The sequence below is a fragment of the Panthera uncia genome, chromosome B4 (genome assembly GCF_023721935.1).
Source record: "Panthera uncia isolate 11264 chromosome B4, Puncia_PCG_1.0, whole genome shotgun sequence".
Classification (NCBI taxonomy): domain Eukaryota; kingdom Metazoa; phylum Chordata; class Mammalia; order Carnivora; family Felidae; genus Panthera; species Panthera uncia.
In genome coordinates this window covers 116,717,071-116,861,249 of record NC_064809.1, presented here as the reverse complement: position 1 = coordinate 116,861,249, position 144,179 = coordinate 116,717,071, and the positions used below count along the sequence as shown (strand labels likewise).

The window sequence follows — 144,179 nt, the reverse complement described above, 5'->3', positions numbered from 1 at the left end:
ACCAACACACTTTGTTCCTCACTTGGCTCATATTCTGAGCCATTTGGGTTTTACAGCCAATAAGGAACATCGGCACTCTAATTTTCATGGCTTGTGTCTCCTATTCATCACGCCTGTGGAGAGCCCATTAGCAGCAGAGGTCACAGAGGCTGGGGTCCCGCAGAGCTGCAGGAAAACCCAGCTGTTATGTTCTTCTCAGGTGAGAGAGGACAGAACCTCTTTGTTATGGTTATTATGGTTAATAAATATTTTCTAATAGGATGAGGGGGGTGAACTACACTCTCCCGAGCATAAAAACTATTACACAGGGCGAGATTGGAGTTGCTTGTATCCTTGAAGGTCTTTGAAAAAGCATATCTTTATGACGACACAGATAAGTCAAGGACCTAAGAGTTTGGTGAAAACCCGCAATGTCGTGAATGGCTTTCAGACTGCATTGGAGGTCATGTTGAATGATCTGTTGGTTTTCATGTAGGAACTATGTTGGGTCATTAAATGCAACTGTCTGTGGTCAAGGTTATTATTTTGTACTGTGGCCAAAGAAAGGTCTCTGGGAACATATTCCTATCAAAAATCTCAGTTTGCACGTCACATTTCAGAACTCTAAATGAGTCTTGAATGTGTATCACTGTATATAAATAAGATGTAAAGCAAGATTCTTCTGAACAGTTTTTTGGTGGGGAGCGGGAGAGAAGGGGATGTACCTTATTGATTCATGCTTGAGACTGAGAGCCTATACTCTTTGGTTATATATTTTCTTCAATAAACAGGTTTTTTCAGACTGCCAAATTTGTTCCTATTAATCCATTTCCCCCAATATCAAAAAGTCACTCATTGCTAAATGGCATTATTTGAGCAAAGGATTTTGTGTAAAAATGTCTGCTCAGTTTTGATGATGAAATTTCATTGTCTTGTGGTTGTAAAGCTGAGTTCCTCCTACTAAAATAAACAACAATTACATAAAATGATCTCTCAGTTTTTCTTTTTGAATAAGGATCATAAGGATAGCTGCTAGCTGTCTTGAGCACTTACTCTGTGCTGCTCACTGTTGAGATGCTTTGCCTGTATCAGCACATTTGATTCTCATCCAAACAGTCCTTTGAGCTAGGACTTCTGAGTATTCCCACTTCACAGATGAGAAAACCATAATACAGAGGGTTCCAGTAACCCTCCCACACTGCTGAGAAGCGGTGGGACAGAGTCTGAACTCGGTCCGACTGACCCCACGGTCTGTGCTCTTGCACCATGCCGAGACCAAGTCATCAGTCTTACATTAAGAAAAGGAAACTTCGATATCAGCATAACCACCCCAAAATCTTATTACACCAAGGGATGATTCAAGCAATTTAGAATAAAAGAGAACTGACACACATTCTTAACCTTTAGAAATTGATACAGCAAATTTGTCTCTCAAAAATCATTACTGTATTTTTAAAAGAAAATTAAATTTAAAATATTGATAGCATTTTAAACGTGGAAACAGGAAAGTCAGGATTTTTTTTTAATCATCTGTCACAGTAGAAAGCTAACCTCAAAATGACATGTTATCTTATGTCACTCTTTTTCAAAGTGTGAATCTCAGATGCTGTGATTTGCAGAAAAAAAAAAAAGTGGCATATCAGAACTCAGAAAACCCAAGATTCACTACTGGCTTTTCTGTTAACTCTGGGTGACCTTGAACACATCACCCTCCGAGTCTCCGTTTCCACAAACTTAAAACCTTTTTCTTCCAGTAATCAACAGAGTTTGTGCCAGCTCTAATATTTTATGAATATCTTCAGACTAGAAATTAGTGCAGAACTTTTACATGCTGTCTTAGAATCAAAACTAATTATGTTCTTTTTTAAGATGATTCTTGTGGGTTTTATTTTTTCTCTTGATGAGATCAACAGCTGGGCAGACATTTTTTTTCAAACATTGTTAATTGGTCACATTAACTCTACCATCACAGTAGATTTTTGGTCATTTGCTGGAGATGGTAAGGTCTTCTCTTCCTCCTCCAGAAGACACTGTCAGATCCCGCACATAGTACAGAGCCATATGGGAACCATTAGAACCACAAGCAACAAGGATGTTCCAAGAAGGTCCTCCCAGAAAATTGATAAGAGAAATGCCAAAATCAGGATATGAAGCCTGATACAACTATATTAACAACATCTCCACTGAGAGCTGGAAATTATGAAATAGCATAACTCCAAAAGAGAAGCTGTGTCAACTTTACTGAGAATTTTACCATAGCTATAGAAATGTAATGAGACTCTAATGTGAAGATATGGGATCCTTCCCACCTAACCTAACCCTGGAAATGAGAGGGGTTGGGAATGGGAGAAACGGTGAAGTGAGTCAGATCTGTCAGTGATCCTTTTTTTCTAATATTTATTTATTTGTGTGAGACAGAGATTTAGAGTGCCAGCAGGGTAGGGGCAGAGAAGGATGGAGAGAGAATCCCAAGAAGACTCTGCACCATCAGTGTGGAGTCCAACACAGGGCTCAAACCCATGAACCATGAGATTGTAACTTGAGCTGAAGTCAAGAGTCAGATGTTCAACCAACTGAGCCACCCAGGTGCCCCTGTCAGTAATCCTTTTATGGACTTAAAACCACTCTGTTCCATTGCCCCTTCACCTCTGGAAAAAAATAAAAATAAAAATAAATAAACAAATAAGTAAACTCATGTCAATGAAAGGGAAATGAAAGCAATTTTCATTGTTAGGCCCTTTAGTGGATAACCAGTTTGAGGAAGTCTTTGCCAATGCACCATTGACATTGTGGTTTTCTTCTTCCTTTGATAGGCCTACAGCATCCTGCTCTTTTTTTCCCCTTCTAATTCTGTGCACATTTTAAGTGCAGGCTGTAGCATGCTTCTTTATCAAGGTGTAATTAAGACATTAGTATTCATTCAGTTAGCTCAAGGTGTGCCTGTATCTCCAAGGAGCAGAGATAGACAACAAAGGGTCAAACTTACTGAAATAAAAGTATGGCATCTTTTCTTAAATTTCAAAGGCCCTGAGTTTGGCATTTATGTGAAGAGCGGACATAGGACAGTATCAGCATACAATGAGAAATCCATGGTCCCTTTCAACTTCCTTTGTTCATAGAATATATTTCAGTGTGTGTGTTCAGCATCCAGGTGTATTAGGACACTCAAGACTGTAAAAACTCATAGGTTTTTAAATCTTCAAGATTGCAGAAATTGCATGCATACATTAACAGAACAGGTTTTCAAAATCATCTTGGAATGAAGGAAAACGTGAGTAGCCTACAAGAAACATATGGTTCGAGCTGTTCATTCCATTTGCATTTGTTTCTGAGAGCTGTGCTTATTGCAGCTTATAAAATCAATTCAATTTAGCTTTTGCTTCTCTGTGCAATCAATTATTTTCTGTGTAATAAAGAAAATACAAGCCAAAAATATGGATCTGAAAATGTTTTTATCACAAGTCAAGATGTCAGTATATTGACCTAAATATAAGCAAGACTGAAAAGTCTCCTTACAGAAAATCCAAGATATTAGGGTGCTTTTTCCATTTTGCTTGTGCGGATCTTAAGAAAAATGGAATATGTAAATGTCAATTGTTTAGAAGACTACACAGCCTATACTTTTACATTTCCTGGGCTGTATTGATCTAAATGTTGTCTCATACATTATCAATTTGAATTTGGTCAACTACAGTGCATTGCATAAAAGATTTATTTTCCCTATTGTTGCCACTGGAAACATTGAATCAACATCCAAATTATACTTTTCTGATAAAATTCTTAATCTAACAAGTCTTTTCTGTTTGTTGTCATTCATAGCTTTACTTTTGATTCATGATTAATCACAGCTCATGTGTTCAATCGCTATAAACTGTTTGTAATGGCCTCTTTGTAGCTCTTAGGTTTCTCTAATCTCCCCACAGTGAATTACAGTAGAACTCAATTCATTTGTTGGCATTATTAAATAGTTGATTAATGCCAGGTTTTAAATTGTTAGTCTTTTCTCATTTTTATAAAGAACTAAAATCAGGATTTGCTGTTCTTGCCAGGAATCAGTGAAAATTTTCAAAATATTTCTCTTTGAAGCCTTGGGCTCTGATACCCTCACATATGTGAATGTTTTATTGAAGTCATTTTTGGTGGCTTGAGCTCCATTCTTACTTGTCAGGTTAGAAGTTCTGGCATTAGACCCAAAAGCTCTTCCAGAACCCAGCCCTTCTTTTCTTCAGGAACCAAATTAGTTCACAGGAATGAGAATGTCTTCAGCAAAATGTATCACAACAAACTAGACCCAACATTTTTTAGTAAACAGAAAGTCCATGGAAATATGCATTTACTCACTTGCTGGAGATCCCAGAAAGAGATGATAATCCTACAAGAAGCCAGAATCTTTTTAATATAATTGGGTAATATATGTTCCCCTCTTATTCCATGGGAAACAGATGCCGTGCAAGACTCACTTCCTGCAGGAAAACTAGCAGAAATGCTAACGCTGCGTTTAGTTTGATCTGCCAGAGAGCCCAGATAGGACATCGCAGTTTTCAGTGTGAAAAATCCCATCCCTGTTTCGAGGCCGTTTACTGCCGCGGTAGAGGGAAGGTCGGATTCCCTAGCAAGGATTAAGACAGAGTCCAACCCCAAACTGTTCTAGCCTCACTTCTCAAAGCACTGCTAAAAGAACCCTCTCTTCCATTCAACTGGCCAACTTTTCCTCTAAACATGCCATGTACAATCCAGCCACTCTCTTTTACTCTGAACTATGCCTTTTTGTTGATCCTGGAGCTTTCTTTCTCAGGCCCTGGGGATGGGGGGAGGAGTGCAGGGAGAAGGTAGGGGAGTGCCTTGAATTACTAACACTGCCCAAAACTGTCTATGCACCAAACACTGTCAGGAATCTGAATACAACTTAAAGTGTAACTATTGTCAGGTAGGTGGGCTATGATATTTTTTAACATTAAGAGGGGAAAAGACCATAGTGTTACATTACAAAATGTAGCTATAAACTTGTTTACCTACGTTTCCGTTTGAACACTCTCATTTCATGAACCATTCATTTAACTTTCTGTTTTTAAAATTTGTATGATATTCTCACATATGATGTCCTTATACGTGTCCTCAACTGACTTGCAAAACCTTGAGATCAGAAGCCACACCTTCATTCATTTCCTGTGTACTGATCCCCATAAATAGCTCTTCAGCTTTTATTTTAGGCTTACTAACCCTCTACCCTAGTCAGCTTCATTCATCCAATCAATCAGTGGCACTGACTTTCACCACACCAAGACCATGAAGGTAACTAGGCATTTTCTCTTAGAACGTACTGCCAGAGGGTAGGAGGAAACTTTTGGAGGTGATGGATAGGTTTATGGCATAGTTGTGGTGATGATTTCACAAGTGTGTACTTATTTCCAAAGTCATTAAGTTATGTACATTAAATAAGCACAGCTTTTTGTGTGTCAATCATGCTTCGATAACGTAGCTTAAAAAGAAAGAACTTACAGTTTCTCTATCTCTAGACATAACCAAGTAGCACCTAGACTTACCTGTGCAGAGAAACATGTGTCTCTCCTTCACTCCAAAGCTAACCATTCTGTCTGTGCCCCAGGCCCATCCCCATTCTCCCTCTCCAAAACCAATCTATTCTTCTCTCCTTGTAGCCTCATGGCTTCCTGCAGTGTCACCCCATCTCCCCACGGTTGATATCACTGTGCTTCTGCAGTATCACAATAATGGCAATTGTCTAGGCTTGGCTCACAGTATATCCCATTTCTGACTCATGCAGGTGTGTCAGTACTTAACATGCATCCCTTTTCCCTGTGGACATCCTATTTCACCTCCAAAACCTAGCTTAACATATCCTTGCCTCCAAATGTCCTTGGTCCTCTCAGAAAACTACTTTCCATTCTGTGCTCCCAAGACCTGTTGTCTTTGAATATAGTACCAATCACAGCCTGACAGGGTGGTGTGTTAGGTACACACATGCTTCCCCATTAGATTGAGAACTCATTGCATGCAAGGGTTATGTCTCCATGACTCATTCTATCTCCATTGCATGGCTTTCTCATATAATTGACATTTAACAAATGTTTGTGGAATAATTATGCTTTCTTTCCTCTCACCAGGTAGGACTTGATAAAAGTAAATACTCATGTCATATCATGTCATTTGTGTTCTCAGACAGACTTTTTCTCTTGATAATGTGCCTTCCCAATGGTTCTTCTAGACATAGAAGAAAATATGCTTTAATGAGTCTTTTGAATTTTCTTCTTTGTCCCTAGCTAGTTGCAATCATCTGTCCTCCTAGGCTCACAGAGATTATTCAGTATCTGCCTGTGGCTACCCTTCCCCTTATCCTCATCTTACACCACCCGACCCCATGTAACCTCTAGAAGAAAGAAGCAAATAATTGCACTGGCCACTGACCTCACAGTCATATTCAGTAGTAAAGCATAAGGAAAGGACAATATTTATTAATCCTGCACCAAACACATGCACGCATGTGCATGTTACACACACACACATAAATCATCTCGTTTTGTTAACATCAGTTTATATACATATAGTCAATACACTATGTGCTTTCAGTAGATCTATGAAGGAGGTATTACTATCATGTCCATTTCACAGATGCAGAAATGGAAGCTGGGAAAGGTGAATATCTTCCCCAGATCCAGCTCTGAATATTGGAGCTAGGAATTAAACTCAGGTCTGCCTTGCATCAAAGCCAATTCATTCTGTTATGCAAACTGCTTCAAAAATAGGGGAAATCGATTAATATTAATGATTGTATGGCTTGTATGTGTGACTGTGTAGATTATTCATAGCTACGCTGTATATACATCATAAAAATATAAATTATTTATTAAGCCATGATGTATAAGGCCTCACATATGTTCCTAACTGCTGATATATGCACCTCACAGAAGAACATTATTCACTGGGGAGTTATTTATGTTTGTAACCTTCCTCTTAGAGGACACTCCATGATTCAGATAAGAAAATCAAGGCCCAGAGAAGAGCAGACCCTTCCCAAAGGACAGAATTCTAGAGTTCCAGAGCATCACCCCATCCTGGACTTCAAAGTATAGGTCTGACTAACTGCGCTTTTTGAAGAAACACAATACATCAACCAGTTTGTCTTTCAGGAACAAAGTCAACACTCCCCATAAGGATCCCAAACAACAGAGTAATTTGGAAGGGACACCACGCTCATACAACAATGCCAGTTGTAAAGAGAAGACGGGAAAGACAGCAAAGGCATTTTGCAGATCAAAAATATTTGAAGACCTTGTCTCTGAAAAACTCACAGGCTGAGAGCCAGTTTTGAATTCCATATTCCCCCCTTCCCAAACTTTTCATACTGATTATATATTTATATAAGCAGTCCAAGATTTTAAGCCACTAGAATCCTAGAAATTATATACGGGTAGAATTATGGAGGAAAAAAAAACTGATTATTTTAGCTTTCCTTAATTTTCTTCATCTAGCAATACTCTACTTACTGAGCGCCAGCTATGTGCTAGGTATTTCATATAGTTTGGGTGAAGAACCAGAAGCAATCATTTTCAACATCAAAAAATTAAATATGTTCCAAAATATGCTTCTACTTTCAAAAATTGATGAATAAGCACATTAAGCAGCAATAAATGACGTGTGGGGATATTTAAGGCACTGAAGCCCTTCGGAATGAGCAGATCAGCAAAATGCAACACCAGAAGAACAGGTTTGGGTACTATAAATATGGCTACTGCATATTTCACCTCTCTTGACAACCATAGCAAGGATGTAGAATTCATGTACCTATCTTTAGAATTGTCAGAGAAGGTATTTACTGAAAAATAAGTAATTTGCAAGGAGGGAGTCTGTAAAGAGATTGTTTCTAAAGGGTAAGAACTGTTTAGTAGGATTGAAATAACTCAGTGGGAAATGGGTGAAATCCTCAATGACTATCACTTTAGTTAACACTGAGGAAGTAAAACAATTGTTCCCCTCATTCTGTTTCCAAATGGAAAATGCACCCCATCACTTTTAAGCCACCATTTTTACAATGCTCTTGTGCCATCAGAAGTGTATTCCTGATTTCTAAAAGGCATGTCAGAAATACGTAAGAAAAGCCACTGCAGTATGGAACTTAGAATTCTATTCTAAACAGTCACCTGGCTTTGGCTCCATGGTAAAGAATGTGCAAGTGTTGAAATCTAACAGACCTTGTTGCTTGCATAACCTCCCCGAACCTGTTTCCTCATTTGTGAAATAGGGGATAATATCACTTTCCATACAGGTTGTAAGGATCTGATGTGATAAATTATGCATGAAGCCTGGCCTGTAAACTAGTTTTATATGGCTTTCCAGCCCTATCACTACATATCATCTACTCATTTTAAGTCTTAACAATTTATTTCGGTGGTAGAACTACAGGGAACAAATGCAGTTAAAGCACCTCTCCTGCCCTAAAATATGTAAATTGTTTCCTACAGTACCGTTTCCTGGAGTAGTTTCTCTTCCCACCCCCTGACACATTCCTGATTCCCCTGGCAGTCACACCACCCACTGAATGGTTCAAACACTTTCCTGGTCTACTTTGAGCAACTGTGAGTCCTTCTGTCTGCACAATTATTTTTACATGCCATACATATTTAATTAGGAGAGCACGGAAACTACTCCAGGGCTGAGGAATAGTGATGTTTGTGTGCTTCTCCTGTGGGGCTTGCGTGTGGACCAGTTTGGTTGACATGTCTTGCTGACGAGACCAAAGAGGTGGCCTCCGTCCACATATGAGCAAACCCGTCGCTTCATTCCTGGACCCGGATCGTAACTCAGCCTGCGCGTGGAATGAGATCCGCCAGGTGTTGGGTCTTCTGTCTTCCCGTCACTTGTCTTCACCATCCCCAGGTTGGCATTATCTGTTCGTTAGAACAACAAATAGGTTCTACCAGCCTGCAACATGCCAAGCCAACATGCTAGCATGCCAACATGCTAGGTGCTGGGCTGAATCAAGTCGACATGTACCCCTGCCCTCGTGGGGCCTGCAATCTAGTTTGAGAGGGAGACAACAGATAAGTGGACAAGCAAATATAAATTCTAAAAAGAACCATGTGAGAAATGAACAGAGTATGGTAAGGGGAGTGGAGGAAGGACCTACTTAAAGAGGGTGGCCATGAAAGGCCCCTCTGATGAGGCATATCTGGCTGAGTCCTGAGTGTATAGAAGGACCCAGCACTGGGAAGTGTGTAAACAGTGTAAGTTTCAGTGACACACAGGGAGCCCTCCATGCTGGGTGCTGTGGCTACTGCGAGACGTGAGAACGCAGCCTCTGCTCAACGGTAGGACCAAGACACATTACCATACTCTCCCTGGGTCCTTGGTGGTATTGAAAAGCTTCACCCAGCACAAGGAGAAAACACATCCCACCCAGTGACCACTGGTGGGGTCACTCTCCATCCAGTGACCACCCCACCCAGTCCCCAAGGGAATTTTGTAGACACAAGTGGTATGAATGTAGGCTTATTCAAGAACCACACCTCTCTGAAAAAGGATCGGAAGCAGTAAAGTTGTAAACTGTGACTTTGGAAGGCAAAATTCATTCTTTCCCATACTTCACATCCAGATCTTCATGTTTTAGGTAAATTGACCCAGAAAGACAGAAAAACAACTCAATAAGCTCTCTCAACCATGGTTGAAAAGATGCCTTTGCTGGTCAAATGGTCCTAATACAGTATCCAGCTCCTATCACCTTTTGCACTTTTCTAGAATTCCTTAACGAGAATCTGACATATTTTCCTCTTCTTTTCTTTTCTTTTTTTTTTCAATATATGAAATTTATTGCCAAATTGGTTTCCATACAACACCCAGTGCTCATCCCAAAAGGTGCCCTCCTCAATACCCATCACCCACCCTCCCCTCCCTTCCACCCCCCATCAACCCTCAGTTTGTTCTCAGTTTTTAAGAGTCTCTTATGCTTTGGCTCTCTCCCACTCTAACCTCTTTTCCTCTTGTTTTTTTTTTTTTTCTATCACTTTGTTTTTATAGAATGGTTTATATTTTTCAAAAGACTTTCACATCTCTTTTGGTTCCTCATAAAAACTCTGTGAATGAAGAATACAGGTTTGAAGCATTAATGAAGCAGAAAGTTAACAGAACTTCTGCTTTGGTTTCTTTGCAAAGTATCCCCCCTCCCCAGCCATGAGTTTTCTGTGGAATACAGAATATACCTTTTTTGTTTTTTAATATGGAATATGTCTTACTCCAAATGTTCATTTTAACAGGGGAGGCAATATGATGGAGTGATGAAAGATACAGGCTTTGTGACGAAAAGGGATGGGTGGGTGTGTGCATGCGTGTGCATGTTTAATCAGGGCGCTGCCCCCCAATTAATATGCCATCTTAAGCCTCAGCTGCTGCCACTCACACCCTGCCCCCCTACCCCTGTAAACAGTGATAACAACACCAAACTTGAAAAGGGTTTTTGGGCAGTAAATGAGGTTACAAGGAAAGCACCCAGCTCAGTGCCTGTGTGAAGGTGCTTTGCCCTCCCTTGGCCACTTTCTTTTTCCTCAACACTCAGGAGAGGCTGAGCCCAGCAGCTGCGTAAAGAGTAGTACTCACAGAGGCTTGCCTTCCCCGCCAAACCCGTTCCTCCGCCTTTCTGCAACACCATTCTCCCAAGCCCAGTTTTCTGGAGTCATCCTTAAAAAACCTCCCTCTCCTTTACCACCTACAAATGATACTCATCATCCCTGCCCTTTCTGCTGCCTAGACAATTCTCAGATCCACTCCTTCCTCTCATTGCCATTCATTTACTCATTCAATGACTGTTGAGTACCTACTACCTGCAGCCACTACACTGGACTCTGGGAAAACAGGAGTGAACAAGCCTGAATTCCTGGCACTCATCCTCACTCAAATTATTTCAGTTTACTCGCCTACAGACAGTGTCTCCTTACTCCAGTCCATTCTCAGTATTGACATCAAAATTATTGTCCTAAGCAATACTGATCTCTGATCTCCTCAATTCTGATATCATCCTTTGCCTTCTTTACAACTGTGACTGGTTTGCCAAAGATTTCAACGTGGTAAAAACGGCCCGTATTTACTGAGCCTGTACTATGGGCCAGGCATTGTTTTAAGCACTTTACATGTATTGTCTAATTCAGTTGGAAGACCAAATGCCTTTAGAATACCCTTAAATCTGGCCACAGCCCACCCCTACCACTTCCTCCCCTGCCACTCACACATCCAGTTCTTCTTGCCAAAATCAATCAGATGTTAAAACCATACACAGACATGTCATATTCTTATGTTCTTGCACGCCTCTGAGCTTTTGCATGGTATTTCCTCTGCCTGGAATTCCCTTCCCTTAGTTTTCTACCTGGAAATCCAACTCATCCCTGAAAGTCTTCCTCCGACACCATGAAACCATCTGCAGCTCCCCCTGGATCAGGTCACTTCTGACCCTCTGCTTTCATAACACTGTGTGTGCCCTACACAACCTTGCATCACTGACACAGTCAACCCTGGATGTGGATTTCTGATGAATACCTGAACACTACAGGCTGCATTGTTGGGGTCTCACACCACAACGTGGCTCTCAGAACAGAACTGCCAGTACAGACCTGGAAGTGCAGGAGTGTAACAATTCTATCAAGGGCACAGGCACCAACTTTTATAAAACGTGCCATGACTCCTTCATAAGCTTTCTTTCTTTCGTGTTTTGCACTTTAAGTAGCAAAAGTAGTAGAACTCCATGCTTGGTTAACATTGTTCCCTTATTCCATGGAAGGTTAGGTCTTGGCTAGCCTAGGTGCTATGAAAATGGGAGCATCGGCAAGCCAGGCAGAGAGAGCTGGAGAGAAGCTTTGTTTTTCCCCTAAAATGTTGCCTCTCTGGTGTCCATCACTGCCGTTATGTGGAAGATAACTTACAAGCCTCCAAAGGAAGCCTCCTGCCTAAATTTAATCAAAGATCAAACTGACCTCTTGGAAAAGGAGTATTTGCTAAAGGAAGACCAGGCACTTATAATATTTGATGTTTAATGCCCAATTATCCATCTCCCCAAAAGTCACCAGTTCTGGGAAATATGACAGTCATCAGGAAGTATGGCAATGAGAAGCTCTTCTATTTCCTGAGATGAAATTCAGCAAAGACATAAGCAACCAAAGATGTTTAATGCTGACCTTTTGGAAATTGATTTTTTTTTTCATTTAATTATGATAGGGTTCTAAATAGTAAGTATGTCATGGAGTGTCTGTCTGTCTCATTTGGAAGTCCAGTAAATTTTCTGAAGGCATGAAGATTTAATCATCAAGTAAACTGAACTAATCAGACAAAGCTCATTTGTTCTGTTGTCTTCGTGATGCGTTCAGATTCCCTGGCTTCCTAATAAATTGCTTGGCGGTCAATCCAAATTAACCAGAGACATACATCTGTTTGACCTTGCATATAGACAAGATATTAGCCATGAAGCCATTACAAGTAATATATTCAACTTCTAACTTTAAACATTCTTGAATTTAAGCCCTTTTATATTGAGATGAATAGTTTATAGAACCTTTTCTCCCTGCAAAAATCCTCATAAATGAGGGCATTGTTACTATTTTAAAATTAAACCCGTCTTCTTCAGTTTCTACATGACTAGAGCTTTTGCAAATAGCCATGTAAATGATTACAAAATAGAAAAAAAAATGTTTGAAAAGTTGCATTTTATTAAATTTCTAGCTAGATGTGATTTTCTTTTCTCTCAAATTCACAATTTAAATTATTCAGTTTTTGGTTTGCCCAAATGCAGTCTTTTTTTAGGAAACAAAAAATAAGCTACACTTATGTAAGATTCAAGTGCTTCATAAACCACTATGTTAATAATACTTGTTTTTTAAATGTTGTGTGTGGAAAGGTAGCGTCTCTTTTCTCGCAGCCTCCTCAATTAGCATTTCTCATACGTGACATTTTCCTAAGAGACACTGCAGTTAAGGAGCAAAGAATCCTGCAATGATTTTTACGTCTGCTCATCGTTTTCCCTCAGGGAGACTTCAACATGTTCTGTCCATGTTCATGAGATATAAATCTCATTTTTTTATGAATCTTGGTAAGAGAAGAGATTAAACCTAAATAAAAACAAATACTGGGGCAAGGAAGCCCCTTTCATCTCAAAGAATTAAAACATGAGGGGCTCCTGGGTGGCTCAGTCGGTTAAGCATCCAACTTCAGTTCAGGTTATGATCTTGTGGTTTGTGAGTTTGAGCCCCGCATCAGGCTCTGTGCTGACAGTTCAGAGCCTGGAGCCTGCTTCAGAGTCTGTGTCTCCCTCTCTCTCTCCCCCTCCCCTGCTCGCTCTCTCTCTCACTCTGTCTCCCTCAAAAGTAAACATTAAAAATTTTTTAAAAAGAAAAAGAATTAAAATACGAGGTTTTAATAGTTGAAGCATCTTGCCTGAAATAAAGTTGGGAAATTCCTGTAAAAGTTGAGATTAGAATATTCTGTGGCAAACAATCATTTTTTATAGACTGGAAGTGAACTTTGGCATTTAAGGTCTTCACCAAAAATCCCAAATTACTTGAATCCTCTAAAGATTGAACCAGGGATTTCAGGAAGATTTAATTTAAGCATGGTCGGAAAAAAAAGGTGACATCAATACATATGATAATAACATTGAGGCATTTTCATTATTAATTATGCATTTCATGGATTTCAAGTGTCCACTGTGTGAATAACATATTAATTAATTAATGATACACCCATACTCTCATCATTCTAGGGCAGCATAAGAATAAATTACCAATTTTTCATCATATATAGTTTTTGTGTCCAGCTTAATGTTGTAATTATGTTGAAGTAAAAAATGAGTAATTCCTCACTGTGTGAAGGACATTATATGTAGGTAATGAGTTCAGTGACAGTTGTACATTAAACTATTTTATACCAAATACTAAATCACTGTTTATTGCTTGATTTTCATTGGAGGCTTATAAATTATAATGAATTATATTGGCAAGTGGGGATATTACTTTTGCATTTGATAGTTCATCATCTAGTTTTTAGAAAGCATTGTTCTTCTTTTTTGCTTTTTTGTCTTGAGCTCATAAAATTGATCAACAAGCTTACAAACCTTATACAAAATAAATATACTGTAGTTCATTTTTTATACAGTATACCAAGTAGATTTTTTTTTCTTGGTGCATCACTAATTTGATGCTATCATTTAAAGGTCTGTTGCTGTTATTCGTTTTGAGATGTCTTTGTTTTAGTCTGGTCTGGTTTAGTTTTGAACCACCTTCTAATATACTACCTGCTAGGAATACAAAGAGAATAAGGCTTATTGCTGCCTTCAAGGAGATTTTTGCCTAAAGGAAACACATAAACACCTAGCTGTAGCTCAATAAGATAGGTGACAGGGAATAGATGATAAGGGTATTGGTAGAAGTTTCATCTTTCACAAAAGTAGTATTTGACTTGATCTTGAAATATTGAAAGATGTGTAGGGGTTCACCAGATAAAGAAGAGGTGACAGGCATTCAAAAAGAAGGTGTAGCTCATACGCCTTAAAAACCTGAAGGTAGTGTCCCACTTTATCACAGATTAAATGCTCTAATCCCCAAAGAATCCTCCATCCCCAGAAACATCACTTCTTTACATATCTTTACAGACAGCATACAGCAAAGGTTCTCAGCTTATCCACGGCGTGGTCAGCCTGGGCACTCACCATGACCATTCCTCTTTGTGCCGTATGGGAGGACAGGACCAGCACCATCAGCAGCTAATGATTCCGTCTTTTTAATGACTCTCTGTTCTCCAGCCTTGCTGATCATGGCTGGCCTAGGCAGGGAGAAAATTAAAAGGAGTTTGCCACCCCCCAAAGGGTGATTTTTTTACAGTAAACACTCCATTAACTGGAACTTTTAGATAGCTGATATTGTCAGCCCTTGCTTTCAGTGTGAGAGTGACAAACAATGACTCCTAGGCATGTATTAAAAAGAGCAAAACCTTCTGGGATGTTGCTGGGGCCAGTGTGCATTCCTCAGCCACCTTCTGTGGCAGCACTGTGGCCCAGTGACAAATTGTCTTCACAGAGCCTAACTCAGACACCATGCAATATTCCAAATATCCAGAAAAAAATTAAGGACAATCAATAAACTGCACTTAGGCAAGGGAGGAAAAGACTGTGTTTATATATATGTATTAGACATATATAGATTATATATATATATATATATTACATATAATATATATTTATGTAATATTTAGAATTCTTCCTAAATATTTTATATACTATATATATTGGATATATATATATATATATATATACACACACACACATATGTATTTAGGAAGAATATATGTTATATATTATGTAATATTTGGAATTACAAATATTATATAATGTATATAAAACATTGTGTGTGTGTATGTGTGTATATAGATAGATAGATGAATTCCAATAGGGATTCCAACAACGGTGAGGAAAAAAGTATCATTTGACAATAAGGTACACTAATTTAAAAAATTGAATTAAGTGAAAATTTTGTATATTCTATATGCATATCATTTTACCAAGGTTACTTAACACACCACCTCATTATCTAAAGGTAATTGCGGCTTTATCTTGTAAATATTGCAGTATTGAACCACTAATGCAGCCCTTGAAAATTACCTTAATTAAAAAAAAAATGTTTTCATTATGTGGGAATCATTACTGGCTGACACAGGTTTCCAACTGCCCTCAAATTTCCCACTACCTTTTACTGGCCAGAGCTTCTGCTTCTGGCATTAAGGATTTTGGAACAAGAGTGAGAGAGTGAAAGGAATAGAAGAAAAATAGAATTGTTCCTGTGGTGGGTATATTAATGGATAGACTTGAAAAGACTAAGACAAACCATAGGGCCCATACTGTAATAAATAAAATACCAGTCACTTAGAGAAGCTCACAACCTTATGGCTAAATGAGTCTCTGAGAAAAGATCAACAACTTTTGAGCAGATGTGGGACAAGCACCATGCTAGGCACTTCTATTAAAATTATCTCACTTGGGCCTCATGACAATTCTGGGGGAGAAATGGCAGCCCGATAGAGTGAATATAAGGAGCATGAATTTTGGAAGTTAGAACTGGATTCAGATCCTGGCTTTGTCACCTACTTTGGCAAGTTCTTAAAATTCCTCAGCCTCAGTTTATTCATTTCTAAAATGAAGATAGTTACCAACCTTGTAAGACTGAAATGGCAAGGTAAATGGGCTGGTCTGTATTATATGTGTGTTCTCTGACCCTCAGTCTTGTGTTTTCTACCAAACCTCCTCTTGTGTTCAGCTGAAAACTCAGATATTTCTTTGAACTGTGAAAAAGTGTTATCTTCCCCCATCTTGAACTTGCACAGTTGATTTCTTTTGGAACCTTAATTACATTTGTCCCTGTTAAGTTGCACCTTTTTTATGTCAGCATGGCCTTTGAGCCTGTTGAGGGAATTTTGAATTTTGCATCAGTCTATTACCGTATTAAATATCCTTCATGGCTTTATGGCATTGAGAAATCTGATAAACGTTCCTCGTACGTCTACATTGATGCCATTAATAAAAATATTGAATAGAGCAGAATCCAGGGGCAGAGCCCTGTGGCATTCAATCAGAGGTCCCCCTACAGACTGTGACAGAGTCATTCATCATGTCTCTTGGGTGTATATGTACAACCAGCTGTGAATCCACTTAATTTTTCTCTCATAGAGCCCACCATCTTATAGATAATGAAAGACTTCATCAAGTGCTTTATTGAAATCAAAGACACTGTCCGTGGCATTCTTCTGGTCTGTCAACCTCATACTAATAACCCTGTCAAAAGGGGGAAATTAAAATAGTGCAGCAAAAACTTATTTTCAGTGAAACCAATGAGGTTTGGAAAGAAGAGTGGCTGATGGCTCAGGGGTGGGTCCCAGAGGAAGGGCACCTGGCCAGCTGCTGCATGCTTCTAGCTGTGGCATTGCACTGAGGAACTGACCACATGCCAGGAGCCGGCTCAGAAACTGGATTTAATCAAACGCTAAACAAAGTTAGTATTTATTGAGATGCTTTTTTTTTTTTTAATGTTTTTTTATTTTTGAGACAGAGAGAGACAGAGCATGAGCAGGGGAGGGGCAGAGAGAGGGGGAGACACAGAATCTGAAGCAGGCTCCAGGCTCTGAGCTGTCAGCCCAGAGCCCGATGTGGGGCTCAAACTCACAGAGTGTGAGATCATGACCTGAGCTGAAGTCAGATGCTCAACTGACTGAGCCACCCAGGCACCCCTATTGAGATGCTTTTTATGCCAGACACTGCACTACATGCTTTTCATATATCTCGTTTAATTCCTATATTAAGAGGTAAATACTATTTTTAACCGTATTATTTTGACAAGTTAGTTAAAGCTGAAGGGGTTGAATAGTTGGCCCAAAGTCATAGATAGAAAGTGCCAGAATCAAGGCTCACACCCACATCACCCTGACATCCAATCTCGGCTCTTAATCACTATGCCCTCTTGAGCAGATTCTTGTGCCTCAGTGGTGGCGACAATTGACGAGAGAACAAAATTTCCAATCTGTTAACCGATGGTGGGAATAATTCTCTAACTATGATCAAAGTCTCCCCACCACCTATCTTCAGCCCTTCCTTTCCTGGTATCTGGGCATCAAGAAAATGAATTCTGTATATAATTAATTACTTATTTATTTATTTTGAGAGAGAGCCAGCACAGGATGGGGTAGGAGCAGAAAGAAGAAGAGACAGAGACCCAAGCAGGCTCTGCACCATCAGTGCAGAGCCCGATGTGGGGCTTGAACTCACAAACTGTGAGATCATGACCTGAGCTGAGACCAAGAGTCAGACGCTTAACCAGGTGCCCGAGAAAACGGATTCTGATTGTGCTACCTGGTGCATGTGGAGTTGGAGGAAAGGGAGTTTTGAAGGATAGCTCAAGTGATCAAACACGAGGTCTGATGAAATAGCCTCCATCCAGTGGCAGAGAATACCTCTTAGGTAATCAAGGAGCCTGCCTTCTCTGGAGTCAAGCCCTCTTTCCCAACAGTGCTGTCAAGGCTGGGCTTTCTAGTTGTCTTTTGTCCATTGTTTCACTGTTTGAATCTGCCGTCTATGCTTGTTTCCATGCCCGCCCTAATCTGGCACACACCTTCTTTGTTTAGCTGGGTTTCAGTACCAATGATTAAATGATAGTCCAGTTGCCAGTCTATTTCATTGGCTCTTTCTGGGCCAGAAAGCCATTCTGTCTCCATTCACATTGTTGGTGTGATTAATTGAGTGCTTAGAATGCAAGCCTGGTCCCAAGTGCTTGAGGGAATCTCATTATCACCACCTGTTACCCCTACAGAATCTATTTGGGTTCCTAGTGATCACTGCCTTCTTTTCATACCTGCACAAACTCTTGTGGTAACCATTTAGAAAGCATGAGCACTTTTACCAAACTGTCATGACTAGGAGAATTAAGACTCTTAAAATATATGTATGGTAAGTCATAAGTACTAGTGTACTAAACACATATAACAAAGAATATCCTACTCACCAAGCAGCCTATAGGACCAGCCTTGTGGTCACATTTCCTTTGAAATATACTGGACAGCATGCAGTTTCTGTGTTGCCTACCCTTTAGTCTAACTGGTAACTAGTCTGTTCCAGAAGAACAGTGGTTTCTGTCTGGTGCATTCTGAATTACAGCCTTCAGGAATGGCTTTATTTATATTACACTTATTGAATACTGAATACTGAGTGCTTTCTCCCAGTGTTTTTCTTTTTTTTAACAGCTTTATTGAAATATAATTACAGATCATAAAAGTCACCCATTGGAAGTATACCTTGCAATGAGTTTTAGTAAATTTATACAATTGTCCACCAATGCAATCCAGTTTTATTTATTTATTTATTTTTTTAATTTTTTAACGTTTATTTATTTTTGAGACAGAGAGAGACAGAGCATGAACAGGGGAGGGGCAGAGAGAGAGGGAGACACAGAATCTGAAACAGGCTCCAGGCTCTGAGCGGTCAGCACAGAGCCCGACGCGGGGCTCGAACTCACAGACCGTGAGATCATGACCTGAGCCGAAGTTGGACGCCCAACCAACCGAGCCACCCAGGCGCCCCTGCAATCCAGTTTTAGAATATTTTCATCACTCTAGAAGGTTCTTTCATGGCCATTGCTGTCATCTTCGCTCCTGTTCCTATCATAGGCAACCACCGATCTGCTTTCTTTAGAAACATTATATAAGTGGAGTCATACAACATGTATGCCTTCTTTCACTTAGCATAATGTTTTTTGAGGTTCATCCATACTGTAGCATTATCTGTAGTCTTTTCCTTTTTATTATTGAGTAGTTTTCCATTGCATGAATATCCTAAATATTACTTACCTGTTGGCTAGTTGATGGAATATTTGGATTGCTGGGTTTAGCTATTATGAATAATGCTGGTCAAATTTTCATTTACAAATCTTTGTGTGTACATGTAATTTTCTTTCTCTTGGACTGCTACCTAGGAGTGGACTTGCTGGGTCATATGGTAAGAAACTGGGTCATAATGTGAGATATTGGCAGTTCTCCAAAAAGTAGATGTGTCCCCTTGATATCTCTGCTAGCAATATGAGATTTCTCGTTTATCCACATCCTTACCATCACTTGGTATTGTCAGTCTTTTTTACTTCAGCCATTCTTGTGGGTATATAGTAATTCTGAGTTGTATTCTGTTATGTGATTCTCTAGGAGATAAGGAAGCAGATGGGGTAACAAAGGAAGTAAGTGGATTATTAAAAATCTGTCCCTCACTGTCATCCTGCTTTCTTATCCTGAGCCTGTCTTTAGGACTAACAACATCTGCTTTCCTTAGAAATACTTTTTTAAGCCCCTGACATTCTTTTTCCCTCCACACATGGGCTGAAATATGGCGAACACCTGACTCTAAAGTGCAGTAGTAGCTAGCTGGGCTAAGTAAAATCCATGGATGCACTTTTTAAACCTTAATTTTAGCTAGTTTTCAGTAGATTTTTACCTCCTCCCACACCAAATTCTTTTATCAGAGCTGCTGACAAGAAACAGAATTGATTGCCTTGAATTCATTGCATCTTTCACTATTCTACCTACCCACTGATGTAGGGTGTTATGTCATTAAAGTAGCAAACAGCACAAAGGAGGTAGCAAAAGAGCAGAAAAGAAGACCATTTATAACCCAAAAATTGAATAACCAGGCCCTTACTTACCTAAGATCGTCTCTTGGAATGCAATTTGTCTTAAAGCTTCTGTTTACAAATATGTGTTTAGTCAAGTACTTTGCATATTCCGTTTAATTTACAATATGTGGACATGTTAATAATGAACTTTCTTAAACATAGTATCATTTATAATACTGAGACCATGGGTCATACAATATAATAGATCATAAGTTTTATGATCTCAAAAACTGAATGAGTAAGGTAAGTTGAAAAATACCCTCAGTAGCCATAAATATCCCCCATGGTTAGCAAAAGATAAGCCTAACTGTGGCCTCTCTACTTCTTAAGATGTAGAGTATTTTTATGTATTAATAATACTGCAAAGAGATTTGCGGTTTTCAAATGCTTTTAGCTCATCATCACATCTCCAAGAATAACTTCAGATGTGGGATATAGCGCATATTTCCCATATTCTTCTGCAACAAATTTTTTCTTCAGTAATCCCAACGATTGGGTTATTGAGCAATGCAAACCAAATTTCTCCTATGAAAACCTAATTTGCAGCAAGCTGTACTTTAAAAGTAACTTACAGGGAAATTAGTTAGGAACTGATTGGTTGGTTGGTTGGTTGGTTGCTTGCTTGCTTGCTTGGTTTTAATCTTCTGGAGCAATGTTTATGTGAAAATATAATCAGAAAATTAGTACCTTCATCAAGAGGTAATTCAGAGAGCTTTACAAATAAACCTAAGATTCTCATTGATTACAAAAGAAGGCTTTCTACTTCCAGAACCCTTAAATGCTCAAAAGCAATTATACCATTAAAATCTCTCTTTCCATGCAAAGATTATCTCATTTCCTCCTAATTAGTGTTTCCTGTTTTTTGAGACAGACTGTATTGAGAAAACCTACATTCCCTGGGACCCCCCTCACTCTCGCACTGTCCTTTGCTCTCTCTGGGGCCATAGAACTTGGAACCTCTTTTCCACCCCATAGGTTAGCACAGTTGTATTTTGGTCACATGTATTATACAAACTGGTGTTTGCTGATTATTTGGTAGTAGTTGCTCTGAAAAGTAATAGCAGAAGGAAAAGAAAATGTGTCAAATCTTGTCAGAGGGATTTTTTAAAGTGTTAGAGGTAAAGGGAAAGAGTTACAGATGGTAGGAGGTAAGCCAGTTTTCCATCACTCATGGCAAGACTGTGTAAAGGAATCAGGGGCTAAGACTCAGAAAGAACAGAAAACTAGAGAGCAGAAAGGAAAAAGCAATAGGACATGAGTGTTCTCTTTGCTTTCAGAGATAGTTCTCCTATGTCATTTGTTGCCCACAGCAGAAATGATCAGATCTGAGATTTTAGGGATATCCCTCTAAAATGTCCTTGTGAGGTAGATGCTCTGAGGAACTCTAGGACTCAGTAACACTGTACCTACCTGACTTCCAAAGCCTGCAGTCAGGTGGAACAGGTAAGACACAGACATGTACAAAGAGAGCTAGCAGTACAAGCCAAGATACATCCAGTGTTACCAGCCCAGGGCAGCCTACAGATAATACAGATATTCAGAGAGAGAGGTTGCAGTAATCCAAGGTGAGCAAGGAAAACTTTAGGTGGATCTTGACTTCATCCTTCCAAGATTCTAATGAAAAGGAGAGCGTGATATTTATATCTATATTTATAGAATATGCAGAAGTGTTGTATATTTAAGTCAAAGAAATGTCCATGGCACAGTTGGAGACCTGGAGGAGATTTGGCTGGAGTTAAAGAAATTTTAGATTAATAGGAGAGAAGGCTGGAAAAGTGAAAGGCAGGGTTCTTGATCTAGAATCTACCCAGAGTGGGGCACCTGGGTGGCTCAGTTGGTTAAGCGTCCGACTTCAGCTCAGGTAATGATCTTGTGGTCCGTGAGCTCGAGCCCCTCATTGGGCTCTGTGCTGACAGCTCAGAGCCTGGAGCCTGTTTCAGATTCTGTGTCTCCCTCTCTCTCTGACCCCTCCCCTGTTCATGCTCTGTCTCAAAAATAAATAAACGTTAAAAAAAATATTTAGAATCTACCCAGAGATATCTATAGTAACACATTTAAATAACAAAGATAATAGTAAAAATTTTGCTGGTAGGTTTATTCAAGGATAGGATAAAACAAGTTTAAAGTTTCTGTTATACTTAAAAGAGAAATTATGCCTTAGTTCAATGCTTCATGGTTCCCAGAGCAGCTTCCCAGTCATTCTCATTCAATCCACAGAAACCCTTTTTAGTCTTGGCAGGCTGTGTAGACACATATATTTAGATAGATGGATGGATGATAGATATATAGGTAGATGGATGGATGGATACATGGATACATACATACATACATACATACATAATAGACAAGAAGATATACACACCTGTTTTTTAAATGTTTTTTTTCCAACTACTATATTGAGAACCCTAGAGGACTGAATATTTTTTCTTCTTTATGGCTCACAAATTGCATAACATGGGGGTTACATGTGAAAGACATCCAGTAGTTTGTTGTGTAAGATTATTATTATCCCTTTAATATCACTGCTTAAAGATATTAAAGATCACCTAGCTGGGTCATCAGTGTGGATCAGTCGGTTGAGTGTCCAACTCTTGATTTCAGCTCAAGTCATGATCTCACGGTCATGAGATCGAGCCCTGCGTCAGGCTCTGCACTGGGCATGGAGTCTGCTTGGGATTCTCTCTCTCCCTCTCTCTCTGCCCCTCCCATGCTTGTGCACACATGTACACATGCTCTCTCCCTCTCCCCCTCTCTCTCAATAATAATAATAATAATAATATTTAAAAAGATCAGCTAGCTGGAAGAAGAATCAGAGGAAGAACAAAATGTCATGATATTCTGCTTCAGAGGTCCTTCTATCCACCATATTATGCCAGACATGGATTATTACAGCCCAAAAAATCAGAGAGAACATGTCACAGTCAAAAATCAAATACAAGTTCAAACGAGGACTTCTGGCATTGTGGGAGTTGAAATTGGATGACACACAGGCACTTTTGCCTTGATGCTTCCAGGTGGAAAGTGTTTAGAAATTACCAGAGAGGGGGGAAAACCTTTCGCATTTAATCGCAGAATTTAGTTCTGCAGATGAGAACAAAGCAGATAAATTTTTAGCTCAACTTCCATTCTGGGTCTTTAAGAACACCAGAACTCCTCAGAACGCTTGCAGTTTTGTTAGAAGAGGCCACTGTGAAGCCAGATGCATGCTCTAGAGTTGCATAAAAGCTGCTCTCCGTAGTTAGCAAACATCTAGAAAAGGGAAAGGGGAATTATCTACCTTGTTAAAATGGAAGGAGGGTTCCAAATGCAGGATAAAGCTGTTTCATTTAAGTACCATTTAAATAAAAATCCCCCTCTAAATAAAAAAACTGGAAATAAAAAGGATGCAGTCCCATGGTGGTGATAACTGGAATCGCTCGTGTGCTCAGTGTTGCTGCATGTGTAGTCTCTGGAGTATTCAGCTACATGTGTTATTTCACGTCTGTCAGCTAAATCTGAACTCCAAAATATAACAAATGCAAAATGTGACACTGAGGAACATTATGTGGATTTGTGATTTTCCCTGGAGGACTTGGTCCAGCCAGCAATAAATGGATTGAGATTTCATGCGGAACATGGAGACAGACTGTTGCTACATGACTTTTCTTTGTGACTCATGCACATTGTCGCAGCTTTTTCCAGTGTTTTTTTTCTATGGTGTCTATGCAAACATGGCAATGAAAATGGAAATTGTAGGATGATAGGATTTTTTTTTTTAGTCCATGGAATATTTGATATCCAGAAAAGAAGCACAATCTAAATTTCCAACAATAAGGGGAATGGTTAGTAAATTATGCCATGCTTCTCTAAAGCAATAATATGGTAATATGGAGTTACTTAAAATGTCTACTGAGAGTTGGATATGTTAGGGAAGTATTTTAGCTTTAATATTGAGTGAAAAAAATTAAGGTGAAAATTGAACTTATGTTACAGCTTCTATAAAATATAATCATGGGGACAAAATGAAAGGAAGCATATCTATATGTTAATAGCCTACAGAGAACTTGTCCCCTTACTCGTTTTTCTGTATTTTCTGTCTCTACAGTGGGAGAGCAGTATTGTTACTACAATCCAAACATTGTTTAATTTTAAAAGCAGATGAAGAAAAAACATGTTTAATTTAAATCATGTTAAATTTAACGTTTAACATATATCACGTTAAATTTTAAAAGAAAAAAAAAAGAAGCCTAAGTATGCTGACTTTACCTGGTGCTGTGACATATATTCTGATGCGAGCTTATTCAGTGTGAGGGTAATGGCATGACATTGTCTAGCAGAATTCCCACAGCCAGACCCAGAAGCATAAAAGACAGTGACATAACATTGCAGCATTGTCACTCCACAGTTATTCTCCTCTTGCTGGGATCTGTGACAGGATTTCTGAAGATGTCCTGTTCAATTGATGATACTAGAGAAAATTCCTAGAGGCAGCTACTGGTCTGATGAATGGGTCCCAATATGAGGAAAGCTCATGTCGGTTCAACACCACTCCTTGCCTTTGGCTCACATTTCTCATAGTAGTTGTAATAAAAACCGTTAAGAAAATATGCAGTAACTTTTATTTCATATCTGTTAGAATTCAGCAGCTGGAACCACATTCTTAGGCTCATATGTATAATAATTTTTTTCTTAGTTAATGGTTTGACTGTGTAGTTATTCATGTCCCGTTTCTCTAAGTTCCCTCTTTGTACTGCCAAATAATCTGTGGCAGAAACTCAATATCAGTGTTTGAATTGAGCAGAATTGGCTCAATATCTTAGAATAACTAAATCCCCAATATATTACCATTACTTTACTTTTTATACCCATGGGGTTTCTTTTATATGCAGTTCACTTCCACCCACACAGGAATGAAACCCGTACAGAGTTTTTCTCTACTACGGTAATCATTGCTCTGGCTTTTTGAAAACCAAAGGTTTGCAGACTGACTGGTCATCAGTTACGGTGCCTAAAGTGATAGGATTCCACTACTTCCCTGTCTGCTTCCAATGATGACCATATGTTAGTTAAGTTGTTCTCATCCAAGGCAAACCCACTTGCCTTTGGACTTGACTTTTTCATAGTGACTATCTTTCTTTGGAATATTCTGTTACTGTCTGGCCAATTTGATTTCTTATTGTTGACTTGGGAGTTTTGAAGCTAAACGTCACCCCCCACCACCACCACCACTCTAATATTAGCCAACTTGGATTGAATCTTGGATTGATGAGGACTTCCTATCCTTTGTCTATATATGCATTTCACAAGGAATTCTGTAAGGTACCCACCTGAGCTCTTTTGACCTGAAGCTTTAACACTGCTTTAGCCTTGTCCAGAATTGAAGCTATAGTATTTTAATGTTTTCAGATGATCAAAACCCATTATAAATGTTTTGAACACAATAACTCAAAATTTACAAAGCACCATTTTAAGAAGCCTCATGACATGTTATTTATAGTGTAGCTGAAGCCAGACGGTATAGAGATTGACAGCAAGAAGAAGAGCCTGGTAAGTGGTAAAAAGCAGGTTAAGAATCAGGTGCACATCCCCGCCATGATGCCATTAGCACTGTGACCTTAAACAAGTTACTCAGTATTTGTGTCTCAGGTTGCACCTCTAAAATGAGAATGAGAATGTTATTATAAGGATTAAATGAGATATTTACACATATATAATGTACTTGGCACAGTTTCTAGCACAACTAGACCATAGTAAATGTTAAGTAAATGGTAATCATCAGTATCTTCTGTAATGTGGGATCATTTCTAATAAATGAGAGTTACCCACATGTTTTTGACATGACTCATCACTCTGTGTTAATTTGTTCCATCTATCTATCTATCTGTCTGGACTCTTCCGGAAGGTTCTGTAGAGGAGGCAGCAGTAGAGCTCCAGTGTAGAGTGCCTCAGTTTACCTCCTTTGGGGATTAAATAATGTGCATGGGAGAATAGCATGCATTCTTTTAGATTAGGTCTAGGAATAAATTTAACAGCTAGAAACCAGACCCCTTCCTACCAGTACATGTCACTTCAGTGGGCACTTTTTCCAAGGTTAGCCAAATCTCTGCATGCAAAGCACCAGCAGACTTGTTTGATGTGATTAACTTTCTGAATATCGCATAGTCCCTGTCTTTCGGGGTCAGGATTTGCATGCATCCTTAGAGCCCACTAACTGGAAGAAGCACAGTGTGAAGGTTGTATCTTCTCTACACCAGGCCCTGTGCTGGTTATTCTCATAATCTCGCTCTTCATCTTCCCAACATTAGGATTGGCATTAACTTCCTCACTTTATAGGTGAGAAAATGGAGATCAGAGACTCAGGTATCTCGCCCCAAATTGAGTTGTTGGAGAGTAAACCAAAAGCAGCAGTGGAGGGGACACCAGCTCAGTTTTACCACAGTTATTTGTTGTTTAGTGTCAGTTATTTGTCAAAGTAATTCTGAATTCATTTATTATGATAAAAACATTACTTAGCAGGACCCAGGGGCCCAAGGCAGCAGCAGCAGCAGCAGCAGCAGCAGGTCCAATTAGCTATTGGGAGGAAGGCAGTGGAGATTTTATGGGAGGAATTTATATTCAATAGAAGCATTTGGCAAAGTAATTGAGAATAAGAATAAAAGAGAATGAGAAGAATGTAGTGTTTTTTAGACTTGCAAATACATTTGAAAAGGTTAATGTTATATTTCCCTGAAATGGAGGAATTCTTTGATCTTGGTACTCTTTAAAAAAAAGAAAGAAAAAAAGAAAAGAAACAACGCAAAAATATAAGGGCATTTCTCTGGATCGTGTAAACAATATTGCCTGCAAGTCATGGACATTGGGACCATCCTTATTAAGCATACTTCTAAATCATCTGAGGAGTGTATGGTGAAATTCTAGATTTGCAAAACTTGCTAAACTCCTCCAGGTAGTGAAATGCCATACCGGCTAATATACATGCAGGAAGATAATACAGGGTTATGTGAGTATGGAGAAGGACGGCAGATGGGTTTCTGCATGGACGACTGTAGGATAAGGAATTTAGGGAGAAGTAATACAAGCCCTCCTTCCAAGATTAAAAGGCTTTGAACTATCAGCTGTAACAAAGTTAAGAGGTTTTACAGCCAGTGTGTATTTTTGCCCCTGGTCTTTCCTCCCATGGCTGAAAGGCCAGCCAGAATCAGGAGTACTTAGAAAGGGACATTTAAAAGGGTACATTCAAAGCAGAAAATAGTACTGCTCAGATGTAAAGCCATGGTTCACTTACACCTGGAATGTTGTAATTTGCTGGACAAACCTTAAGCAGCTGTAAAGGGGTAGGAGAAGGTACAGAAATTGACTAGAATGATCTGTGGGGAAGAGGAGCTGCTTTATGGGGGTGACTGCAAAGATCAGGATGCATCAGCCAGGCAAAATAAAGGTTTACAAAATCATAGGGAGGTGGTGCATGTGATCACTCACCTTGATGAACATTTGCTATCCCTGTCATCAACAGACATGGATCAGAGAGTAGATGTGAAAGGAATAGAGCATACTGCTGGTTTAAAATCTGAATCAGTGTAGGCAGAAAGTCCAATAAGCTAACTGACAAATAGGCAAATAAAAATTCAAGATAGTGCAGGAGGAATGCCAGAGAATGCCCACCTCTCCTCTTTAAAACTTGAAAAGAGAGATTTTGTTTAGATCACTTACACTATGGGTATTGTACTTGAGGAACTAGTGACCCAAACAGTTCCAGTTCTGTCCTGGAACTACACGTGGGCAGAGAAGAGGTAAATGCATTTCTTATGAATGGATTTATAATATGTTCTTTTAAAACATCAGTAATATTTGGAGATGTGCCCAAACTTTGCAGTTTACCTTCAGGTAAAACAAATTTTGGAGTCAGGCAAACCTCATTCAAATCCCAGAGCCACCACGTACTGGCCCTTAGATAGACTACTTAACCACTCTGAACTTCAGGCTCCTCTTCTGTAAAGCAAGAAGAACCCCTTCCAGAGAGGGATGTTGGGATGGTTGAAAAAGAGTAGCATTTGCAAAGCTCCAGGAAGAGGTGGGAACTGAGACTGTCTGCAACTCTTGGTTTCCTTTGTCACCTCTTCCACAGTGTGCCTTGTAGGGCCCTCAGACTCAAAATCCCATCATGGGGAGACTTTGAGTCTTCCCCCAGGTAGGTAGTGCTTGACTCCAACCCTCCTCTGCTACCTTCATCTACATTAAAATTCATTCTTTCATATTCATTGAACCCCTGTTATTTCAAGCATTGCTTTAGGCATTTGGGAAATCATAATGATAAAGATACACCAAAGCCTTGCCTGCAGGAAGTTTACCTAGGGGAGATGGGTACACACACACACACACACACACACACACACACTGAACCTATAAATAAAGTTATTTCAAAGAATGATAAAAAGAGGATCATGAAAAAAGAGTGTGATGGGGGTTGAGGGCATGGTTCTTTTAGTGAGAGGAGGGAGAAGGCTTTTGTGAGGAGATAACACTTGAGCCCCAGAGGGATGAGAAGGCATCATTTGAAAATCTTGAGGGGACCATTCCAGGCAGATGGACAAAAGGGATAGAGGCCCTAAGGCAAGAATGAGTATGGAACGTTCAAGGAACAGAGAAGGCTAGTGTGGACATCCTGAATGGAGGGACACAGAGGGAGGCAGAGGGCAACCAGCCCTGTTGGACCTTGGGGCCAGGTCAGGACTCCGATTTTATTCTAAGAGCAATAGGATTCTGTGTATGGGAGAGTTTTCTGCTGGTGCGGGTTAAAGTGACTTATCCTATGGAAAGGGTGGTGGTTGATGAGAGGAGATCTAGACTCCAGGGCAGCACCAGCAGGAGGAGCCGTGTCTCTGCTCTTTTTTCCAACCCCCACTCCACAGCCACATTGGACTCTGCCCCTGCCATTCCCATCTTTCTGGACTTGAGGGCCCACCCTGATTTCACACATCTCTCATGGTACAGAGGTAACTGCACAGATCCCTTCATTTTTCATCTTTTAGGACATCTTTTTCTCAGATGAAATATTTAACCCAAATATATGTCGTTTCAGGTTTTAAAAATCAATTTGATTGGCCACAGGAAACGTATTTTGGCATCTCTGGGAGACAGGCTGCACGACGATCCACCACAGAAGCCCCCTCGGTCCATCACCCTCAGGGTAAGTGCCCAGCTTGTTCGTTTCCGCCTCCACTCTTATCCTCAGAAGTTATTGTGTGCAATAAAATGACATGATCGAAGCAATGGATCGAGAAGTACAGGCTGTTTTCCATGTGGTTTACCTTATTTATATAAAAACAATCTCGGTTTTGATTGTGTTTTGTAAGATGAGATTTGTTTCTCTCAATTGGTTAAATGTATACTTTTGAGATTGAGATGTACACATTACAAACCAGCACTTTTAAAGAACCACTCCCTCTGCCCCCTTCCCACATTCCCATCTGCACCAAGTGAGAGGAGATGAGTTTTAGGTCAAACTCCTCAAACCCACAGAACGAGAATCATTCAAGGACCACAGTTAAGGAAAGATAAATTGAAAGTTAACCTTAGGGTCTCCTGTTTTTTTAGGAAGTAAAAATTTGTCAGCTTTACTTCCTTCAAAAATTATGAATAGAGAATCCAGAACATTAATAAATGATTGCAGCTATATTTTAGAATTCTGGGGCCGAAAAACTAGAGAGAAAAGTATAGAATGGAGACAAAGATAACGTGGAAGGAGAAGGAAGGCAAGAAGGGCAAAGCAGAGAGAACAAGAAAATGAGAGTTGATTGCTGGCAAAATGGCAGTGGGAAGGAGCAGCCAACAGTCACTGGTTTCCATGAGACCCTGTTGGAACTTCTCAAAAACTCATCGAAAAGCCTGGATCTCCATGACTGGTTGGAGAGTTCCAACTCTGTTCTCCTTATTTCATCCTGCACTGGCTTCTGATCCATTTTCTGCACGTGTCAGCAAAGGCAGCAATAGCAAACAGTACACACAAGCATGGCACTTAGATGTACCTGCCAACAATGAAATGCAGTAGAAAGCCTCTTATCAGTGAACTTCAGAAAACAGCAAAACTACTGCCAGGACAGCAGAGGGTCAGGTGGGAGAGAAGCTGGTAAGACTGTGAGTGTGATTCCATTTTAAAGAAGATACACAACGATTTCAGGGAATACAAGAGATGTGGCTGGAGGAGGGAACCAGCAGGAAAATTGAGCACTGGGGAAATTGGGATACACTGGGACATTTGGAGACCAACCAGTTGGGGGCTTTGGGAGCAGTGAAAGTAAAAACAGGACGTGTTTTTCTTCCCAGTAAGGGAAGCCTCAAATAAATTAGGGGGAAAATAAGACTAGAAAGTGATTATTGTCTTACCTTCATTTCGCTACACAAAAGGAGGTAAAGATGTAGGTGCCTTCAGTGTAAACATCCTAAAATGCCTCTTTAGACAAGTAACTTCCTCCTACTTACTCTGCTCTCTTTCCTTCCCCTCCTGAACCTCTCCCTCCGGCTCCCTGGAAGAGATTTAGGAGAACAACAAACAGATCAAAGACAGAGATTCCCAAGAAAAAGTGCAGGATCTTAATCTGTCACAGGAGGCCCAGAACATCTGGGGGAGAAGTGGCCTGGAGATTCAGCACAATCCAACCCTCCTCTGACTCGCAAACCCTAGAGCCCAGCCGTCTGCCACCCCTTATCTGACTTCTGACCAGTTTCCCTCAGCTTGAGTCATCTTTGACGTTGAAACACGTCCCCTGTCATTATATGCATTGCTCTGCAGTCTGCGTGTGACATGCTGTGTTTCCATACTGTGTCCTCTTCCCTGCCTGATTGCCAGACCACCCTTTGATGGAGAATCAAGACCCGTTAGGTCCTACTGGGGCCTTCTTGTCATGTGTCACTACAGTGAGGACACTCTGTCCACAGGGAGATGCATCTCTTCCCTTGTAAACACACACAATCGCATCAGGGGTGCCCAGCATACGGGTGCCTCTCTCCTGAGCTCCTCCGTAGCACTGGTGTAGGAAAACCGGGCCTGACTCATTATCCTTGAAAACTTTGACCTGAAATACTTAGGGGGGAAAGTATTGCCTAGATCACGCCATCAATAAAATGGTAGAATGTCACCCATTCCTTAGCAGGTGATTCAGAAATGACTCCCCACCCCTGCAGTGTGTCTTGTCAGTATTTCACAATTGTGAAACCAAAGGTTAGCCACAAGAACATGGTATTTATTTCATGATGTATTTCCATTCAGGATCCCAGTGGTAATCACACTCCTCCTCAGTTGTCTCCATCACTTAGCCAAAGCACTTACACCACTGGTGGCTCCCTAGACGTTCCTCACATTATCATGCAGGGCGATGCAAGGAGGAGAAGAAATGAAAACTACTTTGATGATATTCCCCGATCAAAACTGGAGAGGCAGATGGCCCAGGTAAGGTGTTAAAAGCCTCTGTGATATTTTTGCCTTTCACCCATATCGAGTAATGCATTCTGATATTGAACACTAGCTTGCAGTGAGCCGATGGATGCCTGTTGTCCACCCAGCTGGAATTTTACCATCTTATGCTATGGCCTTCATTCCCTACTCGCTCAAACCAGACTGAAAACACACCTTCTGGGAATGGCTTGTATACCCAGGTCCTTGTTATCCATTCTTATGGGAGAAGTTGTCTGATCCCATTGCACCCAGAAAGTCTTTGTGCCAAAGGGAATCATCCCGCGTGAGAATGAAATCATAATGAAAATGAATAACAAAAGTCTGGGTTATAAAATGTAAATTGGTTAGATGACAGAGCAGAAGTTGGGGGGAAGTAGTAACTCCTCGTGATGTTGTTAATTTCCTTCCGGGTTAACATATTTGAATAGTATCACACTGTTGGGACTGGTTGCATCGTCTCACAATGTCACCTTGAGTAGTTGAAGGTGATGATGCTGCTTGACACAAAGAACTGAAAAGAGAGATCTTTCATGCTTAGCCCTCTCTGTGGTTTTGGTAGAGGTGTCCATGCCTCACCTGCCCTCAGACTGCCGCTCAGAAACATGAGTCAGCCATACCCAACAGTGGAACTGTTCTTAACACACATCCAGGGGGGCAGCTACGGCTCTAGCGTTTGTCCTCAAGATTCAAAGATTTGGATTTGTTGACAACAACTGGCAGAATCAACTGTTTTCATCCTCCTTCCAGGTTCAGACTGGTGTGTTAAGAGTTTTCTCTCTGCCTCCCACACCTAAGATGAGAATCTTGAGGTGAAAATTCGACTGTAATTGCTTTGCTTTGCTTGTTAAATATTTTTCTCAACTGTTTGGTGAGATTCTGTTTTGAAAAGCCTTTGGTAAACATTCTGTGCTGCCGCTCATGAAAGAAAAATGTGAAGAGAATGTTCTGGAAACCATGACTTTTCTGCTTGCAGATACCCTGGAGAGAGAGAGAGTCTGGTATATTGCAACTCCTTTTAGCTCTCTCAATATTGAATTGTTCTCTGGGATCTTTGTGCAGGGAATGGCAATGTTAGGATTACGGAGAATCTTTTCTTGAAGGGAGATGAAAATGTACAAGTTACAAGAAATGAATAATTTTCCTTTTCTCTCTTGTTAAGTATTATCTTTTAATCCTTATTCTTGTTTTCACTGATGTTCTTTTAGAGTCTGAAAGCTTTTTTCCCCCAAGCTGTTCATATATTTCCTGCTACTTGTTAGTATTTGTGGATCACATATATGTGGTTAAATTTCTGTAATGACAGCATTTCAGAGACATGATTTGTTTTAAGTTTGACCCATGTAGTCTTTATGTATTAGTACCAACTGGGTATTTTCTGAACCTTTCTATTTCCTGGGTAAAGGAGGATCCTTCCTTAAAGAGCATTAGCTACTGTTGACTATGCCAACTTCAAAAACAAAATCACCTATCTGAGATCCTCCTATAATTTATGACATTTCTGCACACAACACAGTTTTTTCAAAGAGGAAATTAATTACTCCTCTGCCTGCGTGTGAACACTCAGAGATAATCTAGCAAGATTTCTCCCTTAGGTCCCTCGTGAGATTAAAAGGCTAGTATTTCTTGTTGAATAGCCCAGATGTTTTTCCCATCACTCCGATTGGAAAGCATCCCTTTCAAGAATTGTCCTATCCTTGAGAAAGTTGAATGAACTTGTATCTGGCCAGGTGATAAAGGCCCAAAAGCAGAGAGAGGATAGATAAAAGGGTGGATGGGACGTGGCGAGACACAGAGGGTCTGTGTGGATATGCTTGTTTTCCTCACGTGTACTGCTCACAGCAATCGAATGACTGATGTAGACATAGGCCAGGAGCCAGGAGCGTATTAGACCTTTCTGAAATCCTGCCGCTCAATACAGCACTTTGGCTGCAGAGAAAGCAGAGAAAATAGGAGATGGCACTACAAGAAACTAATCAATAAGGGAAAGAATTCTGGGATTGCAACTCTTTCGGTTGTGTTAATTGCAGTTTTTTGTTTGTTTCTCTTGAGAATGTTTCCTAGTCTAGAAATGCCAGAAATCGTGGAGAAATGAATGTGTACCTTTTAAAAATAGTCTCAAAGCTTTAACCTGTCAAAATATGAAATACTCTGTGATTTTGTTGTTGAACAGTTTTATTTTTTTTTAAGTGCTTTTCTATCACTCAACCACTCAATTGGTGTTTTTTTCTTATCCTTTCTTTTCTGGTCATTTGCTAGGATGATTTTTTAAATCCATTTGCTTTTTTAACAACCTGTCATGCTCTCCCCATGCCACATTTCTTCCCCGAGGCTATGTGCTTAGCCAATAAAGTTGGGTCTTCCTAAAGACTTGGATTAGAAATTAAAATTTCGGTAGGCAAGCAGCTAGTTACACCTCCATCCAACCAGGAGCCTGGTCCCTGAGGTTCTTTCCCAGGACCTTTCTCCCAAGGGGCTTTCATTGCATGGGTAAGGCTCACCTAACCAAACAACACAAGTCCGTCTTCAGGCTTGCTAATTTACTAAAAGAAAGGAAAATGCAATTAAGAGAAAAATCACCAGGTCAGAAAATCTGTTCTCAGCAGAGACTCCACCAGAGTGATCTGGGATTCTAGTCATAGGCCAGAAACCTCAAGTTCTTGGTGGTTGCAATAATTCATAGGAGTGTTGCCCTCTTAAGATCTACTCAGTAGATGTTTGGAAGTGTTTTGCTTAACCTAGAAAACCAATGCTTACAGTTAAATTGAGATACATTTAATGTCCGTTCCACTATGAAATTTGTTCATTGGCAAATGATTTTCAAAAGTAACACTAGAGCGATGTTTAATTATCGGTGTTCAGGTTGAACTAGTATGAAAAATACCTATCTTGGAATCCAGTGGCTTTTAAATACTGTGGCTATTGTTTGCTTTTATTCTGATATAAATAATATTCTGGCATCAAATTGTCTTAAATGAATATGTGAGAGATGGAATTGAGTTCAGTACTAATAACATTTTTTAAACCACTGAACATAATGATATAATCACATCTAGACAATGGGTTTCTGTCATGCTGAAAACATCACTTTTCTGGCCTACAGTTCTAAATTGGACTCATTAGCTCAGAAGCTCTGAAATGCTCCCATATTTCCCTGCCTCTAATAAATGAATGTCACACTCACGTTTGTATAATAATAACTTAATGCCCATAGAGCTTTTAAATTTTCAAAGTACTTTCACATCTATTATCTCATTTGAGTACAAACGAAGTATCCTACACAATTGCTCATGTGCACATAGCATGTGGCTGATCAGCTTTTCAGTCTGAGTTCTGTAGTGAGTGAAAATAAAGTGAAACTCTGGAAAGCCGATCAGAAGGGGGATAAATATTTCCAGCATTTAGGGCCTACTCGCCATCTTTAGAAATGTTCTCAAGTGATATTTATTTAGAAGTCAGAATACTCTGAAAATGAATAATAAAAGAGAGTAATGGGGCTAATCAAGTTAAGGGACCACAGTCTCCAAAGTTACTAAGAAACAAGAAATTCCCAGTGTGAAACTTCCTACCATTTATAGAAGGCCTTCATTTACAGAAAACACTTATGGAAAAATGAAATGATGCTTTTAGTTTCACAAAAATAAAGAGGACTCCTAAATAGTAAAAGAAATACATATCTTTGAACAAATTTTAGCTTGATATTAATGAGGAAAATCCATAATGTAGAAGTCCTTAAGGCTCTCATCTAAATAAAAATACCAGTATTTGGGGGCAGTTACCTTATCTGATGCACACTAACCTGAGAAACAGGCATTATCCACATTTTGAAGACAAGGAAACTGAGAAACCACATGACTTGTGTGGTCTGGGTCACATAGCCAGAAAGAAACTAAATCAGAACTCACCTAGGGCGTTATGTAAGGCACTGCAAAGGCTTGGTCTGAATTGCTCCTAAATCAGTACTGTTGATACCGTTGAAATGCCAGTGTTTCTTGATCCAAACAGTATCACTTAATAAGTATGACTAGACCAATTACTTCTTTATTTGAAAGCATTTAACATATTAGTTCTACAAATGTTCATTCTTTTGATATTGTTAAAAGAAGAGAAATGGAAAGGGAGTCAGATAGAAGCCCCGCCACAGCCAAATCCGTGCCTGGGATTCCATGTGCTTTATCTTATCTGATCCTCACAATGTCCCTCCTGTACTCGAGGAACCCTGGGTGGGTAAGAGCTGTGCCTCATGGCTTGAGTCAGCACTCAAGCTCTGTCTACCTGACCGTATCCTGGTTCTTCTATGGCTCTTGATACCTTGTGGTATCTGTTTTAAATGATATAAGTATTTTTTTAAGTTTATTTATTTTTAGAGAGACAGAGACAGTGTAAGTGGGATAGGGGCAAAGAGAGATGAGAGAGAATCCCAAGCTGCCAGCGCAAAGCCCAGTGCAGACCTCGAACTCATGAAACCACAAGATCATGCATGACCTGAGCCGAAACCACGAGTCAGACACTTATCTGACTGATATAAGCCCCTGAATGGTGTAAATATTTTTAAATGACATAAAACATTTTCATAAAAGTTCAACAAATACAAACTTATATGCTGTAATAGATTATACTTATGTGGGTGTAGCAAGAAGAATGACAATAAAATCACTAGTAGTTTAGTGGAACCTTATTGAATCAGCTTTTTAATGAATCATCATAAAACCCTTTAATGCAAAACTATAATGGTTATTTGTTGAGCCTTTTGGTGGAGACCCTCTCTGCACAGCTTGGTAGAACTCTGCCCTGTACACATGTTTGTGAAAGCTTTGTATGTGGGTGGGGTTTACTGTGCATACAGAGAGGTCCTTGTGTGTGGTTTCTCCAAACAGTGGATGCTGTTTCCTTAGTGGCTTATTCATTTGGAGTTCTGATTTGGTTTCTTTCTGGCTGTGTGACCTGTACCAAGTCATGTGGTTTCTCCGAACATCAGTTTTCTTTAAAATGTGGATAAATCCTGCCTCTGGGATTTGTGTGTATCAGATAAGATAAGTTATGTGAAAGCATATTTGTATGTATCAGGTAAGAAATTTATGTGTAAATACATAGATGATATGACTCTCAATTCAGATGTATCACCCGTGGGTCCCTGGTTCATCAAAGGGCCAGTTAATACCAAAGATATCAGAAAGGTAAATGCTCATTCAGATGGTTGTAGCATTCTATAAAGGCCATCTTTTTGTTCTAGTATTATCCATGCTTAGAATATATAATAGACAGTGGAATTGGAATTTTCCTCTTTATTATTTTAATTATATAAATATGAAGGCTCCCAAGAAGTGTCTTATGATGGAGAAGGGATCTGTGTAGTGATCACAAAGCCAGGAGAAGCAGAAGATAGATGGAATAATTCTCTACAAATTCAGGTTACAAAAGTAGGTAGCACTCCTTAATCCCCATCACCTGTTTAACCCATTCCCTCACCCCCCCCCCTTGTGATGAGCACTGGGTGTTGTATAGAAGTGTTGAATCACTATATTGTACACCTGACACTAATATGTGAACTAGCTGGAATTTAAGTAAAAACTTTAAAAGAAAGTATGTAGCAAAGAATATCTTACAGTAATGGCATGTTATTATTTTAACATGGTGAGGTAAAAACATTAAGTGACAAAGAAGGGATTATTTTTCTCTTAAATGAAATTTACAACTTGCTTGAAATGTACAGTACACAAAATTAGCTAGAGAGGCATGAATATCTCAAAAAGCCATGAGGCAAATGCTTAGCCATCTTTGGGAAAGAAGGAAGATGGTAATTGATTCTATCATACTTTTCCCTGGGAGAGAAAGTCTATTGTTTCTAGAAATACTGCCCACTGCTCTGGCATTATGGGAATTTACAGATTCAGCCTTTAGAAAATAGCACAACTATGTTAAAGGAATAACATTTTACAAAGTGATTTTTCCCTAAAACTAACAAGTTTTCTTATTACTGTGTTAACATCAGATTTTTTTTAATGCCCATAGGTTAATGGCTAGTTTTTAATTTAGATTCTTATCACCTAGCCACTACTCAGAAAGGTTCAGCCTGTCCATGACTTCAGAATTTTCTTCCATGAAGGTCTAAAGAGCAACTCCTGATACTTAAGCACAGACAGATAACATATAACCAAAAAAAGAAGTTGAAGAATAAACTCGATAGGCTCTTCCATCAGGAGCTTCCGACTTGACAGCTTGTCGAGTTGACAAGCTGACATACCAGCTTCAGAGATAACTTGGGATGTTGATGATATCTGTGCCCAGTTTCAAGCCAGGAATTCGAGACCACCAGCCATCTATTCCCAAAGGCATCACACCAAGCAAAAGTGGACAACATTGCTTTCATAATTGGAATTTAAACCTGATGTGTGCACCCTTTGTTTATTAACGTGGACAGCTAATTGTCTCTTCTCAAAATATATACTGCCCTCCCTGTCACAACTTTGGGGTTAGAAATTCCAATGTGCTTAGTGTCTTTTGGGAAATACTGAAGTGTTACCGTCTATCCTATACCTCAATTTAAAAAAAAATAATGGGAAGAAGTGGGAAAAGCACTCAGATGGGTTCGTTTTCAGATTTTGGTACTCATCTTACAAGTCTGGATTCTTTCATTCTCTGTCAAGTCCATCAGTGAGGTAAATTAGACGACCAGGAATTTGTTCTGACAGACTCCAGTCAGACCTAAATAGCTCTGTTCATTTTGCTAAAGAAGCTTTGATGCCTCCACCTTCCCTCCATGTCCTGGTACTTAACCAAAGGGAACGTTCCCAATTAAAAACAGACTATGGATTTTTTTTTTAAAAGAAAGATCGGTATAAAAGATCCTATTTTCAACTGAATAAATAAGAAATCTGACAATATATAAAAACCCTATTTCAGTGGAATTGACCTCGTGATATTTAGTGGTGCCTTAGGCTTGCTAACAGGGAGCAGCTTATTCACAAAGAGGCACACCAGGCTATTTTTCCACTTGTTAAATCTTTGGAATGTTTCTCATTATATTCAGTCCAGTTCTTGGGTCCACAGGTCAGAGTTTTGGCTTTTCTGATCTGACCTTGATAAATTTTCAAGGGTAGGAGAATCTTCTTATTCTCCTTCTCCCTCTTCCTTTTCTTTTTCCAATGTAAAAAAAAAAAAAAGAAGACAAAATTTTTTAGAAATCTGGCTGATTATGCGGTCCTGTCTCAGTTAATTCCATTTGTATATGACTAAAGTAAAATTCCAGTAGGGACTCTTCTATGTACGTGCAACTAACAAAAATCCAACTCAAGGTGTCTTCAGTTAAAAAGGGCATGTGTTTGAATTATTTCACTGCCAAGTCCAAGTAGACCTGGGTCCAGATGCTCATATGATGTCTTGCTCTTTGGCTCTTCGTGTCTCAGCTCTGCTCCCTCTGGATTGGCTCTTTTCCCAGTCTTTCTCTGTATGAGGGAGTTTCAAATCCAATTCCTGTTCAACTGGAAACTATGAGAAAGAGGGCTTATCTTTCCAAGAGTTCCCCCCAAAGTCCTGTCATTGGGTCCCATTTGTTCAGATCAGCCTGTTTTGGATCACTTATCTGTCCAAAGCTAATCACAGAAGAAGGTGTGTGTGTGTGTGTGTGTGTGTGTGTGTGTGTGTGTGACAGAGAGAGAGAGAGAGAGAGAGAGAGAGAGAGAGAGAGAGAGAGAGTTTGCCTGGAGGTGGTTTTAGCTCCACATGCACCACACAGATTGAGGGGTAGAAAAGGAGCCCCCTCCCATGGACAGAGTGCCATGACCAGAAATGGGAATGTCTTCTATGCAGGCAGAAATATCAGTAGTAGGCACCTGAATAAACCCATTTTGACATTCTGAGAATGTCTGGCAGAAAAGTTGTTTTATTACGTAAGTATTGATTTCAGTGTTTCATACTAAACTTGATGAGATTTTTTTAAATTTTTTTTTTAACATTTATTTATTTTTGAGACAGAGAGAGAGCATAAACAGGGGAGGGTCAGAGAAAGAGGGAGACACAGATCTGAAACAGGTTCCAGGCTGTAAGCTGTCAGCACAGAGCCCGACGTGGGGCTCGATCCCATGGACCGAGAGATCATGACCTGAGCTGAAGTCGGACGCTTAACCGACTGAGCCACCCAGGCACCCCCGATGAGATTTTTAAAATACCAGATTTGGGGTTGGTTGCCTGGCTGGCTCAGTCAGTGGAGCATATGACTCTTTTTTTTTTTTTTTTTTTTTTTTAGTGTTTATTTATTTTTGAGAGAGAGACAGAGAATGAGCAAGGGAAAGGCAGAGAGAGAGGAAGACAGAGGATCTGAAGCAGGCTCTGTGCTGACAGAAAGCCTGATGCAGGGCTTGAACTCATGAACCGTGAGATCATGACCTGACCTGAAGTCAGATGTCCAAACGATTGAGCCACCCAGGCACCCAGAGCATGCAACTCTTGGTATCAGGATTGTGAGTTTGAGCCCCACATTGGGTGTAGGGATTTCAAAATAAAATCTTTAGGGGAGGCTGAGTGGCTCTGTCAGTTAAGTGTCCGACTTCAGCTCAGGTCATGATCTCACAGTTCATGAGTTCAAGCCCCACATCAGACTCTGTGCTGACAGCTCAGAGCCTGGAGCCTGCTTCAGATTCTCTGTCTCTTCTCTCTCTGCCCCCCTTCTCTCTCTCTCTGTCTCTCTCTCAAAAATAAGTAAATGTCAAAAAATAAAATAAATATATAAAAATAAAATCTTTAAATAAACAAATTGGATTTGAAGTCATGAGATCAGGGTTAAAAATCCCATCTCTGTTATCTATTACTTCTGTAACCCTGAACAAGCCTCTTAGCCCTTCAAAGTCTTAGTTTTCTCTTCCTAAAATGAAATTAATGCCCATCTCACATTATTGTTGTGAGACATATAAGTAAAGTGGCAGCTGTCAAAGTATTTTATAAACTCTAAAGCTATATGTTGGGGTGGTTTTATTAGAAAGTGTCATTATTTTGAGATAACTTCTACACTATGCTTTTTCAAAACAACTGGGAATAAATGCACTGTAGAGTAAAGCTCATAATATTTATCCTAGTTTTACAAAACTATTTCTATTTTCCAACTGCTAAGCCCAAACTGATACCCCTCCAATGATATGGAAACAACAGTGCTTAGTTCGAACAAGAAGTTCCTGTCTATGTTATAACCCAATTATTATTGGAGCCCTTTGGAAAGGATTTATGGATGATATCCTTATTTAAATACCTTTAAATACTTTATGAGTTAGCATATATTAAAATCTATCATTAGATTTTATATTTTAAAAAATTATTTTTCTTTTATAATGAAGTGTATGTTGACTGTGTAACAGCAAGCCTGACTCTTCTTTCACCATTTTAGAATTCACTATAATAAGCACTCTGTAAATACTTGTCGCCAGATTAATTTACACAAGGTTATAGGCACCACAACGCCGCAGGTTTCTAGGACTCCAGATTAGACACATATTGGGATAGCTTCAAATCTTTTAGAGAGACTGTGTGGAACAGTAGCATGCCTCCTGCCTAGCTTAGATCTGGTAGTTAGTTCATCACTACTATCGTCAGAGGCAGTACCAATTAATACAACTTATAATGAGGAGACTGAGGCATGGAGAGCTTATGTTGCTTACCCAAGGCTTCATAGATTGTAAGAAGTACAGGTAGGATTTGGACCCAGTCAGGCTTCACAACCTGTGCTTTAACCACTGTGTTGATTAACACCCTGTGCCATCTTGAACCAAACTGAGTACCAGCAGACATAACACATCCCAAAGTTCTAGAACCCCAAATGGCTCTAGTCCAATATTTTGAATCCTTGACAAATTCTGTTAATAATATTTAATGTTTTATATAAATGCAAGGTTAGTAGAGAACTGAACCTCTAAGGGAGCATGGATAAACTTTGTAAAGAAAATCCTTCACTCTTGACATACATTCTTTACAAATCAGGAGTAGCAAACAGTTGCTTCATGTAAACAGTTATAAAATGACATGACCCCTTTTCTCTCTTTTTAATATTTGTATGTTTATTTTGAAAGAGAGAGAGACCCATGTGCAAACAGGGGAGAGGCAGAGAGAGAGAGAGGGAGAGAGAGAATCCCAAGAGGCTCCATGCTGTTAACACTGATCCTGACACAGGGCTTGAACTCACAAACCATGAGATCATGACCTGAGCTGAAATCAAGAGTCAGACACTAAACCAACTGAACCACATGATGCCCTGACATGATAGGGTCTCTAATGAGGTTTGAATGCAGCATCACAAAAATTTGAAGTAACTTGTGTTAATGGCTAGAAGATTCTTCTGTACTTCTGTTAAAGAAAAACAGAGAAACTTAGAACGGGAAGGGGCCAGAAAATGTATCTAGTCTTGTAACTTACTACAGCACCCCTCCTAATACATCCTTAATAGACAGCCACAAGTTTCTGCTTAAATTTGTCACTGGAAAGGTGGCCCCCACTTTGTGAAACAGCCCTATCAGCATCGTAAAATTTCTAACTGATAGAACTTTTGCCTTATGTTGAATTGAAATAAGCCTTCCTAAAACTACTACATAGTTAGTTAGTGCTATCTTCAGAAAACATGAAGGATAAATCTGCTCCCTCTTGCTGAGAATAGCTAAGACTATAGACAATTTGATGTTTTCCCCTTACTCTATTAATCATATCTAGCTCCTTGCCAATATCATTCTGATAGTGGGATATGGGCCTCACAGCATCCTGACTCCCCAGCTCTGGGCACATCTGCTTCCTTGATGTTCATGCTCGACAACATTAACATATCATTAACTCCTACTGAGCTTTCCTTCATGAAAATTTCCCAGCCTTTACCAATGGCCATGAGCTGAGCCGTGCCTCTTTTCTCAGCCCTCGGTGGTGGTGGTGGTGGTGATGGTGTGTGTGTAACCTTAATGCAGGACTTTACATTTACATTACTCCTTTCCAGCAAAAACAGTTTTATCAAGTTGTTTATCCAATAGTCCTAGAGTATCAATGTTTTGTAAAGCTTGATCAACACTCAGTGTGTCAGTGATCCTTCCCAAGTTTGTAATGTGCTAATTTAAAAACCTTACCTCGAAAAAGTATGCCTTTCAATTAATTTCTCCAATGTGTTGATTTCAGTGTTGAACAGGCAGAACTGAAGAAAAAAAATGCAGTCTTCTGCCAGGGACCTCTTGGATGGGCATCATTTAAGATAATCATTCAACTAGACCTCGTTTGTCCATATTTCGCATAAGGATAATATGAGGAGATAGTGGGGTCTCAACGTTGGTGAATGAATGGCTTTATCCAATACATCTTTGTTACCAGATGCAAGAAGCAGTGTTGAGCATCTAGTTAATAAATGGGTTTAAATAAAGAAAATGACAGTGTCAGTTTACAAGAAAGGAGCATAATGTATAAAAAGATGTTGCAGGCAAAGAACAGTATTACTCTGCCAAATCCAGTTCCTTTGCAGCAATTCCTGTTATGATAAAAAAGCTGATCGCTGCTTTTCTGAATGAGTTATTAATATTTCTGGTTTTTAGGTGTTTAGTTGTTCTGAAAAAATGTATCAGTAATGGTGGCATCCAAAGTCTGAGGCAGAACAAATAGCCCATATTGCAATAAGCAGCATGATCCCACTTGACTTAAATTCCCTACAATATCCAGAGAAACTGGGACAATAAGATCTGGACTGTGCAATGTTCCTTTTTTCTTGCCCTGCTTTATTTTTTTCTGAAGAGATATCATAAATAATTGTGTATTGTCATTTAGGGCTACAACTGTCATATTAGGGAATGAGGGTTATACATTATCTCTACAAATGAATAACAGAAATCATAAAGCCTATAGTTCTCTACTACTCTGGTAGCTGAGGGCTGATTTTATGTGCTGTCAGTAGCAGAATCAGTTAACAAGGAAGGAAGGGAGGGAGAAAGGAAGGTAGGAGGGGAGGGAAAGAGAGAAACCTGTAAATTTGGGCAAGCAATAGGAATTTATAATTGGAATCTCTATCGTACCAATGGACTTATGATGGGACCAAAAATGGTATTTAGTCCTTCCCACTTTTGCTAGATGGATTAATGCTGACACCAGCAATAGTGGGTCTCACACCGAGAACAACTGTTGGCCTGACTTTTCACTTCCAGCAGGTGATCTGTCGAAGAATTTCCCTGTGGACACAGGGGAAGGTCACGGTCAGGAAGGTTTGATAGGACTGCTCTTCAGAAAGGTGGAGAAATGACAGGAAGCAGGATTTTCTCGAGTCCAGCGTCCCCTGCAAATTAAACAGTCCATCTGAAAACTTTTAGAACAAGCATTGGTGGCAAATAAATAGCAAAACAAAACAAAAAAACTTGAACTTGAGACATTCAAGTATAGTTGAAAAAGAAGAATCACATACAGTTGAGGGCCATGTGCATGGGGCAGAGGAGCACCTTTTCTGTATCAACAGCAGAGGGACAGAAGTGATCCGAGGCTGCCTCACGGCCTCTGGACAACTCTGGAGAGACAGAGGGTTCCGGTTTTCTGATTTCTAGGCAGCGTTCCGTTAGTGCCCCTGGAGGAAGGGGCTGCAGGGCCATCACTGCTGGAAGAAAAGACAGAGGTGTTTGGTGCATTAATCCTTGCCTGAACTGAGTCCCTTTGACTCCATCTTTTGATGGATCTCATTTTAGTCTCTGCTCAAGGAGCCGCCAAGTCCGCTGGCTGTTGCCCGAGCCTTCCTTTGTTAGGGTGCCCTTTTTTCTTTTGCCTTTGAAGCTGTTTTGTTCAGTCTTCAAGTTTGTTTTTGTTTTATTTTAGAAGTGCTGGCATCCAAGAGAAGGAATGGGCTTCATTATACTTTTAGCTTTCACCCTGAACCTTTCCTATTTCTTGTTGGATTCTTTCTGGTCAATTTCTGAACAACCCGAAGTGTTGAATTATGACAAAAGTAAGGGAGAAACCGAGAAAAAAATGATTTTTTTTTCAGCGCTAGAACAAGGCAGGAAATTTCATCTCTGGTAGAATCTGACCAGAGGGCTCTATTCACACACTTTTTTTTTATTATTATTAAACTAACTACACAGTGTTGGCAGGTTTTCAGAGCCTAATTGGTGTTGGTGGGTAGACGGAGCTACTGTCAGCTTGCTCCATTCCAAGACCCACCATCAGCTTCTGAATCCCAGTTTACTACTGGTCCTGACAGTGGAAAAGGGATTGTGTCTGTAACAGTCTGCATTCCATAAACAGTGACAAAAAGCAGAACCGTTTCCTACTTACTTTGTGATCCATGCCTTGTGCTCAGAAGATGCAATAGCTATCCTGGAATGATGTCAGGGTGCCAGGGAGACAGATTCCTATGCTGTAAACTTTTTTTAAACGTTCAACTTCCGCTTGAAAGAATAATCTGTTTACAGTGTGGAAAACATAGACTTAATTTGGATATAATATGCCAGATGCTCAGGGAAGTCTTCTCTGAGAAGGTGACATTGGAGTAGAGCCTGCGGGAGATAAGGGAGCTAGTCCCACAGTAGCTGGAGGAAGAACATCTCAGGCAGAAGGGGAGACACATTCAAAGGCTTGAAGCAGGAGTGTGCTTTGCTGTCCAGAACCAGCAAGAAGAATAGTAGGAGCGGAGGGTAGACAGATGAAGCGGAGATGGGTGCCAGAGGACGGAGATGCTTGCAGGCCATCGTTAGGACTCTGGATTTCCCTGTGAGTTAAATGGAGCAGAGCAGCACAATGCAGCTTTCATTTCAAACAGGTCATGGCAGCTGTTGTATTGAGAGTAAGCACTAAGGAGGCAAGGGTGAAAGCAATGAGACCAGTTTGCAAGCTTATGGAATAATCCAAGTGAGAAAAGGTAATGGCTTGGATCAGGCAGTGATAGGATGAGAAGGCTGTAGAAGTGGATTCAACAGGATTTGCTCCTGGATGGGAAATGTGAGCAAAAGGATGATTCCCACTGGAAGAAGGGATTTGCCATTTGCTAAGACAAGAAGGCTTAAAAAAGAAGGTGAGGTAAGCAGGAGCTTGGTTTGGGCATTTAAGGTCAAGATGCCTATTAATCATCAAAGTAGAGGTGCCAAGAAGGCAACTGGGTGTCTGAGTCTGGAGCTCAGGAGAAAGGTGGACTCAAGTGAGGACAGGAAAAGGGAACATGGAGACGGCATAGGCATCTCTTGGGGTGTTGTGGTTCTTAAAGAAGAGCAGAAATTGAGTAGGTGGTCAAGGGAAGGAGTCTGTTGGCTTTTAGTAGAAGATGTTATAGCACTGTTTGAGAATGCTCCGGTAAAGAGGGGGGGAAATAGATGAGGAGGAAGAGAGAATATACTATAAACTACTGGATTGCTACCAGTTGAGCAGAAAAGAAGTCCACCTTTAGGAAGAAAACCTTGAAGAGGGAGAATGCGCTTTCCATTTTGTCAGTAGATTTGAATGCAAGTGTGTTGTATTTTCTGAACTGAATTCCTGGTAACCTGAGATACAGGACGGTGACAAGAATGAGTGAGCTGTGTGTTGTATTTTAAGAAAACATTTCCAGAGTGAGGAGAGAGGTCTACACTAATGATAAAATTATATACCTTCACTTCATCAAGGAAATCAACATTAAGTTATTAATTATATCTCAGTTATAAGACTACTACATATCTTTCCTTAATCCCCATTTATTTGGATATCATGGTAATTCAGGTTCAGATAAGCTAAGTTAGCCTGAGAAATAAGCAAATGAACTTGCAGAGGGATGTTTAACATCCTTTTATAGAATTGTTTAAGCTGGCCTTTAACATAGAGGTGTACTAATTACAAATGTTCCTTCTCTCTTCAACAAAGTGAGCAGCCCTTTGTCAGCTTTTATCAGGAAAGATGAGAAGTGTTCTAATAAAAAGTCTGCAAGGTTAATTTCTGGTGCCTTTTACCAGAAATACGTCAGCAGTGACGTCGTTGACGGAAGGCACAAGTGTCAACAACAAAGCGGCCCAATTACAAATGATAACGAACAGCAGTAATTAATGTTCCCGTAGTGCTTTACTATTTGCCAAGAAACTTTTGAACACATTCTATGATTCCACTGATTCAGCAAATACATTTGACGGCCTTCTACTTTCCAGGTCCTAGAAATTTAGCTGTGAAAAAGTTCCGTCTCTCGTGAAGCTTAACGAATTACAGAACAACCTGATGAAATAAGTGGGTCAAATACTATTATTATTCTTCACAGATGAAGACATTCTAAAGCTTAATCGAAGCTTAGATTTAAGTTACTACTGTTCTAGGAGTTTGGGCCCTAGATGAAATCTTATCACCAGTATTTTCTTTCTCAGAATTGTTCAAAACTCAGCACTTCAGTACAAGTTGTACCCTGAAATATTATCTTCATCAATGTAGTGAAATTCTGGGGTGGAAACTCTTTTGCATTTAAAAAAATCATTCTGGCACTCAGTCTAATAACCATTGTGTCTAGAAGAAGAGCCATTTTATATTATGAAGACACCAGTGACAGCTGATCCCCCTGAAGTAACTGCTCTTTGAGCCTGATGAATTATTTATTGCCAACAGAATTACTGCGGTATCTGAAATTATCAGCTTTTTCTTCAACAACCTCCATAACTAAAACTCAATTAACTGCATCTACTTTCAACTCTTTTTTAAAAGTCTGACTTTTTACCCTTTGCATTGAGTCAATTAATTGTTGGAAATTTTAGAAGTTCTATTTTTTCTAAGTTTAAGACATAGCTTATACATGAAAATAGTTATTGTAACATCTTTAAAATGTATATAAACCATATACAAAGTCTCTTCAGTGTATGTGACTAGAGGTAGGTTTTTTTTCTTCATTGAAAAAAATTTTATATGGATTTCTAAAAATAAAATAAGTGATGCATGAGATGGTCTCTTCCCTCCTTAACTGTGGTAACTTTCTGGGACTGTTGGAAGATAATATTCGTGTAACAAGATGTTAAGTGGGAAATTTCATGTAGGTACTAAGTACCAAACATTCTCAAGAGAAAGCTGCTGAGAATGGAGCCAGATACCGTGTTCAGGATTGACCAAGAGGTAATGAGTCCTGCCCTGCCCAGTCAGCTACCTGTCTGCACAGGCAGAAGATTGGTGTTGGGAAGGGCTGAGAACTGTCTGAGCCATTGAGGAGAGCATGTGGCAGAGGAGAGAGGTGTCCCCGTGCCCTCTAAGCCTAGTGAGAAGAGCTCTAAGAGGAAGGTCTATCCAGAGTGGGGGAACCTACCAGAAGGGGAAACTGGCATCTCTTTCCACAGTTGGAATTCTGACAAGCAGATACACCAGCCTGAGCTGAAGAAGAGGGAACTGGAGGGACATCTCCTGGCAGAGAGGGGAGTGGTCACAGAGCAAGCCCGTCCTGAGGAGGTTGGGTTATACCCTCTCCCCTGCGTCCCATCCAAGGGGCCAGCATGGACGCTAGGAGGGCCAAGGAGAGGTTAGAGGAAGTCAAGCTGGGGACGTATTTCTCACATCAGGAACTGTGCAGTGGGGACCCACTGCCTTCCTCAGCAGAGCCCTCCAAAGATCTCACAGGGGTACACAGCAGAACCTGTGTGGGGGTGGGGCAGGGTGGGTGCACCAGCTACACACGGATGCTGGAAGCCGCGTTAGGGTCACCTGGAGAAGCAGTGCAGCCGACGGAGAATCTAGCCATAGCCAGATCAGAAAAGAGGCCCTTGTCCTTCTCCTGTGCTCTCCTCCCCAACAAAGGGCATGAAGGAGATAGAGCTTGGGGTCCTGGGTTTCCAGGATTGACCATTCCACCCCACTCCTCCCTGCTCCTACAGGAAGAACAAAGGAGAAGAGGACCAAGTACAAATCAAATCTCTTTTAGCCACCATGGGTTTTTTAAGCCTCAAGACTGGCCCGTGGTGAGGGAAGGCAAAGTTCGAATCAGATGATACTGGAGTTGCATACAAAATGGATTCTTAGTGACTCACGGTGACCAGGAAGTTAGGAGATCTGCGCAAAATGTCAAGTGGCCTGATGCCCATCAGGGAGGGGAGACTGGGCTGGCCCATTTGGGAATAAGGATTGGAAAACAATAAAACATTCAGGTTATTTGAACTCCAATGGAGTTGAGACTCTTCGTTGAACTGGTTCCGTTTACAGACACTTGTTCCGGGATCAGTAACACAATACATATCTCCATATAACTGGAGATTCCCTTTGCCTTCCTTGGCTTCCTGTGAAGTCAGTACCAAGCTGGCACTCCTTCCCAGCCATCCCCACAGGCTGACTTGTGACCCTCCCCTGTGTGACCTGAGCAAGCCACTTACCCTCTCTGAATGTCAGTTCAGTGCCTTCATCTGGCAGATGACAAGCGGTCCCCAGGTTACTTCTAGCACTAAAAGTCTCTGAAAGTTGTAAAAGAATTAGCTCAGAACTGTGGATGATAGTACTGAAAAGGTCAAGGATATCCTAGAAGTATGTTTTATGCCAGTTAAGATGGCAGTCCCACCAAAGCATGGAGTTAGTATATTTAAATCAGATGGCAGCTATTGTAGATGAGGCTGGGAGGTTAATGGGCAACACTTAGCTTGCTAGAGTTTTAATTTTTGAAAGGAAGAGGAAGATCCCCTGTGGAGGAAATAGCATGGAGTTTAGAGAGGGAGCTGAGAGTAGCAAACCTGATTAAACCACTTAAAGTGGGAGGTGGTTGAAGTTGCCTTTGGTCAGGCCCCCAGGGATCTTACTCCCTTAAGGAAATGCCAGTTACCTAACAATCGGTCCCCAGCAAGTCATCCAGATGACAGAAGGGATGGAAAGCAAAGATGTTTGTGTGTGGGTGGGACATGCCACTGTAACTGGACAGAGAGATGTTAAATTGCTGGTGAGCATTTCTGGGAGGGTGGAGGTAGGGAAGACATTTAGCCAGGGATAAGTTTCTTTTCCATAATTCATTTGCTGATGCGATTGTTCTTTGCCGGGCTTCTAAACCATATTGTGGTTATGTTCTTATCTCCTTCCTGCATGATCTTTGTACGGCCTGCTTGTGAATTCTGGGGATGTTCACAGTGCTTACTGAGTAAGTTTAGGCATGCTGCCATTTTCTGTGATTCAATTTCATGGTGTCTTTTAGAATGATGGAATTCAGGAAAAGAACTCTATAAAGATCAAGCCAGGAGTCTCTTCGCTTTATTTGGTGGTTCTGCTGTAATTCCCGGGAGGGGACTTAGTTTGGCATTTGGTTCTAAGCAAACATTATTGCCTTTTAATAATTGTTAATTATTTAATTGTTAATGGTGTGGTGGAGAGTTGAGATCACCGAGCTGACTCATTAGGCTCCCCAGTGCTGTTCACCAAAGCGTCTGCTTCAGTAACAGACCCCGGCTTCCTGGCCCCAACCCCTCCCTGCTCTAATCTCCTTCCTGCCTCCCCCACCACACACACTTCCACTGCTGAGTGGCAGACTGATGCTTCTTTCCATGTCAACCGCAGTTTTGCCCTTGAGAACTCCGGAGGGAGAAGGATCTTCTAGGTTTATCAAGTGGAGCAATGACTAAGTCAGGAAAGTCATTTTATTGCATTGTTTGCTTTTGGTCATTGAAGATAAGAAAATAAAAACATTTATTCTGCGTTAAAGGCTTTTTTCCCATCTTGAACTTCATGAAACTATTTATCCTCTGAAATGAATGATGTGAAGAGGGAAGATATTTCCGTTCTCTTTGGCAAATGTAGAACAGTTTGCTTTTTCCAAGATGTGCATTTATTGGTAATCTCCCTTGATATAAAACTAATGCATAAGTGTTTTTTTTCTTACCCACCCCCCCCCTTCAGCCAACCCAAAATGCTTTTAAGCAAAAGAATGACTTGGAAGCCAATTATTAAACCTGGGCATCCTAAAACATTTTTTGAGTTTGTGTGTGCGCGTGCACGTGTGTGTGTGTATGTGCGTGAGTCAGTGTTTAAGAAATGTGATTCTTTGCTTTTTATTATGTTCCTCCTTACTTTCCTTGATTCTACCATGGTAGCTGCCATGTTCTAAATATTGACAAGATGAGATAGTTTTCTGTTTATATCAGCAGTCGTCTGTCTGTGAGATATGGACGAATCAGAACGCTGGATTTCCTTTCTCAGCCATCCATCAGGTTCATAATGTAAGGTTACAAATGGTTATTTTCTTTCCTGAACTTGCGCTCTGTAATGTGTTGCAAAGTGTTGTCAATAGCTACAGGTACTGTGTCCTGGGCAATGCAGAAAATTCGTGATGTCTAATGACTCCTGAGATCTTGTCTATTATATTTCATTCACTGTGCCTTGTGACTAGTTGACGTGCTAACATTGTCCTAAAATGAGAAACATACTTGGTTTTAAAGTCTGCAGTTAAAATCTGTCCCATGTGAGTTTTGACTTTCATCCCAGGTGTCTGTGTTAATTTGCTTTTACAGGAAGAAGGAAAAGGGTAAATTGATATATATTTATATATATATATACACACACATGTATATATCGGTGTTGTTCTTCTTCATCTTGTACTTCCCCATGTCCATGGGCTATTCAACCCATTGTGTCTAACAGTTCTCAAAGGTTCGTGTGCTTTACTTGTGAGAAATATTGGAGTATGATTTGCATGATATTCTGTATACATTTTATGCAAGTGTGGGAGTAGTATAGCCAGGAGCTGCACTGTTACGGCTACAAAGTGGTTCTCAGCCTTTTTCCATTTGACGATTCTGAATTGATCTTTGGAAAGTGTTGAAATCATGACCCATTTTACACTGAGCCACCTAATATTCAAATATTCACATTTTACCTTTGCATACTTTAAAAAAAATCACTTTTTGTTTGGAAAGTAGACATTTTCATGTTTGGTCTTTTCTGCTTTGTATTTTAAAATACAATCCTGTTTTCACATCCTGTTGAATAAATTTTTGCCATTGGATAGCCTGCTGTCTGAGCTGTCTGAGAGGTTGAGACATTTGGTTGAGAATCACTAAGCAGAGCTCTCGGGGTGGCATGTGAGGGCCTTTTTAGGGGAGCCACATCAGGCACACCCCTCCTGTGCATGGGACTTCTGGCTCTTGGGATCTTGGGGTCTCTACGTTGCCTGGTACTGATGCTTCAGTGAACCAGTGGTCCCTCCCGAACCCGTAAATGCTAACCAGTGCTTTTTCATGTTCAGAAGTGGCCATCTCTGCTCTTTATCATCAAAAGGAACAAATTTAGTATAACCAACGGCATTTGACCAAACTAGCATTCTTTATTCCTGAAGATTTTTAAAACAACTCTTGTGGCATCCTGCTTTTATGTGTGTGTGAATGTTTGTAGGAGGCCTTTCTTTACATTCACATCCAAATATATGTATACATATTTATAAGCATAGAGCTCTATGTAACATCTTCAGAGCCTTAGAGATGACAGAAAATACATGTAATCATGTATAACTTATGAATGTTTGGGTAGCCCATCTCTGATATTTGTCAGAATTATTGAAAGTGAAACCTTAAAATAACAGTTGTCATTTAAAATCATTTTAGTTTTTCATTAAGTGTTCTGAAGAAATAGAGAATAATGTTTGTTAATATTCAGAACTAAATTTATAAGCAGGTAGGTGGAAACAGTTCCTAGTATAAAAGATTTAAAAGCTTCTATTTAAAAAAATCAATTAAATCCTAATTTAAAAAAATTTTTTTAAAGAATAATACAAGGCTTGGAAAATACCGTACCTTTCTGTTCATGTTAGGAATCTAAGTGATAATAATCTAAGTCGTAATTATTTACTGACATCTTTAGGAAATTTTTTTATCAAGAAGAGAATGAGGATATCGACAGTGTTTCCCTTTGTATGCACGGAGCATATAGAATATGGAGTTTCTTCAGTTTCCGGTTTGCAGGGAGAAAGCTACACACTATGATATTTTAGCATTTGCCTTATGAATCTGGTGCATATGAACTAAAAGTCATATGGTTTTACCATCTTTTGAAATAAGGCAAAGTTTAAAAGCTGCATTTTAGACTCTGCCATCCAATAAAAATCTATCTGTAGACTTCTGTGAGTTTTTTTCTATGGTATATATACTACTTAGTATATATAGATACTAAATTCAGTTAGTGGTTTTATACCTTTCAGCTGGTGGTATGAAAGACATTTAAGTATGGCCTGCCTGTCCTTCAAACTCGGCCAGACTATGCACTTTTGGTTCGCAGTTGGTAAATACCCGTTCAACAGAATCAATTTTCCGTTTAAAGCTCTAATCTCAAATTATGTTTTTCCTTTATCTTCAAAGGTTAGTTGAGCTCAAAAGGACACTTAATGATGTTAATTTTCCTTTGTTTTGTTGATAATATCCTATACATACATACGTACATAGGCACATACATATCAAGTAAATGAGGTTTTAAGCCATGACCAAATACTTGGAATATTAAGATCATTCAATACATGAACATAAAGGAAAGGTGTAAGTATTTTCAGCTCAAAAAAGTAGCCTGAAGACATTTAGTAAGAGTGCCTTGAATCATTTCTCTTCTGTAATTGCTGAAGCCTTTAAAGGAGTACTGTCAGTCAGTAACAGTTTAAGATGGAATTTTACCCCAACCTTTTCCTCTTGTATTTTTTTATTCTATTTAAATATTGCTGCGTCATTGTTACCTGTGTTCAGATCTGTTCGTTGAGGATAAGGTTTGATTATGTAAGTTTTGATTATAAACCATTTTTTGAGGCAAAACATCTGTTTGATTTTTTTTTCATATTAACAAACGTTTTTTAAAAACTGGGAAATTATTAAATTAATTTTATTAATTTACCTGAAGAAATACAGGTTCCATCTTGATATGAGTATACTATTTGGCAAGACCTGACAATGGGCCTCACAGTGTGGAATTCTTTTATAGCTAAGGAAGAAACCCTAATTTGCTTTTTGGTTTCTTTTGCTATTCCATACAATATACTGCCCTACTCAGTTCCTCCCTAGCTCATTCCTGCTGCAGTCCAGCCTCCGAGGTGGGTGAGCCTAAAGGCACCCTTGTTCTCTGGACCCTTGTACTGTCAGCTGACCAGTTGAAGCTGGAACAAACCCAAAGGCCAAGGCCATTCCTGCCCTTTGTAGTAATGTGTCACCAAGTCTGTCCATTCTCATAAAATTAACTCCAAAGAGAAGAATCAACACCTATAAATTGAGTCTCATAAATATTGTTTGATCCAAGGTTAAAAACAATAATAATAAGTTGATGAATTTCCAGGAAGAAAATAAATTTATTTTTTTATACCTTCAATCTTAACAACACTTTTCCCTCATCTGAAAATGAATTTCTGGAAATGGTCCTAAATGTGACAAAACTCAGTGTCTATTTCCAGAAAGATAGATTCAGTCTGTATAGAGAATTTAAAAATATTTGGACTGGAGCAATGTTTCAAGGCCACAAAGAAAATAAAGTAAGGACTGTGTTTACCTTCCCTATAGTTTCCTCCCTCCCCCGTAGCACGTAGGGGAGGCCCTGTCAGATCATTCTGAATTCAAAGCAGGTGGCTTGTGATTTCTGGACAAAGTGGAGTCATAGAAGAGCAGATGATGGCGCTGCCTAAACAGAGTTAAATGGATGTGCCACGAACTTCTTCAAGTGGTTATCAAATAAGAGGTCGGGATGAATTCCAGACTGAGTTGGTATGTGCTGGGGCTTGTTACTCCCAAAATGGCTGCTACGACTTATGTGGATGATGTAAATATTTGGATCAGCATTTGGCTGTAGTTCTGCTTTAAATGTACGGAACTCACATTGAAATTTAGTTATAAACGTGCCTGAGTTAATTCAACAGTTGGAGAATGAGTTTGCATATGATTTGCATGCTTAATGTACTAATACCTGAAATGTCCCCATAACCCCAGCTTCTCCCCACTTCTCCCCACCCCCAGCCCTATTCCCAACCCTTGCCCCGCAACCTGTGGTACCCCCATCTCCTGCCATGTCTGTTCAGACTGTTTTGAAAACTGCCTGTTGAGCTCGGCCAAGGTGTACCCAGCTGAACTATGACAGGTCTCATGTGAAGATCTGATGCTTGGTTTAAGTTGTCACCTCAGCCAACACTGGATCGAAGGATCTTATAACATCAACGAGCTCCTCTTTTTGTATCATTCCACGGAGTTGCGTGCAAACTTCTGTTTTCCATTAACAGTGTTACTTGTGACTTAAATGTACAACACCTGTTTGCTATGTTGTTGTTGCTTTATCAAGGCGGGGGCGGGAAGCAGGTTAATGGGGCAGATTAGAGGACTTGCCAGATTTGGGGAGAGCTTTTAATTAAGAACTCATAGCTGCATGTTTCCAGAGCTTTAACTATAGGTATCATCACTTAAAGGTTATTACACTCACCTTCAAAATAATATCAAAATCCACATTTCCTACATTTTCAATTTTTACTAGTTTTTTTAAAGAGCAAATTACAGCCCGTTGAATTAAAGACTAGAGACATAATTAAGACCAGATGTTTGAAAGAGAAGGAAAAGAGAAGATCATAATAGGCAGCCAGAGGAAAACTTACTCCTAAAATTAATTGAAGTCAGTCATTGCTTTTACAAAATAAAAGTTCATATAAATATAAAGAGAAAACTCAAGAATGAGTCAAGGATGGGTCCTAAGGCACACAAAAATGCTAAAGTAATCATTCCAGGTAAAGTCTTAACTGTATCAACAGACAGGAGACAGGAGAACCGAGCCATCTTCAAGTACAAAGAATAGCTTAGACTAGAGCGTGAGGGAGAGCTCGAGAAAATCTGATAGGTTGCACACTCCAGTGAGAAACTAATGAGCTAGCATGATACTAACATTGCTCTTCCTGAGATTAGGAGTGACCCATCTCAAAGAGAAAAGCTTCACATTCTCTGCCCCAGTGAAAAGGCATTCTGGAGGGGCTCTAGAATTTTCTTCCATTTTTCCAGAGCCTGTTAGAAACTTCCGAAGGCAAAGCCTATGCCTACCACTTCCCAGCATTAGCAGCCACTTCATGTAAGTCCAGACCAAACAGAGAAAACTGAAATGCTGGTCCTCTTCCCCAAAACACACATCCTATTTAAGCTATTCCTGGAGACTTGTGGTTTTTAACCTGTTAGGGTCTCTGATCCTTTCAAAGAATTTAATGAAAGCTGTAGACTTTTTCTTCCCCAAAACATACATCTCCGTCCACAATTTTGCATTCTTATCCTAGACTCCTTGAAAATCTTCCTTAAGAAACCCTACAGCATCAACCTATTTGCTAGTACTTCTATGAAACTTGGTCTCTAACCAAAGTTTTACTTGTTTTTGGAGTTCATGAGACCTATTTGTATTCTTTCAACTCCTGAGAAGAGTAATTCCTTATAATTCTACAAGACCAGCCAAGTCCAGGTTAAAAGAGAGTGGCTTTGGAAATCTGCCTGTTGTCTAGTTTTGTTAATGTCCATCTGAGAACAAAGAGCTGAATTTCAAGAAATGAGAATCTTCAGGGAAGTGAGTGAGAAATCTCCCATATATAATACCTAAATTGGACTAGAGCCCAGCAAACACCTGCCAGCATGGACCTCTCACTTCATAGATGCTCACACTAAACCGTTATATGAGGCTAACCTCATGGAAAACGGTAAATGAAACTACGGGATGTCCTTTTGTCTCAGGTCTTAGTGGGCATATGCGTTATATGATCTGCCATCATATGTGCACGTGCTTGTATTTGTGAATCATTTGCACATATGACCAAACTTGGTATTTCAGTGTTTATTATTCATGTGTGTTTTAGGTTTTCTGAGAAAGGTAGCTGAATACATCCAAGACAGTCACAGTGGCATTTTATCAATCCAAATGAATTCAGACGAGGGAAACTAGTCATCCATTCGTAATTTTTCTTCTAAAATTTTGTTTAGAGTCACGCTTTTACTACCTTTTCTCCAGAGATATAAAATTATCCCAAGAACACAGTACATGTCACACTTGGAAACTGAAATTCATGGAACTGTGTATTCTGAATGTAAAAGCAGTTCAAACTAAAAATTTCAAATAATCAAGGTTAAAAACAGAAAAGTCTTTTCAAAGTTGTATGTTCTTTTCTGTTGTGACAGAAAACTATGAATTAGTGCCTCATTTATGAAGATCTCTATGTTTTATTTTAAAATTACTTAGCTTAGGGCGTCAATCTAAAAATGGAGTAACTTCTTTCACACCTCAAAAATTAACTCAGCTTTGGGAAATATGATGCTACCACATATAAAACCGTAATAAACAGTAAAAGTATTTATGTGCACATAATACACCCAAATGCATTTGCACATCCCAGCACACGTGTATAAGAAGAACTCAGGCTAGGTATAGGGAATGAACTTGGCCAACTGCTCATATTACGTCTAGAATAAATGTGATTTTCAGACAGGAGACTGGGGAGAACCTTCCATTACCTTGCGACCTCCAAATGAAGCCACAGCCTCCACTCCAGTACAGTACTGGCAACACCACCCAGAAAAGCTCATCTTCCAATCGTGTGATTACAAAGCTTTTGTAAGTTACTATGAATTCAATATTTGGGTTCCAGAGGGGATAGAGGGTGTGTTTCTGGCTTGTTTACTTTTATGTTGAAAATATACCAAAATGTCCCCTGCTGAAACTCTTAAAGTATTCTCCCATTCTTATTCTTTTTTTTTTTAATGTCTTATTTATTTACTTACTTATTTACTTATTTATTTATTTTGAGATAGAGAAAGACAGCACGAGCTGGGGAGGAGCAGAGAGAGAGGGAGACACAGAATCTGAAGCAGGCTCCACGTTCTGAGCTATCAGCATAAAGCCCAACGCAGGGCTCGAATTCATGAACCACAAGGTCAATGACCCAAGCCAAAGTCAGATACTTAACTGACTGAGGCACCCAGGTGCCCTGTCCCTTCTCTTATTCTTAAAGTAGCCTTTTCTATACAGAGAAAGTCCAAGTAAATAGAGCTTTATAATCCCTTTGAATCTTGTGAGCTTAAGATCTATTTTGTATATAGTTGTATATCTTAAATGAGATAAAGCATGATCTTTAAATGGATATGAATAGAAGTATAGCACATACAGACATCTCCACTCACTCACTAATGATCTCAAAACATTGGCTCTACTACCAGATTTTTTCACTAGAATTATAATACTGGGTATTTTTTTTCTAATAGAAGAGAGAATCAGGCTTAGCTGAAAATGCAATATAAACAGGGAGGTGTTGAAAAAATACCTTGGGCGAGGGCAGGTGGTGGTTGTCATGACTACAGCTGGAGAAGGAAAATCACCTCTTTTACAAAGAAATGTTTCAATTAGGACGAACTTCACTGATATCTTAAAAAACAAGGATTTCACCGGATTCATTTTTCTTAATTTGATTAAGATGTGGGCATTCTGGTTGTTGCATAGCAATTTGGCCTTTTTTTTTTCATTTTGTTATCTATCCCTCTTTTACTGCCTACTTATTGTGAAGCACTGGATTTATTTCAGCAGTAATCTTTCCAAAACTGTAGGATTGAAATGCCTCCTTCCTCCTGCAAAGCTCAAACACCAAATCCCTGAACCTTTGGAAACTCTCCTTTCAAGGCCCTTAACCACGCCCTCTGCTCTCCAGCCCTTAAGGGCTCACCCTCTTCCAGTCGGCAATTTCCTGGTTTGCAGGCCTGATTCCCAACTGCGGTTTTGCGGAGTGCCAGTGTTTCTTCAGTCATGTCAGGAAAATAATTATTAATTCACTTTTTTAAAAAAACAACAACAACACATAAGAGCCCTTTTTTTTTTTTTTTTTTTTGAGGGAGATTAGGGAGGGAAAAAAATGATAAAGGAACCCGACTGAAGCTTCAAAGAGTTGAAGAGGAGTCCATTGGTGGAAAGGCAAAACAGGCATTTTGCTACAAACTGCCCCGCAGCTAGAACGTGGAGCCGGAGTGGCGTTTTGTCCCGAGGCGGTATTGGATCTGATCACCTTACCGCAAGGTGGTTAGTCATTCCTGGGAGGAGACTTTTCTCATCTTCCCCCTCCCCCATTCAGCCCTCCGTGTGGGTTTGCAGCAGGGACTGAACTCTTTCTGTTCGGGAACAACCGAGATGCGGTTCTCCCTCCCCGCTGGCTCCCATCCCGCGCCCATCCCGTTCTCAGGTGGATCAACCACGGGGCGCGCAGCTGTGAATGAAAAGACCCCAAACTGCGTCTCCGCCCGAGAACAGCCTAACGTTAATTACCTATGCAGCCAAGTCAGCCCAAATGGGGTGCATGTTGCTTAGCTTCTCAGCTGTCTCACACAACCCTGTAATTACGTAGAGAGTAGTGTGATTTATTTTTGCAGACATTGCTGCCTCAAAAAAAAAAAAAAAAAAAAAAGGAAAACATTTTTAGATGCCCCCATTTTGCAGTTAAATATGATTTGAAAGATGGCATCTTTAGAAGATGCTGCAGTTTTATTATAAAGAGCAATTTACAGCCCTCAGAACTGTAGTTAATTCTATGGCATTCTCTTTCTAAAGGCATTTATTTGTTAGGATTAGTTACTGTTAGTTTTTTAAAGTTATTCAGCAACTTTCAGCCAGGAAACCCAGCCAATAGGACTTCCACAGTTTGGTTTCTAAATCGCAACTCATATTTATACTCTTTTTCATAAATCATTGAAATGTTTTGTATTTTAGTATTTAGGTTCTATGCTGATAAAAGAGCTCAGAGGGACAGAATCAACCCAAGATGCCTGTGCAAAAATGAGGGTAAGTTTGCCAAACAATTTTATTTCTAGTCGCTGAAATACTAAATACCGGGTATGGTTACAAATTGCCACTTTTCAAATGACTATTTTCTTCATCTGTTGGTCTGCTGAATCACATTGCTGTTCCATAAAAAGGTGTTTGGGCTTTGTTCATGTTTATACTTGAGTTTATCTCACTGTAGTTTGAGTTGATATCCGTTGGATATATTTATTTATTTGTGCCATATTACATTTATTATTTTTAAAAATTTAAAGTTAATTGTATATACACTGGTCATTATCCAGATTGAGCAAAATGATCTTTAGTTGGTTGCAAGAAAATGCTTTAAGCACCTACCTGTCAGTCTGAGAACATTTACTGTAAAGACCACCAGTTAACTAAAAAATTATCAAATGCTAAAGTATTGAGAGCATATTATATAAAGCTAATGTTCTTTATGAGTATTAATTCTTAATTATTCTGGGTTGTTGTTGTTTTTTAGTATAAGAAAAAAAACCATTCAACTCTGAGTTAAATCATGTAAGGGCAGTAAACGTTGACAAAAAGGGCAATTGCAAATGCCTGTGATTGGTGATTGCTGGGTTCCTAGGAAGCTGTATTAGCCAGACCAAGTCTTACTCCTGCTGCACACCCACTTTAGCTTTTGGTTTTTTTTCTGTATCCTTTATTCTTGCTTCCTCCATAGCAGATATATAGAGGGGTGTGGCGCTGACAGTACAGATTGAGAATAGTAGGCTTACTCCATATAGCAACTAACACTCAAATTTGTCAGCAAGTGAACCCTAACTCTTATTTGCGGCCAGTTTACATCATCATTTATTTTATATGAGCAGTGTTGGGTGGGAAATATTTAAAAGCATTGAATTAAACTAAAACAGTTATGAAGACAAATATGTAATACTTGATTGCTCTTGGAAGGCTGAGGGTGTGTGAATCTTCATGAAACTGAGACCTCAGTATGTGATCACTGATTTAATATTTGGATCAGCTCAGTAACAGAAAGACTGAAAATAGTTATCCTTCTATTTGATGTAGAGTTATACTTCTCTTGTCAGTGCCAAAGAATCTTTATCCCAGGTACTATATTTAGATGAAAAAAGCTGTGGTATGTGTCAGGAACTCTATGTTCTGGTTTTCTTGCTGCTTACATGCTGTGGAAGTCACTCTTAGTCATAATAATAATAACTGCTAATATTTACCAAGTAGGTAAAATGTGCCAGTCTTCTATGCTGGGTGCTTTGTGTGTTTATCCCACTGAATCCTATCACAAACCTAGAGATTAGTAGTGTCCTTACCCCCACTTTACTCTTGAAGAGACTGAGGCTGAGAGAGGTTAAGTAACTTTCCCGAGGTCACATAGTGAATAACTTGCCAATCTGGAACTAGAACGCAGATCTGACTCCAGCATTTAACTACTGCACTTGCCTGCTTCCCCTGGGCCTCGTTTTCTTACTTAGAAAATGAGGATATGGGACGAGGTGCCCTGTAGGGGTCTTGGTTCATGGTTTTATAATTCTGGGAATCTGGTATTCTCAATATATGTCCGATCTAAATTATGTCACCAGTGAACAATAAAATGGGAACATTTTTCAATCATCAAGCCTCATAATAATTTTAGAGCTATTTCTGAATGTGTCTAAGAAATTGATTTGGCATCTCTGATTTAATGCTATTAACTCAATTATCTGAGTCCAGCTACTTCGATGCTGTAATCCGCATAAATAGTGCATACAGCACATAGCACCATTTAAAACCAGATTTGTGATTTGAATTTCAATTTCTTGAAATTAAGTGGATCTGAAATTCCATTCTGATAACAGGGAAGCCATTTTAATAGTGTCAGCGGAGAATAATTTAGTTAAATACTTGTCTGTTGCTTAAAATGAAACAGAAAAGGCCTTCTGTTTAGAAGCCATTCTTCTGTTCATTGGGGTTTTTCTGGTTTGCTGCCCTTGGTGTTTATTTGGGGTAGTTTACATGAAAATAGGGACTTCATTGCTTCTTAAAATATCACAAACCCTTATCTCCCATCTTGATTAAATAAATATCAGTCTTTGGTACAGTGGCTGAAGTTGCATTCAGTGGATTTATTAGAGCCTTTCAAAAGGAGAAACTCAGGTTTGCTGTTATCTGGGACTATTGTGAATTAGAACTCTCACCAACTGAAAATGGTGTGGATCTCAACTTGCAGTTAATTTTCAGTTTGAACTTCAAGACGCTGTTTTATCTGCTTTCAACACGGTAGCATTGTAGTCAAAAGTCCCAGAATGATCAGGTCTACCCAGGGGAAATACTTTAGGACTGGTGATCTTAGAAGTTGATATATAGTAATATCATTAGGCCAAATTACTGTAGATTAAAACTTTACCTGGTTTTTAACTCTTTGGGTGTAAAAAAAAAAAAAAAAAAAAAAGACGTTTTCAATTCAACAGTATGCATTTTAGCTGAAATTAAAATTTCTTTCCCAGTAAGAAGTAAATCTTACGGTTCTTTATTCTGAGAAATGCTTCCTTAATGTACTTTGTTAACAAAGATGACTAAGATTTGGCTCCCGCTCTCCCTGAGTTCACAGTTCAGTAGAGAAATCCTACAAGTTAACATGTAATTCCCCCAAAGTAGGAGAAGTTTCACTATAGCGTAGTCTTCATGTTTCCATCAACCTGCAGGATCATCACAGATGATCCCCAAAGTGACCTGCAGGCATGGTCTCCTAAAATCAGTTTTTCAATACTAATAGCAGTTAACACTTGACAGCTGTAGACCAGGCCCTGCACATGTGATTATGTGCATTTATTCATTTAATCATGAGTGAGTATTGCTACTGTCCCCACTTTACATGTGGGGAAACAAAAGCCAGTGAAAGTTAAGTAACTTACCCAAGGTTAGCCAGCAAGCATTGAAACCAGGGTTTGAACCCAGGTGATCTAGCTCCACCACCGAACTCCAAACCCTAGGCTGCACTACCTCTCTAATGAGCCCTTGGAACATTTTTTGCCTGGAGTTTGAAAATAGCTGAAAATGTAGGGGTGCCTGAGTGGCTCAGTTGGTTAAGCATCCAACTCTTGATTTCAGCTCAGGTCATGATCTGACCATTTGTGAGTTCAAGCCCCACATCAGGCTCTGTGCTGGCAGTGCAGATCCTGCTTGGGATTCTCTCTCTCCCTCTGTCTCTGCCCTTCCCTCTCTTTCTCTCTGAAAAGAAAGAAATAAACTTAAAAAAATTAAAAACATAATAAAATAGCTGAAAATGTGGATCATTTGTGTTGACAAAGAGCTTTAGGAACCCTCAAAGAGTCTGTAAAATTAGCTAAATTAAACCATGTAGGTACAGATATATATAGTAATTTGGGGTACATTCCAATGTGTTAACCTAAATAATTTTAAGAGAGTTTTTCTTGCATCTTAAGCAACTATATTTTTTTCCATAATACTTAAATACATGTACTTTGCCCCAGCACAAACCAAACACAATGTTCCCCCTTCAGAAACATTTGGAGTGTTTGGTGGTCACAATTGGTTAATTTCTAAGTTTATCTAAGCCTGTTTATTCATCTCTAAGGTCCCCTCCATTTCTGAAACCAAGATAATTCTACACTGATGTCCTGGTATTTTATTATACTCCTAGTATTTCAGTCAAAAATAGGCCATCATAAGCTAATGTATGTGAGATGGTAGTAATTCACATCATTCTGTTCAGGTCAGCCAGCCTTTTTCCTCTTCAAACTGCCTTATAATTTTTCTAACAGACTTTACTTTTTAGAGCAGTTTTAGGTTAACAGAAAAATTAAGCATAAAGTGCAGTTATTGAACATACCCCCTCCACCATTCCCTTCCCAGTTTCACATATTAACATGCATTGATGTGGTACATTTGTCACAATTACAAACAATATTGTTATTAACTAAAGTCTGTGGTTTCCATTAGAGTTCATTCTCAGTGTTATACAGTGTTTGGGGTTTTGACAAATGCAGCCATTACAGTGTCACAAAGAATTGTTTCATGCCCTAAAAATCCCCTGTGCTCTACCTGTTCATCTCTCCTCTCCCCTGCCCCCCAGCCCCTGGCAACCACTAACCTTTTTACTGTCTTCTGTCTTTTCCAGAATGTCAAATAGTTGGAATCATACAGTGTGTACCCTTTTCAGACTGGCCTCTTTCATTTCTTTAGCAATATGCTTTTAAGCTTCCTTCTTCTATGTCTTTTGTGGCTTGATGGCTCTTTTTTTTTTTTTTTTTAATGTTTATTTATTTTTGAGAGAGAGAGTGAGACAGAGACAGCATGAGCAGGGGAGGGGCAGAGAGAGAGGGAGACACAGAATGTGAAGCAGGCTCCAGGCTCTGAGCTGTCAGCACAGAGCCCGATACAGGGCTCGAACTCATGAAACATGAGATTGTGACCTGAGCCAAAGTCGGATGCTTAACCGACTGAGCCACCCAGGTGCCCAATAGCTCTTTCTTTTTATCACTGAATAATATTCCATCATATGGATGTACCACGGTTTGTTCATCCATTTACTTATTGAAGGCCATCTTGGTTGCCTCCAGATTTTGACAATTATGAACAAAGGCGCTATAAATATTTGTATGCAGGTTTTCGTCTTAAGATTTTTTTTTCCCTGGATCCACACCCTCTTAAAATTATCTTCTTAATTGTGTTTAGTGAAGAAGAATCAATAGGAACTTACATTAAACCCTGATAATTTTTTTAAGTAAAATTGCAGTTTTTGTCTTCTCTTTCAGAGTTTTCTTTAATAAAAGCCCAAGAGATTAGATATGCCTTGATATTGAGGCATACTTTTAGGACAAATGATTTCTGTGAATTATTTCGCTCTTCAGTAGTACAACTTGGCTGCCTATTACCTTTACTGTGACAGCTTTACAGGCATTTCTAGTTAAAATTAAAGTCTAAAAACATATATTAGTAACATATGTGAGAAGTTGTAAGAAGTATCTATTTGATCTGAACATATTCATTTAGTGCTACCTTTTATGTTACTAGTTAGGTTTTCCAGCTAAATCTGTGCTCAGAGACAGGCTTCATTTCTGAAAGGATTCCTGAGGGGAAGCATTAGCTCTGGGATCCTGAATATGATGCCCCCAACATGCTCCCCATGGAACACAGAACCTTCCTTCTGTCACACCTCATGTCACCACTGTACAAACCTGGTTGCTCATGCCCCGTGCCCCTTAGAGGGCAGGAACTACGTATATTGTCACCCCAGGGCCTGCCATAACATAGCTACCTTTAGGGTGGTTTTGATGGTGATCAATAAAGTGATGCCTGTAAAGGGTCTAGTTCACTAAAACCTCAAAACACGTTGACCTCTTCCTCCAAAATGTTCGAACAGGTAAATTGATAGATTTGCTTTGGATTATTTCATTTATTTTTTACTCAACTATAATGTCAGTATTGCAGTCGTTACCCTGGTTTTCTGCATTCGCAATATGTAAGAAAGTGTTCAAAAACTTAGGAATCCTGCACTCTCATTATTATTTTTTTTAATGTTTATTTATTTATTTTGTGAGAGAGTGTGTGCATGAGTGGGAGGGGGGGTTGATGGAGGGAGCAGAGAGAGAGAATCTCAAGCTGACTCCGTGCTGTCAGCACAGAGCCTGACATGGGACTCAATCTTATGAACCACTGAGAACATGTCCTAAGCCAAAACCAAGAGTCGGACACTTGACTGACTTAGGTGCCCCTTAGTTCCAGTTTTTAAAGGCCATCACCAAGAGGAAGAGAAAATGATGGGAAACTGCTGATAAGATGGTAAATGTAATTTTGCAGTTTTATATTTTGGGGGAAGTAACTTGTTCCTAAATCGATTGGGAGTTAGCTTGCCTCTTTTAAATAATGTGTTCACAGGACTGAACTTTACAAAGCAATAAATAGGTTGCTTTGGCCTTTCAGTGTTCTCTTTGGTATGAGTAATTCCCACTTCAAAGATTCTAAGACGCACAGTGGTTGCTCAAATGAGGGATTTGCTCTGGCCAGATGACGTTCTATTCCTTTTTCCCTCCCGAGACTTACACATACCCCATCCCCCAGCCCCGAATTTTGCCTCAGGGTATAATTATCACTAATATACAGTATTCAGTCACTTCCCTAATTAAATATACTATTAGGAAACATCTGCTACTATAAGAGGTAGGCTATTATATTCAATTTCATACTCTAAAATCTTTCTCTAATCCCATAGTTGATGATGAGTATTGTTCACAGGTGTTTGTGCTCGAGGCAATTTCTCTTTTAAGAAAAGAAAAATACCTGTTTTCAACTACAATCAGGTAGAAATCCGCCTTCTCAATGCAAAATAGGAAATATATATATGTATATGTATATATATATGTATATATATATATATTTTTTTTTAATTTGTCAGGAGTAAGCAGATCTGGCAAATTTAAATTAGGGAATCTTTATTTCCCAAAGGGCTTAGATAGTTCAGACACCATAGTTCAGGTTTCTTATTGAGTCCATTCCCCTGACCTTATCTCATTTTTAAACTTTCAATCTAGAAACAATTCTAAAGTTGAATTTTCAAATCTATAAATTTCCAAATGTACCTTGATTGAAGTGTGAAGACTGTCTTTTTTCTGTGCTTGTCAAAAAAAATAATAATAATGTTGGAGAATGGATTGGAATGCTTGAAATCAGATTTTAGAATTAGATGGAAATGTCTCTATGCTCTTACAAGAGACTCAAACTGGGGACACCTGGGTAGCTCAGTCGGTTAAGCACTGAGTCTTGATTTCAGCTCTGGTCATGATCTCGTGGTTTGTAAGTTCAAGCCCAGCATCAGACTTTATACTGACAGCATGGAGACTGCTTGGAATTCTTTCTGTGCCCCTCTGCTGTGTGCTCTCTTTCTCTCTGTCTCAAAAGAAATAAAAAGAAACTTTAAAAAGAAAAAGAAGAGACTCAAAACTTAAGTCATGTTTAGTTCCTTCTACAACTCCTGTCTATTAGGATTGTTTCCAGAAATCACTTCAGGGACTACTACTTAGGAACCAGGCTTGGAAGAAATGTGCAAACAGCTGTTTTTTTAAAAGTCTCCATTTGCCCAAGTTTCAGGGAGGAATAAAATATTTCATTTTTTGTTCCCTCCCAAGTACTGCAGGTCAGTACAGGTCTAAGCCCATAAATATGAGTGTATATTAAAATAACAGTATACACAAGGCAACAGCATTTCTAACTGCTCACTGCTAAGTTTTGCTCACTTGTACTTGTGCTTTGTGAGTGATTTCCTAGGGGTCCTCCCAAAGGAAGACTGAACAATTCTGATCATCTCATCCTATATCATCTTTCTACACCCTCACTATTGCACATCACTAAAAGGTTTCATGGTCCTCTTCTGCCTTTAACGCCCACTGAAGCTCTCTTTCTAAACATACTGAGTCCATTGTCATTGGTCCAGATATGTTGCTCTGCTGAATATTCATTGTTGGAACCACCATTTCACCACTATCCTAGCATGTAGCCCAGAGATTATTCACTTATGCTCACAGATGTTGACTTTACTTCTACTCTCTCTTGCCAGTGGGAGGATGTACTTTGGAAAGCAGATAAGTGAAAGCATCCATCCTCAGAATAAGAGCAATGGCTAAAATTTGTTGATGCTCACTACATGCTGGGCCCTGGATTATGTAATCCTCACAGCTCTACAAAGTCGATGCTATATTAACATACCCATTTTACAGATGAAATAACTAAGACATAGAGGTTAAATATCTTGACACACAGTGGAGCCAAGACAGGAATCCAAACATGCCCTTCTGTGCTATTATTCACTGTACTGCAGTGTCTCCTGGAGAAGGAGCTTATCAGTGGGTCTCTTCATAAGTTCAACATGACCATACCTATGTGCACACAAACACACTCTTTTTTTAATTTTTTTAAATGTTTTTATTTATTTTTGAGAGACAGAGACATGGCATGAGTGGGGGAGGGGCAGAGAGAGAGAGAGACACAGAATCTGAAGCAGGCTCCAGGCTCTGAGCTGTCAGCATAGAGCCCGACATGGGGCTCGAACTCACAAGCTGTGAGATGATGACCTGAGCCGAAGTCAGACGCTCAGCCAACTGAGCCACCGAGGCGGCCCCACACAAACACACTCTTGTTCTTATAAGTGATGGATTGAACTTATCATAAGTGAGAAGTTGGTGTGTTTTTTCACATGTTTACAATTAGCTTTTTTTTTTAAGTTTTTTTTTTATTTTATTGTTAATTATTTATTTTTTAATTTACATCCCAAGTTAGCATATGGTGCAACAGTGATTTCAGGAGTAGATTCCTTAATGTCCCTAACCCATTTAGCCTATCCCCCCTCCCACACTCCCTCCATCAACCCTCTGTTTGTTCTCTACACTTAAGAGTCTCTTCTGTTTTGTCCCCCTCCCTGTTTTTATGTTATTTTTGCTTCCCTTCCCTTACGTTTGTCTGTTTTATATCTTAAAGTCCTCATATGAGTGAAGTCATATGATACTTGTCTTTCTCCGACTGAATAATTTCACTTAGCATAATACCCTCTAGTTCCATTCACATAGTTGTAAATGGCAAGATTTCATTCTTTTTGATTGCCGAATAATGCTCCACTGTATATATATACCACATGTTTATCCTTTCATCTGTCAATGGACATTTGGGCTCTTTCCATGCTTTGGCTATTGTCAGTAGCGCTGCTAATAAACATTGGGCTACATGTGCCCCTTCGAAACAGCATACCTGTATCCCTTGGATAAATACCTAGTAGTGCAGTTGCTGGGTCTTAGGGTAGTTCTAGTTTTAATTTTTTGAGGAACCTCCATACTGTTTTCCAGAGTGGCTGCACCAGTTTACATTCCCGTACAATTAGCTTTTTAACTAAAAAAATATATACATTTTTAAAACTTCTCATTTTATTATTATAAAAGTAATAAACATTCATTGTTATCCAGTTTTAAAACATAGATAGGGAAAGGAGAAATAAAAAGGGAGCACCTGGGTGGCTCAGTAGGTTGAGCAATCTGACTTTATCTCGGCTCAGGTTATGATCTCACAATTCATGACATCGAGCCCCACATCGGGCTCTGAGCTGATAGCACAGAGCCTGCTTGGGATTCTCCTTCTCCCTCACTCTCTCTCTCTCTCTCTCTCTCTCTCTCAAAAATCAATAAATAAACATTAAAAAAATGGTAATTTTATCACACAGAGATGGTAAACACCTCTCTGTTAACACCTTGTTCCTATGTAATCCTCCAAACTAATTAATCATGCATTCATAGGCATCTCTTTTCTACAAAGCAATAGGAATATACTGTGCCTACTGTTTTCTATTTTCTAATCTATTTTTAACATAACAACATATTTTAAAATATTTTTGTTCCAATAAATATTTATCTCCAACATTATTTGTAGTGGTTGAACAATATTCCAATCAATAACTGAACCAAACTCATTTAACCAGTTCCCCTTGTTGGTCATTAGGTCATTTTGAATCTTTTCAAATTATAACCAACACTGTGGGCAACATCCTTACACCTACATCTTTTGCCACGGGTCTGATTGTTTCCTTAGAATTAGCCACTAAATATAGACTGGCTAGGTCAAAAGTATACACATCTTGAAACCCTGGGTAAAAATTGCCAAACTGCCTTCTAAAAACCTGGTTCCAGTTGACACTTCTGGAAGCAGTACACGAAAGTGTGTTGGTGTTTGCTCGTCACGTCTCTCAAGGTATATACTTAATTACCTTGGATGTGCTCCTAGTTGAGGGAGAACTGGGGAACTTTTATGAGAATCCATACATCTTCAGCGTTAGCCCTGGGCCTGTCAGCTCTGTCTGATCAACATCTATTCCAGAAGTACCTCTAGAATCTATCTTTATGACCTGAACTCTTTATTTTATGTGAAGAATGTTTTTTACTTTCACAGTCCCTGAGAAACCATGGAAGTTTAAATAATTCTTGTTATTTGCTCTGAAGACCAAGATCTGTAACTAAGTGCTAACTAAGGATTTTTGGAAATCACTTGTCAAGTGGAGGATAGTGTGTTTTGATAAATTAGCTTCTCTCTGAATTAATGTAGGATGCAGTACAACTGAGTTTACATGCATAGCAGCAGAGAACAGTTCTGACAGTGACTTTCAATCAAAAATCAACTATTTATTTAACTTATTTATTTTGAGAGAGAGAGAGAGCACGCACAAGCAGGGGTGGGTAGAGAGAAGGAGAGACAGAATTCCAAGTAAGCTCCACACCATCAGCACAGAGCCTGATGCCGGGCTTGAATTCATGAACTGTGAGATCATGACCTGAGCCAAGACAAGGAGTCAGATGCTTAACCACCTGTGCCACCCAGGAGCCCCCAAAATCAACTGTGTTTTTAGAACAGAAGTTTTCGAACTGTGGTAGCAGCAGTAGCTTCTGGAAATTTGTTATAAGTGCAAGTCTTAGGCCTTATCTCAGACTCACTGTCTTAGTTTTTCAGGCTGCTATAATAAAAATACCATGTGACTGGGAGAAATTTATTTCTTGTGGTTCTGAAGGCTGAGAAGTCCCCAAGTCAAGACACTGGCCAGCCCTCTTCCTGGCTCATAGATGGCCATCTTCACTGCCCTCTCATGATGGAAGAGGACCCTTTTATACCTTTTATAAGCACACTTAATCCCATTCACAGCTCCACTCTCATGACCTAAGCACCTCCCAAAGGCCCCAACTCCTAATAATTTGGGCATTAGGATTCAACATAAGAAGTTTGGGAGATCACAGACCTTCAGTTCATAACACTTACTGCATCAGAAACTGTAGATGTGGGGCTCAACAATTTGTTATTTACCAGGCCTTCCATGTGATTCCAATGCCCACGAAAGTTTGAGAACAGCTGCCTTGGTCCACTGGGCATTCCTGTTAAGTCTGCCATGCAGTTAGGTTGCCCTGGTGGAATCATTCTGCCATGGTGCCTGGAAAGCAGCCAGGGCCAGAGGAGTAGAGATAGAGGGCATCGCTTTGCACTGTACTAGATTTGGCCAGGGTGTGTGAGTTACACTTGGCAGTACAATAGCCGTGTCTTGTGCCAAGGGAGTAGTTAGAATGGCTGCCTGCCCACCGTCTGCTCTTGTCACATGGTCGTACCAGGCTCTGTACTCACCCAGCCCTTGTGTCAGGCTTCTCCTGGCCAGAAAAGCCCTTGAGAGGTCATCTAGCCTCATTTCCCAGCCAAATGAGACTTACCCCTAAGTCATCAGTGACAAATAAGAGTCCAGACTATTTTTAAAGACATCCAGAGGGGAAAACTTCGCAGCTGCCCCTAATAATCCTCCTGCTGTTTCAAAAAGTCTTTCCTTCTCAGCACTTGCAATTTGAACCAGTTCCCTATTGCAAAAATGAAGACCTAACCCTTCTCTCCTTGAGGCTGACAAATCACAAGGTCGGTAAGGCTTTCCCATCCCATAGGAATCTCCTGGCTTATCTCTAATCACATCTGTGGTTCTCCTCCAAGTTCTTTCAAGGCCTCCGTGCCTGGCTCTGGGCACCAGGGCTCTCTGAAAAGTCTGCTGAGCTCCTGGTGCACTGAGAGGCTGGCACTGTGTTCTTCTTTATAAAGCTGGCTTTGTGCTCGTGACGATACATTCATTCGTTTGTTCATTCACTTAATAATTATGGATTTCAGCAGCTGTTAGACTGAACCCTATGAAATTGCTGATATTTCACCATTTTTTTTGACCCATAAAAAATGGCAGTGTCATAGGGCTAAACCTGAGACCATGTGCTAGTCATTATGGAGGAGATCAGAGACAAATCAAGAAAGATGTGGGCCATCCTCCAAGAACTCCCTGTATGGTGAGGGAGACAAACCTGAGACCCATGGCAGCGAACCCTAAGGGAGAGCGGCAGAGGTTCACAGGGCATACCTGGGGTAAGAGGTGGCCATCCTGTCAGGCTGCGAGGCCACACAAGGCTTTCCCAGAAAATGACGTTGAAACTGAGTTCTGAAGGGTAAAGGTGCATTTCAAATAGCCGATCTGTGGTCTGCTTTCTATCTCTTAGAACCTCCGCAACATAATTAGTATCACTAAATACAAAATACAACACTGCTTGTTTTCTACATTTTTTAAATCATTTGAAAGGCACTTAGGGCTACCAAACATAATTGTCTGATCCTATTTTAATTTGCTTGCTGAGACTGAATATAATAATTAAGCTTTGAAATGATCTAAAGAAAATATTATATGGCAAAATTAATAGTTACGACTCAGCACTGAATATCTAACTAGAAAGCATTCTCAGGGTAGCCATGTGTAGGTTAAAAATATACTGTGAGCTGGATGGCAGTAGCCCATCCAGAAATCTGTTCCCCAGTCTGTGTTTAAAATACACTGGAAATGAGCAGGGTATTGTAAGAATGAAGGGTTGGTGATCTCTTCCCCATGGGCTGCCTCACTCTGTTCCCTCTCTGTACTGGTTATGGGGCACAAATGACTCTCATTAGGAACATAAACATCACTCCAAACTCCAACGCAACATTACGGCTCACAGCTGAAGTGCTCCCTGTTGTAAACCTCTTTGCTCTCACTCACACTTACGAAAGCCATGCTCTGAGACCAGAGCATCCCTGCAGTCTCAAAAGGATATTCTCAGACTGTTGACTCTGCATTAGAAAAGGAGAAACTGTCCCTTCTTGGGGCATGCTATAAGGATAAAATAAAAGTACCAACAGCAATCTCTGACTTGATAAAAAGATTAAAAGATGGTATTACTTTCCTTGGTGTATCCAACAATCCCTCTTAAAAAAAAAAAAAAGAATAAATAAATGTAAAAAAAAAAATTAAAAAAAAAAAGGTTCTAAAAGTGTTCAGTTACTTTACAGTATCTCAGGTGCCCACCTCCAGATATGACATTACAGTCTGTATTCTGTGTAAATGCTTACAGATAATATAAAGTGCTAAATGTAAAGCTGGCTTTACATTTAAGATTCAAAAGTTGCACTTTATTTTGGATTTCAGAAAGGTAGGTATTTTCCCTCTATAACTAAATACTGTTTCTGTTAGAGTAATAAAAGGATGATAGTCTTATTTTGGGAAACTGTGAACAAAATACAATTGAATATCACTGTAATGCTCTTAGCAGGAGAGCAAGATGCTATGAAGGTTAAGTTAATTTTGGGCATTACCCATGAGTATTCAGCTGCTCAAGTATCCAGAGGTCCTCATTACAAGTGAATCTCTCCTATAAAGCTGGCACTGAAGGGGAGGGAATTTGAGGGCTTGGGGAAGGCTCAGAAAGTCCACCAAGAATATGGTGCAGAAAAAAAAACAACTGGAAACAAAAGAGAACCATAACATAAGGTTTGCCCTGAGCATTTCACTGGGGAAAAGAGCTTGAAGAAGTGAATTCTGTTTATACAGATCAATAAGGCTTGAATGTTTAACATACGTACATATATGGGAGTATTAACTACCAGAATCGCAGCAAAGCTTGCAGATAAGTCATAGAGACCAGTGTCACCTGCAGCTGAGTGCTTTGTAACTTGAGCAGTGATGTCCAGACTAGGTGCCTCCGTCCCTGGGAAGGAGAAGAAAACAATAATTTCAACACGTAACAGAAAATGGAGACGGCGGGATGTGGGCTGTCTGTGATTGGACTGGAGCCCTGCTCATATTTCGGTATCTGTACAGCCTTCACAAAATGAAGTAGGCGCTTATTGGATTTCTTGCCTGATTATTCTCCCTGAAGACTCGGTATATTAGCTTTCTTCTATGCGTCTTCAACCTTTCATTAAAATAGCGTATGAAAAGACCTCTTTGAAAGCTCTGTCAGAGTACACCAACAGAAAGTCCCCTAAAACAGGTTGGATTTCTATCTCCTAGAATTTTAAATGCCTTAAAGAAGGGGCATTGCATTGAAGAGCTGCCAGAGTGACTCTGCGGCCAGCCAGGGTCCATCATCATCTTGTCACGGCGCGCAGTGGGAAAGAAGCTCGGTTTGGGCTCCAGATTGGACTGTGTGGCCACCCCCAGCGCTGCCGTCCACACAGCCTGCAGCGGGGGCACACCAGCGTGGCCTTCAGCTGGGAGAGCAGGGACTCTTGGCACCTAGAAAAAATGACCACCTTTTCTCTTGTCTTCTTTGTCCACGTTGTCTGAGCGTATAACGTAGAATCCTTGTATCGGGACAGAAATCATCGCTGATGCCCTCATTTCAGCCTGAGAGCCCATGTCCCAGCCTGCCCGTTGTCCCAGCCCTCCGCTCCCTCTCACTGACAATCACTGCACACCCCTCTGTATTCTTTCCTCTGTCTGCTGTTCTTTCCTCCTCACGCTGCTCTTAATAAAATCAGCAACAAAGTTTTCTAGTTGCTGAAGCCCAGGATTTTGCCCAGAAGACCCAATACATGTAGCAGCTGCTTTGCCTGCCAGCCATGATGTCGGGCTTCAATTTTTAGCTTTTTTCAGCCCTCCTGGCGTCGGGCACGGCTCCCACCTTCTAAGGAATCTGCCCCTTGACTTCTGCCATACTGCGTTCAAGCACCTTCCAACTCTGTTTCAGCTTCATTGACTCTTAATTCCCCACTCCTTAAGGGTTATCTTCCCCAGACAGGGGATTCTTAGCCCTCTTCTTGTTCACTCCTTGAGCCACCTCATCTCCTCAGGCACCCCTGCTGTGCACATGGATTTCCAGATCAGATTCTTCTAATTTCCTGCTGGACATCTCCACCTGATTACCAATGTTCAAGGGGTTTTCATGCAAAAGCATGCTCCTGTGTAGTATCCCTTATCTCAGTTGAGGGTCTCTTCATCGGTGACCTCTTCTCGCTCACTCATCTTTCATAACAGATGGGTTAGCAGAGTCTCTCTAATCTTCTTCATCAGAGTTATGGCTCCCTCTTCCATGCTTGCACTTGTGTTTCAGCTTGGGTGCTTAGGGTCTCCTATTTGAATGTACCTCTCCTTCCAGCCTTGCTGCATTCAGTCTCTAGCTGTTCCAGTGCATCCGGTCACCAGCACTGGCTTTCTGCAACCCAGCTCTGTGTCACTCCCTACTTAAAAGCTTCCAGAGAATTCTAACTTGGCAGAGTAAGTCACAGCCTTCCAAACCTACTGTATCTGCCTCATCTTCCACCAATTACCCAAACCCACCCCATTATTTCTCACTTCCAGGCATGTGTATATGTTGATTCTTCTGCTAAAAAGCCTCCTTTGTCCTCTTTTGGCCCCTAGAAAATCCCCATTCACCCTCTTGGAACAGCTCAGTCAGCCCTAGCAGGCAGTCACTGCTTTGTCAAATGAATAATGAAGACTTGCCCTACTCTCTCCTGCAAAGTGAAGCTCTCTTTGCTCAGTACTCTGGAGGCACTCTGTTTCTCACTGTTGCATTTATCAGCATTTGTGTTGTGGCTTCTCTTTGTGGCAGACCAGGCCAGGAACATGGTGTGTAGCTAGCTCCTGTGCTGCCTCTTCCTCTCCCTGTCCCATGGCAGACCTCGTTCCCAACCGTCTTTCCCACTGAGCCGAGACACAGGCTTACAATTTTCTCAATACCGCACTCGGGACGCCACTTGCTGCAGACTGTAGTTTGCACACAGCTTGAGGTCTGCTTGACGTGCCCCGAAGTAGACTCTGAGCTTTCCCAGCACAGTGGGCTGCCTACTATAACCACTCAATTGCTGAATGAATGACAGATGGTTTTGCTTTTTCCCTTTGGGGCTTTCTTAATACTAAATGAAATGTTGATCTTTTAATCTTATATTGTTCGATGGTATAGATAGATGTGTCTGAGAGAAATGTATTCATGGCAAGGAATGAGTGAGGTAATTTGTTGAAATCCATTGTTACCCTTTGCAGAGAATTCTTCACACACACATTCAGTCCACCAAGCCACTACCCGTGCCGGCCGGCTATAGCTCTCTCTTTACAGAGCTCAGCAAATTGGCACACTGAGCGTTACTTCTTCTAGCTTTGCCTTTGATTTACCTTGCACACTTTTAAAGTTGGTTGGATAAAGCATTAAAAAAACAAAAGTATCTGCATCTCTTTGGCAAACACAGAAGAAAACTAACAAGCTTGGGTAATTTTAAAACTAGTTAAAAAGCACTTCAAGAGTGCTTTTTCTCTATACCGTGTGAAACACTTAATGAATACTAAATAGTAACACTCTTACTGATCCATTTGCTCCATCTTTGAAACCAGTACAGTAGCTCTCCAAAAGATGTGTCAAAACAGTCAGGAAAACGTGAAACACCTTTTCCATGGCTCAAGTGAAAGATGTAATGCAATTATGATTTTAGAGTTCAGTGAGTTTCAGTCACACTATCCAACTAAAAGCCTTCTTTAATTCTGGTCACATTTCAGAATTTTAAAATGGAAAATTGGGTAATGTTTTCTCCCGATTCCCTTAATATCCATAAGACAGGTAGGTGGTTGTGGGACACTGGAAGTGGAGGGTTCTGGTGTGTCGGTCGTGAGACTAGGCGATGCAGTAAACGGGAATTAGAAAACAAAAGGACAGACGAGGTCTGGAAAAGCCCACAGCCATTCCTAAAACAGTTTCACTGCATCTGTATGTATCGATAAAACCTATTCTCCATTCACTTTTTAATGACTTTATGCTGTTGGTGAATTATTGAAATGGTTTCCTCACTTTTTTATGTATTTTCTCTCCTATTTTGTTCCCACCTGTCTTATCTGGAAAACCCATCAGGCTAACTGTCAGGTAGGTTCTTCTTGATGTTTAATGTGATTATTAGGAGGATCCATAGTGGGAAATGAAGTACACAGACTGTTGGTGACCCGTGATGAATGATAAAGCTAAACAGAAAAGACTCATACTAAATTGTGGAGAAACTTTTTGCAGATGCATAAAACTATAGAAGCTGAAGACTCTGGGCACATTAAGCCAGTGTGAACATCTGTCATAAGAACATAGCCTAAGGAAATCTAGCAGCTCTAAATGATAAAGTAGGTTGTTACCTGGACTGTCCAGTTTTGCTGTGGCTGTTCCTGGAGGGCTTAATTGTTGTAGGGTGGTATTGTTTCCCGCATGGTCACAAGTGATGGTGCTGTAAATATATCAGCTCTTACGGATTTGGCCAGGTTTGAGAAAAATTCACAATGATGTATTTTAAATCCCTATTTTAACCACACATTCAGACATACGTCATGCCTTGAAGAAAGAGTGACTAGGAGAAGGGGGAGCAGTGGCATATATTTTGCTAATGCTAAACTCACCCTTGGAGTTAACACTGACATGGTTTAACTCTAGTCAAAGAAGCGTTGCTTGAAATTGCAGTAGGAGACAGAGCTGTCCATTTCTCCCTTTGGTGTCGGGGAAAAGGAGTATTCCTTCACCCACGGGAGGCAGAACAGGCTGTTTTTAGATCCTCAAGTGCAAGACAGATAGTTTAGAACCCCAAACCACAGCTAAGCCCAAGAGAAGGGAGACCTACATTTAAATTAATGTGTTTGGTGTGTGTTTGTGTGTGTGTGTGTGTGTGTGTGTGTTGTTTTTAACTTGGGCTCATTTTTATCTTCCAAGAGGAGAAATTATGTGCTTCAGTTGCCATGCAACACAAACCGCTCTAACAGCTTTCTAATTTTAATTTCAGAAGTCTACAGAGCAAATGAAGAAGGTCCCCACTATTATTCTTTCAGTCTCTTATAAAGGAGTCAAATTCATTGATGCAACAAATAAGGTGAGTAGTGCACCTCTCTTTGCCTTAGACACCAGATACAGCCCTGGGAATGTGATCTAAAATCCTTGTGTCTCGTCATGCCCAGCATCTCTCATTTTATTCACTTCCTGTCCCCACCTGTCTGCTCTCTGCACATCCATAGATACACCCATGCACATGTGTACACACACACACACACTCATACATGTATACAGAAGGACAGATTTCATCTGGGGAACTTGATCTAGGATTCCTATACATATTTTGCTTTTTCTGTGGTGCCTTCTCGCATAGACTGTGGCCACTTAGTATATGGCATTTCCCTCTGGCTCTAGAGAACATTACAAGGGGGGGATGTCATGTATAGAATGACAGTGCATTACAAGGCGGGGAGGTGTCCTGTATAGAATGACAATGCATTACAGGGGAGGGGTGTCATGTATAGCATGATAATGCATTACAAGGAGGGGGTGTCATGTATAGAATGACAATGCATTAAAGGGGAGGGGCGTCATGTATAGAATGACAATGCAACAAAGCCATCACCCCTTCACCAGAGGAACTGTCACTAGCTAAAGGACTAGGACGTTCGTCCTCCCATTTGTCTAGAGATATACATGTCCTTTCTTTGGATATATGTAATGAACACATTCTCTGACTTTTACATTTTATAATTGCATTTCTTCTCAGCGCTTGAGATGGGACAGAGGGTTTCAGCTGTATTGTTTTCTGAGAAGAAATAATCACAAAGAAGGTCAGGCCACACTGTGACTCTGTTGTGACTTTGTACTCACAGTGGAAACAGTTCATGGGCTCTAAGGTCAAGTGTGAACAGCCGGGTTGCATTTCACTTAAGTGTTCTAGAGCTCCTTTCTTGGCGAAGATGACAGAATGCCGGTGCTAGACTAGAGCTCCTGGGTGTGACCACTGTCACTCCCCACAAACAGTCAAACTTGATGGGCTCCTCCTCACAGAACCCCCAGATGTCCTTGTGTTTTATTCCTGTACCCTCCCAGATGATAAGCTCTAGAAAGAGGGGAAATGAGGTGATCCCCATTGGTGAATACCATTTCTTTTCTGGACCCCCTACCGAGTCCCCTCACCTACACCCACTCCACTTTGGAGAAAGGGAACAGAAGTTGTGAAACAGGTGAACTAAACAGTAGTAATTTAGGGCCAGGGAAACTGGATTTAGCCACCAGGGGAAAGTCCCATGGGCAGTGACTCTTGGGCAACTATAATAAACCTGAGCATCTGATTCAACCAGTTCGGATTTTCCTGATTTGTTTTCTGTAACAAAGAAGATTGCTATATCAGCAGTCAGACAAGCCCAGGCTCCCCGGATCTACTTAGGAGAGCAACCTTCCAGTTTTAGAAACAGTTCTGAAACCAGAGCAGAAAGCTTATAACCCAGCATGATTAAGTAGGCTGTGGATCTCCAAAGCACAGAGTCAGTTACCTTACGTGGAATGATAGTTTCAAGTCTGCAATATATTGTTGATAGTTACTATTGTTGGATTACAGCTGTGGAGATTCTAATCAGAAAAATCCAGACCTATTTGCTCTTTTATTAGTTGGAAGCAACTTCAGTTACCACTGCACAAACTTTCTGTATCCTTAAATTATAGTCAGTTGGTTTTTAAAGTTTTGGAACTTTATGGAAGTCTCATTGGCGATACCTCATTGCTGTCACTGTTTCAAAGTTTCAAGAAAGGCTTTGGCATTTGGGTTTTTTCCCCTAACCTAGAGCAACTGTCTCTACCCCATTTGCATTTGAAAACCATGAATAGTAGTCTATTTCTAGTAGAAGAGTCTGAAACTCTTAGATTAACAACCTAAGCAGTAGTGGATTCTGACAATTTCTAAACAAGTGGTATTTGCCCTGACAAGTTTCCAGAGTCTTAAGGCTATCATTCTGTGAAGCTGGTGGTGTGACTGGATGCATCCGTGTCAGTAGCATCCTCTATTCCAGTCTCCATGACCACAGGCAAGAGAGCTCTGTCGGTTCTGTTGCATTTTGCTCACGGACACATCAGTGTTATAGAACTTGATCCCCCCCAAACCTAAAGGAGAGACTTCTGCTTCAGTTGCCAGTAACTAGATGAGTTAGCCATAAATCTCTGCCCACTGATGACTGTTGTCTGGAAGTATAAGCACTGAAAAATATGCAGAAGATAATTCTGTGTGAATTAGAACACTAAAGAAGGCCAGCATATCTTCCAAGTTCTTGTAGTGTGGTCCTCAGCATATTTTGAGAATCTAGAGCAAAGGCAAAGTGCCTATGTTGGTGGCAGGCAGAGCCAACCTCTCCATGACAACATGTGCCTGGCTTTTTCAGGAATTGGGGGACATTGGCTTTAACACTGACACTTATACAGTGTCCCCATCCCAGTGTCCTGCAATGTGGCTGATCTACCCCGACCCAGCAGTGGATAGGGAGAGAGTGGATGACTCAGGGCCACAGTCTGATAGTTGGTGTGTGAGAAGCCAAAGGAAAGAGATTGTATTAGAAGTGTAGAAGAAAGAAATAGTGTCAGGCTATATTGGTGGGATTTGACTGCAGAAAGCTGAGAAACTCTACCATCAGCCAGGGCTGAAGGACTGGTTCCAGAAAGCATAGAAGAGCCACTGTTGAAGGACCATTCTCAAGTTGTGATGTGAAGGGCGCTGTGCTCAGACACCTAGACTCCAGCAGTGTCCTCAGCGCATCTTCGTATGCCACCTTGTTCTGTAGCAAAGGCCAACTTCTGATTAACGCTCATAACAGGACAGGAACAGAGTGATAAACTCCAGAGCCCTGATTGCAGTTTAAGCCAGAGATTTCTCCCATGGGAGGTGTTGTCTCACTGGGCCACTTTGACTTGAAGGACTTGTGGAGACATATTAGAAGACCTCACGACATGAGGTACTAGTGGCCAACTAAGCCTGTAATAAGGCACAACCTAAAGTCACAACCTAATTTTCATATCTGATGCTTCCATTGTGCTTTATTCCTAGACAGTCCTCTCCTGACCACTGCATATCTCTTACTCTGCCCTAGAGAGGTAGAGGGGGTTGTTCATCCTGCACGTGCACAGGGGGAGGAATGGAAGACCTCAGAGTCTCTGTTAAGTGACCGCCCCACAGTCATACAGCCAGCTGGTCGTGGAAAAGGATTGACTCTCTAACACGTCTTCTGTTCCTCCACAGCCACCATCCACCAGTTAATTTTGAGTGTGTGCTCCTCTTCCATTCTTATTACCGCCCATTAGACTGTGATAGATGAGCCGTCCAGCAAAGCACTTCTTTCCTTTTACTCCAATGAATAAGTGATTTTGGCTGCTTCATGGGGAAGAGTCAGGTGCCTAGGTAGAAACTCGCAAGTGTATTTATTGCCTAGAAACTTAGGAAACAATCTAAACCACTAATCCTGATTTAAGAAGGAAGAAGTAGAAAACAGTCTTGAATTAAAAATAGAACTTAGAGGGGCACCTGGGTGGCTCAGTTGGTTGGGCGTCTGAATTAGGCTTGGGTCATGATCTCGTGGTCTGTGAGTTCGAGCCCTGCGTCAGGCTCTGTACTGACAGCTCAGAGCCTGGACCCTGCTTTGGATTCTGTGTCTCCTCTCTGCACGTCCCCTGCTCACTTGTGCTCGTTCTCTCTCTCTTTTTCTCTCTCTCAAAAATAAAAATAAACATTAAAAATGTTTTTTCTAAATAGAACTTGGAATAGATCTGGTCCTTAAATGTTGTAGATGAAGCACATCAACTTTTTGTAGATCCATAGCCCAGAGATAATTCTAGCATGGCATTTGGCCCAGAGGTCTCTGACTGGTTACAGACCTGTGTTGAGACCAGCAGGGTTTTGCAAGAGGTGACACAGTCCCCATATCCAATGCTTGGCTAAGAATGGGTTGCATTTTGCCTTCCTGTTCTGACCCCCTCCTCAATCTTCCCATCAAGCTAAATTAGGAACAGTGCAGTGCTGGAGTTTGTTTTTTGTTTGTTTGCTTTTTGAATGCCAACTTCAAACAGGGCTTATGCTATTTTTTAAGCACAAAATAATTCAGAACATTTGCCTAAACAAGTGCTCTTTTTTTTTTTTTTTTTTAATAGCACATACTTCTCCCTCTAAAAAGCTCAGAGTCAGATTAAGAGCCCATTAAGCATGTGTGCTGTTCTCATCTGCATCAGCTTCTCTACAGGTCCCCTCCAGGCAGCCCTCGGCTGGGGCTGCTCCCTTTCTGTCTTACCCCTTCTCTGCAGGGGCACTGCATTCTCTGAAAAGGCCGGGCCTAAGGAAGAGACTCAGGAGAAAGGCCTGCCTGTCATAGCCATGAGTGGGGGGAGGGAGAGGAAGCTGACTTCTTGGCTGTATCACTTCAGCATCACACGCCCTTCTTAGAACCTCTCTGTTAATTGGCTAGACCAGACAATTCTACTCTACACCCACCAGCCAGGCACCTGTTTAGCTGTTTCTCAACATGATGAAAGGCAACAGACCAGAAAAACAATCTCTCCCTGTTGCAAGGGACTGGGCTGCCAAACTTTCTATCCCAAGGAAGGGGCAGGATAAGCCCCTCCTCACTCCTTCTTTTGAGTCTTTTCAAAGTGCTAGTCTCCTTAGAATGTGCTGAGGTATGAAGGCTGAGCAACATAAAAGGAATCCATCTTAAACTGAGGTACATCACCTGTACCTTATGTTGTTATCTGCTTTTAATTTATGGAGGAGCCACCAACTGATATGTAACAGGAGGTAGAAAAAATCTGTCCCTCCTAGACATCTTCTCCAAGGAGGAAACCAGCCATCCAGTCTCCATACTGTCTCCAGCTGTGGTGTCCTTGGTCTTAGATGCGTCTTACACATGGGGAACTGGCCTCATCATTCTGCAAAGGTAGACCATGCAGAGTGGTGGCAGTGTTTCAATAGTGAGACCTCGAGCTCACCACATCCTGGCCTTGCAGAAAGATCAGGAAGTTCTGTTCAACAGTCCCTCCCTACACAAGCCATCAATGTGAATTCAATTAACAGCATATTTTTAAAGTGCCAGTTAAGATGATTAAACATCGGTTATTCTTAATGAAATATAGAATACATTTATTAGCCACCTTCCCTCTAGATCATAGCAACAGAGTTTCAGTAGTGGGAGAGGAGGCTGATTTGGGAACATGAAGCAACACAGAAGAGGGCAGTCTCAATGGGCAGCTAAAAGACAGCCCTGGGTTCCTGGGAAATACAGAAGTGGGGGGTTCCAGAAAATTGGGGGAATGGCAAGAAAGGGAAAATGTCTTAGTCCATTTGGGCTGCTATAACAAATTAACATGGCCTGAATTGCTTAAGTAATATGCATTTATTTCTCACAGTACTGGAGGCAGATTCAGTGTCTGATGAGAATCCATTCCCTGGCTCATAGAGGGCATCCTCCTGCTGTGTCCTCACATGGCAGAGAGAGCTAGCTAGGTCTCTCTTCTTTTGTAAGGGACTAATTCCATCATGGGGCCCCATCCTCAGGACCTAACCACCTCCCAGAGCCCCCCCACCCCTCCAGATACTATCACATCAAGGCTTAAGATTTCAAGGTTCCTAAGAATTCAAGATATGAATTTGGGAAGGACACAGACATGCAGTCCGTAATAAAGAGAGATCTCCAAAGATATACTTTACCTACTTTATAGTTTTGCCCAGGGTCATGATGCTGTCACACACCACTGAAGACAGTTGAGAAGTGATTCAGGAAATTCAGTACATTGAAAATCAGAGGGCAGGGCTCCTGGGTGGCTCAGTCAGTTGAGCATCCGACTCTTGATTTCAGCTCAGGTTATGATCGCAGGTCATGGAATCAAGCCCCACATCAGGCTCCAAGTTCATCATGGAGATTCTCTCCCTCCCTATTCCTCTGCACCTCCTCCCCACTCATGCTTGCTGGCTTGCTTTCTCTCTCTCTTTCTCTCTCTGTCTCAAATAAAATTAACTTTTTTCAAAATGACAGGGAGTTTTTCAGTGTAATACTTTCCCAAGAAGTTGATCTTCCAATCTACCGAATGCTAGTAAAGGATCTCAAGAACACAAAATGCCAATTTAGTTAAAAATCACAGCGAATGTTCTATTTCTGATGATAGTGGATCTTGGATAGGTGAGACCAAATCCACACTCCCCAAGGTCATGGCAGCCTCCAATTAAAATGATGGTGGAGACTCTCAGCACTTGCAAACATCCCTGTGAAGACTTTGTAGATTCTTTTTATTTTTATTTTTTTAATTTTTTTTTATTTTTAGAGCATGAGTGGGAGAGAGAGTAAGAGAGAAAGAGAGAGAGTGAGTCTTAAGCAGGCTCCATGCTCAACATGGAGCTCAGTTTCACAACTCCAACATCATGTCCTGGGCCAAAATCGAGAGTCATATGCTTAACCAACTGAACCACCCAGTTGCCCTGACACCATGTAGATTCTTAAATTCATTTTAAGACTCACTAGCTCCTCATTTAGTTTTCTACTTGAAAACCTATCTGAATGCCAGAAGAAGATCATGGCCTTCTATTTTGAAACTGTATCTTGCAATAGAATGTTATTTGTTTATGGGATTCCAATTTCAAATTGAGTTATTTTTGACAGAGTGCTGCGTGTAGTGTCAACATACAGGGCCACAGTGAAGAATGTCTTAATTTAATTTTCTTTTATGTGTTAATTCTGTAATTGCTTCTCAGCCACACAGCTCAGTAGAGTGGGGGCCATGAAGTACTTGCTGGGGGTGCTGGCAGGGAAGGACATTTTGTAAGCGTTTTTAGGCATTGATGGGTATACGCGGAACATTTTATTGCCAACAGGTTATTTAAGACTGTGCAATTAAAAAGTAATTAGCGTAACTAAAGTATTGAGGGTTTTAGATCTATGACAACTGGAAAAAACGTAAGTGGGATATTATAAGATAAAAAATGCGCAATTATGGGAATTTTTTTTTTTTTCAAATACGTCTGTGTATCAAAAGAAATTTCTAGCAGGGTTTGCAGCCAAGATGATGCTCCTTGGTTATTTTGTGCTTTAGGATAATAATACTTAAACCTTTCTTCACTTACCTCCCACCAGTTATTCTTAGAGGCACGTTGGAATGAGGGGGCTGGCAGGGAGATGCCATGAAGAAATGCTAGAGAGAAAAAAATGACATTATGTTAAACCAGTGAGGGAGAGGTGGCAATGAGGGGCCCTGCAGTGTGTGAAAGAGCCTGAACTCTACAGTCAGACAACCTTACATTTTAGTCCTAACTCTACCACCTCTCCTGCATAAGGCGCTTACACTGAGTATCAGCTTCCCCACCTGTAAGATAATGATAGCCACAGCGCCCACTCATAATTCTGGACAGTGGGTATAGTTAGTAAGGTATTGTCATCCACAGGGCCCTGCATCAAGCAGGGAATCCAAGACCTGAATAATGCAGAGTGGTTGTTTCCCTCATAGTACCTCTACACCTTAGCCTCCACAGAGTCTTTAGGAGGGAGCACCTTGAACTGTTGGTGGGAATGTACATTGCTGCAGCCACTGTGGAAAACAGTGTGGAGTTCCTCAAAAAAATTAAAAATAGAAATACCATATGATTCAGTAATTCCACTACTATTTACCCAAAGAAAATGAGAATGCTAATTCAAAAAGATATATGCACCCCTATGTTTATTGCAGTATTAACAATAACCAAGATATAGAAGCAACCTAAGTGTCCATTAATAGAGGATTGAATAAGGAAGATTGTGCGCACACACACGCACACACACACACACACACACACACACACAATGGAATATTACACAGCCATAAAAAGGATGAGATCTTGCCATTTGCAACAACATGGATGGACCTACAGGGCATTATGCTAAGTGAAATAAGACCAAAAAGACAAATGGATAGGATTTCACTCATGTGGAATCTACAAAATAAAACAATTGAATAAACAAAAGGCAGAATCAGACCTATAAATACAGAAAACAAACAGAGTTGTCAGAGGGAAGGGGCTGAGGGGATGGGCAACATGGGTGAAGGGGAGTGGGAGGTACAGTCTTCCACTTATGGGATGAGTAATCATGCGATAAGAGGCACAGCATGGGTAATATAGTCAATTATGATATAAGGGCTAATGTTTAGACTTAATGACAAATAGGACTATAAGTGGCATAATACCGTAAGTATGTCATTACAAGACTGATTCTGAGTAAGCAATTCAGAATTGTTTATCAGTGTCACATTGTATGGTGACAGATGGTAGCTATACTTGTGAACATAGCATAATGTACAGAGAAGTTGAATCACTACATTGTACATCTGAAACTAATGTAACAGTGTCAACTAAACTCACATTTAAAAAAATTAATGTTTATTTATTTTGAGAGAGAGTGAGAGCATGAGTGGGGAGGAGGGGCAGAGAGAAAGAAAGAGAGAGAAAGAGAGAGAGAGAGAATATCCCAAGTAGGGTCTCAATCTCACAACCTTGAGATCATGACCTGAGCCGGAATCAAGAATCAGATGCTTAACCAACTAAGCTACCCAGACACCCCCCCCCCAAATTTTTTTTTGAAAGATAGCACCTTGACATTTCCACCTGCCCGTTTCCTTCTATACCTGCCTTTGCTCTGGGGCAGTAGGAGCAGGGCACAAGACAGTGAGCAGCAAGATGGGGAAGAGTTTCTCCCAGCATGCAGAATGTGGCAGGTGATCCTTTCCAGACAGAATTAGCAGAAGGCAGCACTGCCTATCTATAGGTGTATATGGGGAATCAAAACACTAAAATGCTTCATAACTACTATTTTTTTAAGGAGTGTCTGCCACCCAGACTGCTTCTGCTCACAGCACCTGGTGAGAACCACTGCTCCAGGATATGACTATATTAGGTTGTTTTTAATTAAATGAAAACATTCCTTCCAGATCTGGTATTCATTTACCCACAGATAGCATGTTGGGTCACCTTGAATGTTGCTGGTCTAGAACATTCTAGAAAGGGGGAAGGCAACTGATTCCCAAGTCATTTGCCTTGGTTCTAAAATTTACTGGTTTGCAAAGGAAAATAATGGTCACTTATGTCATTTCTTCCAGAACATAATTGCCGAGCATGAAATTCGTAATATCTCCTGTGCTGCCCAGGACCCAGAAGACCTCTCAACATTTGCTTATATCACAAAAGATTTGAAGTCCAATCACCACTACTGTCATGTGTTTACTGCCTTCGATGTGGTGAGTAACTACCATCTTTGAACAGATTAAATATTTCCCCCAATATACCTGCATTTTATTGAAAGCTCAACTTACAGTTAAGATACTTGGTTTGTTTATCAAGTGTTCAGATATGTCTAATGTAAGGTACTTTGCAGACTAAGTTTTTCTGAGCTTTTTCTATATTTTCACTCACCCATTAAATTTAGAATTCTATTTCTCCTTGGTATCTGAACTGCTATTGCTCAACTACTAACTTGATTTTTCATATTTGACAAATCCCTTTCTTTCTTTGGTTCCAAAACATAGTAATGTCTGTTGGTTTCTCTGGTGGCCATTTTTAAATAGTAGGGCATAGTAGTCCAGATTTGTTAGGAAGAAAAATAAATTTCAGTGTCTCATACATTATTTGTGGTTTTCTATATTGAAAAGTAGTCAAACAGTTTTTATACCTACAAATTATAATTGAGAACACCAAGGTTTGGTTCATCTGCTTATTCAGAATTAGTCTGGTAATGACATACTTATATTATACCACTTATAGTCCTATTTGTCATTAGACTAAACATTAGACCTTATATTACAAACTTGAAAAATGAAAGCAGTGGTAGAAAACAAGTGTTCCACTAAGATAAACAGATACCCTCAGTATGGTACCAATTCTTGAGGATATCTCTAAGAATCTCTAATACAGTACACTGGCCATTCAGCATTTGAAGCAGCGAGAACAGATATGGTTGCAACCATGAAATAATCTGTAATCAGAAGAATCCTAAAATGTCACTTTAACTTGACAGTTTTGCCCTGTTCAATGTGTTTGAAATATACATATTTAAATAATTACACAGAAACTGCAATATAATAAATATATTCTTGGGAGGCCGGCCCATAGTTCTGTGTCATGGGTGAAACTTCTTGGAACAATCTTTTTCATCTCTGGCTAACACTGAAGGACCAACGACCACCATAATCCAAAATGTACACCATTCTAAGGTACATCAGGCTCATGCTCAGAGCATTTGCTCAGAGCAAGTGGCACATGTCTTTCAGTTTTTGAAGACCGAAAATAGGAAAGAATGTTCATGTGCTATTAAAAACTTCCCTCTATTTTGGAAGGTATGTGGAAGTGGTATGTGATCATAGTAAGGACTAGAAAGCAAAGCCCTTGAAAGCTGCTTTTGAATATCTCTGGTTGTGTTTGTTTACATGAGATCAATGGTGTTGATTAAAGTCATTTCAGCATTAGATTTCTGGTGCCTTAAACATAATTTCCATTCTTGTGAAATGCAGTTGTTGCTGTAAAGAGCAAAATTCCATTCTATCCACACATATTTTGGTTTGCATGAAATACCTTTCACTATGGGAGTTGGATTAGTGTCATAGAAAGAACAGGCAGATCAGGGTTCACACCCCAGCTCTGCTTCCTGCACCCTGGTCTTAGACAAGTTGTAGGACTTTTCTGAGCCTCAATTTCCTTTGTCTATAAACCCAGGTACAGGGATTTGTACCTCACAGGTTTTCATCAGGATTGAAATGAAGGAACATATGGAGAGTGCCTCCTAAATAACAGGTGTTCAATGTTCCTTCCCTACCTCTTCCCTCTCCTTGCCTGTTTACATCACAATTGACAGCCTGGCCCTCTTTCTGCTAAAAGACATAAAATAGATCTGCCAAAAGTGTATTTATGATCCAGAGTTTTTCCACTGCTTTTATAAAAGAACTGAAAAAATAGAAGTGATAAATAAATAAAATAGAAACAAGAGAAAGAAAATATTGACTCTGCAGGCCTTATAATGGTATATTGCCTTCATGCAATGTTTTCACTAAGTGTTAACATTAATACTGTGATACTCTTCAGGATGAATTCCAGCCTCTCATTGAGTACTGCAGCACTTCTTTCTAAATTAGTTCTTAAAGTAACATATAATTGGCCTTTATGATCATACCCCAAATATTGTCCTATATTCAAACTAAAAATGATACCTATAGGTCATCTGCCCCCTTGAGTTTTTAGCAATGTATGTGTGATGCCAGAATACCAAGGTGAAATGTGGGGGAAGATAGGCAACTGTTTAGTTTCAGTTTCATGATGGCCCTGATACATTTGGAAAGCACGCAAAGAATTGCTTGATCTTTTAGCTTTTCACCCAGATGTTTGATTTACTGTAGATATTCACAGGCTTAGGATTCTGGCTGGTATCAGCTCCAAAGGATTTTCATCATCTACCACAAATCCACCATTTTAATCCTCTCTAGGTGAACACAGTTTGTCTAACTTCAAAAATAGTAACAAAGGCCACCAGACTTGACCAGGGCCTTTGAGCAATTTTGAGACGCAACAAGGTTTGCTTGCAGTAAAAAAAAAAAAAAAAAAAAAAAATCCTCTTTGAGCATGGATTTTGTATCTTTATATAGGGCAGTTCAATATTCAGTCTAGTCTTGGAGCCTTAAAATTTTTTGGTATGAGTCATTCCCCTGGGCTGCTCAAATTGCACACACAAAAAAAGCTGCAGGTATACATGTTATCTTTTAGCTGATATATATGAATACATACACATTTTTATTGCAAAGTTATTGCTGCTTTGACCTTGCAAAGCTTTTACAGGTCAAAACAATGTTTTTATGAGTATCTGCCATCAAGAAAATTCAGTGATGTCTAGAACACTTCAATTTATGGGGAATTAGATTTGAAATTCAGAGTGTTTTCCCATAGAAATCTGGGAAGGAAGGCCCAAGTCCCCCTACAAATCTACCATGTGAGTTTAACATAGTTCACTTACTAAGGGACGTTGTCAAGCCTTTAATATGCTCAGATGCCAGGAGGGGGTGGACTGCACCACGTCTCCCCAGCTCACCTGACCATGGAACTGTTTTCGGAGAGCACTTTGCATGGGTGGTGTTCTACAGAACTTTAGGAAATGTTATACTTTAGGATCTCTAAGCCTGTTTCCATTACTTAGAATCTATGATAAGTTATTCAGCTTGTGATTGTTTCAGTTTTAGATGACAGGTAGATCGATGCAAATAAGAAGACTAGAGCAAAAGCAGAATTAGGGGGCAGGTCCCCATGAAAAAAAGCCAGGATGTACCTATTAGCAAGCACCAACCTCCTTGCATTCTAGACTCTCACTGTCATGGCAGCAGATTTCTATTCCCATCTCTTAACTTGGAAGGCCCAGAACACATCTCATCTGCCATAGAACAGAAGGCTTCCCAAAGCCCACTGTCCAGGCAGTGAGAACTTAGAAGAGGAGGCAGCAATACAGCTGGGCAGAAAAGAAGGATGTGTCATGAGACCAGCTATAGGGGTTGAAAACAGGGATCCCACTTTCCCTCCCTCCTGCCTTATCTCAAGTGGCTGAAGGGGAATAGCATGCAGGAAGGATTGCAAGGGGGGAATGAGTGTTTCAGTGGCCACCAGATCCCAAAGCTGCAGTGATCATCCTTAGGAGGATGCTATAGGTAAGAAACAGATATAACCAAGGCCACTTGGAAACTGTCATCTTCTATATACTGTTCACTCATTCTAGATTTCTAAGTAATGAGAGGGGTAAATCAGAAAGATTTCAATGCATTCTCTGTGGAACTATCAGATTTATTGTAAAAATCTAGAAAGGACCTCATTTAATACTTTTAAAATATGAAAGGGGTTTTTTTTAATAGAATTAAAAGCCATGACTTGTTAGACACTTGCTAATTCTCATTTCTCTATAAAGAATATATTTGCAGTCTTTGGTATTTTTAACCATGCTCATTTGCTCTTACGTGCAACTCCCAAATTCTGTAATCTTGAGCATGCAGCACGTGGTATGGCACAGACTGGCTCAGGAATGTGCAGGCAACGTTGGAGTCATGATGCTGGTGGGTGGTGGATGTGGGAGACAAAGCTCCCTCTTTCCTGTGCTTTCTTGGCTGAATGTGGGCCATGAGAGGAACTAAACTGGAGAAGCAGAGATGATGAAATTGCAGGCAGACAAGTTTGGCGGACTGATAGTACTGTGCCACCAGTATGTCCCAGCAAACAAAGCATAGACAGAAAAGGACAGTCCAGTCAAGCACACTGTCCTGACCAATGAGACCTATGCCAGCTTCTGACTTCAGCTCTGCAATGAGTTTCTTTCTTGGTTTTCTCATCTGTTTAATGAAATTAAAAGTCCTGAGCCCCCTTTTTTCCAGTTTTATTGAGATATAATTGGCATAGAACCTTATATTTGTTTTAAGTATTCAACATAATGATTTATGTGTATGTTGTGAAATGATCACCACAGTAGCTTTAGTTAATATCCATCCACCTCAAAGTTAAACAGTTTTTCCCCTTGTGATGAGAACTTTAAGATCTACTGTCTTAGCAACTTTCAGATATACAGCATAATATTGTTAACTGTAGTCACTGTGCTAGACTTGACATTCCCGAGAACTTGTGACCGGAAGTTTGTACCTTTTGACCTCCTTCATCCATACTGCCTGTTTGTAAACCGTGAGAATATACAGGGTAGCTCAAAGTTCCTGGTGAGAAGTATTTAGGACTTGTGTTGCAGAGGTTATCCAACAAAGTGGGAACTTAGTGCAGAAAACTGTTGGTGGTAGTGGTGATGATGTTAGTTGACCTCTGACAACTAAGTTAATATTGTGTGTGGAGCCAAGCTGTAGCTGGCATTCTGTTTCTCATTTTCTCCACCTGAAAATGGCCCTCAACCTCTTTGACTATGAGACTATGAAATACGAAAGTACATGGCAATAGAAGGCAACCTTAAAGGGCATAGAGTCCTTTAGATGGAACTCTACCACTTTCCCTGCCTTATTTCCCACTTATGATAGCAACCTAAAGTGAAAGTCTGGTTCTGAAGCCACTGAGACTCCTCGGCAAGTCAGTGTCAGGAGGGATCCTGCTCCCAAGAGCAGTGAGTGGCTCTAATTGAATATAAAAAGGCAGCGTTCCCAGCCCAGTGGTCCCTATACACCACCACCTGTTCCCTCACCAAAAAAAAAAAAAAAAAAAAAAAGGAATAAATTAACACTGTCAACGTGCATTATATCTGTATCTTTTCTCCATTGGCATAAATCATTGAGAATTAACCAAGTCACAAAGTCAAAGGTGGGTGGATATTCAAAGAATAATAATCACTTTTTTCTCTTCATCCCTATTTTTTGTGGGGGAAGAAGGGATGGATGTTATTAGTGCCTAAAATCAACCCCATTTTTTTGTAAAGTTAGATCTAAGAAAGGCACTCTGAATTTTTTTTCGCAGATTGTCTGGCAGCATTCATACCTGTGTCCATATAGCCTCCCTGCAAAGAACTAAAACTCAGGTGTTCTGTTTAGAAGTGTAGCGTTTAGAATCAGGTCAGCACTTCTTAGACTTAGTCTGGCCAAGAATTAATCCTGTTTCCTCATCTGTAAAACAGAGCTAACAATAGTACCCACCACTTACGACTATTGTAAGAATTAAATGAGATAATGTGTGTCCACAGGGTGTTCAGCTATTCTCAGCTGCTGAGGACAGGAGAGGGGTAGTAGCAGTTGTATTCTTGTCATGAGAACCTGTATGAAAAACCAGTTTTTCATTTACAGCATGTGTTTGCTGCAGCAGCATTCCACACTTGAGGAACAAAGTCAAAGTCCATTTAAATACATTTATTGAGTGCCTACTATGAGTCAGGCACAGGTCCCTGCTCTCTAGAAGCTCATAGTTCAGTAGGAGAAGTAGGGACATAACAAATAGCTGCCATGAAATCATACCCTTGCTGCCCTGGAGTTGTGCCAACACCTAGCAGGGCTGGGGCTCTCAGAGGAGGCGTGCTCGGGCTGGAAGCTGAATGCTTACTTTGTGTAAACATGTGATAAGTTTGGAGGCATGACAACTGATTAATTCACTTGGGAGTGGAGAGCTCAGAGTATTACACACACCTGCAATAAGCAAGAAGCCATTTATATTTACTGTTTTTATTAAGCTAAGGAAATGGACTTGTCCATTTGAGAAAGATTTTCAATGAGAAGGGTTAAAATAAAAAGGGTTTTGGATTTGGGAAGTGCCCCTTTTCAAAGGCATCACAGTTTAGTAAAGGTTTACTGTAGCTTCCACTAGGAGCATTTACTTTTGAAAAGTGGGGAGAGGTTGAAATCGGGCAAATCTCTCTTTTGCATACCCTTTCTCCAAGTCCCTGTGGATGCCTGCTATCCAGCCAACTCAGGCTATGGTTTCATGTGGACAGGTGAACACAGGGCACAGGTGCATGATCTCCATGGAGAACCTTGAATGTTACAAGAAAGCAAGTCATGGCTTAAGGAAGGAGGGCCCAACCTCCTGGCTAATTAGGTCTTTGCTAAGCCAGTGTGCCCTCATGTACTCAGGATGAGGCATGAAGTTAAACCTTAGCGAGTAATGCTGGAATAATGCCCTGCCACCTTTAAAAATCTGATTCTTGAAGAACATTTGGTAGCAGGCAAAAACTATTCATGATTTAATGTTGCATGAGAAAGAAGCTTATGAAACCACATATCAAGTGTGATTTTAATTTTTTTAATTCACATATGTAAATATTCATATATCATATCAAAGTATTTGTATATATATGAATGCAAAAAGAAAACCAACCGAAACGCAGTATTGGCTATATTCCAGCAGAATTTTACAGGTGATTTTCTATTTTCTTCTTTATATATTTTCAAAATTGTATACATGTACCCCTGTTATAATTAGGGGGAAATATTAATTTCATGATTCTTTTGGTGAGCTGAAATTACCCCTAAAGAGGTTATCTGTATATTGGTCAGTCTGCATGTTAGCCCTGAACCAGATAGACATCTTAGCCAAATGCCTAACGTTTATTTCTAAATACTAAAGACTGTGATTGGGCAGTATTTACTTTTACAGATACAATCTATCGAGATTAATTTCTGGCTTGTACTTGAGAGAACTAACTATAGGTGGAGTTAAAGAGATGTCAATGAATTCTGTGAATATGCCCAGAATATTCTCAAGAGTTATTTTTGCTTCAAGATGTGGGTGAAGCAACTTGTAGATGAAGCTTAGCCTAGGTCTTAAAAAACAAGAAGTACAAGCAAAATACAGCCAAAAGAGAATTGTGGCTTCCTTCTGGAGACCCTGCTGAGGACCCAGATTAAAAATAACTCTCCTCTGTTTTCAGGGCCCTGATGGCATTGCATGTATTTGTTTGGCCTTTGTTCATCCAGGTCTACCTGCGGGAGAGAAAAGAGAAGGCAAGGATTGGCTCTGGCCATCCATAGTCACCCTTATCTAACCCTTAAGGTGCATGTCCTCTGATCTTAGGGACCTACCAGGCAGCTAATGTACCCTAAGCCCTACAGACACAAAGACAAATGAGAGAAAATACTAGTAAATACCATGAAGTAGAGCTGTGTAAAGATGCTGCAGGGCTGTCTGAGAATGTGCACCTTGCTTAGCCAGAGGGTCAGGAAAGGGGATTACGAGAAGGCTCCTGGAAGATACAGTGCCCCAGGTGAGCATTAACTTACCAGCCAAAGATGAGAGATGGGGAAAGGGTGTTTTGCTAAAAGAGTCATTTTATAATAGACAAAATACTTGAGCATTTGGAATAGTTTTAGGGGTGATTGTTGCAATGAGGACATCCTCTGGGAGGAAGGCCAGCCCCTTGGTTATAGCCTCTCTAAGCATTGGCCGGTGGATTGTCGAGGCCTGCAGTCTGGTCTTTGCGTAATATGCTACAGTTTAACATGGGGTCAAGTATATGTTCATCTCTAAACTGAATCCAGCTTCTAATTAGAATCCTGGATCTCTCAGGGTGGAAAGGGACCTAAAGGTCACCTGGACCAGACCCCGTTCTCAGTGTCGTCCCCTCAGTGGCAGTGATTGGTGCCACAGGTAGGTAGCCCATGGTAGCTTTAGCCCATGCAGGTGATGTAGGCATGGTCTTTAGTCACCAGTGCTGGTGTGGCAAACCTCTGAAGCTCCTCATGCTTGTGACTCCTCCGCCCTGTCTAGGGCTTCAATGCCCAGAGATAGCCCTTTCTTTGAATGTTTCTGTTGGCATCCTCTTCAGGCGTGGGTAACCTTTGCTGACCTCAGGAAGTAGTTCTGCTGACCCCCAGAGTCCAAAGAATAGCCAGGTATGGGCCCGTAGTTTCCTAAGGCTGTGGAACTAACATTTGTTTATTCCTTCAATTCCAGTTACTGAAATGTGGTGGTTTTGTGTTTTTTTTAATGCTAGCAGAAAGTGCCAGAAGATAGATCAGAATGGTCTACTTGCAAACAGTAGCTTACCAGCCTGGACCAACAGGGCCCTCTCTCCCTGTGGTGTCCCATCCCTTCTCAGCTCGCTCACTTATTGAGGTGTCACTTTCACCAGGTGATGAGAAGGCCACATATGATGTAGCTTGTCAGCCATTTTGGTAGTAACGGGTTAAACAAAGTGAGCTCGCAAATGTATGCATGAACAAATGGACATCATTTATACCATGCCTTCTTCCATCAAGGATTTAAGGCAACCTACATAAATGGGTATGATAGATCCAAAAATAGAGGTACACACAGATCTGAATTAGGTAAAATACAGACTAAAAGGAAGATCAACACCAAGGGAATAGATTTAACATCAGTATGCAGACCACAGAATTGTATGTAGTTATTAGAGCCAAGCCACAAATTTGGCTCTGAGCTTCCTGGAGGTCAAAGCAAATAGGGAAATACATGTCTCCTGTATTGGGGAGTATAGCCCATCCTCTCAGAAAACAAAACTTCAGTGAGACTGAAGTCTGAAAGAACTTTTTGTCCTGAGTCTCTCCATGACACAATATTGTCTGATAGTATCTCACTAACATTCATACAGTGAATCTCCAAAACACAAGTTTCCCTCAGTGAAAGCAGAACACCAGCAGATTCACAAAAAGCAACAAGGCAGGGAGCTGAGTGGCACAAAATACTGGCTCATCTGAGGTCAGATCTGGGTTTGAATCTTGGCTCTGCCCCTTACTAGCAGTGTGAATTTGGCCAGGTTAATCAATCTCACTAATCCTGAACCTCTCACACATAAAATTGGGGGCGATAATTCTCCCTCTCTAAGGTAGCTCTGAGAGTTAGGTAATCTACATCAGGCACTTAGCAGGTCCCTGGGACATAGTAAGCAATGTCATGTGCTAGTTGCTGCTAGGTCTGCTTTATCATCTCTGAGATGAAATAGAATGTGGTTCAGGTTCACAGGTGGTCTGACTCGGTACAGCAATAAAACCTAGCACAGCTGCAAGAATGTACTGAGTGTGTATCTATAAGTTAATGTCCACATACAACATTTTTCAGCTGATCTTGATAGAAATTAGACAGTAGAAGGTTCAACTCTTTGTACTTAGAAGAGTAGAAAGAAGTATTGGGGTTCCAGGTTAAAGGAAGAGCTAGGTAGTCTAAAATTCAACTGAGCAGATGTTAGAATTGACATCCAGTGTGAAAACTGAAGAGCCTAAATTAGATCCTTGGCCTAATGGATGGCCAGCCCTACTGGTACATGGAGGTGAGCCACGGTAACATCTGCAGTAGGGCCTGGGTTTTGCTTGGAATAGTTTCCGACCCTCTCTGCCAGAGAATGCAAAGGCACTCAGAACCCCAAGGTGATGGGTAAAGAATAAGTAAGATTTTTTTGAGCTAGACTATTTTCTTTTTTTTTTTTTTTATTTTTAACGTTTATTTATTTATGAGACAGAGAGAGACAGAGCATGAACAGGGGAGGGTCAGAGAGAGGGAGACACAGAATCCGAAACAGGCTCCAGGCTCTGAGCTGTCAGCACAGAGCCCCACGTGGGGCTCGACCTCACGGACTGAGAGATCATGACCTGAGCCGAAGTCGGCCGCCCAACCGACTGAGCCACCCAGGCGCCCCATAGACTATTTTCTTTTAAGTATTAAAATTGACAGGCTTTTATTTTTATGACTATAAAATTATTCAACTTCAGTTGAATAAAGTTCAAAACATAAAGAAACATAAAAACTCATTCATCATCTCAACACTCCGTGTTAACCATTAGTAACATCTTAATATATATCCCTGTTTTCTGTGCACATAGATACCATCTATGTTTGTATATATCCATATATTTTTAGAGTCTTTTAACCAGTTTTTTTTAATGACTGAATTTTCATTTTAATTGGCTGCCTAGTGTTCCACTGTGTGGATCTATGCAGTATACCTAATCCGTCCTCTATTTATGAAAATGTTAAATATTATAGTATTCTTGCAAATATGCCACTGAACCCTTCAGCTTAAAAAAATGTTCAAACCCCCACTTTATCTAAAAATGCTTGTTTTTTTTTTTTTTTTTCCTTCTAAAAATGAAAGAATGCTTTTGTTTCCAATCCCATCCCAGGCCACCTCCACAGCTGCTCCTCCAGGCCTGGCAGTGGCCTGGCTCTTAGGGATGGAGATAAAGCTTATTGCTAGAACAGAATCAAAAGGCACCCCTGAAACAGGGCATCCCAGACAGAACCCCAAACTAGATAGACGCAGGAGGACATGGTGGATTCCCAGGGCAAGCAAGGTCAGGAACCAGGCTCTTCCTGAATTTGTTTGGAGCTTTTCCAACAAGGAAGGAAGGATGAACTCTTCATAGGAGGGAGGGGATGCAGGCTGAGGCTGCGCTTACTGGGATAGTCATTTTAGATCCCACCTGCCGATGTTCTGTACATGTGGCAAGAGCATATTTACTGTCCAGTGTGCTTAAACATTTCTAAGTTTTGGGCTCCTGGATGGCTCAGTCCTTAAGCCTCAGACTTCGTCTCAGGTCGTGATCTCATAGTTGGTGAGTTCAAGTCCCAGATCAGGTGAGTTCCAGCCCCACTTTGGGTGAGCCCCACTTCTCTCTCTCTTTCACTTTCTCTCTCTCCCTCCCTCTCTCTCTCTCTCTCCCTCCCTCTCTCTCTCTCTCTCCCTCCCTCTCTCTCTCTCCCTCCCTCTCTCTCTCTCCCTCCCTCTCTCTCTCTCCCTCCCTCTCCCTCTCTCCCTCCCTCTCCCTCTCTCCCTCTCTCCCTCTCTCTGCCCCTTGCTCACTTGCTCTTTCTCTCAAAAAAATTTCTAAGTTTTATGATCTGGTTCTTCCTTTATAAGCTATCTGATGTATTCACTTCTTCCTTTGTTATAATGATTATTATATTAGGGAAATGATAAGTACTAATTTTTCAAATAAAACACAAAATTATAAAGCAGAAAAAAAAATCCTAGTGATGCATCAGTCAATATAAATTAATTACCTGAGTGGCCAGAATTTTTCCTAGGGGACAGATTGTCCATATCTATGCTGAAATTTTTCTAACACCAAACTGATGAATGTGCTAGGCACAGCCTCAGTGACTAGGGTGCAGGAGGACAATGGGGACATCTCTTTGTCTCTCCATGAGCCTCCCCTCATCCACGTCATTCAGTGAGCACTTCCTGGACACTTGCTACAGACCAGGCATGGGCTAGGCATCAGGAGCTCAGCCCCTGACACATGGAAGAAGCTCAGTAAGTATCCAAGGTGATGGTCAGCTATACTCCTGACTGCCTAGAGCTCACAGTAAATGCAAGCTTGCCTATACATCTCCAGTTTGTGTCCCTTGATTACGGTTAAGATCTGTCCTTAAAATACAATGGCTCTGCAAATTCCTCTAATGTAGTAATTCTTAATTCACAGATCAAAGACCCCAGGAGAAACAGGAAGGGGTTTAGAGATTGTGATGTTTCCCTAGGGGTGGTAGTCCCCATTGACTTGGGATTCCCTGCCTTCATCCTAAAGAGCCTCTGCTGGAGAGGGAGTGTTGCTTGGCATCCCTCATCATGAAAGGGACACTTCTACTGGTTGAGAATCCCTGTGATGATGGATCGTGTTAACTCACAAAGGACACCCTTTCCCGGGAAGCTGCCTGGTTCTGGCATGAGACCCAGGCAAATTGTGTACCTTTAGGTACCCTCATCCCAGCCAAGATGCATCAACCACCCGGGAGCTTCTGTATTTAATGTTTTTATGCTTTTTCTTTTTAACAGTTTGCAGAAGTCATTTACCTTAAGTCTAGTTCTAAGGTATAGTGGTCAAGAGCATAGCCTGTCAACACCTGGATTCAAATCCCAGTTCTGCCTCGTGCTAGCTTCATGGCCAAGTTATTTAACTGTTCTGAGCTTAATTCTCTCACATGTAAATTAGGAATAACAATAACCCCAAAGTTATTAATAATGCCCACAGAGTTGTTGGCAGGATTCAATGAGATAGTCCATGTGAAGCATGTCATATAATGTGCATGGCACACAGAAATCATGAGTGTTGGCTGAATTGTCATTGGGTAAGTGTAATCATGAGTGATTCTCTAAACAATCCAGCAAGATAGATACTGCATATTAAGAAAAATGAGGCTCAGAGCATGCTCTCCCCAGTAATCATTGGCTCAAGGCCAATTGCCATAATATGATTCTGGAAAGAGACTCCTGCTGGAAAAGCCAAGGCATGTATTTTCCAATAAGCTAGAAGGAGCAGAAAGAGCCAAGGTCAGAGACCAGCCGAGTTACAGCATTTGAAAGGTGTAAGGTAGTGAATGTAAAACTGAAGGAGTTTGAATTTATGCTCAAGGGAGTTAGTGGCTAGAGATGAGGACATCGTTGTGCCAACTTAAAAGGAAATTCCAGCACTCTGTGGTTTGGGCTAGCATGTGTGAAGGGACACCTTAGTGCCTACATCTAGCTTCTCCACAGCCAGGGCTGAGGGTAGGTGGCTCCAGGAGTAACTCCCCATGACTACGTACTGTTCATCCCAGCTCAAGGCTGGAAGTTCCTCTTCCTACTACCTGAATGAGGATCGAACCAGCCTTCTGTAGCATTGTGTGGTGTTCCAGTTATCTATTGCTGCTTAACGAACCACTCCAAAACTTAGTGACATAGGAGGACATCCATTTCATTATGTTTATTATTCTGTGAGTTAGGGGTTTGGGCAGAATACTGTAGTTCTGCTCTTCTCTTCTGCTTAGCAGTATCTGGGGCCTCCACTGAGGTGGCTCGGATGGGACAACTCTATTGGGGCATCTGTCTGGGGTCTTGGGCCCTGTCTCTGTGGCATCTCCTAGGGATTGAATGTCCAGTATGACTCCTTCACTGTGTATCTGGAAGCTAGGCTGGGATGACTGCAACTGCTGTTTCTTTCCAGGCAGCCTCTGCCTTTGACCAGCTTGGACATTCACATAGCATGCTGACCTCGGGGTGGTCAGATGTTTTACACATGGCTAGTTTCCCTCAGAGCAAATGTTCCAAGAGGCCTGGGTAGAAACTGTAAGGCTCCTCGTGACTGAATCTCAGAGGTCCCCCTGTGTGTGACTTCTTCCACATTCTGCTAGTTGGGAAAATCAGTAAAGTCAATCTAGATTTAAGGAGGCAAAGAAACAGACTCACCCTCTTAGGAGAAGGTCATGGCATTTACACAGAGGAGAGGAACTGATGGCAGCCATTCTGGAGACAAACCACCACACATGGGTAGGGTTAAGAATATGGGCTTTGAGTCACAAATATTGGTTCCTATCACAACTCTGTAACTTTCTAGCTCTGTGATGTCAGGCAAGTTACTTAACCTCTCTAAGCCTCAATTTCCTTACCTGTAAAATAAGGATAATGATATTTTGCAATAACTGTGATAATATTTAAATGAGATAAATCTAGTGCTTGGCACAATTGATTCCTAACACCTGTAAAGTCCTCACTTAATAGTAGCTATGCTGCCTATAATAATACCATATTACAGTGTAACTTTAGTGTAACTATAGTAGTGCTGTTTCTCTGGTTTGTCCTTTGGATATTCATTCATTCATTCAGCAAGCATTTACTGAGTGCCTGTGGTATGCCAGGCACAGTTTCAGGCACTGGCCTCCCAACAGTTGCAAAGATAATAATACATTGAAAACAGTAATTGGGTTGTCAGGTGTTTTGAGCAACATCGTTGGCTCTTCAGTGCCAGCCAGCATCGCTGGGGTTGGCAAGCCTGGCTTCAAGGAGGAAGCAAGGGATGGCCACCTAAGCCTTTCTGATATTGCAGTATTAACTTCTGGCTTCGTCCTAATAGAGACTCCTACTCCCACAGTAACTCTCCTCTGCCATTTAAATAGTGGGAATGTTACTAAGGAGAGGCAGGAGATATGAACCTTCCTCTCCATTCAAACATGTGTCTGCAGATCCCATCTGATGAGTGTCTCTTCCCCTCAGGGGCCCTGGTATTTCAGTAACATGGCACTCAGCATTCAGAAGCCCCATCAGAACCACTGCTCCTCTGTCTCATGCCCATGGACCCTTCCTGGCTTCCATAATCACCACCTCAAACATTGAAGTGATAGAAAAGATAGGAAAGGAAAGGTAACAGTGTCCAACTCTTTACATAATCATAGGAGAATAACTCAGTAAAGCATTCTAAAATGAAATGAAAAGCAAGATGTCAAGAGAATGCAAGCCAAATCAGGAGAGGCCATTTGGCACAGTCTGGTCTCTGTGTCTTATTTGAGCAGTTTCCTAACACCAGGAACTAATTAAAAATGAAAAGGCAGGGCTTCTAACCCAGTACCTTTCAAAATCTTTAGGCTTCCCATAATAGTCATGTGAAAAATCTCACTTGCTCAAATGAGCATCTTCAACTTTGATTTGAAAACACTGGAGCTTTAAGTAAATCTCACTTTCAGGAATTTGTTTTTAGGTTAGTGATAAAGGAATTCACACTCATTAAGCTCCACTGTTCCAGGACCTAAAAGCTGAACATTACAGAATTGCTGAATCTGCCATCTTTCCCTTAGTCCATTTGCCCACCCAGAGCATGAATATGTGCTACATGGCCCTGACAGATGGACATCAACCATCTCCACAGTTGTGCTGAACAAGACCAAGAGCCTGTGACTTCACATGGAGACTGCAGAAATCAGAAACCCCAGTCTGCATTTCAGAGGGGTCCCATCTGCACACAAGGAGGCAAGGCTGACGATGACATGAGTGCCAAGTGTAGGCAGACGAAGGGTTCAGCCCTCTTTGTACAATGATGGCCGGAGCTGTCTGCCAGCCCTCCTCCACTATCATTTGTTGGTGCACTGCTAATTTACTAGTCTGACTCATCCTTGGAGGCAAACACGGGATCAGTGTTCATTGCAGGAAGTGCTCAGTTGGCTGTGCGAGGTTCAGTGTCTCCAGCAAGCACACGTCTGTCTTGTGGGGCCATCATTTCATAACACGTCACTCGAAGAAGAAGACACCGCTTCTGTCAAAACAGTTTTCAAGCTCGGAGGCATTCTCCCTACTTGGGTCCAAGACCACAACAGTCTGGCATTGATCTGAAACCTGGTCTGTCCAGAAATCCACAGGCTTCTTTCACATGGCCTCTGAAGGCGATCCTGTATCTCCTTCACCATCTTCAAGTGGGAATAGTCCCAAACAGTTCTCCCCAGAATCATGGGGATTGAGCTGTTCCATGTGCTTGACTAGAGGGGCTAGAGATGGGCACAGTTGCAAAAGCAGCATAAGCAGAATGCCATTTCTGTGTTTTGAGAAACCATGAATACACATTCCAGGGACACTGATCGGAATGAAAACTTGGGACAAACCATGCCTGCTCTCTGCTTGTGCAGTGATTTTAAGAAAGCTCTCTGTGACTGATAGGCATCTACCTCTTCGGTGCACTTGTGACCTCAGGGGTGTTGTCGAGACCCTGTCTCCTTGGGGTCACACAACATCATGTTTTCTTAGAGAAGACGGGGTGGAGCTGTGCTGGGAAGAGAAGGTAGAAATCGAAGATACGTATCGGGAGAAGAGAAAGGAAAGCTAGAAGTCATCTTGAAGGAATGATTGAAGGTCTGACGAAAAGAACCTTTCTCCCAGGCACTGCTTGGCATGGCATTCAGGCCTGACACCGTCTCCTGTCTCTTGCTGATTTGATGATAAAATATGGAGTGGACCCACAGGGAGAGCAAGCGCCTCAAGAAATAGATGGATAATTGGCTCTGTTTGCATGCTGGCTGCTGTAACTGTGAGACGCCACACCAGCATGACTAATGCCTCTTCCCTCCGCCTAAATTAGATTTTGATTGTGCTTTAGAGATGTTCACTGAATCACAGATGTTTGAGGTAAAAAGACCCAAACTTCTCAGGAACACCTCCTGTGGAGTGTGTGGGCTAGTCCTCACAGGCACAGCTGAGGCGCTCCCAGAACTAAGATGAAGGACCAGAGTAACCCCTTATCTTCCAAGGCCTGGGAGCAAACCAGCTGCCCATGAGGAGGCTCAGAATGGAGTAGGTTCCTGGGGCCAGTGGGTGGGGGCCTGCTCCCTGTGGAATGAAGTTGGGGGTCGGCTCCTTAGCATGGCTGAAAGAGAGGCATCTCATTGCTGATTAATGACATATAGACTCCAAATTGGACCTAGAGTTTCCTGTTTTTCACAGATTTCCACTGACTCACTGCCACAATAAGTAGAGTAGTTCAAGGTCCTTGCTAGTTCACCTCCCACAGTGCTCCTCAGCCACTCAACTTGGCCACCCTGTAGTACAACCTAATAAACACTTTCTCTTTACTCTTGCAGAATTTAGCCTACGAAATCATCCTAACACTGGGACAGGCATTTGAAGTCGCCTACCAGCTTGCACTACAAGCAAGAAAAGGGGGGCATTCCTCTACACTTCCAGAAAGCTTTGAAAACAAACCCTCCAAACCCATCCCCAAGCCCCGTGTCAGCATTCGCAAATCAGTGGTAAGTAGAAAAGATAACAGATGTTCTGAAAATCTTGAGCTAGAGGGAAAGGAGGTTGCTAAGTGGGCCCTGAGTGGTGTGGGACCTGCATTTCTGTCTCCCTTGGCCTCCTCCTGGCATGCATCCTTCATCCTCCCAGCCTGGTTCCTGCAAAGTCTTGGGGGACCGTCTGCCTGAACCTAGAGGCTCCCAAGAAAATTCCACTCTGTCACCTGTGGCAGCCCTGTGAGGGGCGTACTGGGTGTTGCTGCTTCCTTGACGAACCTTTCCTAAAGGTCCAGTAAAGCTTGGGAATGATGTTCCCTGAGGCTCCACTGCCATCACAACAGGGGCCAGAGCCTCTTGCAAGCCACTGGCCCTTGGAGAGGTTGACAGAGGTTCATGGCAAGGTGTCCCGGGTACCCAGCTAAAGGAAGCTAGGTGCACAGGCTGTGCGTGCATCACAGCAGAGCAGCCCTCTTCCCCTTCACTGGAGGCCTAGATGCCAGCTTTAGGCAGGCTTTCTCCCAGCAGCTGAGACTTCCTACAGAGTGGTGACTCTTCAGAAGGTGCAGCCCCTCCTTCCTCCTCGTCCTCTGCCTTCCTCCAGGAATTTCCTCCCCCTCCCTCCCACAAGCTCTGTAGACATCCTGTCCTAACAGACTTTTCATGACTTCAAAGCGACCTCCGCTGGTAGTAGCAATACCCAGAAGCTGGAGCATTCCCAACCAGCCTCCCATCTGGCTTCTGCTCCAGCTGCCTTATGGCATCCTAGCAACTCTGTGGCATGGGGCAGGCAGGCGCCCCCAGATGCCCTGCTCTCATATCCATATATCCCTCTAACTCTCTTCTCCCTACCATTACTGCCCAAGGGGTCACAGGGAAAGTGTAGAATCTTGAAGCTCCTCCCTTTGTGACCATGTGGCTTCTTGTTTACAGTCTTCTTTTGGGCCTCTACTCCTGTCACATTCAGCATCCATGGAGACAGTCCCTCCAACATCTGGCCTCTCTCCTTGAGGGTTCACTGCCACTCCACCCCAGCCATTAGCTCCCATGCTTATCCTTCATCTGAACATCACCAGTTACTGCATGTCCTCTGAAAATCTTCCCTTCAAACACCATGGTCAAAACAAACACACACACACACACACACACACCATGTTCTCCCTACCTCTGCACCTACCCAGCCCCACTGGCTCCCAATCCTGATGCACTCCCACAAATCCAGATTTGTATGTTCAATTTCTTTTTTAATATGTAACAGACATCTGAAACTTAGCATGTCCAGAAATAATTATTTTCATTTTAATTCCAGTATAATTAACATACAGTGTTATATTAGTTTCAGGAGTATAGTGTAGTGATTCAACAATTCTGTACACTACTCAGTGCTCATTGAAATACTCCTAATCCCCTTCACCTATTCTCCCCATCTCCCCCCGCCCCCCAATCCAACTGCCCCTCTGGCAGCCATCAGTTTGTTCTCTATAGTTAAGAGTCTGTTTTTTTTTGTTGTTGTTCATTTGTTTTGTTTCTTAAATTCCACATGAGTGAAATCATATGGTATTTGTATTTCTCTTATTTCACTTAACTTTATACCATTTATTTATTAGTGTTTATTTATTTTTAAGAAACAGAGTGTGAGCAGGGGAGGGGCAGAGAGAGAGGGAGACACAGAATCCGAAGCAGGCTCCAGACTCCAAGCTGTCAGCACAGAGCCTGACGCAGGGCTCAAACTCACAAACTGTGAGATCATGACCTGAGCCGAAGTAGGATGCTCAACCGACTGAGACACCCAGGCGCCCCTCTACCCTTTAGATCTATCTATGTTGTTGCAAATAGCAAGATTTCATTATTTTTTATGACTAATATCCCATTGTGTATATATACCACTTTTTCTTTATTCATTCATCCATCAGTGGACACTTGGGTTGCTTCCATAATTTGGCTACTGTAAGTAATGCTGCAATATATATAGGGGTGCATGTATCTTTTCATGTGTCTGTTGGCCATCATGTCTTCTTTGAAGAAATGTCTGTTCATGTTTTCTGCCCATTTTAAATTGGATTTTTGGTTGTTTTGTGTCGAGTTGTGTAAGTTCTTTATATATTTTGGACACTAACCCCTTATCAGATATGTCATTTGCAAATATCTTTTCCCATTCAGTAGGTTGCCTTTTAATTTTGTGAATTGTTTTCTTTGCTGTGCAGAAGGTTTTTATTTTTATATACCCCCAATAGTATATTTATGCTTTTGTTTCTCTTGCCTCAGGAGACATCTAGAAAAATATTGCTCTGGCTGCTGTCAGAGAATTACTGCCTGTGCTCTCTTCTAGGATTTTTATGGTTTCAGGTCTCACATCTATGTCTTTAATCCATTTTGACTTTATTTTTGTGTATATATAAGAAAGTGGGCCACTTTGATTCTTTTGCATGTAGCTGTCCAGTTTTCCCAGCACCATTTTTTGAAGAGATTCTTTTCCACACTGCATATTCTTCCTTTATTGAAGATTAATAGATCACATCATGGGTTTATTTATAGTCTCCCTCTTCTGTTCCATTGATCTATGTATCTCTGTTTGTGCCAGTACCATACTGTTTTGATTACTACAGCTTTGTAGTATACCTTGAAATTTGGGATTGTGATACCTCCAGTTTTGTTCTTTTTCAAGATTGCTTTGGCTATTCAGGGTCTTTTTTGGTTCCATAGAAATTTTAGGATTATTTCTTCTAGTTCTGTGAAAAATGCTGTTGGCATTTTGATAGAGATTGCATTAAATCTACAGATTATTTTAGGCAGTGTAAACTCCCAGTCTGTGAGCATGGAGTACCTTGCCATTTGTTTATGTCATCTTCAATTTCTTTCATTAGTGTTTTATAGTTCAGGGTATAGATCTTTCACCTACTTGGCTAAGTTTATTACTAGGTATTTTATTATTTTTGGTGCAATTTTAAGTGGGGGTGTTTTCTTAATTTATCTTTCTGCTACTTCATTATTAGTGTATAGAAACGCAGTGGTTTTTTGTATATCGATTTTATTAGTTCTAGTAGTTTTTTGGTGGAGCCTTTAGGGTTTTCTATACATGGTATAATGTCATCTGCAAAAAATGAGTTTTACTTCTTCCATACCAACTTGGATGCCTTTCATTTCTCTTTCTTGTCTGATTGCTCTGAGGCTAAGACTTCCAGTACTAGAATAAAACTGGTGAGAGTGGACATGCTTATCATTCCTCATCTTAGGGTAATAGCTCTGTTTTTCAACATTGAGTATGATGTTAGCTGTGGGTTTTTCATGTATGGCCTTTATTTTGTTGAGGTATATTCCCTCTAAACCCTACATTGTTCAGAGTTTTTATAATGAATATTGATTTTGCACTTTGTTAGATGCTTTTTCTGCATCTGTAGAAATGATCATATGGTTTTTATCCTTTCTCTTGTTGATGTAATGTATCATGTTGATTGATATACAAACATTGAAACATCCTTGCATCCCAGGGAAAAAATACCACTTGATTGTGGTGAGTGATTTTTTTAAATGTATTATTGAATTCAGTTTGCCAATATCTTGTTCTCGACTTTTTTATCAATGTTCATTATATTGGCCTGTAGGTCTCTTTTTTTATAGTGTCTTTTGGTTTTGGGATCAGCATAATGCAGGTTTCAGAGAATGGATTTGGAAACTTTCCTTCCTCTTCTATTCTTCAGAAAGGTTTAAGAAGAATTGGTAACTAATTATTCTTTAAATGTTTGGTAGAATTCACCTGTGAAGGTGTCTGGTACTGGACTTTGTTGGGAGTTTTTTGATTACTGATTCAATTTCATTGGTGGTAATTGGTCTGTTCAAATTTTCTATTTCTTCCTGATTCAGTTTTGGGAGATTATATGTTTCTAGGAATTTATCAATTTCTTCTAGGTTGGCATATAATTTTTCATAATATTCTCTTATAATTCTTGTTTATCTCTGTGGTGTCCATTGTTATTTCTCTTCTTTCATTTTTGAGTCCTCTCTATTTTTTATTTTTGATGTGTCTGGCTAAAGGCTTATCAATTTTCTTGATCTTTTCAAAGAACTAGCTCCTGGTTTTATTGATCTGCTCTGTTGGTGTTTTAATTTTCTATCTCATGTATTTCTGCTCTCTTTATTATTTCCTTGCTGCTACTGGTTTTAGGTTTTGTTCTTCTTTTTCAAGCTCCTTTAGGTGTAAGGTTACATTGTTTAGTTGAAATTTTTCTTGCCTCTTGAGTTAGGTCTGTATTGCTATAAACTTCCCTCTTAGAACAGCTTTTGGTGCATCCCAAAGATTTAGAACCACTGTATTTTCATTTTCATATGTATTTTTTTATTTCCTCTTTGACTTCTTGATTGACCCATTCATTATTTAATACCATGTTATTTAACCTCCACATATTTGTGTTCTTTCCAGACTTTTTTTCTTGTGGTTGATTTCTAGTTTCATAGTGCTGTGGTTGGAGAAGATGCATGGTATGACTTCAGTATTTTTTAATTTGTTGAGACTTATCTTGTGGCCTAATATGATCTATTCTGGAAAATGTTCATGTGCACTTGAAAAGAATGTGTATTCTGCTGTTTTAGGATGGAATGTTCTGTATATATCTGTTAAGTCCATCCAGTAAAACCGTTTCCTTATTGATTTTGTTTGGGTGAACCATCCATTGATGTAAGTGAAGCATTAAAGTCCCCTACTACTATTGTATTACTATCATTATGTCCTTTATGTTTGTTATGAGCTTTTTTGTTTTTGGGTGCTTCCATGTTGGGTGCATAAATATTTACAATTATTATATCTTCTTGTTGGAGTGTTCCCTTTATGATTATATATAGTGTCCTTCTTGTCTCTTGTTACAGTATGTTTTGAAGTCTAATTTGTCTGATATAAGTATTGCCACCTCAGCTTTCTTTTCACTTCCATTTGCATGATAAATGCTTTTCCATCCCTTCCCTTTCAATCTCATGTGTCTTTAGATCTAAAATGAGTCTTTTGTAGGCAGCATATAGATGGGTCTTGCTTTTTTATCCATTCCACCACCCTGTGTCTTTTGATTGGAGCAGTTAGTCCATTTACATTCAAAGTAATTATTGATAGGTATGTACTTATTGCCATTTTGTTACCTGTTGTTTTTGTAGTTCTTCTCTTTTCCTTTCTACTCTTGCTCTCTTGTCTCATGGTTTGCTGGCTTTCTTTAGTGATATACTTAGATTCTTTTCTCTTTATTTTTTGGATATCTATTACCAGCTTTTGATTTGTGGCTACCATAAGGTTTGTATATAACATCCTGTGCATATAGCAATCTATATTAAGTAGATGGGTACTTAAGTTTGAACCCATTCTAAAAGCAGTAAAATCTGGGGTGCCTGGGTGGCTCAGTCGGTTAAGCTTCCAACTCTTGATTTTGGCTCAGGTCATGATCTTACGGTTCATGAGATGGAACCCCACATTTTTGGGCTCCATACAGACAGTGCAGAGTCTGGTTGGGATTCTCTCTCTCCCCTTCTCTCTGTCCCTCCCCTGCTCATGCATGTTCTCTCTCAAAATAAATAAACTTTAAAAAATAAAAAAAAATAAAGGTAGGAAATTTTTACTCCTAAAGAAGGAGTAAAATTTTACTTTCTACTCAGAGTCCCCTTTAACATTTCTTATAGGGCTGGTTTAAGTGATCATGAATTCCTTTTTAAAAAAAAATTTTTTTTTTTTAACATTTATTCATCTTTGAGAGAGACAGAGCATGAGTGGGGAAGGGGCAGAAAGAGGGAGACACAGAATCGGAAGCAGGCTCCAGGCTCTGAGCTGTCAGCACAGAGCCCAACTTGGGGCCTGAACTCACGAACCGTGAGATCATGACCTGAGCCGAAGTTGGATGCTCAACCGACAGAGCCACCCAGGCACCCCGTTATCATGAATTCCTTTAAAAAAAAAATTTTTTTTAACGTTTATTCATCTTTGAGAGACAGAGCATGAGTGGGGAAGGGGCAGAGAGAGGGAGACACAGAATCGGAAGCAGGCTCCAGGCTCCAAGCTTTTGGCACAGAGCCCAACAAGATCATGACCTGAGCTGAAGTCGGATGCTCAACTGACTGAGCCACCCAGGCGCCCCGTGATCATGAATTCCTTTAACTTTTGCTTGTGGGAACTCTATCTTTCAATTCTGAATGATAGCCTTGCGATTAGAGTACTCTTGGTTGCGGGTTTTTCTTCTTTCAGCACTTTGAATATGTCATGCCACTCCCTTCTGGCCTGAAAAGTTTCTGCTGAAATACCAGCTGATAGCCTTATGGGGCTTCCTTTGTATGTAGCTATATTCCTTTCTCTTGCTGCTTTAAAAATTCTCTATCACTACTTTTTGCTATTTTAATTACTATGTGTTTTGGTGTGGCCCTCCTTGGGTTTAGTTGGGGGTGCTCTGTGTCTCCTGGATCTAGATTTCTATTTCATTCTCGATATTGGCCAAGCTTTAAGCTATTATTTCTTCCAATAAGTTTTCTGCCCCTTTTTCTCTCTCTCTTCCTGGGATTCCTATAATGCAGTGTTATTACACTGGATGGTCTCACTGAGTTCCCTTAATCTACTCTCATTTTTTGTTAAGCTCTTTTCTTTCTCTTGTTCAGCTTGATTGCTTTCCATTACTCTGTCCTCCAGGTCACACATCCATTCTTCTGCTTCCTTTAGTCTGTTTGTTCCCTCTAATGTACTTTTAATTTCTAATTGCGTTCTTCATCTCTCTGATTGGTTTTTTTGTTGTCTATCTTTGTTGAGGGTCTCAGGTTCTCTACTCTTTTTTTAACTTTTATTTATTTTTCAGAGAGAGAGACAGAGCATGAACAGGGGAGGGGCAGAGAGAGAGAGAGAAGGAGACACAGAATCTGAAGCAGGCTGCAGGTTCTGAGCAAGCTGTCAGCACAGAGCCTCATGCGGGGCTTGAACCCACAAACTGTGAGATCATGACCTGAGCCGAAGTCGGATGCTCAACCGACTGAGCTTCCCAGGTGCCCCTGAGGTCCTCTACTCTTAAGTCCAGTATCTTTATGACCTTTACTTTAAAGTATTAATCAGGCATATTACTTATCTCCAAGATTTTAGCTATTTTTCTGTAACTTTGTCCTATTAGTTCATTTGGGACCTATTCCTCTGTCTCTTCATTTTGCCTTTGTGTGTCTTGTTTCTATTAGGAAAGTCAGTTATGTCTTCTGCTCTTAAAAGTAGTGACCTTAACAAGAAGAGGTCCTATAGTGCCCTACAGTGTAGTGTCCCCTGTTCACCAGAATCTGGCACTTCTGGGGTGTCTCCTCTCTCTGTTGCATGTGTCTCACTGTTCTGGCTGAGCTGTTTTTGCCTTCAGTCCAGTTGTCTGCTATGGCTCTTTGCCTGCTGTGGGCAGGGTTTGGTCCCCTGTGTTAGGGGGTTAGTCTGGGCTGCCTTGGGCTTAAGTTGGAACAGACCAGGTATTTTCCAGAGCTACAGGAGCACCACACTGCAAGGCACTCTGTGTTGTCTCCTGAGAAGTTTTTGTTGGGGGATGGGGCCTATAGTCAGACTAAATATTCCTAGCACACTCCTGGGGCCACAGACTGCTGTGTGTGGTTTTCTTCCCCTCTCCCCAGGGCAGGAGTTGCTTTGGGGTGGTGCTGACCCCTGTCAGGGCTGCTTGCATACTGCCATGCTTGTGGCATTGTTTTGGATGCACTCAACAAGGCCAGGTTGGGAGGTGGGTCTACAGGAGGCGATGGGGCAGGGCATGCTGTTAGCAAGCTAGGTAGAGTGCTGCACTGGTTCACACGGGTATACCTGTATGTAGGCTGGGGGTTGGGGGAAGGAAATGGTGCCTGCCAGTTCGTTTGTTCTTAGAGAAGTCTCCCAAAGATCTCTGCACCTCTAGCACATGCTCAGAGATTAGTTAATAAATCTCCCTCCCTTCTGTATACTACAGGCATTTTTCAAACTGCTGCTTCTATGCTGTATCTTGGTGGGGCTATTTGTTATGCTGTCTCTTTAAGGGCAGAGACTTAGTTTCCTATCAGTTTCCGGTTCACTGATTTTCAAAGTTCAAGGTGTGTTAAGCCCCTCTGGTTTTCAAACCCAGATGTTATGGGAATTCATCTTCCCCAGGGCAGGTGCCCTGTGCCTGGGTGCCTGGTGTAGGATCTGCTCCTCTCCCCTCTGGGCCCACAGCATCCCTCCCTCAGGTACCACAGGCCCATTTGGCTTCCAACTGCATCTCTGCCTTTCCTCCCTTCTTCAGTGTGGCCTCTTTCCTATATTTAGCCGTGAAAAGTCTGTTCTGCCAGTCTATAGATCATTTTCTGGGTTATTTACACTGATGTGGGTATTATCTAGGTGTATCCATGGGATGAGTTGAGCCTAGGATTCTCCTCGGCCACCATCTTCCCTGGAAGTCCCCGGAATAAAATTCTTGATTTTCCCCTTAAAGCTGTTTACACTCTCAATCTTTCCCAGCTCGGTAAATGGCATAACCATTTACCATATTGTTTAAGCCATAAATCCAGAGGTCATCCTTAATTCCTGTCTTCCTCTCACCACCATGTACAACCATGAGCAGGTTCCATCCACTCAATCCTTAAAACATAGATCTGTCCACTCCTCTCTATTTCCTCACTCTTCTCATCCAGGCTACCACCACTGCTTTCCAGAACTACTGCAGTACATGTCCTAACAGTCTCTCTTCTCCATGCAACCAGAGTGATCCTAAAAAACATTATCAGATCATGGCACCACTGCCCCAAGTTCCAAAAGCTAATTCCCACCACACTTCTCTATGATGCTCAGGCCTTCCTATTCCTCAAACAGACCAAAGCTCACTCCTACCCAAGACCTTTGTGCTACCTGTTCCTTCCACCTGGCATAGTATCCCCCATATTTTCTGCACAGCTGACTCCCACTTGTCATTCAGGTCTCCACTACATGAAGCTTTTCCTGGGCCGCCCAATCTAAGGTAGATGCCCAGGCACACTCAAGCATATACCCGCTTTTAATTCTGTGTAGTATTTATTGACGGAGATTTGTTCATAATCTATCTTCCCCCACAGAACTGTAAGTTAAATGTCCAGTTTTCAGAATATTTTTTGGATTATCTCTTAGACTGTTGTAATTCATTCTCACATGGGCTGGATAAATCTGTTCAAGGCAGGTGCCTCCATCAGACTTAACTCTGGTCCCCAAAGACTTCTTCTGAGAGAGCACAACTGGGATGGATGCCATGGGGGCTCATAGAATATGCATCTAAAACCCTTCACTGAGAAATGATGAAAATATACAGTGAATAATACTGATGTTCTTTAACTGCCTCAGCATCCCATCCCCCTCAGCTGGTGTCCATGTTCCATCTCCCTCAGGTCTATTTGTTTATTACTCAAAAATATTCCATGATTCCTAAGAACATGTGAAGTCCTCCCCACAGCTTTGTGGAGATACAATCAAATCATGCTGGAAGGTAGCCAAAGGGCATGGATCCCACAGCCTTCCAGCAGGCACGAAAGTTCACAGTGCAACAGAAATGAGGCCTTCCCAGGCTACCTTGCTCCAGCACTCCTGAGCCGAACACATAGCCAGGGCCGGGGCAGATGTGGAAAAGATGAGGCAGCAATGTGGGGGAAGAACTCCCTGCGAAAGCCCCGCCTGAGAGCTCACAGCTCAAGCCTTACCCACGAGTGGCCTTTTTTGACTTTGTATGCACAGGGGCTAAAATGGTTTTAACTGTTATACAGCTCAGCTCAGTTTGGTTCAAGGCTCAGCCTAACTTGGCCCTGCTTACCTATTTACCCTCCTGTCTCCCACTCTGCAAACTGCAAGCTCTCAACCAGCTCTTTCTCCTTGCCTCAGGGGCTTTGCACATGCTATTCCCCCTCTCCCTGCCCCCTTGCCAGGCAAACTCTTGCTCATCCTCCAGCTGTTCAGATATTACCTCATTATTTTATAATATCCAATAAGTATGTATTGTGTGCCCACTATTATTTACTGGGTTGCCAGGAGCTTTTCTAAGTTTGGGGGAAACAGTGACAAAACAAAATCCTACACTGCAGTGTAGGATGAACTAATAAACATGAGATAATGTAAGTGGCACAAGGATTATAAAGAAGAGAGCAGAAAAGTTAGGATGCTATTTTATATGGGGTGAACAGGTGAGGAGGTGGTGTTCGAGCTGCAACCTGAATGACATTAGGGTATAAGACATGCAGGTGTCTGGAGAAAGGCATTCCTGCAGAGCAGATGATGTGAGTAGAGGCCCTGGGTATAGGCTTGGCATGCAGGGAGAAGCAAAGCCAGAGTGGCTGGGCTTCACCTGAAGGACTTAGGGTTTACTTTGTGATGGAAACCACTGTAGGCTTGAGAGGTGGGGAGTGACATAACCTGGTTCACCTCTTCCAGGAAGTCCCCTGGCTCCTTGACCACAGAGCACCCTCTCTTCCTCCTTCCCCCTTCTCAGTACTGAAGTGCAGAATTCTGTGTTTGCTCTCCATCTGTGTGCCTTCAAGAGCAAGGGCTCTCGTTCACCATCCACCCCTTGAGTGCCTTGCATATAGTCCTTATACAATAAATGTGTATTAAAAGGACAAACACAAGATTCTCATGTATCAATATCCCTGCAGTCCTGTCAGAGCATAGCATTGGTTTCCAAAAAGTTTTAAGAAGCATGTTTGCACCCGAGTACAGGTACCGTATAACAGGCATCAGCCTTTCTGTTTTAAAGCAGATCGACCCCTCTGAACAAAAGACTCTGGCCAATCTGCCGTGGATTGTGGAGCCAGGACAAGAAGCCAAGAGAGGAATTAATACCAAGTATGAAACCACAATTTTCTGATACTCACCATCCTCCTGTCCTCGCGGTGCCTTGCACGCTGAGCAGTCCCGGAGCAGGCTTCCCTTCGCGCCTCCGTTTCCACCCAGCCCAGGAGGAAGACTGCTCTGTTTGTGTGGCCTTGTCACGGGCGAAAGGCCGCTGGCCATTCCTGGGGATGTTCTTTCTGCACCAGTAACAGAAAGTGTGCAACCAAGACTTTCCAGCCGTAACCCCTGAGAGGCACGAGTTGAGGTTTTTTGCTGACTCTCCCGACTCCCCTCCCTGCCACCACCCAAGGTATTTCTAATGACTCTGCCCCCAACACTGCTTTGCTGAATTTGGGGATAATACCTTTAAAAAAAAAAAAAGTACAGGGGATCTCTAATACTGCCTAAAAGTATAAAAATCTTGGATTTTTCAGTCAGCAGTTTTAAAGGTAGAATCAGAACAGAACTACCCCCATAAAACACCTGTAAAATCATATCACTGAGCATCATTTCATGCATAAGGACAAAAACCACCCCCATGATTGCCAGGAAATCCTGTTTCCCAATTTCTATATTTGTGGATTTTATATGTAATAAACCATGTCAGATAAAGAAAAACTTTACATCTATGGATTGATTCAAAATTTAAGAATGATTCAAAACAGGAATTTATTATGCACAGAAAAATGTGTCTTGTATTAAATATTTTTATTAAAAGAATGTTTCATTAATGCACTGATAAGAAAAGTAGGTTAGTTGTGAGGGATGTTTCTGGTTTCATTTCAAATGACTAAATTTTTACTGCTACCAGTGAGAGGACTGGCTTGGGTGTGGCAAAGTACTGATGACGCTCCCCAGAGCAGGAGATTAGGGCAAGCAGACTGGCATCCAACCGAAAGTGCTGATGCAGCCATAAGCTGCAAAGATTGTTTTTTTTTTTTTTTTAACCTTCACAGTGTTTTAAAGAAAACGTTAAAAAAAAAAAAATCTAGGGCTCCTGCTGTCAAGATTTCTGTCATGGAAACCTTGTTTGAGAAAGGTGTTAATAAAATTCTATTGCAAAAATTTTTCTAAAAAAAGTACAAAAAAAAAAAAAAAAGAGATTCCAAAGTAATAAAACTCTTTTCTTGAAATAAATGTTTGCTTACTATTTGATTAAATAAAATTTACTTACATTTCTTTAAGGTATTTTAATTTTTTTAATGTCTCTGTGGAGTATTTGTATGATACCATAATGTATATTTATGTAGAATCAAATTATATAAACAGTACCAATATCATTATAGAAAAAAATAACATTTTAACGTATATTGTTCTAACTGATCATATTGTGAATCATTTTGAAGTTCATTATAGCGATATTGATAAATTGTGGGATTGTCTTAATGTTTTTTTATTAACCAATATTATTTTAAACTTGAGGCTTATCAGTTATTCATCAGTTGGTGAGTTTTAAAGAAGGATAACTAAATTTTGTTTCAAACTGACAAATGTATATGGATTTAGTTCAGTGTTGAAGAATTTTAATACAATATTAAATTACTTGACCTGAACAGTTCCTTGTATATATTTTGCCTATTCACTGTTGATATGTATGTAGTAAATGGAGAATAAAATAACACTGAAATATGGTACCAAAAGGTAATTGTATAGGAGCAAAGTAAATAGTAGCTTTGCTGAAACAGAAACATGTGTAAATATGCTTGGGCTTCCAGTTATAAATTTTGTAATTTTTGTCATTATTTATATCCTATTAAAAAAAAAAAGCACACAAAATAAAACAAATTGTACAGCCACCGGTGCTTGGCATCGTTCTGTGAGCACCTTCCCACTTCCATTTAGAATCAAAACCAAAGGCCTAGTCTCCTCAGCATCCATACTAAAGGTATTTTTTAATTGGCCAAATTGAGAAAACTTGCTCATTTCTAAGTTGAACCAGTCTGATAAGGATACTTTCACCTTTAAAGCTTAGATTTCAGCCAAAACAATCCCCATTGCCTTTAAATATTAAAGTAGGCTATAAAGAGGAATCGCCAAATTTCTGAAAGAGCAAGGGCCACCCAAGTAGATTGCTTGTCTCAGACAATGCAGATAGCACGTTTGGAAAAAATCTACATGTTTATCTCTGTCAGCCCGGGGTACCATAACAAAATACCACAGACTGTGTGGCTAAACAACAAACTTATTTTTCACATTGCTGGAGGCTGGAAAGTCCAAGATCAAGGTGCCAACAGATAGGTTTCACTCCGAAAGCTCTTCTCTTGGTTTGTAGGCATCTGCCATCTTACTATATGGTCACATGACCTCCTCTTTTTATGTGTGCAGAGAGTGGGGGAGCAGCAAGCTCTCTGGTGTCTACCCTTATAAAGGCACCAATCCCATCCTTGAGGGCCCCACCATCATGACTCCATCTAACCTAATTATCTCTCAAAGGTCCATCTCCTAATACCATCACACTGGAGGATTAGGGCTTCAACATAAGAATTTTGAGAGGACAAAACATTCCATACACTTCATCCATCCTTCCATTTTCCTAAAACATACGTGCCAGCTGCAAGTCAAGTGATATAAGGCCACGCTAGAGAAACTGGAAAGATCAAAGATTCACATTCCATATCCTATGACTTTCAGGAGATCTCCCCTGCACTGCTGGATCTGTTACTCTGAAACACTAAAACAATCTTGGGGTGCTACAAGCCTGCCGTGCTTGTAGCAGACGCATGCACAGGGCTTTGAAAACGCTAGAAACAATCTGAGATGGGGTAACATTCAGAGAGGCAGAAAGGACAGGTTTCCTGAAGAAAGATTTGGGCTGGGGTTTTGGATGGTAATGCTTCAGGGTGCCTGGGTGGCTCAGTCAGTTAAGCGTCCAACTTTGGCTCAGATCATGATATCATGGTTTGCGGGTTCGAGCCCCACACTGGGCTTTCTACTGATAGCTCAGAGTCTGTGGCCTGCTTCAGACTCTGTGTCTCCCCCTCTTTCTGCCCCTCCCCCTCCCTCTCTCCCTCTCCCTCCCTCTCTCTCTCAATAATAAACATTAAAACAATTTTTTTAGATGGTAATGCTTCAACTGGGCTAGTTTGCACTCCCCCCCTCCTTTTTTTTTTTTTTTAAATCTTTGCTAACTACCAGGTCAGCAGTCCTCCTCTCTCTGTGGATCAAATGCTTATTTGTATCCATTACGGTCCCAGCATGAAGCAGATGGCACACTCCAATTGGGATTATTTTAGAGTTTAATAAATAGAATACTTACATAGGTGTTGGCAGCATGTAGGGAAACAGACGGGTGAACAGTGTCCCTGGGCTGGTAATTGCCTAAGGGAGAATGGGAAGGGAGAAGGCTGTGTGGAGGAGGCTGCCAGACAGGCTGAGGGACATGGCCAGCTGTGGTGGCCCTCTAAGAGGGAGCCAGGAATTAAAACACCCTGATCTCATTCTCCACCCTGCATTACCTGAACCCAGAAGCCCAGGACAAGGAGCCCACTGATATGGTCTACACAGGGCAGGGAAGAGGGAGGAGAGCTCTAAGGGGCAAACAGAAGAGTGCTCACATAATGAAGAAAGGATTTGCAGCTAATTTCTTGAAGGAGAAGTCTGACACATCACTAACTGCAGTATCCATAGGGGATAGGGATCCCTTCCAAAAAAGGACTTAAATAACTCATTTTTTTCTTAAATTATATTCTATGATAAATTTGGGTGAATGAACCCTATAAAAATTATGCCTAGTTAATCCATTAATAAGTTATGGCAGTGATTCTTCTCAAGATATACCAGATTTTGTTGGACTAGTTAGGAATATTCCTGGTGCATATAATGCTTGGATACAATGGGGCAGAAAACAGTCTTAGATAACGAACACATGGCCAAAATCTCAAAAATAAAAATTCACAATTGGACCCCAAGTAACTGCTCCTAAACTACTTCTGGAAAGAAATGAAAATCTGATAAGTGGGCTAGCCTCCAGAGTTCATTCTTCTCCCACAGAATTGGAATATAATAACCATGTTCAAAAGTCTATATGGAATAAAGCCTTTTTAAGACATTAAGTTTTTTAGTTCTTTTTATATAAGGTATTCACTGAGTAGGTTTCCTATGAAAATTAAGAGATCAGACAGTTAGAACACATTTTCTTAAACTATAATTGGAGAACCAGCCAACATAGGCCAGCAGAGTCTACCTGCACCAATGCTCCATCAGGCTGGGCCCCTACTCCATTCCTGTCTCCCCCAATACCCAGCACACCCCACACTCATTTGCAGCTATCTGTGCCCCAGCTTCCCCCAGAAACCAGCTCCAAAGCAGGCAGAGATTCTCCTTAGGCCTGTTGCCCAATCACTATCCTGCATACTGTGAAATTCCATTAGTATCCAAGAGACAGGACTTATTTTTGTGGTGGTATTAACCCTAAGAATTTGGTGCGGACCTGGGAATGCCAGTTCTACTGTTTCCTCTCTGCATCCCAGGCCAATCTACTTACTGAGAACTTGCTCTGTTAAGCATGGCACCATTTTACTTAGAATTGCTAATGCAAAGATGATCATTCCTGACCCAACATACTGTACTCTGTATAATTCATAAAGAATCAGAACTATAAATTATTTATCATCAAAATAGCTTTTGTTTTACTTCCCAAAACCCCAAAGAACTGTTTGTAAAAGCTACACGAGCATTTAACTTTCCAAGTTAATGACCAAGGACATAAAGACTTACATCAGACTGAAACAGAGACTCTCCATTTAACAGCTGCAGTAGGGTCACCCCAGCTGAAGGTGGCAGCCATAGCAGCTGAGGTTTTCTCAGGGGTTCAGACAACTGAGGAGCACATGTGTCGCAAAACAGACTTCACAAGCACAATGGAACTAATGCACATCTTCCGAGTCCTGCCATTTAGGAAACCTCTAAGTTATGTCTCAGAGGACATAATGTAAAAGCTGAGCTGGAGTCATTCTTACTCGTGACATGGTAATAAAAGCCATTCAAAAAGCCATTCAAAAGCAATCCATATTCAATACTCAATTTAATTGTCCCCTGGATGTCTCAGTGCCTCAATCAAGCATCCCAACAGCTGCTCCCCGAGGAGCCTGCAGCTCTCCCTCTTACTGCCTCTCCTCAATAAGACATGTGAGAAGGGAAGTCAAGATGCCTCCAAGAAGCAACATCAGCTGTTTTCTGGCATTTGAGAGGTTGATTTCTCTCCAATTCTCAAAAGTGCATGCTAAGTTTTCTGAGAAAAAAAAACCAAAAACAAAAACCCCAATGTGTTAAGTGTTGAGTCAAGGGAGATGGGGAAAGGAGAAAGGCACAGAAAATTCAGGAATACCATTTTAACAGGCCATTCCTCGGGTGTGTGGCTGGGTAGGGAGGTGGAAAGTTGCAAACTCAGCTGCCTTCAGGGCCACACAGGTGACATGAGTGAAGGGGGCATTGTGGTGATCCACAGAACACCTGCCTCATCTCAGAGGGCAGCTGCTACTTACTTTCAGTGGATCGTTGCCAGGCAGAAATGACCCTGGGTCAAAAGATTTTCTAAGAAATCAGGATTTATGCAAAATCACCAGGTTTTCAAATGGTGGCAACAAATTCAGGATTATAAAAAATACATGTGGGCCAAATACAACTCATCTGTGGGCTGGGCGTGATCCATGCCTCACTTCTTTGTGACTTTCTGAGATTCCATCAGGTTTCAACAGCCTCACAGCTAGATGTCCAGTTACTTATCAGAGGAGGAACAGTGTGTTTGTGGCTAGAGTGAGGGGGTGGAGGAGGCAGAGACACAGAATCACTGACATTTGTTGAACTACTCTTATACACCAGGTTGGTTTATTCAGTAGCAGGAACTGAATTCAGGGACTAGTAGCAAAAACCAGAAATAACAGGCTCTTAAAACATGGAAAGGTTGAATTTTTTTTCTCTGTAGCTTGAATTTCAGATACAGTACAGGGCTGGGATGGCTGGAATGGTAGCTCCACAAGCTACTTCTACATTCCTACTGTATCAATCCTTAGCATATGGCATCCATCTGGAAGGTCACCTCATGATCACAAAATGGCTGCCGGAGGATCATCTAGCACATCCACATTCCAGACAGTAAAAAGAATGGTAAGGACCAAAATTCTCTTCCCTCCCAACTGAGTAAGGCAATCTTTTAAGAGCTTTCCTGGAAGCTTCACCCCACAGCTTCTAATTACATCTCATTGGCCACCCCTACAAAGGCAGCTGGAAAATGTAGCTGTTGATTTTAGCTAAGCACATTGCAGCTCCCAACAATCCAGGAGTTGTTAGTGAGGAAAAGGGAGAGACTGGATATGAGGATGGCCACCAACAGTGCCTGCCATGATGGGAATCATCACATCCCTAGTTAAAAAGTGAAAGCAAGCACACAGAGGTGAGACATCTGGACAGAGAAAGCCATGACTAGAGAAGGAATTGATGGTAATAACCCTGTAAGAGTTGCTCTATAAATTAGCCATCAAATCCAAGTAGGAAATATCCTCACATCTGTGTTAATATAATATGCACACCAAACGTCTGTGCTGCCCAGCAACACGCCTGAGAATGTCATGGCAGAGCAGGTGTGAAGGAACACACCATAAGCAGCCATCACAAGTGCAGTGGCAGTTGGACAGGAGTAGAACTAGCAATGGCCTGGTCATCAAAGTTCTCAACCTCCACTGCACTCTGGAATACTGCACTGGGGAATTTTAAGACAATACGGACGCCTGGGTCCCATCTCCAGAGATTCCGAATTAATTGGCCTGGTTAGATAAAGTCCAGGTTTGAGGAAGTTTTTAAGTTTCCCAGGTAATTCTAGGTGCAACAAGTATAAGAAGCTTCACTCCTGGATGGATGAGGCCCTCCTGATCCCCTGAGATGTTGGGCAATCCATGTAAGTCTCCACACCAGAGGCTCCCTAGGAAATAGGTCCTTGAGACAATTAAAACATTTGCTGAAGGTCACACAGCTAGGAGGTTATTACAGTCAGGATTTGAATTTGGATACACTTGACAGCCAAAGCCAGAGTTCTACCACACGCCCAAGCACCAGCCCAAGCAACAAGCCCAAGGTCTTCCCATTCTCATTCCCAATCCTCTATCACTCACGGGTGCATGCATATCCAAAGAGAAGAAAGTTTGAGACAACTCAGAAGAAAGCAGATGACAGCTTTCCTGCTGAGCAAAGTCTGTCTCCTGGGTGCTAATAGCCAAGAAGACAGATCTACCATGAGGTAGAAAAGGATTCCTAGAGAAAGCAAAAGTCATAGGGTCCCACCTTGTAAACCATGGAAATGTGGGCAGCAAAGGAATGGTGTTTTGTAGCTGAGACCGAAGATGATAATGCCATTGAGACCTATGTCAGGTGCTTGACATATTTTTCAAGCTTCACAAAAAACTCTGTAATTAAGTGTTGTGGTCCCTATTTTACAAATAAGGAAACAGACTCTGAGAGGCTATACCTTTTCAGATGAAAGGAAAAGGAGAAAAGGAAATGAAATTAAGGTGACAGGCACATGGATCCACTAGCTCCAGGGCTGCCACTAATTTGAAATGAACACCTTAAGAGTTCCAATGTAGAAACAGGCATCTCCAGGGAACAGACCATGGTAGGGCTGCCACCTTCCCTGCTCAATGTCGGAATCATCTGAAAATTGAGACCAGGTTGGGTAGTGGCCAAGTGCCGACAAATCCAAAGCATTCCCCAACCTCTGCCATGCATTTGGCTGTCAAATTCTTTTCAGAGAACAATCTCTATTGACATAGAGATGGGTTAACCAGAATACCAAAAGTAGAAGGTCCTCAAGTACAGGGACCACCTCTGACAGCTCAGGACCTAGGATCAGTCACAATGCATGACGTGAATGGGTGAAATGAATAATGAATTAAGTGCATAATTGAAATGACGTTCCTGGATCCTCTCACCCAGGAGCTTTGGTGAGGAGGCCAACTACATGGACCAAAACCCTAGCTCTACCACTTTGCTGTGGCTGTTTCCACATCTAGACAACAGAAATAATACCTTACAGCCTTGTTGTGAGGATTCAATTAAATAATATGTATAAAGTGCCTGGCATAGGGCCTGACACAATAAAATGCTGGTAAAAAAATAAAAGCTCCTCCCTGTTTCCTTGAAAAAAAAAAAAGGATTTATTAGTTCTCAGAAAGTTATTTGACAGAATGGGGCAAATCAACACAAGGTGAAAGGTTTAGAATCACTACTAATTGAAGATGAATCAGAGATGAGAAACACAGATCTCTCAAATCTTCCCCAGCTGCTGAAACCTAAACCTTGACCCCTAGGACTGGTGTTCATCTGCCATAAACCCAGGAGGATTCCACTTTCAACTGAAACCGCCACTCCACTTGTAGCCCAGTGGGTCTGGGTCTCTCTATAAAGAAAAGAAAATCAGATTTGGACTGTGGCCCTGGCTTTGTCGCTGATTAACTGCCTGGGGTGTAGTTCTTCCTCTATAAGCTAGGACTGCACCGTCTGCAAATCCACTCAAAGTACTGTGAAGATAAAATAACAGCTGGGCAGTCCCCTGAGTGGGGACAAAATGGAGATTTGAATGGATGGTGAGAATCTTTGCTCCAACTCACAACAGCCACCCTGTACTAAGCAGGAGGCTTCATTCAGCTGTGGGTGCTTTCCAGTTTGATCAGCTGCTCGGAACCACCAGATCCAAACCTGGGCCTGGCATTCTCTAGTTATTCTTGCCCTGGGTGATGGGAAATTACAGAGGTAGATTTCTGTTTTAATCTCTGTGATAAGCAGTATTCCCAGTTCTGAAGGCCTGACCTCATAAATGAATTTACAGTGAACACCAGCAGCTCATTTTCCTGAATCATAATTGAAATGAAAACTCCCCAAGTTTTGGTCTTCTTACATCATCTGACTTAGAAGTAATACACTATTGATGCCAAACGACTTCAAAGACCTGGTCTCTGATGAGTCCCACGTTTGATGCATATTTTTTTTTTTTTGCCCCTTCCCTATGAATATACACAACTACACAATAATTCTGTGGTTGTAATTCTATGGTTATACTCATAGCCCCATAGCAGTTGATATTCTAATTCCGGCATTTAAATAACTGTATAGTATCTCCATGGTCTTAAGGGCAGGGGTTATGAGCAAGGAAATCTATTCAAGTGACAATCTTCAGAGACCAAGAATTATTCGAAAATCATTTTCTCCTTCTCAAAAGGCCGGTAAGTAAATTATAATAACATAATGTTGAATAATAGATTGCCATACTTACCAACTTAAACACTTCAGGGAAATGTTTATTCATTTCATATAATCTAGGAGCAAATCTTTTATTCAAGTGAAGTTTTACCTTCCTCTAACGATGCTTCACAATAAAATGCCAAACTAAAACAGAAAGATAAAGAAAATGCTAGTGACATGCTACTTTTTAATTAGCCTCTTGATATCCTGGCGCAGAGGGAGGACAGAGAATGTGCTCTGGACATGCAACCGTATATACAAGAATTTCAATCATTCAACAACTATTTACTGAGGCTCCAACTGGAGCCAGGCTTATGTTAAATGTGGTGTAAAAGACACAGACCTGGCTTCATGGAGCTTATGACCTAATCGGGGACTCCAATAAGTAAACAATACAGGGTGATAAAAAGTCATGGCGGAGAAAAGAAGGCACTATGAGAGGGCAAGGCAAACCTTCAGCAGAAGGGTCATCTCAAAATATATGAAGGATAAGAAGGAATTAGGGAAAAAAATTAGGCTGGAGAAAGGCAGTATAAGAGAGAGAACAGCATATACAAAGAAGCAAGAGAGCACAGAGCAGGTCCAGGGTTTTAAAGAGAAGCGACAAGATTAAAATGAGCACTTTGGAAAAATAAAGCAGAGTGGCACAAGAGACAGCAGTCAGGGAACTGTTGCCAGGCCAAAGATGACAAGACCCGAATAACACCAAGAAATGTTCATTGAGCACTTTCTTCATCCAAGCATGGAGGTAAGTACCTCATGAGCATTACCTTATTAAATCTTTATGACAACCATGAGAAGGAAGAACAGATACCTATTTTACATATAAGACAACTGCTGATATTTTTTTTTTCATATTATCCATTGTCCTCAATCTCTCCCAACAACTAAAATGTATTTCTTTATTGCCTTGGCTGCTGCTTAAAATAGTTCTTGGCACACACTAGATACCGAAGCCATTCAGGATAGGCCGGTGGCTGAACAGACAAACCACTAAAGAAATTTTGCCCAAGACCACATTAAGAGACCCATGCCCACTGCATTCACTATACTTACCACATCAAGCTGCAATTCTTAGTCTTTCTGGTCCTTCTCAGTCTCCTGTGCTGGTCCTTCATCTCACCAACCTCACACTGTCCTGGACTCCAGCTTAGGACTCCAGTCTTGTCTATCAATACCTGTTTCACTGCTGATCTCATCTGATCCTGTGGTTTTAAATACATTTGATGTATTTAAAGTCACTGATAACTCTCAGATTTGTATCTGCATCACAGATTTTTCCCATGAACTCCAGACCCTTTTATTTGACCACCAATACTCAATCAACATCCCCACTTGGATGCCTAATGGCCATCTCAAACTTGCTATGTCCAAAACCCTGCTCCTTTCATAATCGTTTTCATCTCCATTAAAGGCAATTCTAATCTTCCCATAGCTCAAGCCAAAGTGGCTAAAACCTTGGTATCATTCTTGTCTTTCTCACAACTTTTATCCAATCCACTGGCAAATCCTATTATCTTTAAAATATATCCAAAATCCAACTGTCACAACCCCTACTGCTGCCACCCTCGTCTGGCTGCCTTCATTTTACCCGAATTATTGCGCAAGCTTCTCACTGGTATCCCTGCTTTCACCCTTGTCTGTGCCCCTTTACAACCAATTCTCAATTGGTTTCCACTGCCAGAGGAACCAATTAAATCTTGGGGTACGGGGGTGGCTTAGTCAGTTAAGCATCTGACTCTCCTTTTTAATTTTTTTTTTTTTAACATTTATTTTTGAGACAGAGAGAAAGCATGAACAGGGGAGGGTCAGAGAAAGAGGGAGACACAGAATCTGAAACAGGCTCCAGGCTCTGAGCTGTCAGCACAGTGCCCGACGCGGGGCTCGAACCCACGGACCATGAGATCATGACCTGAGCCGAAGTGGGACGTTTAACCGACTGAGCCACCCAGGCGCCCCAAGCATCTGACTCTTGATGTTGGCTCAGGTCATGATTCCAGGGTCGTGGGATCAAGCCTTGCATCAGACTCCATGCTGAGCATGGAGCATAATTAAGATTTTCTCTCTGTCTCTCTCCCCCTCTCCCTCTCTCAGGGCACCTAGATGGCTCAGTTGGTTAAGCATCCAACTCTTGATTTCAGCTCAGGCCATGATCTCACAGTTTGTGAGTTTGAGCCCCATGCTGAGTTCTGCACTGACAGCATGGGACCTGCTTGGGATTTTTGCTCTCCCTCTTTGTCTGCCTCTCTAAATAAACAAACAAACTTAAAATTCTCTTTCTCTTTCTTCCCCTCTCTCCTGCTCACACTCTCTCTAAAAAATAAAAGAAAATAAAGCTTAAGTCAGATCACTCCACTACCCAAACTCCTCCAGTAGGTCCTATCTCAAAGTAAAAGTACTTACACTGGCCTAGGAGGCCCTACATGGTGATGCACCTCTTGTTACACTCCCCTCACATAGTCTTTGCCAGCCACACCAGCCTCTTGCCAGCTCTGTAACAGACCAACCCATCCACTATTCTGTCTTTGTGCCTAGTGCACTCTGCTTGGGAATCTCTCCAGATTCCTGTATGACTCACTCCTCCATCTTTCAGGTCTGTACTCAAGTGTCACCTTCTCAGTGAGCAACTCCACCTAAAACTGTAACGCTCCCAACCCCTCATTTATACATACCATATATACATACTATAATACACTATAGATTTTACTTTTTGTCTGCCTCTCCCTGGCTCTGAACTGAAGTAGGGCAAAGACTCACTTTTTTTTTCTGCTCACTTTTATATACCTAATTTCTACAAAAATGCCAGATATGGTAGATCTCAATAAGTATTTACTGAATGAAAAAAAATTAATTAATTCTCTTCTTTACAGGATCTTCACCATGCACCATGACAGCCACACCAGGTAGCAATCATCAGAGATAAACTGAGGAGATAAAACTTTAATAAAATTGAATTAGACATAGTTGATAAAGCAATAGAAAGAATGGTAGCTTTAGTTTGAAGAATCTTTCACATCTGTTTTCTAACCAACAAAGGACAAGGAGCCTGAAATAATCTGAAAATGTTTTTCAAAAATATTTTAGGAATTTTATTTTTTATAAAATTTTTTAATTCATGTATTAAAATGTATACCAAGGCAAAAGAAATTGTGTGACTTGTATCATAAATATAAAACTAAGAATTTTCAAACCATACAAGACACATACAATGTAAAAAAAAATCCTTATATATACAAAATGCAATGTAATTTCCATTACAAAAAACAAAGCAAGGGAAAATGCTTGAAAATGCTCATCTGCAAGTACAAAACAAAATCCTCCCCTTGACTGACTACTTGAGCTGCCATGAAACATATATCTCCCTCATATTGGGTTTCTCTTCTTCCCTCAAGTTACCTTGTCTTCTCATCTTTTTGATATTGCCTTTTTGTCATTACCTTTTCTTCCCACTTTTCTTTTTATTTGAAGACAAGGGCCAATCAAAGGTAAAAGCCAAATGTCTGTTCTATAGTTTAACAGTCAAGTGGCTTTTAATTCCAAAAGTTAATACGTTATAGTCTGAGCTATAGTTTCTAAACATTGTATGCAAATCAAACTATGGTTTACTCTAAGTACATCATTTACATAATTTTTTTCATAAAATTAAGATCTTCACATCACATTTGCTGAAATCACAGTAAGCCTATAAATTAGTACCTCAACCCATCATAAAAAACCAAACAGCTGAACCTCCTTAACAATGTAAAAGATTGTATTCGTTATACTTATGACTGCCTCAAATGCTAAATAGTAATATCTAATCTAAAATACATCCGGAGTGGTCTAGGCCCCCTATCTATACCACATCTAATACACACCAACAACAGAAACTGGCTCACTGCTTACCTGTTAACACTAATATTCATTTGATTTACTTTCTGCTGCAGCAGCAAAATTCTTGAATTTTGGTTATTCTTATGTGAACCACATCTATTAATTTATTGCCATTTCCCTTAATAATGTATTGTCAGGCAAAAATGCAGCTTTAATGCAATTAAAATTCCTAATCAGGAAGTCAAAAAAGCTAGTTACTGATGCTGATATACTTTTTCTCTGTTAAGAGCTACCTTTCCTGATTAACCTTGGAGGGAGGGAGGGAAGGAGGGAGGGAAAGAGGGAGGAAGAAAGGGAACAAAAGAGAGAAGAATACCAGTTGGAAGACAGACCAGTTTCCAGATTCACGAGGACTCTTCTGTTACTACATAGAAAAGCATAGAGAATTCTCTCGAAATTCATCTGAGTAAACAGATGCCATTCATCTGAGTAAGCAGACTTAGAAGAAAATGATTTTTTACTATTTTATATTTCTTAGAAAAATTCTGCTAGAACATAATGAAAATTGGTCCTCTCCAATTATTCTAATTTACAAAAATTCAACTGTAAAAAAAGAAAAGAAGAAAGTTGAGGATTAAGCAACGTCGAGTTCAGGGGTGTCTGGGTGGCTCAATTGGTTAAGTGACGACTCTTGATTTCAGCTCAGATCATGATCTCACAATTCATGGGACTGAGCGCCTGCATCAGGCTCTGTGCTAAGTGTGGAGCCTGCTTGGGATTCTCTCTCTCCCTGTCTCTCTGCTCCTCCCCTACACACACACATGTGCATATGCTCGCTGGCTCTCTCTCTCACTCTCTTGAAATAAAAAAAAAAATTTTATAAAGGAAGGTCAAGTTCAGTCAAGTAACAAGTCTGGTTAAAAACCAGAGCAAGCAAGACAGCACCCAACTCAAAGATTGACAACTAGAGTCCAGTGGCAGCACAGGGCTGCCATTAGCTAGTGAGAAAAAGGTAGTCCTATGATTTTTGCTTCACAAGAACTTTTGAAATCCAACACTCACTTATCTAGTGAATTTAAGGAAATGCTGCAAACTATGCACACAAACATAATATTTTTAAAGCAAATTTAAGGGGTGCAAATAAGCTTCAAGATTGTAATTGGGAGAACTATACCCCTTGGGGTAATGTGGTTCAGAAAGCAGGCCTGCTACCCTGAGGCACAGCCTGCATAATAATAGCATTAAAATACATATTTCCTTCAAATTATTCTCATTAATTATGTCAACCAATTTGAATGCATCAAGAGAGAATTTTACCAACAGTATAACAAGGTACATATTTACATTTTCATTTGCATCTTAAGGACAAACTGTTAACAATAATGATGATGATTATGAAAAACAAGATTAAAGGTGTGTTCGTTTGGGAAAAGGCTACATTAATATTATTCACCCAACCACAAACACTTTCATAATGAATGCAGTACTGCAAAACAATTCACAGCTTTATAAAAAGTTGAAATACAGAAGTTTCAATAGAATTTTTTTCCAATTCAAAATTAAAGAGTTCAACTACATTATTCCTTAACTACTTTACTCTAACATCTGTAAAATATATAAAATACCAAGATTATCAACAGTCACATATGTTTTGAAGTCAGGAGACACGTGTATTTTCTTAAGATTGGTTCCATTTGTGTAGAAGGTCTGTGAGGATTCCCCAGTGTCAACACTCCACCACTGTTCAGAGAAAAACAAAATTCTCATTAGACTGGTAATTACTCTGTGTGACAATTGCAGTTAGTGCCAGCCAGGTCCTTCACTCTATCATCTCCCCACTCCCAAACTTCGGCAAACTGTAGGAAAAATGTCTGAGGTTTAATATTAACAACCTAGTCACTATTTCCTGATTAATCCTGGTGACTGCCCCACAGTTATGCAACACCTAACCCCACTGCAAGGTATGCTGGAAAAACGTGCAGCCTACAGAAAGCTACAAACACAAGGCTATACAAAGTAAACTATGGCCATGACTGCACTGAACTCTGCCGCCTGCATATCTTTCTTAGTAGAATGAAAAGAATAACCCTGTTTTCTTTAAAAATGCCCCTTTGCAGGTGTGCCTGGGTGGCTGAGTCAGTTAAGCCTCTGACTTCGACTCAGGTCATGAACTTGCAGGTCATGAGTTCAAGCCCCGCATCAGGCTCTGTGCTGACAGTTCAGAGCCTGGAGCCTGCTTCAGAATCTGTCTCCCCCTCTCTCTGCCCCTCCCCGTTTGCACCTTGTCTCTCTCACAAATAAACATTAAAATTAAAATTAAAAAAATTAAAATGCTCCTTTGCAGACATAGACTGGTATTCTGATAGACACTGAGACTATTTCTTATTATAGGACACCAGACAGAATGTTCTCTCTACTGAATCTTCATTTTTAAATTTTTTTTAATTAAAAAAAATTTTTTTAATGTTTATTTATTTTGAGAGACAGAGAGAGACAGAGCACAAGTGGGGAAGGGGCAGAGAGAGAGGGAGACACAGAATCTGAAGCAGGCTCTGAGATGTCAGCACAGAGCCCAAAGCAGGGCTCAAACTCACGAAATGTGAGATCATGACCTGAGCCAAAGTCGGTGCTTAACCGACAGAGCCACCCAGGAGCCCCAGCTTAATCTTCCTTTTAATCAGGATGATTCAAGAGCCTATGACCATGTTGCTCTATATAAGAGTCTATACATTTATTTGCTAAATAAATATTAAACATCTTAACTGCATGCAGCAGGTGCTCTGGCCAATCCTTCCTTTCTCCTCCTGATCACTGAATTTGGTCAAATTATAATAGTGTTTACAGCTATTTACCAAATGGAGATATTAATAAAGCTTACCCATGTATCTCACAGCTAAAATGAGGGTAAAAGAGACAATGAACATAAACACCTTCTGAAAAGGCATCAGGTACATCAAGATTCAGAGTATCATGAACAAAATAATGGTGTCACTCATTTTTGTAACTGGGGGCAGTGCCTAACATTCTGTGCTTGACTGGGTAAACTATTCGTGTTTCCTCAATAATAGTAACTGGTAAAAGTATACCCCATGGACTTTAGTAAACCTCACTAAAGCAACTTGTAGTAACTTGAAATTTTCCAAAAGTGGCGATTTTGCTTTATAAAATAGCAATGTAATCAAGACTGCACAGGACACATTCCACCTACTTGAGAGAAAATTCATTACTTTCCATTCCCTAGAAACAAATCACACAGATAGTAAGGCCCTTAAAGATCACCTAGATCAACTGCCTCATTTACAAATACGGAAACCAGGGTTCTTAGAGAAGAAAGGCCTTGTCACCTAAGATGATACTGCTAGCAGGTGGCAGAAGCAGAACTGTTTCTGGTACCTAATCTAGTGCCACTACCTTTCCCTCTACTGAAACAAACCACTCTGCTTAGAAACATTGTATCAAGCCACTAAGTTGAATACTGACTAAAAAACAATGACATTAAAAATAGCTAATATAGGGGCGCCTGGGTGGCTCAGTCAGTTAAGCGTCCAACTTCGGCCCAGGTCATGATCTCACAGTTCGTGAGTTCGAGCCCTGCATCAGGCCCTGTGCTGACAGCTTGGAGCCTGGAGCCTGGAGCCTGCTTCGGATTCTGTGTCTCCCTCTCTCTTTGCCCCTCCCCAGCTCATGCTTGCACTCTGTCTCTGTCAAAAATAAATTAAAAAAATTTTTTTAATAAAAGAAATAGCTAATATAGGGAATTTTTAGGGCAATGAAACTATTCTGTATGATACCACAATGGTAGACACATGTCATTATACATTTGTCAAAATTCACAGAATGAACAACACCAAGAGTGGTACTAATGACATGCCAGTGTAAGTTCATCAACTGTAACAAATGTACCACTCTCTTGATAATCTATGGACAGTGGAGGAAGCCTGTGCATGTGTGGGGGCAGGAGGTATATGAGAACTCTGTACTTTCTGCTCAATTTTGCTGTGAACCTAAAACTGCTCTAAAAAATAAAGTGAATTTGAGGCGCCTGGGTGGCTCAGTTAGTTAAGCATCCAAGTTGGGCTCAGGTCATGATCTCGTGGCTCGTGAGTTCAAGCCCTGTGTCGGGCTCTGTGCTGACAACTGAGAGCCTGGAGCCTGCTTCAGATTCTGTGTCTCCCTCTCTCTGCCCCTCCCCTGCTTGTGCTCTCTCTCAAAAATAAATAAAACATTAAAATTTTTTAAAAAAGAAATAAAGTGAATTTTAAAAAATATCTAACATTTACTCAAGGTACACTATGTGACTCTATGTATGAGTGCTTTACATGCATTAACTCCTTTAACCATCCCAACTCTATGAGCTAGAGTTTATTATTATACCCATTTTTACAAATAAGAAAATCAAAGCATAGAGAGATTAAATAATCTCATGCAAAATCACAAAGCTAATGGGTGGCAGAGACAGGCTTTGCCTTTGGGCAATCTGCCCTGGCTCACTCTCCTATTACATTCTCTTTCCTCTATATAATGGCACACCTGCTTTTATCACCATGTATTCCACATTTCAAACCAGCTTTCTTCTCGTAAGTATGAATTAATGTCGATTTCCTATCATTCTAACTTATGTATTCTATGGCATTACACAAGTAAACAGCTACATTATATTATTTTTTAACTTTATGATAGAAATAATTTTGAGGGCTGCCTGGGTGGCTTAGCTAGTTAAGTATACAACTCTTGATCTCGACTTAGGTCATGATCTCATGGTTTGTGAGATCGAACTCCGCGTTGGACTCTGGGCTGATAGTGTAGAGCCTGGTTGGGATTCTCTCTGCCCTTCTCCCACTCGTGCTCTCTCTTTCTCAAAATAAATAAACTTAAAAAAAAAAAAAAAAGAAAGCATTTTGAAAGTTAAGAGCTTTTTAGCTACTGGATATCTACTTTACCCTACTGACATTCAATTTATATAGCTTAGATTCTTTAGTAAACAGACTCAAAAGGCTCATTCCTTTGGACACTACAGCAGCTGTTCCTTTTTACTTCTAATTTGCTCTGTGCTTTTGATAGTCTCATTAACATGCTGAGTAGACGCAGGCTGGGCTATATCATAATCAGTTTAACCATGCTAGTAATCAAACCAGAGGGAAGAACAGCTTGACTGTCATTTAAATATACAGACTGAATGTATAGGCTATGGGTTCTTACTCCCTTAAGACATAGCCTCTACAGTACAGACATCTATTCTGTTGCTCTATTTCAAGGTTCTCCAAGAACTCTGGGAATCCTGTCATTGACTGCTATCACACCTTATAAGCCAGATTCATGATTATGTGACAGCCTTCTCTGGGGCCCAGAGTATCAAATGACATAGTCTCCAGAAGCTCAGTGTCAAAGTTGAGCAATTATGTTTTTCAACAGGTAATGGACTCAAGGCCCCCTGCTTCCAACCCAAAGATCACAATGCTGCTCCTCCAAGCATCATCCTCAGAGCAGACTAAGAGTCTCAGTTTATCTTTACATTAAAGGAAAATAGATGGTGACAGTTTCAAGATCCCTCCCAGTAACTAAACTATACCAAAAAGGTATAGTTTAATGCAACATTTTATAAATAGCAGTGCATTCTCAATGCAACTCAAAAAGGGTTTGTAACAAACATCCTCTCACAGAGCTAAAAACTGCCTTCTTTCTTATAAGGTACATTTTTATGTTGAGTAAAACTGTAATTATGTGGGTCTCATATAACCAAAAACTTAAATTCATTTATTCAAATATTTTTGAACACCTATACTGTGTTAGACAATCAGAATCATTTCCTACACTTGAATTTTTTCAGTAAGAAATAAAAGTATTATAAGATCTAATTTATTAGGGATCTATTTTAAGTGGTCAGTACTATAGTATCTTCAACCCTTTCACAAATGTACCACCATTCAAAAGACTCACTGCAAGCATCCCCCTCCCTACGAAGCCTCTGCTAACTCCATCTTTATGCACACATGTCCCAGAACCCTCCTATACTTTACAGACTATTTATTCACTATCTGCTTTCCCCAGACTATATGTCACTGAAAGGCAAAACCAAGTCTTAAAACACTGTGCCATATAGCAGTGTCTTAGCACACAGTGGGCACAGAACACATTCGTACCGAGTGGATAAATACATGCAAGCACCAAAAAAGGACCCGGAGGCACCACAACACACGCAATGAACACCAGTTTCCTCATCTATAAGCCAAGGATAATGAAATTTAAGCTTACAAAGCTGGCTTATGAGATGATGTAAGTAAAGCATTTTGTAGGCTATAAAATAAAGCAATATACTGTTGCTACTATTATTACAAATGCTACTAGTAGTACCTAAGAGATTTCACAGGGTGTCTGGGTGGCTCAGTCAGTTAACAGTCCGACTCTTGGTTTCTGCTCGGGTCATGATCTCACAGTTGGTGAGTTCAAGCCCCACATTGGGCTTTGCAATGACAGTGTGGAGCCTGCTTGGGATTGTTTCTCTCCCTCTCAAAATAAATAAATAAACTTAAGGGGAAAAAAAGGAAATTTCACAAATTTTTTCACAAATAATTCAAGACTTTCAACCAAAATAGTTAACCATCAGTGGAAAATAAAATTAAGTTAAACACCCAACTTTCTAGTCATTCTGATCATCTAAGTATGGGGCAGTATGAGAGCTGTGTACAGAGAACATCCCTAACACTGTCATCAAAACTTCCAAGAGAACTGAGGAAAGTAGCCTTGCAGATCTGTCTCATCTAGGCCAAATGAGGATAACAGTCACTGCCCTTCCATTCTGCTGGGTTGTATGAGGCCCAACTGAGAAACAGGAAGTGAAAATAGCTTGGAAAGTAGTACACAGGCTGTTCTTTTCTTTCACAGTCTTTGAGGAACTCTTACCTTAAGATATCCTCCAGCAGAGACAAGCATTTTGCTATCTGGTGAAAAGCAAAGGTCAGTCACCCAGCCTCCATGGGTAGCAGCTCCTTCTTCTACTGAAATCGGAGCGCATAAATGAAGCAGCTCACCATTTGAGACATTCCATATCTACACAAACAAAATACACAATGCATTAACAAGGTCACCCAGAAGTTTTATATATCTATCCATCTAATCTGGAACATATTTGGAAATCTTTCTCAAAAATATAATTACAATTCAGTGATACCTTAGGAATTTTTTTAGATTGCATTCTCTCCTGTTCAATTTTTTAAATGCCACTCACTATAATAAAAATGTAATTATTATAAAATAATAAAATATTTATCATTAACCATATTCCAAAAAATAAAACAAGAGAACTTAGAACAATTGGTCAGAATACTGTGATCCTTTTCATTTAGTAAGAGAATAATGGGAGAAGCAAGGAGTAAACAAAAAAGGCTTAACAAACTATTAAAAAAAAAAAATAGATTTCTAGGGCAGGATCTACCATGAAAAATGCTGACAGAGATCATTCAAACACCTAAAGTCATTCAAACATATTTAAACACTAAGTGCCTTAAGGTTTTACGTGTGTGTGTGTGTGTGTGTGTGTGTGTGTATACACATACACACATATATAAAGATACAAATATATATAAAGATTTTACTAGATCCTTATGAACAACCCAATCACAGATGCTAATATTTCCATTTATTTCCAGTGATAATTAATACACGGGCAGTACTCTAATAATAAATGCACAACAGAGTAAGAAAAAGAGGCATAAACAGCAAAGGAAAATGACCAAAACCATCATTTGTAAATGTTTTCCTAGAAACATTTGATCCAAGAAAATCAAATGGACAGACTCATTAGAATTTAGTAAGATAGCTAAATATCAGAGATACATATATACACAGAGAGAAAAAAATTACTACAGCTACATTTTAAATAATCAAGGAAAAAAACTTTTTGTTTAATGTATTAAAGAAAAAATTTTAAATGACATGCATTTAAAGAAAGAGAATTTGGGGCAGCTAGGTGGTTCGGTGGGTTAAGTGGCCGACTACGGCTCGGGTCGTGATCTTACAGTTCTTGAATTCAAGCCCAAGCCCACATCAGGCTCTGTGCTGACAGCTCAGAGCCTGGAGGCTACTTTGAATTCTGTGTCTCCTCTCTCTCTCTGCCCTTCCCCCAACACACGCTCTCTTTCTCTCAAAAATAAACATTAAAAAAATTTTTTAATTAAAAAAATAAAAAAATAAATTAAAGAGAATTGGTTTCCTCAAGCGTTTCTGAAAAATGAAATACTCCTTCATAACCAGTAAAGGAGCCCTTTTCATCTAAGATGAGAAGTCAGAGCAAAATGAATGTTCCCAAAGCAGCCCTGCCACTTCAGTTGACATGGCATTTATTAGAACAGTACAGAGAAGATTGGTTACTTAGCCCTCAAGCAGGAGAATCTTAATTTTCCTGGAAAGACCATCTGATAATTCCTCTATTCCTGCAAACTGAATACTCTCTCATGAATTTTAAATCTTCCTTTGTAAAAAAAGAAAAAAAAAAAAAGACATTCTTCAAATACACTGGTTACTAAAACAGCCATCCCAACACCCAAATTTTTCCCATCAACTGCCCAATCCTTCTAACACAACCAGAGGCAGGCAATCCCATGAGGACTGTAATAGGCCACACTATAAATGTTGACTATCCAATGGATATAGTTCCATTAAGTGATTCTTTCAGTGCTCAAAAGAGCAGAATTTGCAATTCATTTATAATCTACTTAATGATTTATAAAATTGTTTTATTCAAATTCTGCCACTATAAACAACCTTTGGTTCAGGTCCAAGAATCCCAATGAATCATTCTCAAGCTAAAAGCAGACAACCAAGTGCAAACAGCTCAGGAATTTGCATCCTCACATTCAGAGACTGTATTCTTTTTTTCTTCTTCTTTTTTTTTTTAAGTAGGCTCCATGCCCAGCAGAGCCCAACATGGGGCCTGAACTCACAACCCAAAGATCAAGACCCAAGCAGAGATCAAGATTTGGATGCTTAACTGACTGAGCCACCCAGGTGCCCCCACAAACCCTAACTCATACACTTCATTCTAACTAAAACTAATTCTTTCCTGCAGAGGAGTGCAGCTGTGAACACACTGTGCACAGGAAATAAAGCAAACAAGGTCTCACCCAACCAGAACCCCAGGGCCTGTACTTCTCAGTCACATTAACAAAGGTCCCCCATGTGGTACAGAGCACTAACCAAAGCTACAGAAAGAGCAGCGCTTTTTCATGTCAGCAAACACCCTACCCTGATTTCTCCATTGTCATCTCCAGTCGCCAACAGGGTACTGTCCACAGAGAAGGCAGAGCAGCGCACACAGCCTTTGTGGCCCCTCAGCTCATGAAGAGGGGAAAGAAGTTCAAAACTCCAAATCTGGAAAGCAATTAAGATTGTTTAAGAATAGTAAATACACTCAAAGTAAGTACCTGCAAACCCTGTCTTGGGGCTGACTAGCCATAAATTCAATCATATGGAAGTTCTAACATTCAACAGTTAAATAAATTTTCATTAGAGGCCCAAGTCTCAACTTGCAACATTGTTTTTTCCTTATCTTCCCTGTAATTACTTATGTTAATAACTTAAGCTCAAGGACCAAAATCACAGCTGCTTTAACTTTAGACGTAAAAGGAATAGCAAATCAGTTAAGAACAGTCTACAGAGTAGAGCCAACTTGAGTGTGAGTCCTGGCTCCCTTGTACTGACAACTCATATAAGTTTCTCTAGCTTTCGTTTCTGCACCTGTACAATTGGATAATAGTACCTATGGTGTGAAGATTAAGTGAGATAATAGTGAAATTCTAGCACAAGGCCTAATATATGACAAGTGTTCTTTAAAGATCACTATCTTACTGTCTTGGCAGCCAAAATACTGTTTATTTCTTTCCAATATTCTTTGTGGTTCAATGTCATCACCATTTAATAAGAATGTACTGTAATTGCCATGTTCCAGACACCGTGAGCTAAGAACTGGTGGTATAAAGATGAATTGGATACCCTCCCTGTCCTTGAAAACTCTATAATCAGGTATACAGACTTACGAATCATTAAGTGAATAGTTACATGAAGTAAATGCTCTAAGAAACTGGAGTAATCTGGAACACTGAAGGTAGAGCAGCTAACCCTGCCTGACAGGCAGGAAAGGGTTCACTGAAAAGCGGACATCAAACCTACCTCTGAAAGAATGAGTCATAATGCTTCGAGGTAAAAAAAGAGAAGTTGTGTCATGCCAAAGTTAACTGAGTGCACAAAAGATGGAGTTAAAAGTAGCCTGGCACAGAAGGAACAATGCGGCAGAAAGAGACGGTCAAGGGCATAGGAGTCTGGCATAAAAACCATCAAGTCACAGAAGGTATTTCAACAGGAGATACAGGCAGTAGTAAGAAACATAAACTGGAGGAGGCACAGACCAAAGAAAGGTTCACCAATGAAGGAGGAGACCAAATCTTATGGAGTGGGATAAGGAGGAGAAGAATGAGCCAAGAAACACTGAGAAGTAATCAACAGAACGTGAAAGACAGGACAGAGTCCAGCCAATTCCAAGGTTTGTAGTTTGGAAAAATGGGTAATGAGGTCATTAACAAAGATGGATAAAAAAGAAGAGAATGGGTAGTAAATGTCCCCAACCAGGCAGCATTTCACTGGAATGTTATTTTCCAAAGTATCAACTTACATTAATTTCATAAACTTTTACAATGGATACGCAATTAAATGTAAATCCCTTTCAGTGCTTTTTCCCACCTATAATATATGGTAGAAATTGCATTTTATCAGTAATAGATAAAAAAGTCATTAGTAAGGCAGAAATCAAAAGTCCTCAATGTTATTCATTTAATCTATTTGACACACTAAACGTCAATGGGCATCTGTCAAAAACCCACAAAACGGGACACACACATAGACACTTACTGTTTTATACATCATTTGGACTCATAATAAATAACCAATACCTAACTTTTATACATGCATATTTCAACTAACTGACCTACCTTTGCAGTCTTGTCAGCAGATGTAGATGAAAACTTAGTAGCATCAGGAGAAATATCACAAGAAAGTACTGTATCTTGGTGACAGACAAAATCTTTTTCTATTCTTCCAGTAATAATACTCCACACCTTCAAAAAGAAATACAGAAGTTGGCACTTTTAAGAACATTTTGAGGGCACCTGGGTGTCTCAGTCGGTTAAGCATCTGACATTGGCTCAGGTCATGATCTCACAGCTCGTGAGTTGGAGCCCCGTGTCAGGCTCCGTGCTGACAGCTCAGAGCCTGGAGCCTGCTTTGGATTCTGTGTCTCCCTCTATCTCTGACCCTCCCCTACTCACACTCTTTCTCTCTCCTTCAAAAATAAATAAACGTTAAAAAAAATTAGAAAAAGAACATTTTGTATTACAATGTTCTAGAGCATAATCATCTAGAATATATTATCTATAAAATAAGAGCTTTAGCACAATGGTTGTTCTGACCTCTTTAAGTGCCCTTAAACACACAGATGAAGGTGATCGCAGTAAACAGAAAACAGCCATGAGAAAATAGAAATTTAAAAATTTAGGTAGTTACTTACCACCCATCTGCTTTTAGCTATCACAATATAATCATTACAATATCAGAATACTTTAAAAACAAAAACAAAAAAAACTTGTGCTTCAAATTACCTTCACTGTTCCATCAAATGACCAGGAAAGCAGTCTTGAATTTTTCAAGAGCCTAAAGTCTTTCACTGTTTCCTGATGGGCTTGTAGAAAGACATATTCCTCTGATTGCCAATTCCACACCTAATTATCAAAGAAGTAAGTCTGTTATAACCCTCTTCCCATGATATCCCATTGGAGGAGTGGGGTAGTATGTGCTCAATAGCCTAACATCTTTTATCCTCATGGCATTTCAGTAAAATAAAGAAGAATACTGCTAAGTGAAATTACTCAGGGAAAGACAAATAAATATCATATGACTTCACTCATATGAGGACTTTAAGATACAAACAGATGAACATAAGAGAAAGGAAGCTAAAATAATATAAAAACAGGGAAGGGGACAAAAGATAAGAGACTCTTAAACATAGGGAACAAATAGGGTTGCTGGAGGGTATGTGGGAGGGGGGGATGGGCTAAATGGGTAAGGGGCATTAAGGAATCTACTCCTGAAATCATTGTTACACCATATGCTAACTTAGATGTAAATTAAAAAATACATAAATTATTAATAAAAAAAAAAAACCGAAGAAGAATACCAAGAAAAAAATAGGGTGTTCCCATTTTAGAGACCAAGAAGAGAAAAGCTGGGATTAATTAACCTAAGTGACAAAATAAAATATGTTTCCTCCTAAATAAAACTCATTTTCCGTGCCTGGGTGGCTCAGTCAGTTGAGCATCTGACTCTTGATTTCAGCTCAGGTCATCCCAGGGTCATGGGATAGAGCCCCATGTTGGACTCTGGGCTGAGTGTGGTGCCTACTTGAGATTCTCTCTCTCTCCTCCTGCCCCTCTCCGCTGTTCACACTCTCTCTAAACAAATTAAATCTTTAGAAAAAAATCACTTTCTTCAGTTTCTTGGAGAGCAATTAATTACACCAGAAGATAGAGAAAAGCCGCAATATGCTAGTGAGCTCTCCATCCAATTAAATTTTCCAGAGAAAAGTATCCCCATTACATATTCACAGTTTCCTAAGCCCTGCAAGTTAGGCCAAGACTGAAGATTCTAGCTCCACTAACAAACAATCCTAAAGTATATATGGAAGCAGAAAAAGATCCAGAATAGCCAAAGCAATCTTGAAAAAGAAAACCAAAGCTGGAGGGATCACAATCTCGGACTTCAAGCTATACTACAAAGCTGTAATCATCAAGACAGTATGGTACTGGCACAAGAACAGACATTCAGATCAATGGAACAGAATAGAGAACCCAGAAATGGACCTACAAATGTATGGCCAACTAATCTTTGACAAAGTAGGAAAGAGTATCCAATGGAATAAAGACAGTCTGTTCAGCAAGTGGTGCTGGGAAAACTGGACAGCGACATGCAGAAAAATGAACCTGGACCACTCTTACACTATACACAAAAATAAACTCAAAATGGATGAAAGACCTAAATGTAAGACAGGGAGCCATCAAAATCTTCAAGGAGAAAGCAGGCAAAAACCTCTCTGACCTTGGCCACAGCAACTTCTTACTCAACACGTCTCCAGTGGCAAGGGAAACAAAAGCAAAAATGAACTATTGGGACCTCATCAAAATAAAAATCTTCTGCACAGCGAAGGAAACAATCAGCAAAACTAAAAGGCAACTGACGGAATGGGAGGAGATATTTGCAAATGACATTATCAGATAAAGGGTTAGTATCCAAACTCTATAAATAATTTATCAAACTCAACACCCAAAAACCAAATAATCCAGAGAAGAAATGGGCAAAAGACATGAATAGACACTTCTCCAAAGAAGATATCCAGATGGCCAACCGACACATGAAAAAATGCTCAACGTCACTCATCAACGGGGAAATACAAATCAAAACCACAATGAGATACTACCTCACACCCGTCAGAATGGCAAACATCAACAACTCAGGCAACAACAGATGTTGGCGAGGATGCAGAGAAAGAGGATCTCTTTTGCGCTGCTGGTGGGAATGCAAACTGGTACAGCTACTCTGGAAAACAGTATGGAGGTTCTCGAAAAATTGAAAATAGAACTACCTTATGATCCAGCAATTGCACTACTAGGTATTTACCCAAGGGATACAGGTATGTTGTTTCAAAGGAGCACATGCACCTCAATGTTTACAGCAGCGCTATCAACAATAGCCTAAGTACGGAAAGAGCCCAAATGTCCATCAACAGATGAATGGATAAAGAAGACGTGGTATGTATATGTGTGTATACACAGGCACGCGCGCACACACACACACACACACAAATGGAGTATTACTCGGCAATCAAAATCTTGCCATTTGCAACTACTTGAATGGAACTAAAGGGTATTATGCTAAGCAAAATTAGAGAAAGACAAATATCACACAACTTCATTCATATGAAGAATTTAAGATACAAAACAGATGAACATAGGGAAGGGAAGCAAAAATAATATAAAAACAAGGAGGGGGACAAAACATAAGAGACTCTTAAATATGGAGAACAGAGGGCTGCTGGAGGGGGGGGGGGGGGGGGGGGGGGGGATGGGCTAAATGGTTAAGGGGCATTAAGGAATCCACTCCTGAAATCACTGTTGTGTTATATGCCAACTAACTTGGATGTAAATACATACATACATACATACATACATACATACATACATACATACTAGCTCCACTGAAGTTACTGAGTCCTACGGGCCCTAATGCCTGGGAAGGTCAGCTGACTAGAGCAGCTTCAAACCAAGTCACAGAATGTCTAAGTTTTAGAGATATTAAATATCCCCTTAATGCAATCCTCAAATTGACAAAGTGATATAGTACATTATTTTCCATATGGAGCTCCAGGAAGAATTCCTCAAGCACAAAAGGAAGAGAAGAAATTGAAATGATGGAGACAGTGCATTCAAAGTAGGCTTGAGGTAAGGTATGGGCTGGAAGTATGATTCACAACCTGAGAAGGGCTTTTCAAATAAAGGCAATGAATGTTTAAGTTAAAGCACAGGAACAGGAAAACATGGAAAGATTATGAGGACCAGTTTATAGCTCAATCTGGCTGAAATACAGGATATGCAGAAGAATCAGAAAAATAAGGTTGGGAAGATATTAAAAAAATAATAAGTCCAGTGGGCTTGATGAAGTTGGACTTCTGAGCTGTGGGCAATCAAGTAGACTAGAACAGATTTTTCTTCTAATTTTTAACATCAGGAATAAAAAGATAAAGAAAAATCAGTAACCACCACAGGTATGCACATTAGTGATAGTCTGGGTCAAGTTTTTGACTGGTGAAGGTTCAATAGTAGAAATATCTTTAGGCTTTTCCTGTCAGGCTTAGGCAAAACTATAAAAGAAATGACACTTCTCTTATCCCCTTTCTTTACTCCTTTATCCTCCACACTTAAGCAGCCCCCCCGCACCCCCCACCACCACCGAGCCCTGGCTCTCAGATCTCTATCTCTTCTGTCTCCAAGTGCTCATTTACAGAAGGAGGATATCAGGAGCAGGGTATCTGTATGAGAGCAAGGGGACCCTAGAAGAGGAGTTAGAAATGAGAGGAATTTTGAAGAGAATGTATTAGGAATTTCAGCATTTTAAGAACTCAAGGAGACATGTTGAGGAGGAGGAATAAAGAGAGGTTTCTCTGGCTCCCCAAATCATATCAGAAAAGAAAGGCACCCTGTGTGACTAAGCATAAAATACACCTAGATCATTTCCACTAGGAACTTTCTGGGTTGCTCCTACTTTCTGGGCATTACTGCAATTGAGAATCAGTGACTACTATTAACAGCTCTTCCTCAGTGACCAGTACTGCCATTCCCAGCTGTGTCTGATTCAATGTTCAATCTTGAGTTGGGTTCTTACTGCTGCCCTCCACGTCAAGAAGTCAGAGATCCTTCCTGAGCAGATAGAACAAAAAGTTTGACAATGACTGAGGAAAGATTAAGAACAGCCTTAGCGGTTTGTTGCAAAAGCTTTCTGATAAGGCAGTGATGACAGGGACACCTTTTTTACTGGACTCAAACACACTGTACTAACTGAATTACCTTATATAACAGCTAAACTTTCACCAGCATTAACCAAATGTATTGAGTTTGGGGATGTCCCTACCATGAGCTATAATTTTTGCAATGTATGTACACTACAGAATGTTTTCAGCTATATAAATGGTAAAATTTAAATTTTAAAAATGCTGAAGAATCTTCTTATACCTGTAAGAATTAATATAGTGTCATAGCTCAGGTGAACATGGCTGCTACTTGGGCTATATTTATCTCAAGAAAAAGGATCAAAAACTACCAAAGGTAGACCTCAATTTTTACAATGCTAGGTGCTATAATCAATCAAGTGAATTGATTTTTAAATTTTGGAAATAACTTTGGTTCAGCTCAACAGAGATTTACTGAACTCCTGCTAAATTCTAGGCACTAGGGATACAAAAATGAATCAAATAAACCTCCGAGATGATAACTATGTGACGTGTGTAGATTCATTAAATAACTTGATCACTGTAATTATTTAACAATGTGTGTATATCAAATCATAATGTATGTTCAAAACATATACAATTTTGTCACACCTCAACAAAGAGGGCTGTGGCATAAACTTCCAATTAATTATTTATTAAAAAGTTAAAATAAAAACCCAACCAGTCAATTCTTCAAAATACCCAGCATGAGTTTTGTTACATGAATATATACTAAAAAATTTAATTTTTTTAAAATTTTTTTTAACATTTTATTTATTTTTGAGACAGGGAGAGACAGAGCATGAACAGGGAGGGTCAGAGAGAGGAAGACACAGAATCCGAAACAGGCTCCAGGCTCTGAGCTGTCAGCACAGAGCCCAACGCGGGGCTCGAACTCATGGACCACGACGAGATCATGACCTGAGCCAAAGTCGGCCACTTAACTGACTGAGCCACCCAGACGCCCCTATACTAAAACATTTTAAATGTAAGAAGTATTCTGGATAGAGCAGAAAAAGAGGATGAAACACCACTTAACTCCTATTTCTAAAATAATCTAACTCTGAACCTAAAAATATTCCTAGAAATTATTTCTCTCTCTGGCTGAGAATACCTGATGTTCAAGCAGGTCATTAAACCTATGATTTTAGCTTCTGACAGAAAAACTATACAAGGTCTATACAAGGTCTATACAAAACTATACAAGGTCTCAACAGAATCTCATCAGATGTAGTTTAGTTTCACCCATTTCAAAGCAATCTGGAGAGGAAGAAAGGTGAATATTACACTGAGTTTCATAGCTAATGCTAATAACAATATCATGGGAGCCTATATTAACTTTCTGCACTGAAACAAAATTTCATTCCAATCATATAGGACTCACAAAGACATAACATAAAAATATTTTTTTCAAAATAGTTTTTATTGGGGCGCCTGGGTGGCGCAGTCGGTTAAGCCTCCGACTTCAGCCAGGTCACGATCTCGCGGTCCGTGAGTTCGAGCCCCGCGTCGGGCTCTGGGCTGATGGCTCAGAGCCTGGAGCCTGTTTCCGATTCTGTGTCTCCCTCTCTCTCTGCCCCTCCCCCGTTCATGCTCTGTCTCTCTCTGTCCCAAAAATAAATAAAAAACATTGAAAAAAAAAATTAAAAAAAAAAAAATAGTTTTTATTTATTTAAGTAATCTCTATCCCTGATGTAAGACTTGAACTCATGACCCCGAGCTCAACAGTCACATGCTCTTCCAAATAAGCCAACCAGGCACCCTGTCAAAAGAGTTTTAAATACTGTAAATATTGCTAATGCAAGAAACACATGTTAAATGAAAGAACATACAGTAACTTCTATTGAACATATGTATTTATATCTCCTTCACTTCTAAAACCCTACTACAATGACAAGCTAAAGGGAATAGGAACAAAAATGTTGGAGCCTGAAAAGCAGAATGATAGAACCAAGAAAAGAGCAGAACCAAGAAATAGAGAATAGCAGA

General features: G+C 40.5%; 2 protein-coding genes across 5 annotated transcripts in view; one reads left to right on the top strand and one right to left on the bottom strand.

The window, feature by feature from the left end:
• The first annotated feature begins 29,225 nt into the window (after positions 1–29,225).
• Positions 29,226–113,613, top strand: LOC125919459 (ankyrin repeat and sterile alpha motif domain-containing protein 1B-like). 2 transcript variants are annotated; one of them, XM_049626142.1, is made up of 9 exons: positions 29,226–29,328; positions 31,408–31,587; positions 56,926–57,054; positions 59,191–59,262; positions 75,936–75,947; positions 76,840–76,926; positions 85,959–86,096; positions 102,622–102,789; positions 113,490–113,613. In XM_049626142.1, the coding sequence occupies exons 2-9, from the start codon at positions 31,504–31,506 to the stop codon at positions 113,598–113,600; spliced, it is 801 nt and encodes a 266-aa protein (XP_049482099.1). In that variant the 5' UTR covers positions 29,226–29,328; positions 31,408–31,503; the 3' UTR covers positions 113,601–113,613. The 2 variants fall into 2 exon arrangements, with proteins under 2 accessions (XP_049482099.1, XP_049482100.1); XM_049626143.1 differs by lacking the exon at positions 29,226–29,328 and adding an exon at positions 50,616–50,690 and having other exon boundaries at positions 31,414–31,587.
• Positions 113,614–122,631: 9,018 nt separating this feature from the next.
• The window catches only part of APAF1 (apoptotic peptidase activating factor 1), a 94,722-nt gene continuing 73,174 nt past the window's right edge, over positions 122,632–144,179 (bottom strand). For all 3 annotated transcript variants that reach the window (XM_049626133.1, XM_049626131.1, XM_049626132.1), the window contains 5 exons: positions 138,256–138,375; positions 137,590–137,715; positions 135,851–135,976; positions 133,511–133,657; positions 122,632–128,350 (listed from right to left, as the gene is read on the bottom strand). In XM_049626133.1, coding sequence (XP_049482090.1) covers positions 128,204–128,350; positions 133,511–133,657; positions 135,851–135,976; positions 137,590–137,715; positions 138,256–138,375 — 666 coding nt within the window. In that variant the 3' untranslated portion in view covers positions 122,632–128,203. The remainder of the gene's footprint in view (positions 128,351–133,510; positions 133,658–135,850; positions 135,977–137,589; positions 137,716–138,255; positions 138,376–144,179) is intronic.

What these genes read in the sequence shown, in the direction of transcription:
- LOC125919459 (XM_049626143.1), top strand. Translation starts at nt 31,504, where the DNA reads ATGCAGGGCGATGCAAGGAGGAGAAGAAATGAAAACTACTTTGATGAT. An exon ending in CCATCCATCAGGTTCATAAT is followed by an intron (nt 50,691 to 56,925) that starts GTAAGGTTACAA and finishes TGTGATTTTCAG; the next exon opens with ACAGGAGACTGGGGAGAACC. An exon ending in TCAGCATTCGCAAATCAGTG is followed by an intron (nt 102,790 to 113,489) that starts GTAAGTAGAAAA and finishes TCTGTTTTAAAG; the next exon opens with CAGATCGACCCCTCTGAACA.